This window comes from Miniopterus natalensis, chromosome 19 (genome assembly GCF_054644295.1).
Source record: "Miniopterus natalensis isolate mMinNat1 chromosome 19, mMinNat1.hap1, whole genome shotgun sequence".
Classification (NCBI taxonomy): domain Eukaryota; kingdom Metazoa; phylum Chordata; class Mammalia; order Chiroptera; family Miniopteridae; genus Miniopterus; species Miniopterus natalensis.
This window is the reverse complement of record NC_142099.1, coordinates 9883830-10013366: the sequence shown is the minus strand read 5'-3', so window position 1 is coordinate 10013366 and position 129537 is coordinate 9883830. Positions and strand designations below refer to the sequence as shown.

At 44.4% G+C, this 129537-nt stretch overlaps 1 protein-coding gene across 1 annotated transcript; it reads right to left on the bottom strand.

Annotated features, from left to right (window-relative positions):
- Positions 1-20788: 20788 nt before the first annotated feature.
- WARS2 (tryptophanyl tRNA synthetase 2, mitochondrial) lies at positions 20789-70168 on the bottom strand. The gene is made up of 6 exons (XM_016223447.2): positions 70079-70168; positions 47255-47512; positions 35805-35885; positions 32387-32472; positions 23255-23373; positions 20789-21537 (listed from the first exon to the last, which is right to left on the bottom strand). The coding sequence occupies exons 1-6, from the start codon at positions 70166-70168 to the stop codon at positions 21092-21094; spliced, it is 1080 nt and encodes a 359-aa protein (XP_016078933.1). The 3' UTR covers positions 20789-21091.
- Between the last annotated feature and the right edge of the window lie 59369 nt (positions 70169-129537).

Here is a 129537-nt window from a genome sequence, read left to right as displayed (position 1 = left end):
AGGAAAAATATTCACTTAACTTCACATACTTTCCAAGGACTTCATAGGACGGTCAACAACTCCAGGCAAATGAAGACATTCCCGGGGCAGAACGATGCGTGAATCCACATTCTCTTAATTCTCAAAGGTGTCTGCAGCACCAGGGGCCCGGGAGGTTTGAGAACTGCACGGCGAGAGCACTGCGGTGGGCTGGAACTGTACCACGGACATGTGCCCCCAATATTGCTTTCCTTGGCTGCCTTCAGTGGAAATGAGAACTTTTGACCCAGCTCAAAAGACAGAAGAAGGCAGTTCTATCCAGAGGCCCCTGCTTCCAGGAAGATCAGAGAGAAAAAAGATAAGTGTGTATTTCCACAACCTTCCTCTCCTGCCAACGAGTCCCATTCTGCACCTCCTCTCTTCTTGGTTGGCACCACTTATGACCAGCTAATAGGATTAAGCCTTTTACTCTGTGCCAGGCCCGGTGCTAAGTGCTTTATATGTACTAACTCATTTCTCCCACTTCAAGTTCTAGGAACCAAGAACCAGTGTTACCAGCCCCATTTCACACAGGAAAAAAACGTAGGTATAGGGGGATTATGTAACTTGGTATGGGTCTCACAGCTTTTAGTGCGGGTAATTGAGCTCTAGGGCCAGAATTCTTCATCCCTACACCTCCAGCCGCTCTAGGCGCAAACACACTCTCTGCCTGCAAGTGGCTCTGGCAAAGCCGGTAGACTTGGGAAGAGGGCACTGATGGAATCGTGTAATACAGACGGAAAACGTTTACCCCCATCTAAAGTGCACACACTCAGGAGCCTTCCCAGCCTGACTGCAGCGTCTTTGCGAGCAAGTAGATAGAAGGGCAGCAAGCAGTCCATGGTCTTTCCTCAGGCGAGGTGTGGCCCAGCGTTGAGCAGGAAAGACAGAAAGCTACCTGCCACACTGCAGGAAGGGAAGTGTCCCCCTGCAAGGGCTTCATCAACTAGAATCCAAGTGCCCAGCTCCATTGGGCTCCCGTGGTTCCTCGGCACCCGCCTCCAGCTGACTTCTCCCCACGGACTCTCCAGGCCCGGGCCCTCCCTCACAGCTTGAGCCACTTTGTTGTAAAGCGTGGGTTTTCCATGGCTCCCTCTCATTGTTGGTTCAACCCCAAAATCACCTATTCCCCAAGATTTCCTGCCTTCCTCCCACCCCACCTTCCCCCCCAAGCTGCCAATCCTCCACGGGACACTTGTGGGCTAGCAACTGAGCTCCATCCAGCTCAGTTCGAAGCATCTGTCCTACTCCAGTGGAATTTGTCCCCGTGGTCGTGGAAGGTAGTTGGTGCCATGCAGACCATTTCAGCCCTCAGAGTGCGAGCTTCCTGAGGACAGGGTGTGTCAATCGGGCCTGGGAGCTATCTCCCTAAATCCACTGATGTTGCTCCCTAGGGCTCTCAAACGTTTTGACGCTGAGCTCCCCTCCGGCCCCCTTGCCTTCCTCATCTATACACACATTCACAGAGCTCCTCTCCCACGTCCCTCATATACTGTAAACCTTATTTCTACAGCTCTGATCTGTTTGAAATGCCACTAAAAAACAGGTCCTGTGACCTGAGCACTGATCCGTTGTTTATTCCTGAAAATAGCTGAGGATTCAGAACTCAGAATTGTTGCAAAAGGGGACAGCGAGGGAAAACACCTAGGTCCGTGGGGCCCAGGGTGAGGGAGAACTTGAGCTCCGAGGAGGAAAAGCCTCGGCTTGGGAGGGAAAGCTTTTTGGCTTAATTTGGTGGGGAAAGGAAGTAAAGCAGGGATCCCCGGCTCTGAAGAAGGGCTCCCGTGAAGCCACAGACCAGCCCGGGCAGTGCGGCTGCACTTGTCATCGGTGTCCCTGTTTCTCAAAAGGCACACCTAGGCAGTGATGCCCCAAAGACCTGCGCCACCTTCGGGCTCTGAGAGGCTCAAGTTGAGTTTGGTCGTGTTTCCTGTAGGGGTGGCTGCAGCTTCCTCCCTTCGCCCAGGTCGAAGGCCCAGCTCATTCCTCCCACCCCCAGGGAAGGCTAGCCTGGGAGTTAGGGCTGCAGGGAGACGGGAGCTGTGAGGTCCAGAAAGACATGAAATGCAAGAAGATCTTCCCTCCTCCCATTCCCTTCTCCTGATTCTGGTTTCTCAGTGGCATGTTGACGGCCGCTCTTCTCGGGCTATTTTTTTCTCTCCCCCTGATGGCCACTCCAGTCTCACTGGCAGACTTGCTCTGGGCAACCCCCGCATTAAACTCCCGCAGGGTTGCATGGGTTTCCTTGGTGTGGGTGTTGCCCCAGGCGTGAGATCCCTGCTGCTCCTCAGTCTTTCTCACATTCTCACTAGTAACCACCATCCGTGTCCCTCCCGCCAGGATCTGCCCTCAGTGCCACAGATGCATGTTTCCAGCCGACCGGCCGACCAAGTCCTCTCTCCTACCTGCCTGCCCGGGACATCCGCTGGCTGTTTTTCCATCTCTTTCTCCTGACTTACACCTTGTAACTGGAAGTGGAGCTCGAGAGCGTCTCTTAGGAAGACCATGGGGAGAGGCGAGTGAGTGGTGGTGTTAGGCAAAGAATAGGAAAGGTCGTGCTGAGGGGGGGACCACCAAGGGAAAGGAAGGGTAGAAGGAAAAGACAAATGTTAAGGAAGAAGGAAAGAAAAGAGGGAGATTTTTTCTTAATAAATAAAGAAAAGGAAACAGAAAACAAAGTGAAAGAAAAAAAATAGAAGAAAAGAGGCTAACACTACTTCAACTCCTGAAACCCCAGCCCCACTCCTGGTCTGGGCGTAAAACCAGGGGCCCCTGCTCTGACCCATCCTCCCAAAGTAGGATTTGGGGTGAGTCAGAGCAGAGGTGTAGGGAGGGGGCTGGAACGGGTCTTCTGAGCACAGCAGAGCCCCTGTGGCCAACCGCCTCTGGTCTGCAGCCCTCAGCGGAGCGTTCTTAGCGCAGAGCAGACTCCAGCCGAGAGACCCCAGGGCAGGGGCCGGGCAGTGTCCTGCGCCACTTGCTCAAGTACTGACGTGTTGGGTAGGGTCCCCAGGTCTGGGGAGAGGAGAGAGAAGAGATTCCAGTTAGAGAACAGAGAAAAGAGCATAGTTAGGAGTAGAAAGGGCTGCGGACCTCAGGGAACCAGACTGCACTCAGGCCCTAGCGCGGTGGAAGCGTGGCCAGGTCGGCGTCGGCGGGGAGGCAGGGAGGGCCTTTGGGGGGGGCGCGAGGGTGGCAGGGGGTGGTGGAAAGCCTGCTGTGCTTGACTGGTGCTCTAGTAGTTTAGTATTCTCCCAAATTTTAATCCAATTTGAGGTTATTAGTCCAAATGCCGGGAAAGGGTTACCCTTCAGTTTTATTTCAGTAAATCCCCTGGCTGCGAAGACGGACGGGAACCGGTTGGCGTTGCCCTCCCCCCACCGAGTGTGCAGCCGCCCTCGCTCCTTTCCTGGCGGGGAGGGGGGGGGCGCGAGTTCTCCACTCGGAAGGCAGGAGTTGGTTTTTCTCTCTGAGCCCCTCCTCCCCTGTCTTCCCATTCAATTTACCCGACGTGGAGCCTCAGTCTTAGCTTTTCCAACTGCCCCCCACCCCCCGCACACACACACGTCTTCCAGCATCTCTCGGTCGCGCACGACAATGCCCAGCGTCCTGCGCGGCGTGAATCTCACCGACGGGTCCCCTGGGGAGGGGGTGCGCCGCAGACCCGGGCCAGCAGATGTGCCTGGAGCCCCCGGCCCACCCTGGGTCCGGCCCTGAAAGCTTCTGCTCGGCCCTGCGTCCGCGGAACTACATTATTTTCTCCCCGGTCCAATCATCGTTTTACATACAAAAAAAAAAAATTAAAGAAATATAAATTGCTGCTTTGCAAGATCAAAGTGCCGCTTTCTGGTGCATCTGGCTGAGCGGGAGATGGGGGAGGGAGAGGGGGAGAGTGGCGCAGTCACAGTTACCCAACTTCAAAGTGTTCTCAAGAGTGAATTTTAGCCAGTGTATTTTAAATTCTCTCCCCCTTCAACTTCGCGGGGTGCGAGGCGGGGGAGCGGGTAACAGCGCGCGCTCGGGGCGCGCGGAGAAACCTGGCCTTGACCCACTAGGTGCCCGCACTAGATCGCGAGCCCTGAGGCTCCTGCTGAGACACGGACACCCGGGCGGTGCAGGGGGTGGGGGTGGGGCGTGGTGAGCAGGAGGGGAGAGAGTGGCTTTTCGAGAACTGTCAGGTCACCAAATACCCAGATAAACCGCGGGGACGCCACCAAATCGCTGCGTTCTTACTCAAGGAACTGCCTGAGGCTCCATGCCAGCCTCCCCCGCGCTCAGGCTGGCAGGTCACTTCCGCTCCGCCGGAAGGACTGGGGACTAGGGTAGGATTCTGATTATTCGGGGGACCCGGGTCTGTCCCAGGCTTTCCAGGCAGACGGTAGCGAGGCTCTAGATGAGGGATTTGTTTTTATGTGACAGCCCGCTGGGCGGCTGTGCAGGCCCTGGTGGATTAGGCCGGAGCTCCCTTGGCCCCCACGCGCTTTGCTGAGCGAAGTTCTGGGCTGGCAGCCGCCACACCGAGAGCTCGGAAGTGGGCCGGGGCGCCCGGCCCGCAGCCGCCAGAGGGGTGCGCCGCTAATCCGCAGGGCTTTGAGTTCTTGCGGCCAAAGAAGTGAATCCAGGTTAGGCTGAGTCCTGGGGAGGGGCCGGCCGCCCACCCCTTTCGCGGGGAGGTTATCACGTAGCCCGGCGGCAGCCGCTTCCCGGAGCCAGGAGCGTAAAGGGACCGCCACGTCTCTACTGGGCCCCGCGCGCCCTTTGGGGCGGGCCAGGAGGGGGGGGGTCAAGCCAGAAGACTGGGCTTGTCCCAGACCGTGGCGGTCTTCCTTTCCTGGAAAGACCAAGTGCGCATTCAAAGTCACCTCGATTGCACTTGATCTGAGTTGTCCCTGCGTGGCCATGGCTGATGGTTTTAATTTCAGATTTTCCTGCCTGAACAGGATGGGTTAACGCTGCCGAGAGCGCGCCTGCTCTTTCCTGCCTGGGATTCCGCGTCTCCCCAGCCGCCCGCGGGACCGTATCTCCCAGAGGAGAACTGTCATCCCCCTGAGCCAGGCCACAGGCTGTGATGATTCTCATATCTAGATAAGAAAACCAAGGTCCCTAAAACTTCGTCGACTGCTCCTAGGTTCCTGAGCGACAAAGTTAGGACCCTTTACCCAGGTCACCTAAAAAATCTGAGTTCTTCCCATTCCCTTGGGGGCGGTTCCACCCTCCTCGCACTCCCTTCTCCCGCCCGCCACTCGGGGTCACGGCCCCGGCAGCTGGAGCTGCGCGCAGCGCTCCGGAGGCGCGCGCCGGGCATCTCACCTCAGCCAGGCAGGTGCAGAGGTGGCGGGCGCCGCAGCCGTGCGTCGTCCGGCCGAAGGGCAGGAGAAGGCTGGCCGCCTCTTTCCGCTGCCCGGCGGCTGAGGGGGCAGAGAAGGGGGGGGAACAGGGTTGGGGAAGCCGCCGTCAGCGGGTCCCGGCCCCGCCTCCCCAACACAACGTCCAGGAAACCTCGGAACTTTCCATTGTTTGAGGAGCTTCACTAAACAAACCGTCCCTATAACTATGGGGCTACGCGGAAGAGCGGGTAACCGGGGACTAGGGGCGCAGAGCGGGCCGGGCGGGCACTGGAGGAGCCCGGGACCCAGAGCCCGCTGGCTGGGAAGTGTGACCGGAAGCCCCGCGGGGCCGGGGCGCCGCGGGGAAGTCGGAGCGCAGCCCGCGGGTGCTTCCCGCAACTGCGCTCTGCGCGCGGAGCCCTGGGGTCCAGGCCCTGGGGGGGAGGGCGCTCCGGCCTGGCCTCTGGGGCGGGAGGCAGGCAGCGGCGGGCTCCTGGGAGAGCGTGAGCTCCTAGGAAGCCCAGGTGCCAAACTACCCGCCCCAAGCGCCAGGCTTCGGAATATTTGTCGCGATTCCCACCCTGCAGGGTGGTGGGCGGTGACGCTTCCCCCTCCTTTTCTGCACAGAAGTGACACTCCCGCACCCCCAGATTCTTGCTTCCCTCGCTCTGCACATCCCGCGCGCCCCACTTGGCCCGGCGCGCGCCTTCCCGCGGGTGCACTGCCCTGCATCCCACCCTGCCCTCGGAAGTGGGCTCTCCGGAGGCCCGGGGACTCTCTAATTGCCAATCTTCTCTTCTTCTCACCACACTGGGTAAATACCCGGCGGCCTTCTCTGGGAAAACAGCCGCGTGTGGGCGTGTGGGGCAGCCTCTAAGAGCTTTATGTTCCTGAGACCCGTCAACTGTGGCGCCCCCTCGGAGCACATTCAACTCCCGTGAGCACCTACATTTGGATCCCGCCACCCGAGCCCCCCGAACACCCGCGCACAGACCCTCAGGCTCTCTGTCCCTCTAGCCCCTTTTCCTTCTCGCCGGACTGGTTTCTGCTGGGTGATTAACGACCCCAGATAGTGTGAGGAATTCGGCTTCTCAAGCTCAGCATTTTCAATTCCTTAATTTGTCCCTAGGTGACCGTTAGCGATCGCGGCTGTAGATCACACCGGGGCGGGTTAGGTGGGGTGAGCAGCTGATTCAACACTCTTGAGTTAAGGTTTGGTTTCGGTTTTTTTAAGGCGACTCAGAAAGCAGTCCCTGGAGAACTTGAAGAAGGCGTCAGTCGGCATGCTGTGGAGGTCCCCGGGCTACACGGGCCTTTGGGTTGTCACCACTATGGTTCTTTATAAACTGTAAAGCGCTAGCAAATCACGAAGCCCCTCTGGGCCTTAGCCTCTGATGTAGGTGGGGCAGCCAGGTGAGAAAATGGAGGATCCTGGGGTGCCCTACCCCAAACTCAAGGCCTCACTGGGAGAACTGTGCTCTGGATCAGGCCTGTTCCTGGAACCCACTTCCCAGGAGCTGCCCCAGAGGAAACTGGTTTGACATTAGCTGCCCAGGTTAGAAACAAGTTATACTCCTCTCCACCCCTGAAGCGAGTTTGTTTCCCTCGCACCCGACTCTGAGTCCTGATCACAATTCACCTCATTTAAAGAGAAGATATTGTCCCTTCCAAGGTTGGGGGGCCTGGGGGTTGGGGTCTGAAACTTCCCAGGTTGCCCCAAAGTTTCTTTGGCAGCTTTGGCTTTAGTGGAGCTTTTAAAGTACTTTTCCTGCCCATGTCCCTCCTTCCTGATGATGCGAACAGCTGCCCTGGGGGCAGAGGCTGTAGAGATGCCTCTCTTCCCCGACCTGCAGACACCCAAAGGCTAGGGGGGGTGTGAGGGGAGAGATGGGAGGTGAAGGGGGGGGGAGGGAAAGCGAGAAGGGGGGAGTCTTTGTTCTTGTTTTCCTGGGTCTTTCTTGCTGGGGGCAGACTTCTGTTCAGAGGGGGCAGAAATTAGTTGGTTTCCTGCCCTGCAGCGACAGGTTGTCAGCTCCTTCCAGCCTTCTTGCTATCCCTCAGAAAGGACCTGGGGAGGCCGGAGGAACAGGGGATCAGCATCCTCTAGGTGGCAGCAGGCTGGCTGTGACACAAGAGAATCGTCCAAGTCCCTTAAAGGGATGAAGACTTGGGGGCCACTGGATGGCAAGAGTGAGACCCACAGAGCCCCAAGATCCTGGCACTGGACTCTCTTCTTGGAGACACCAGGTTTGTCCTTTCTGAAGTCACACACTATTGTGATTAAATACGTTTTTGTAAAACAAAACTAGAGCTGGGAGAGTAGTCTCAGCCAGATTGGGAACCGTGGCTTCTATCCGTCCTGGAACTGGCAGTCCCCTCCAAAAGTGAGGCCCCCAAGCTTTCCTGAGAACTGTGGTCACTCTGTGAAAACGCTGACTGAGCCCGGGTTGGTTAACAGGGGCGACCTGCCTGTTTGCAGGCCTGTGAAACCCAAGCAGCATACCACCTAGAGAGCATATAAAGGGATGTGGGGTGTGCAGGGTGAAGTCGGCCCAAGAACCTTTACAGAAACATGAGTGTGAACTGGGAGGGAAGTGAGGACGTGACCAAAGTAATGCCTTTGCTTTTACTGGCTGGCTGACAGCCTTTGGTAGGGGTTGGATACCTTTCCCAGCCAGTTGCAGAGACCTGCGCCTCAGGCAGGGACATGGGGGAGGAGGCTGCTTGGGAGAACTGGAAGGCAAAAGGAGACAGATGCTAAAAAAGTCCCCTATATTCTGGGCACACAATTTTTTGCCACATAGATGCTACATATGCATGTACCAGTTTATTTAGTGAGAGAAAAAAAAAAAAAAACTTGCCTTGGCCAGAATAAATGTACACACGAGTTTATTCATTCTTGCAACAAGTAATCCTTGGATGTCCACCACATGCAGGGCATTTTACTAAGCTCTCCTTTGTAAAAAACAAGAAAACAGAACACGTGCGTGTCTGAGTACAAATTCACCCAGCAAACTCTGATTTAGCTTCACGGCAGATTTGTGGGACTTTCTGCTCAGAGCAATCAGAGTGATGGGGCTTAGACTTCGGGATACAAACACACTTTGGGTCTTTGCCAGAGGTGGTAAGGAGACTGCAGGTGCCCTAGGAGTTCACACTTTTCCCCCTGCCCTGCAGATGTGGAAGTGGGGGAGGGGCAGCCGTGATCTCAAACGTGGGGTCCCACTCCCTGAAGGGAAATGCTGAGGAGCAGAGTATGAGAAATCCTTTTAAAATAATACTTCCATCCCTAAAGCCCAGTCCCCTTCCAGCAGCGTTCTAAGGAGCTTGGGGAGTCACAAAACCCTGCAACCAAAGGATTTATTTTCAATGCCTATGCCAGAGAAGAGAAACTGATTGAGGGCAACTTCCATAGGTGCACACTTCAATAGCATGCTCACACAGACACACATGCACACAAATAACACACATTACTATGCAAATTCATTTACACAGCGTAAGTATACCTGCAAAAACAAAAACAAAAACACAGGAAGAGTGTATATTTAGAAACTCTATGGGTAGGGTTCAAAATATCACTCAGTGTTTTAAGTCATTTTCATGTTTCCTTACCAACTTAACTGCTTTATCAGTGCATAACCAGCCCAGCAGACACTAGCCTGGAGCATATCTTCCAGCAGCCCGCGTCTTCATGGCATCGTCGGTTAGCATCAGATCTACACCCCCTGCTATCAATACTCAGACCCTCTGAGACCCCCTGGAGGCTCAGCAGCCTTGGCGTAGGCGTTTGCATGTACAGGAATGTTCCTGGGCAACGACTTTGAATTCTAAGGTCCAGGCCATGCAGAGAGGTAGCAATATAGGGATTCGTGCCTTTTGGGGGGGTCTCATCGGGGGAGGGTGCGACAAAGCGGCGGAGAGAAAGGTAAAGTGACCCCAAAGAGAGAAAAGCTGCAGTGGAAAAGCTGCGGGCGGCTGGGGCAGTTGAGCGCCACCGGCCGCGGCCAGATGCGGCTGCGCTCCGCGCGCCCCGCCGACGGCCCAGGCGGTCCGCTTGCCCCGCCGGAGGCCGGAGCCGGAGCCTCTCCGCGGATTCGGAGCCGGTGGGGACTGCTCACGACCTCCCTAAGCCCCCTTCGCCTCAGCCGTGTCTAGTGGAGCGGACACGGAGGAAATTATCCAGCTCTGGGGAGCTGAAAACATTTTCACTTTCACCTTGAACAAGGGAAGCAAACGGCTTTTCCTTTTCCGAACGTCGGTCTGATTTTTCCTTCTGGACCCTGGGGATGTAGCCTCGGACTGGAACGCGTCCGACCGTTTCCCCTGCACCTGTTCAGGTGGGGCGCGCTCCCAGCCCTGCAGCGTGGGGCCGCGCAACGACCCGGCCGGGCGGCCACCCCCCAGCCTCGCTCGCCGGCCCGGGTGCAGCAGCGGGGCCCGCAGGGGTGCGAGCGGGTGGGAGAGGCCCCGCGGCTCACCCGCGCCCGGGCCGGGAGGGGAAGGCGCCCAGCCGCCCGCCGCGCTGACGCAGGAAACGGGCGGTGCCAGGCGCGCCCGTCGCACTCCCGCTTCCCCCCGTCAGGGAGCCGAGCGGTGGCTTCTTCGTTAGGCTCGGTCCCCAACCAGCGACGCGCAGCAACTCCACGCGCGACTCCGGCGTGTCCGCGCTGTTCAGACGCAGGCCAGGCTGCCGCGCCTGCCTTTGTCCCAGGCGGGAAGCCGCCGCGTGGAGCTCGGGGGGCTGCAGGGAGGGTGGGGGGCGGTTAAAAAAGGGCCTGGGGCCTGAGCTCTGGGCCAGGGCCCGTAGGAAGCCAGCTCTGCGTCCAAATGCGCCTCTCGGTCCCGCGGGCTTCGGACTAGACGCTTCCCACGAATTCACACGCTCGCGGACACCGCAGAGGCTTCGACGTGGGGCTCCCGGCGCCCTGTGGCCCCTCGCGAGGGTCTCGAGCAGGGTCCACTCCCAGGCCCCCGCGAGCCCCCACGTGAGCGGGCCGCAAGAGCGTGTAGGGCAGCCCTCCAGGGGGCCAAAAGGCGCCCTCGCCTTTATTTCTAGGGGCTCCGAGTTGAAGAAGGGCTGAGGCACCCATCCACTCTAAAGAAAATAATGCTGTTTTGAGATTCAGTTTTCCCTCTCAGATTTTAAAAAGCGACGGTCTCTCACTCTTTTCCAACAAGGGCCTGCCCCGCAGGACACAACTTCCTGAGAAATGGGCCCGCACGAAGAATCCCGTGGAGACTGCGGGCGGCCCCGGCGCTCCAACAGGACAGTTCGCACCGTGCGTCGGGGCGCGGGGTCCTGGGTCCGAAGAGGCCTCCCGAGCGGCTCTTGGCGAAGGCCAAGGGCAATCCCTCCAAGAGCCCATTTGCTCCCAGTTCCCCTCCTGACACACGCCTCTCGGGAAACAGCATCCCCCTGACTTGTGAGGGTGCCCCCTTGGTGGCCTGGCGGGCCTGCGGGGGGGGGGCGGGTAGGAGGTAAAGCCTAGGGGAAGTCATCCCTCCCAGAGCCAGAGAGAATCCCCGCTGCTGCAGGTGGAGCGAGGGCCCGGCTTTGTCATAGGCGGGCTTGGTGCTTGGGGTTTGCTTTACACTCTCCCAGCTCGCACGGCCGGCGGCGCACGCTCAGCCTGTTCTGGAGCTGCCCGGCACACGCGCACACGAAGGGACGCATGCACACGAAGGGACGCATGCACACGAAGGACACGTGCACACGAAGGACGCGTGCACAAGAAGGGACACATTGCACACGAAGGGGCACATGCACACGGAGGGGCACATGCACACGGAGGGACGCGTGCACACGAAGGGGCACGTGCACACGGAGGGACGCGTGCACACGAAGGGACGCGTGCACACGAAGGGGCACATGCACACGGAGGGACGCATTGCACACGAAAGACAAACCCCGCCAGACTGAGCGAAGGCTTCCGCCCACGGGCCGGGGAGGCCGCGGAAACCTTCCATTTCACGGACTGCATCCGAGAGCACACGCGGGTCTTAGGGGTTCCTGATGCTAAGCCGTTACCCCGTCAGTGGAAAAGCGCACGAAGGTACGGCCAGTCGCGGGGCCTGGCTGCGAAGGGTGCAGTCAGTGAGCCCGGACCCCCTCTCGCCGCCCGCGGCCCCGGAGCGAACCAAGGAGCGCGCCCGTGAACCCAGAGCTCCCGTGGCCGCGGCGCCCTGAGGGGCAGGCCTGGGAGCCGGAGCCCGCCTCTCCCCTCTGCTGACACGTCCACGCGCGGTGGTGGGCGGAAGCGGGGCGTCTCGGAGCCCGTGGGCTGGCACCGCGCCGGGGCGCAGGGAGGCGGGGGCGTGTGTGCGCGGGGCCCGGGTGGGGGCTCGGGGGGTGCCGGGAATGCGGAGAACCCCGGACTCGCGCTCGCCCTCCGCGCTGAGGGCCACAGGGTCCCGGGACCCGACGCCCCCCCCCCCCGCCTCCCCCCGCCTCCCCGCGTCGGCGACTCTGCATCTCAAAGACCCGAAGGGTTTTAGCGACTGGTCGGGGCTCCCGCGCGCAGTCGTGGTAACGCTGCCCCGCGGACTGCGGGGTGTCAGGCTCGGGTCCTGAGCCGCCTGCCCCCTTTGCCCTTTCTTCCTCACACCTCAACCTCGGATAAAGAAACTGAGCACTTCCAGGAAAAAAAAAAGAAGAAAAAAAAAAAGTGGTGAAATCGGTGCTGGAATGAGGCTTGGGACACTTAACAGTCACAAGGCTGCCCCCAGGCGATGGTTTTCGGCAACAGCACGTGTGGGCACCGTCCAGGCGCTTTCTCTCCCTGTTGAGCCAATGTCATCTGGGGTAGAAGTTATTGAATCCAAACGTTTACATTAATCTCTCAAAAAAAAAAAAGAGTAATGGCCCCGAGAAACCTCCTTCCCGCAGACGCTGAGAAATTGTTCAATTTGTCTTTCTAGCCTCACTACCATTGACATTTGATAACTGCCCTTTCAAAATCAAGCTCTGGGCTCCCCGAGGTGCGGGCCCGCTCCCACCCATCCCCTCTTCCCCTCCCCTGCCCCCCAGCCCCCCTCTTCCCTGCCCCCGCCTCTGAAACAATAGCGCGGCGGCTGGAGTCAGTCTGATGATATAATCCTCGAGGCATTCACGGGCAGACCAGGGGCCAAGCTATCAAAGGGCTCAGCTTCTTTTTTTTCTTTTTTTTTCAAGCTGTTTACTATTCAGGAAATTTGGTAATTATTTTTTTTTCTTCATGTAGTGGTATTACCCTCTTCCTTTTGATATTAGATCCTCTGTGGGCCCCTAGCTCCATGCTGTAGAGACAGGAGGGAGATGAAGGAGCTGAATTCTGCATCAGAATGTAATTTTCCCTTATGTCATCCTTGCTGCTAGAGACCAGCTGAGGGCTTCCTAGAGAACAGGAACCCCGACGAGCGGAGCCCTCGTTTCCAGGGGCCGAAGAGAGCGCCCATTTCATGTCTCTGACACCACAGACTTACTTTCCCACCGCGCTCCACCCAAATACTTCCAGGGCTTTATACTAGGATGGAGAAGGCACATCGGGAGGGGGAAAGGAAGATAGTAACCAAATTGTAATAAATCACTTGTTTAGAGTGCTTCACAATGAACCTCCCCCCGCCACAGGGTTTTATTGATCAGAATTGATATCTTTGATATGTTATATTTACCAATATAGTGCCTTGCTCATAACACGCAGCACTTGATAAATATTTGTAGAGTGAATGGACAAGTGGTTTGAGAAATATAAAGCAAAGGAGTACACATGGGATGGGATATTCAGCTCCGTTTAGTTAAAAAACCCTCCACGATCCATTTCTTGAGTGCCCGTGTCCCACAAAGCAAGACTATTTTTGCTAGATTGTGAGGGACTGACCATGCTTAAACGGGTTTAAGTTTTCCCTCCCAGACTGAACAGTAAAACACTGAGATCACAGACTCGTTAATACTTTTGTGATACACAAGGTCTTGTATGTTACTGGGTACACGGATGCACCATCTTAGACTTTGGTGAAGGCAGAGACTCGACGTGGAAAATGGGAAAAAAAATTTAATGTGCAGGCCCCCCTTTGGGCAGGTCTCCCAGTAGAGGGGCAGGGGTGGTCCGTGAGCAGGGAAATTTCGGTTCAGCTTCCCCCTTCACTGGGGTCCCACCTCCTCCTGCCTCAATTCCAGAACCAACATCCTTGCCTCCTCTGCCTTCCCACGTAAGGCTAGGAAAGCAGGGAGACGGGGTGCGTTCAGCTGAGGGCGGCTTCCGTGGTACCCCCCACCCACTCCCCCACCCATAGCTTTTTTTAGCTGCTCTGCTGTGAGCGATGATGACCAGTTAGCTCAGTAGGTTTGTGTGGATACCAATGAAATCGTTACAGAAGCTGCGCCCACTCGGATGTAGCTGTTTGGCCTATTTCAAGCACATCCATGACAGCCTTTCCTCTAAGTAAAGGTTACTATTTGGCCAAAGGAAACTGGGAAAGAGCTACCCTTAATCTCCTCATAGGAGATTACATTTTTTGGAAAAAGATACGCTAATTGGATTTTTCCCATAGAAGCCAAGGCATCGCGTAGGTTTAGGTGCCTGTGTTAGACTATGTCATAAAAAAGACATAAAACCCACTTTCAAGGAGCTTTCTGTTTTCTACCTCTTTCTGTATTTTTTGTTTCACATTTCCCTAAGGCAAAGATAGGCCCTCAAGATCAAGTTGTTCCTCATTTCCTAGCAGCTCTCCAAATGGACTCTCTGCTTTCTTGAGCCGTCTCATTACTCAGATGTAAAGCACAGTTGAGAAACGTTTAAAACGCGGGCTTCCCGACAATGAATAGTTCACCCTTTGATTCCTCATTATGTTCCTGCTTTAGTAGGTACAAAAGCCTCAAAGATTCAAATTGAATGTTGGCTAAGTTTAGAAGGCCAGCAATGTTGGGTTTGATCCTAAATCCCCCCAAAAAGAAGTATTTTCTACCCCAGCCACACAGCCTGTTTGTTATCTCATGACGGTGAATAGCAACTGTCACTAAGGCAGGGCTCTTTCCTTTGATCAGTTAAAAAAAAATTTTTTTTTAAAGGATTCAAGGATTGAAAGCTGATGAGAAAGTAAAGGGGCTGACATATATTTTTAAATACCAGAATTTATTCGAATTGAGTTGTCCTTCAAAGAAGTTACCCTGGGGTTCTGTATCTTACTCAAATGGTTGCTGAAAACATTTTTGGAATGCCGCTTTTGGAAATGACTTCAGGGATAGTTTACCAGCCACATAAAAGACCGCATCATCACTTACTCCAACACTCCTTCCCTCCGTGGCCGCTAACAGGGAAACCAGCTGCCCATGCTAAAGACCTAATTCTAAGTGAGGCCTGTCAGGTGCAGAGCCTCACCTTTGCCTAGAGAAGGTGTGTCACTCCCGTGGTATCCCTGTGAGAGAAAAACATAGCAAGCAAAGTGGTAACCAAAGCAGCTGTCCCAACTACGGACCTCTGAACAGAGCAGCAGCAGGAAATCAGAGCGGGCTCCTTGAGGAGGCGCACCTGCCTGGGAGTCCCAGGGATTCTGGTCCCTTATTTGAGACGACAACCTTTTCCAGGACAGCATCCCGACTGGAAGTTCTTAAGAAGCCTCAGAGGAAGTGGGCTACAGTAGCTGTCAGGCCCCTCGCCTTCCCAAACCCTCTAAACAAAACAGCAAAAACAAATGCTTTAGGCTAGGAATCGTAACGAACAAGTGGACTTACACAAGTTTGCTGATGGCTTAAATGATGATGGAGTGCCCTGCCCGGTGTGGCTTGGTTGGGCGTCATCCCGTGCACGGACAGGCTGCTGGTTTGATTCTGGTCGGGGCACATGCCCAGGTTGTGGGCTCAGTCCCCAGTACCGGGTGTGCAGGAGGCAGCCAATCAGATGTTACCCTCTCACATCTATGTTTCTCTCCCTCTCCCTCTCTCCTTTCCTCTCTCTCTCTAAAATCAATAATAAAAAACATATTTAAAAAAAATTATGACAGAGAATCTATGGGTTAAGAAATAACAGTCCAATGACAATCACAGGTTTCTGAATGCTCACTCTATCTCCGGGGCTACTCTGGGCATAGTCTTTGTGGTTGCACATCGAAGTAAATGACCTTTACAACACCCCCCTCTTTGTGACCTTCTCCCCTCCAGAGGTCATATGTTCCACCTATTTCAACAACCGTTCCTCAGGCCATGCCTCCAACTTTGTCAACACCGAGAGCTGCATGCCCGTATCTTGTACTCAAGCTCAGACCAACATTTCTTCATCGTCTCACTCCCTCATTTCTTTGCCACCCCTGGGACTTTCTATCAATCGATTTTACCATCGTTTCCCTGCCTCCGCACCCCTCACATCCTCTGCCCCCTTGCCCAGTAGGGAGGAGGCGGCTGCTCATTGTTAGACGCACTTAGTTCCTTTGCCCCTTTGCCCTTTTGTTCCAATCACTTAGCAAAACCCAGCTCTAGGCTAAGCAACTTTGCTTACGCTCTGCCTGCACCCACACAGTGGAAAGTGGCTGGAGCAAAACAATCAACTGGTCGACTGCTCTCGTAAATTCATGTTTTCTAGCCTCAAGGGGGCCCTTAACTGCTGCCTGGCTGTTCTAATCCAAGTCCCTGGTCCTTCCCTTTCTTCTCCCCAGATGACTATTTCACACCTCCTCCTCTCTCCTCAGACCTCCAACACATCTTCCCTCATCCTAATTATCTGCCGAGGATATTGAATCTTATTTCACCAAGAAAACTGAAGCAACAGAGACCTTCTGTTGAACAACAGAAATTTATTTTCTCACGGTGTGGAAGATGGAGGTCTGAGATCAAGGCCTTGGTGGGTTTGCTTTCTTCTGAGGCCTCTCTCTTTGGCTTGCAGACGGCCGCCTTCTCATCGGGTCCTCACAAGCTCTTTACTAGAAGGAGGTGCACTCCTGGTGTCCCTCTGTGTGCTCTAATCTCTTCTTGTAAAGGGGCCAGTCAGATTGGATTAGCTTCATTTTAATGACCTCTTTAAATGCCCTCTATCTCAGATACTGGGGGTTGGGGCTTCAACATATGAATTTTGGGGCGGAAGCACAATTCACTCCCTAACACACTCCGCCCCCATGTTCTTTGTATTTCTACACAGCGTCCGTCACCTGGTGACCAACCCATTTACTTCCCTTGTTGCTTTAATTGTCTGTCTCCACTACAACGTGAATTCTAAGAGGGCAGGGACGTTTGTCTATTTTGTTCACTTCTGTATCCCCACTGTCTAGAGCAGCACCCAGCACATAGCAAGCACTGAACACATATTTGTTATTCAATTAAATTACAAATTATCTGTCTCGTGAAGCCACATGAATTTGCAGTCCCTAACCTCTTTCTCTTCTAAGGGTGGTTTTCAATCAATAGGCATTTATTTAGCATCTACTCTGTGCCTAGTCTTGTGCTCCAGAACTATGAGGAATCTACAAAACAAAAACCATAATAAAATCCCCAGTCTTTTGGCAACAGTATGCTCTCAAAGTCGCTTACAAACAAGTACACCTATGGTGCAAACTTCAAGTGCTATAAACAGATTAGCCGGCGCCAAAGTACTCAGGGAAAACTTATCTGTAAAATGGGGGTAACAAATTCTTAGGCTTTGCACAGGTTTGTGAAGATGAAATATGGTCAGAGTTTACCAAACACTTGATATGTTAAATTAGGAAGAGATTAGAAAGCTATGAAGGACAGGACTGTTGGGGGCCACATAAGCTCTCTTGTGGAAGGTGCAGGAGGATCAGGAAGGAGTTAACCTGCCCGGCAGCACCCAGGGGTCTGCGGGCCTGGTCAGCCAATATAAGCAGATCCAAGTGATGTAATTCTTGTAACACGAGTCCTTGCTGGGGTGCAGCGCTGGGGCAGCTGGGCCTCACAGAGGAGCCCCTCTCTAGCCTGCCCGCACAGTTCAATTTACTCTCAATAAAAACGCAATAAAAAGCTCACTTGCCTCCAGACTGTTGAATGCTTTTGACTCCACATTATTTGGAATAGAAATCCTGACTGACAGTATTTTGGGGTAGAAGATGGATGAAGCCTCCTTAAAGGGATAAAAGAGGGACAGGAGGAAATAAAGAGGTTGTATTTTACCAAGCTGGAAGGCAGTTTAAAGATATTGCAAGGTTTAAAAAACATAGAAGCCAGAGATGAAATCATTTCTAGCAGCAAACGGCAGGCATGCAGAATGACTTGCGCTGCTCAGCGGGCAGGGAGACCACCCCCCTTCTCGAGACTCACGTAGCTTTGGGGAAGGCGGGCCACGGGAGCTCTACCTCTGCACTAGCACAAAGCCCAGAGTTTCAAACTCTCAAGCCGGGCCAGTTTGGGGTGCGCTAAGGCTCGGATATGTTAGCACTACCCGAAGTGTTTAAGCTCCTATGCTTTTATATATGATATTATATGAAGATATAAGATCAGTTCACTGTGTATAGTAATAATTATATTTTAGTTAGGTTTTGGAATATTTCAATGATCTGGGTTGTCTCTTGTTAGTAAGACTAATGGCATACTGGCTTTAATCAGAAATCCCAGCAAATTCTTTAAAGAATTGAATCCATTGCCTCCCTTATGTTCTCTGCCTTTACTGCCCATTAAATCTGAAGTGTGTACAGGCTTTTACAAAACACAGTAAGTACAACAGTCCTTATTCTCAGGCAGGCCCCTTTCCAGCCACCACCGGCTCCCTGCTGGTCTTCTCTGGTCTAGCCTGGGGTTCTGAACACGGAAGATTACGAGGATGGGGGTGGTGACAGCAAGGTGGCAGTTTCTGTGATATCAACCTCTGACACTTTGGGGAATAATCTGAGCATTCCTAACTTGTGCTCAATGCAATTTTGTGACTTTCTCACTCATAAATTTAATCCATGCTCAACTGTTTTTATTTCTAGGTCATATAACCCTTTATAGGGTAATAAGTACTATAATTTTACTACCCACTGTGTAAAATAACTCCCTCCTCTTACTCGTCTCTCTTGGCTTCAGGAGATCCTCGTTAATTCTCGTATTGATGGTCAAATCTCTATTTGCTCTATTTACAAATGTAACTTCAGACACTTCTCCTTTTAGGATTTTCATAGGCCCAAATGACCTAAAGTTCTAGACTGTCTATAAATAATCATCACATATATAAACAAAAACAATCTAAGCTACATTGAGTGAATCTGATTTTTTAAAAAAGGAGGGGGGAACAGACAGGCAATAGAAAGTCAAGACAATAATTATGTTTTTATGGCTGATTATACGTTTCCATCTCCTTTTTACTGTAAACTCCTTGACAGAAGCTCGGTTTCACTCCCTTTTTACCCCCAGCACAGTGGTTCTCAAACACTAGTTTGCATCTGAATTAGCTGAAGGGCTAATGGGTTGCTGAGCCCCAACCCCAGAAGTTCCCCTTCGGTAAGTCTGGGGTGAGTCCGTGGATTTGTGTATCTACTGAGTTCCCAGGTGAGGGGGCCACCGGTGGAGAAGCACTGCCTCACCACATGGCTGGCTCTCTCAAGACGCTGGACTGAATGCACCGACCCCACGGGAGGGAAGACATTAGACAAAGACGGTTAGGATTAGTACATTAGATGAGACAGTAGCCAAGGTGCCATAACCAACAGGCCCCAAGATAGATAGTGCTCAATACAAAGTCAGCGCCAGGGCGAGGCGAGTAAATGCTGAGTGAAAGGGAGGTGAAAACAGACCTAGGTCACAGCCCTGGCTCTCTTATCAGCTTCCTGAGATCACTGGGCCCGTCTCAGGCCTTACAGGCCGATTTTGGACTCGAGCCCTCAGGTAGCTTTCCAAGAGTAACGACAGCGGGATGCTCGCAAGCCCGACCTCACCTGTGCAGGGTTTTGCTCCTCGGAAGTTATCACAAGTCTAGTTTTCCCCTGAGAGTCTTTCCGTGCTGCCTGTAGTTCTGTGGACAAAAGGTGTTGCAAGGGGGTAAAGAAGCACACAGACGGACAAACAGTCCATTGGTTTGATAGAGCCATCTTTAATTTTGTCATTTTCCAGTATTCATAATAGTTTTTTTGAAAGGGAAAAAAAAAAAAGACTTGGAAGAAATATGCCCAAAGAGGCTCGTTCTGGGACTATTGATACCCCATTCCAAGAAAAGACCCCAAAAAGGATCTTTTAATTTGGATTCTGGGATGCAGTGTTTTGTGGATTTGTATCTGTTAATACAAGGACCACTCTATTGCCTTCTCTTAAGACACATGAGTAAAAATTCTTTGCCCAACATACTAGTCTCTTGTGTATAAATGACGATCATTATACTCTTGGCAAAAAATTAGAAGCAATTTCTGTTACAAAATCAATCTTGCTAACAGATCCATTTCCATTTTCAGGTGTGAGAAACAGAAGTACGGGGAAGCTAGGTTTCGGAGTGACTTGTTATTACTTAGAGAGACGAGGTAGAGGCGAGATGTGCAGCTTCCACACGATGTTCAGGCCTCACTGCTGTGCAGCCTGGCAGGATACACTTTAAAGTACCTCTGCAGTAAGTTCAGGAGACAGAACTTGGGACTTGCCTCGGGGGCTCTGAGGAGCGAATGTGACCAAGGCTGGCAGAAACCAGATTTAAAGCTGGCAGCTATTGGTTGAGTAGCTGATAGAAACAGTCTCAGTAGTTCAGATCTTACACTTCCAGGACCCACCTTCAACAGAAGCGTGGTTGGAGGCTCATGTAAGGAGTAAAGGTTTTGACCTTGGATTTATTTGCCTCTCACTTCCTGATACTGTCCAAGCTAACTGTACTCTCCGAACCTCCCTTCCTCAGCGTCAAATATATTTCACAGGGGGTTGGTGAGATTAAACTGAGAGGTAGATGCAAGGAAGTACTTACTAGAAACATTATCTAGGGACTGGGCTCTTGTACAATAAATAAATCAAGTTGAAACAGTACAGCTTTTTCATAAGATTATATCCTGCATTTCTAAATTATATATATATATATAAAAATGTGCTGGAACAATCAGTATAATCTCTTGGGAAACAAGTTAAGCAGTTTAAATACATCTAAGCAAGCACCACCTCAGTGACAAATGAACTATAATAATCAACTTATTTTTATGAGATCTGAACACAAGTTGGTCCAAATGGCATCCCAAGGGTTATAAGTCTAAGATCTCTACATATTACTGTAAAAGGGTTCAGATAGATAAAGTGACCACCTGTGATAGTACGTGCTTGAGAGAGACACAAAGGATACCCCCTTTTGCTAAATTACCTCTCACCTCAGTCACACCTGTGTAGATAAATTCAGGTCAAGGAATGTGCCTCAAAAATTGAGGATTCAGACGGGTTGGTGTGGTTCAGGGGATTGAGCACTGCTCGGTGCACCAAAAGCTCTCCGGCTGGATTCCGGGTCAGGGCAAATGCCCGGGTTGCTGGCTCGATCCCTGGTAGGGGGTGTGCAGGAGGCAGCCGATCGATGTTTCTCTCTCTCCCTCTCCCTTCCTCTCTCTCTAAAACCAATAAAAACAATTTTTTTTTTTTAATTGAGGATTCAGAAAGCTATGCCTTCTCTGTTTTTTGTTCTGGTTTCCTGGCCACAGCCTTTTGCTGATGGGATTTAGAAACTGCTCTATCTGAAAGCCACAAAGCATTATTCATCAATTGAAGCCAATATCGGGTACACCAAATGAAATGTCCCCAAACTGCAATTTTTGGCTTGTGTGGAAAGCTGCCTTTTTTTATCGGGGCGCACAGACCGCAGAACAGAAAAGGCCATTTTGTGACTAGTTGAAGCTCCCTACAGGAACCCCACCAGCTTCTTCACCTCCTGGCACACGGGATACGCTAATTCCTTGGCTTTTGCTGACCCGGCTTGTAAAACCTTCTCTAAGTGGCCCTTGTCCGTCTTCAGTTTTTCAATTTCACTCTTGATTGGAGCAAATTTCTCTATCACAGCATCTGCCACCAGCAGCTTGTAGCGAGCGGTGTCCACCCCTGCGCTGCGGCGGACCAGCTCCTCGGCCGGGAGCCCGGTCACTGCGGCATGAATGGCAACCAGGTTGGAGACGCCCGGTCGGGCCGGGTCCAAGGTGACCTCCGAGGTGAAGTCCGTCACCGCCTTGCGGAACTTCAGCACGATCTCCTCGGGGCTGTCCGTTATTCTCACCGTGGCCAGTCTGTCCGGGTCTGATTTCGACATTTTGGCAGAAGGATCACGGAGGGATTTTACCTTCTTCATTGAAGCTTAGGCAAAAACACCAACACAACACAACACAACAAAATCAATGACAGCATAAAAAAAAAATCACCAGGAATGGCAGTCTCTGGATCTTTAAAGAAGCCAAGAATACCAAACGACTTCATTCTTTTTATCTGATTATATAAATATTAAATTCTCACTGTGCAAAACTCAAGCAATTCATACGGGCCTGAAAGCAAACATCATCTGAAATGTGTAATGACACTGTTAACATTTTGTTGATCCCACTTTTATGCATTTCGAATGCACATGTCCACATAAAAATGTATAATCTTATACAAATAAAATTGTATCAATCACACTGACTTGCTGTGCACACCTTTAAAAAAAGCATTGTCTATTTCTTCCCTCCCCTTCTCTCTTCCTCTCTGTGCTTCCCTGCTAGCGAATCACCCCTACCCACAAACACTGCCTTTCCTGTCCCCAAACCAACATTAACAATCTGTGTCAACCCTTCCAATTCTTTACCCATGATTATATAACTATATACGAACACACACACACACACGAGAAGCTTGTTTATTACTCTGATAGAATCAAGATGTTAAGCTGAGCTTCATAAACCCGTGTTAGTAATAAGTGCCTGTTTTATGGCTATTACAGAAGCATATAAAGTTGAAATCGGTACAATAACAATAGGCCAAAACATTAAAATGGTACTTATTGCTAAAAGAAGGTTGATTTGGGTGCATGGGGTGCCCTGAATTTATCTGTGGGAACTGCTGGAATAACTTAGGAAATTATACCCACATTAGGTTTCTAATTTGATACTGGGCACATTACACTCCTTTAAAATGCTGTCAGCTTAATAAAGATGGACAGAGCTTAGGTTCGGTGATTCCTGCCCCTGCCACAAGTCTACACAACTACAAACGTGTTGATAGAGATTTACAGTTCCTTTCCGGAAGAAGATTCCAGACTAGCACAGCCGGGCAAGCTGAGGCTGGTCTCTGTCTCAGTAGGTGGACTGGACATTCTGCCTCAGTTGTGTCTTTAAGAAGGCAGAGTGTGAAGATCATCAAGGCCCTCTTGTTTCATCCAGATTATGATCCAGCAGTTCTCAACTCATGACTTTTGTTTTGTTGTAGATAGGGAAGACACGGTAAACCGGTTTTGGAACCAGGAGAACTCAGTGTAGGGCCCAGCTTCACCACTAACTAGGTACAGGACTTGAACACAAAGTCAGTCCTGGCACGCCTTAGTTTTTTCATCCATAAAATAGGGACAGCTACCTGTCCTACCAAATGAGATGTACATATATAACTTGATAACTTACATAATACTTTATACATGAAAATGATTATTTTTAGTTTTTAGTCTCTCCCATACTTCTCAAGCTTTTTTGGTTATTTTATTCAGTTATCCAATGGGGTCTGCTAGTCTTACATGACAGAGAAAGATGGGGATTCTAGCTATAAATCCTGAAGCCCGTCCACGAGGAAGCCGGGTGCAATTCCAAGAAAGTTCCAAGCTTCAGTCCATTATCCAGTCCTCTCTTCGAAACACGCCCTGATAGCTAGACTTACCAGGTGACCACTATGTAAGTTATATGAATGTCTAATCACTGTGCTGTACACCTGGAACTCATGTAATATTGTATGTCAATTGTAACTGAAAAATAAAAAAAGCTTGTTTTAAATACCAAGGATAAAAAAAAAAAAAAAAAGGCCCCGATGTATCAATCACGTGTTGGTTACTTACTTAGAATGGACTTGGGCACCGGGAAGAACTCCCCATACTTCTTGTTAAACCCACGCGCCAGATCCTGAACCAGCTCCATGTGCTGGACTTGATCCACTCCGACGGGAACGTGCGTGGACCTTTAATAAAAGACAGACAGAGGAGCTCGCGAGGCTCCTGCTTATCCGGAGAAGGCACCGCGAGCAGCTGCCTTTCCTGGGCCTGTCTCCCTGCTGGTGCTCAACCAACGTTCACCAGCCGCAGAGGGGACGCTGGGACCCGCGCCTCTGTCTGTGTGCCAGGCAAGTGCCAAAGAGACGCTGGCTCCTGCAGCTCTCCCCGTCCCACGGCACAGTGTGGCAGGGACCCCACCGGGCCGGGCCTGGCCGGAGCGGGAGCGGGGTCTGAACAGCGCGGGGCCCGAGGCGTGGCTGGGCTTGAAACCACCCGGTCCCCGCACACCCAGCCTTGGCCAGGTGCCTTTCCCTTCGGAGTTTGCGCTCACCCTTGAGAGACACTCTGCCCTCCTCCGATGGACATGGCACACAGCGCACGCGGGCGAGGTTTCCTCCCTGCCGCACAGGGCGGAACTCAAGATCTTTGTGAAATACACGCTCTTTTGTTTCCAAGTACATTGCAGCAATCACGGGACAATTAATACGCTGCAGGGAACTTGAAATACATGAGCAAAATCCATCAGCACACTGCAGACGGATCCCAAAAACAACGTCGGATGGACAAAGAAAGTTGCAGGAGACGCAGAGTGCACTGACATTTCTGTAAATCTTAAAGCACATATGAAAATTCTATATATCGCTTACCAACACATATGTAAGTTTAAAAACATATTGGAAGCTCCCCCACAAATTCATGATCGTAGCTGCCTCCAGAAAGGGAGGGGAAAGGATGGGCCTGAGGAAAGGAACAAAGGAGACCTGAATTGTATCTGTAATATTTTATTAAAAAATGGAGATGTGAAATAAAAATGATCAGAATATAGGAACTGTATTTATAATTCTTTTAATCCTGTATATAGTTTGCAGCGTTGAATGATGGCGAGTTATGGCAAACGGGAAGAATTAACCATTATAGAGAAGTCCTGAGGGGGAAACTTTATACCGAAGTATTGCTGGGGAAGGAGATGGGTGACTTTAAGTCTTTAATTTTGGCTGGGGGGGGTTTACATTTGGTAGCACAGTTAATAAAGAGCTGTAATTTCTTGATCAAGGAAGTTTAATATTCCCCTTAAAGTGAACCTGAATATTTAAATAATTGTAAATTGTGAGAGGAAAGATAACAGCTTTCAAAACAGCCACAGCAAAGGAAAACTGCTAGAAACCTATGGTGCTTTGTTATCGGGAGGAGAGCCTCCTAGCCCAGGGTTAATGAATGATTCTTGAAAAACTGGCAGAGGTCTTTGGTTTTCCTTGCGAATCACCGTCCATAGGCTACCGGTCCATTTACCGTAGTTGTCTAGAGCATGAGAGAGTGAAAGGTAGTTTTGACCAGCATAAAGACCAGCTACTTTAAGACAGTAAAATACTTGAGAACATTTTGAGAAATTTTGAAATATCCCTCATAATTATAATCGTTTTTATTTTTGCAAATTACTTTCCAGTCCCTGTTGTTGTATATATGAGTATTAGAATAAGCGATAGGTTTCAAAGCAACTCTGACATTTCTTTTGCATGAAAGTCAAATAAAATCCATTTTATTTATTTTTTTAAAAATCCCTGAACATTAACTGTATTTTCATGTAGTTCCTCATATACTCACGCTGTGTGTGTGTGTGGGGGGGGCGTGTGGGGGTGTATGCCTGTGTGTGAGTGTGTGTGTGCATGTGTGAGATGCAATAGAGCACTCACTCAAGATAACAGGCTTGGCGGTCAGGCTAGCACCAAATCCTGACCCTGCCACTCTTGTCTTATGTAACTTTGGTTAAATCATAGAATTTGTATCACAGGCAACTTTCTTACTATAAGTTGGAGTAATAACAGTTACCCCACACTATTGGTGTGGAGATTAAATGAGACATAGCATGTAAAGTGCTTAGCACAGTGCCTGAAACTTGGCCAGCTTTCAAATAACGGCGGCTACATAGAGAATAGAATTCTCAAATGGTGTATACGTATTGTACTTCAGAAAGGTGCTCAGGACACACTCCCTAAAGAACTAGAGGTTCAATCGTTACCCGACTCTGATTCCAACTTCTCTCCATCTTGGCCAGAAATAGGGACAGTGTGTGAAGGGGGAAAAGCCCAGGTCATCAAGCATACTTAGCAAAGTGGATAAACAAGACCAATGGAATATTTATCTATATGTAAATTTTCACAGGAGAGTAAAAATAAAATACAATCAGCACAGGTCAATGAGTTGGCTTATTTTTCTCTTGTCCCCTAAATCTTGACATTTCTAAAAACAGTCCTGACCCTCTAGTTTTCTCTCATCATGGGAGAGCACATCAACTTTCATGGGAGGATCTGCATGTCCCTTCTCTTCTGATTTCTAGGGCTCTGTTGCTAGCTCGCTAGCTCTCTGAAGGCTGAGGGCTGCATCTCTGCCTTCCTACTAGATACTGGCATTAAATATCCCACACTCACTCCCAAACTCATAACAATCTTTGTTGAAAATCCCAAGATAGTTAACAAAATCAAAAGGAAGCGTGAGTATAGACAGAGGATCTCAAAGTGTGATTAACAACCCATCTGACTACATGATGTCATTTTGTAGTTGGAAAGATGAAAAAAGACTCAAAAAAACAATTTCTGAAAAGAGAGAAACTGATATACAAATGGACAATGGCCAGACAATAAATGACCAATGAACCTATGCCCCAAAACCTTCAGAGCCACCAGACCAGGAGGCCAAATCACAACCTCTGCAGCCACCGGCCCAGAATGGTCGAGACTTTGACAATGACCGCCAACGTCCCAATTCTTTGTACTCACTTTGTCCAACTCAGGACCAACCACAGAAAGTCAAAATGCTCCCCAGACAAATCCCGTAAGATGCCCACTTCTGCTTCGAGCCTCTGAGAAACACAGCGATGGTGGCTGGCTCCCTTGCTGGGCCAGCTCTGTCTGAATAAATCGTCTGTGTGCTCTCATTTGGGTGGACTTTGTTTAGTTCAAAGATGATCACTAGTAGAACGGGAAACAGAAGGTACACCTTCCGAATCGCTGGAGTAGATAAAAGCAAAGCAAACACGATCTCTATAGCAAAAGACAGAAAATAAAGAATCCTAAAAAACAACAACAACAGAAAACATTTAAATGATGTGGAAAAATCTAAGACAAAAAAGCCAGGATGCCAGTTTTCTTGGAAAATACACATAACATGTCTTCACAGAAAGGAGGAGCCACAGTAGTTGGAGTGGGGGCGCTGGTGTCAGGCAGCTCTGCGGTCAGACTCCTGCTCTCCAGCCGGGTGTTCCTGGGCAACTTATTTAACCTCCTTCGGCCTGTTTTTTTTCATTTTTAAAACTGACTAGTAATAGTTCCCACACAAGGGGTCCTTTGAGGAGTAAAATAATGCGTGCAAAGCTCGCAGTCTAGTGCCTGGCACACAGAATGCAAACAAGAACTGTTAGCTTAAGAAACTGATTTGAAGGGAATGCACCAATATGGTAATAAAAACAGACATAAGGAGCAGTGATTTTTAATTTTTCCTATTTAATACAGAAAGAATGTTTTAACTGTATTAGAACATTGAAATCAACCTGTGAGAGGCTTGACTCTCCCACTACTGGACCCTAAAAAAAAAAATAAGCTTTCTGAAATAAGCTATAAAATAAGCTTGTTGAGAGCTTGTCTGTCTTGCTTCTCTCAATGTATTTCCAGCACCTCGTAGAGTGGAAGCCACTGTAATTTATACGAAGTCACTACAAATAAAATTTATAAGAAAGCCAGTTCATGATCAGTATAGAAGATGAAAGCATGACCTCGGAGTCAGACTTTCTGAATTTAAATCACAGCTCCACCAGCTACTGGGCGCGTCACAGCCAACTTTCTTACCTTTTTTAAGCCTCTGTTTCCTCTGTAAAATGGAGATCATAAAGGTCCTACCTCATATAGCTGTTTCAAGGGTTAAATGGGATAACCGAGCATAGTACCCGATGGCAAGAGCTCAGTAAACACTAGCTATTGATATAACATATATTCATTAACATCTGACATGATGAAGTAAAAATGGTGAAAGGAATTTCGATACCATTAGAGACCTTGGTGTGAGGCGCACTGTGACTTTTTCAAGCCACGATCATTCTCCTTTTCCGTGGCTGACTCTCGCCACAAATGTAAACGTCGACAAAGAACCGCAGAGACGGGCACAGGCCTGGGCAGCCTCCCTGATGCGTGTGGGTGCAGAACATGCTGGAAACTGAGAGCCCACGGGTCTGGTTAGGTCATTCCGAAGCCGAGAATTCCTTTAATTTCGGGAAGACAGGGAGAGAACCATGAATGGGCAAGGCGAGACGCGGAGACCGTGGCGACGGGGCGGGAAGCAGTTTCTCCGCCGCGAAGGCCGGCGGGTGACTTTAGGAAACTCCAGAATGACGGTCAGGCCTTTGTCCGCTGCTCGTTTCCACACAGCCTGGAGCAGAAAGTCACTGGCCCGACGAGTGGGAAAATGAAAATGCTCCTTTTGACGATTCGGTGCCCGCCACCCTGCCCACGCCCCTCCCCGAGGTGCACGCGCCCCCGTGTGCATTTCCCTCCGGTCCCCGGACTTCGCTGCTCCTGTCTCCTAATCACGGCGAGGTGACCTGCGGGGGTCACCTTGACACTCCCAAACCAAATTAGCCAACAGGGCAGGTTAAAAAGCAATTACGGTAGCCCGTAGGAAATCACAATGGACTGCAACTAACACAGAAAAAACAATTACCATAATCAATACACTTTAAGCACATCAAAATGAATATTTCCACATGTCAAAATGGTTCCAGATTTACAAAGCAACCAAACTAAACAGAAAACACATTTCGTTTTCATAATCACTCTGCGTGCGTCTTTGCCTCATGTCGGACCCTCGCCTCTTTTCTTACCATTCGGTGAGGTTTTTGCTTTAAAAAAAAAAAAGATTTAAAAAATTTTAATTTTTTTCACCTGGCCCTATTGCTCCACTTGCCTTCTTTCTTCATCTGATTTTAGTTTGTTTGTTTCTAGTCTTTCCTCCCCCTGCTCCTGCTGCTCCTTTCACCTCCTATAATTTATCTTGGCCCCACTTCTCATCCGCTGAGTTTACACTTTACATTAATTCAGCCTGTCTTTGATTCTGCTCGCTTATGGGGCTTAGTCTCTTCACATTTGCAGCTTCTCTCCTCATAGGCTTCTTTTCACTTCAAATAATTTAGTGCTGCTCTTTTAAAATTTATACCCTCCATAACGATATCCATATTAATGTCTTCTCTTTTTCTCCGCAATCTTTTTTTTTTTGCTCACCCCGAGTGTGCGTTCTTAGACACAACATAAAACAAAAGCCTTTCATAATTTTGATTGTTATAACTTCTGTCACATAATTATGCGTCTGATCTTCTCTGGTGACTAAACCATTTTTCTTTTGCTGAGTTCCTCGCGGCATTTACGTTTATGCAGGATCCACCCCAACCCTTTGGCAGAATTAGTGTCCAGATGAATAATCGTTGCCTACATATATCTGCTCGCAGAGACTTGGTCTCTTGGGGTGGGGGTTTTTCCCCCTACTTCTTTGGCTGTTTGTGAGTTTTCCGTGCCATTGCCTTTAACCAGCCCAGCTGGGACAGGAGTTCGATGCTGTTTTTTCTTTCGTAAAAGACTAAGTCATCATCCCTGGTTGCTTCTTAGATATGCTGTGATGACTCTCTAATGTAGCAATTCCTGTTGAAGACCTACAATGTGCAAGGTCTGGTGCCGAGTACCGGCAGATAGACCAGGTTTTACCATCTAGGGAGTTGAGGCTCCAAGGAGGAGAGAGAGCCCAGGATGAAGCTGTCGCTTCCTCTGGCTAGGCCCCCTGCAGTATCCCTGCCTCAGTGAATGGCAACGACACCAATCCAGGAGCACAGTCAGAAACCTGGGGTCATCCCTGACACCTCCTCATACACATCCAATCTGTTATGAGGTCATATCCATTTTACCCCCTAACATCTCATAAGTTTATCTACTCTCTTCATCTTCACTGTCACCATCATGATCCAAACAGCCTAGTAAAGGAGCCTCTTCATAGACCACCCCAGCTGCTTTTGTCACCCAATTTATTCTCTGCATTTTAATCAGTTCTCTTTTTAAAGTATACATCCAATTATTTCATTCTGTCCTTAAAATGCACAAATAGCCTCCCATTGCTTTTAGGAGAGGGTCCTGGGTTGTCTGTTGACATCTCAGGGCCCTTTTCTCCCTTCTCTCCTATTTCTTGATTTTCAGGGGCTAGCAGCCTGAAAGCTCCATTTCTCAGAGCTCCTTCCAGGAGGCTCTGGCTCAGTGGTGGCACCTGCTTGATGGCTGGAAGGGGAAAGAGAAAGAGAAGGAAGTATTGCTTCGGCAGTTGTGGGTATGTGGACATGAGCAGGCTGCTGAAATGAGATTTGGCCAGCAGCTTCCAGGATCTCAAAAAGACTTGGGACAGGCTGGCCTCCCAGACAAAGGATGTAATTCAAGAACTGGATGTCTCCAAAGCAGTTGGAGGAACTGATTATCTCAATTGTCCTCGATGGCAGTAGCCTGATCCCCAGTTACGGTGACTCAGCTCTTCTCTGGAATTACCAAGCAGGACGTTTCCGACCAGACATCTTACTCCCTGCCCTCTCTGTTTCGGGCTCTGCTTACTCAGTTTCTGGAGGCCTCTGTTTCCTCACTGGCCCCTCACCTCAGCTTTTGCTTTCACTATCTCCTTACCCTTTTCCCCTGTTTCCCTGTTCGAGTTCTTGAGAAAGAGAAAGTGATTAACCTCAGTCCATGCATAGTACCTTTTTTGGGTTTGTGGCATTACAGGTGCTAAATAAGTGTCGTCTATTAATAAAAACTGTGTGTGTGTGTGTGTGTGTGTGTATGTGTGTATATAGAGAGAAAGTGAGAGAAAGATTCACTTAATATATAGCCAGTTATTTGAAATCAGATACTTAGAAAAATAATGCAGATGCAAAATAAAAATGATGAATGCTTGCTATTTTTTGAGTATTCTGTCTCTCTTCAAATATCTGCTATTTTCTTATACTCTCCACTTCACATGGTCTGAGCTCTCCATTTCTGGCTTCCTTACCAAGCATGCCACACAATCACATCAGTCTGTCATCCATCTACCTGAAAGGCTCCTCTTCCATTCCCTTCCCTGACCACGTGCCACTCATCTGAATGCTGATTTTGACAAAAGCAAACCGTAACTCTATACTTGCCCTGGGTGAACACTGGAAGAAGAGGCCACGTATAGATTTGCTGGTAGGAGACAATGTAAATGGTTTTTTTTCTATTTATCTATCCATCTACCTACCTACCTTTGTTTTTTTAATCTATCTACATGTATAATGTAGACATTCACATACACTCGGGTTATGACCTTTTGCAAAATCCAGCAACTTCTGAACCAAAACTAAACAAAATCAAACCAAAAATACCCCAAGTGCTTGAGCTCTGTTAAGAGAAAGCAATGGTACAGGCTAAAACTCAGACCTGGGTTTGAGTCCTGCCTCTGCTACCCATTATTAAGCAAATTAGGAATTTCTAAACTTAGGGGAAGCACAGTAAACAGCCAAGAAATGTGTGCTGGCAGGATAAATGCTGTCGTGAACCACAGCTGATTTTATTGTACTTGTCTGCACGCTTTGTAGTGGTGCACACGACACACATGCCCAGGAAGTGTGGGGTATGTGCAGTGTGGCAACGGCTCCCCCGGGAGCAGTCTGTCGGAAGATGGCAGGAAAAAAGAGCCCAAAGGATCAGTCTATGAGCCGAGCATGTGCAGCCGGCAGCAGGAGGTCCAGCCTGAGACCAGACAGGAGGGAAATGTTTCTCTTAAGAAAAGGAGCATGTAAGCGTCTGCTCCATGTCTATGATCTAGTTAGGGTATTACAGGTAGGTAGTTCCCTAGGCTAAGGGAGGAGACAGGCATCTTGAATATATATAAGTACCCAGTTTTATAGAAAAATACTTTCATGTATGTAAAATATCAGAATCCTGATGGGAATAAAGAAGAATCTGCCACCATAATTCTGCTTTTAGAAAACAGGAGAAAGTGAGGAACTGTATACCATTCTCAGTACATATTCTAACCAGCAAACCGATCAGTAAGAGTTAAAGGTCTGTTTACAGCATGGGAATCTTTGTGCTCCTGGGAGTGGGCTGGGATAACTGAGGAGGGAAAGAATACTTTTCCTTGGAAGCATTAACCAGTGGTGTGAGAACCTGCCAATACTGGGCAGAGTGAGACAGACAGGAAGCTGCCAGAAAGCTCTTAGTGTTCACTTGCCTCATCTGAAATAATTATTGTTTTGTGTAAGAAAAGAGGACACTCACAACTCGAGGCATGGCTTGGCAAAAGGCAGAGTATAGGAAATATATTTACATATTTAGAACACATGAAAAATATTTCTATATTTATATATAGAAATTATATATTATATATTTGATATGTAAACATATAATATATAACAGAAATATGTAATATATGATATCTATTTAGAATATATATAAAATATTTCTATATTTATATAAAAATATTTATATATTTACACATAGAAATATAATATGGCATATTTAGAATATATATAAATGTTTATATAAAATATTTAGATATTTAGATATAAAAATATATAGAGATTTGGGGATCTTAAGGAACTATTTTTGCCAATTTCAGCCTTTTCAAATGCTGCTCTTGTACTCTTAAAATGTTTGCATTGGCTGTACACTAGGTGATTTCAACTCATACAAAATTTGTTTAATAACCCCCTGAGCTATGTCCCATTAACTCACTTTGTAGATGAGAGAAACTGCAGTATTTCATCATTCTGCCAATTGTATTTTGGGCAGTTGATAAAAATAGATCCATAATTTAGTATCTGTTACTGGGGAACAGATGCAAACCGATTCACATGTCTGATCCTTTCTATGTCCCCTTTCCCTGTGAAGCAGATCTATTCCTGTCAGCTTGAGTATGTATAAGACCCGAGTGGACTCCACTCCTTACTTGTACAGCAGAACATCAGCCGCCTGGAGCACCGGGTATGTGAGCAGCCCCACGGTTCCGCCGTGCTTCTGGTCGGCAGTCTTTGCCTGCAAAGGGGGGGGGGGGGGGGTTGTTAAAAGAGAGGAGGAAAAGAAATCCTACATGAACCTAATTATACTGCTAAATTAAAAATCTTTAAGGCAAGCAAAGGGTAATCTGAAGCCCCCTGCAATAACATTACATCTCAGTTCCTTTCAGCAACTCGAGCCACCTTCAGGCCAGCTTGTCTTCATGTTCCAGCTCAGGCAGGAATGAGGCGAGTCCATTCCATCTCTGCCACTGTTTCCCATCCATTTTACTAAAGTAAGCGCATAAGAGTTTTCAAGGTTCCAAATCAGATAATTCCCCATTTCACAGGTAAGGTCAGAAAATGTCATGAAATTAAACGTCTATAAATTAACACGAGTTGACATCAAACGCCTACTGTTTATCTGGGGAAACCTCCCAAAAAGTCTCATACTGTGCTGTTGACAAAACTGGAATGTTCTCTTAAAATCACATTTAAGAAAACAACAAGAAAGAAAATCACGGCATTTAAAAAAATAAAATGAAGGGAAATTTTAACTACCCATCCTAATTACCTGTGTTGATCTTTTAGGCACTAAATGAGAGTAAAGAGATTCCAATGAACAGGACAGGTTGTATAGACCAGAATACTTCCTCAATGGGGAAGCTGGTAGAAACACCAGAGGTGACATCAGAAATATTTAGTAACTGGTAGTGTGTGCCCACTGAATGTGAGCCCCGGTGAGACCAGCTCCCTGCTGTGGTTCAGCAGCACCTGCAGGGAATTTGGTTCTCTGAATGGAGCTACTTACTATTAGTAGCAGGAAGTGCTGTGTGCAGTTCACTGGTAATTGCTTCCAAGGCCTAGGCGCCTCATTGCACGTAAAATGAGAAATAGGTATTTTGGTGTGTAGATAAATCTCCTTTGTTTAGTTAATAGGAATCACTTCTCAGAGGTCCTGTTATTTCTGAATGAATTAAACAACTGAATGTATGGACTTGCGTGATCCCAAGGACCAAGCTCAACAAAGCTTGCAACTTGGACCTTTCCCACCAACATGCAGACACACTCCTTGAGTCGGGTCTGAAAGGCAAAAGCTTCTCTCTCATAATTCAGTTACTTCCAAGAGTTTCTGGCTTACAGCAACTAATGCTATAGGCCATTCAAAGGAAATTTGAAAGTTTGAACACACTACAGCTCTTTCTTACAGTGTCCGTGATAAAGGCCAGTTCACAATGAGCACCGGGTAAAGATAATGAAGGTTTAATTTGGAAATGAGCAAATTGGAAAAGAGCTCAATGTTTAAAAGTTGTCACTGCATTAGATTTATAGTCTTTTTATATTAGAATAGTGAATCTTGAAATTACAAAGAAAAGGGAAAGATGTGGAGAGCACTAATATTTATTGAGTGCCTATTATCAACCCCAGATGCCTTACATCTGTGTTATCTCATTAATCCTCCAAATAGCCCTGACCTCAGCAGCCCTCAGCCCACCTTTCTACCCCACTGTCCCGCCCCTCGCTGTGCCATTCAAAGCCAAGCGAAGTGTTCATAGATCCCAGAACCTTCCCTCTTTCTCTTTTATACTTTCTGATTACTTGTAGTTTTGTGTGTGTGTTTTAAATTTATTTTTTTAGAGAGAGAGGAAGGGAGAGGGAGAGAGAGAAACATCAATGTGAGAGTGAAACATGAATCAGCTGCCTCCTAATGCCCCCAACTGGGGATCGAGCCTGAAGCCTGGGCATGTGTCCTGACCGGGAATCGAACGGACAACCTTTCGGTGCACAGGACGATGCCCAACCAACTGAGCCACACAGGCCGGGGCCTGATTACTTGTTTAATTGCCTTTTCTTGAACAAACTATGAGCCTTATGAGAGGGGCCGCGTCCATCTGCTGTGGTGACCGCTGTACCTCTAGCACCTAGCATGACAGACTTGCAGGAGCATCACGAGCATTTGTTAATGAAGAGATGACCATGGAAAGCAGTGACATGCTCTAGGTTAAGGCTGGCACTTGAAATCCATGTTTTCCCACAAATAAGAAGTTATGGGCTCGTGGGAATATCATCACGGCATTCACGAGTGACGTGTTATCAGGAGGCCCTTAGACTCTATCTTAAAGTAGGAACATTTCCCATGAAATTAACATTCAGTTCTTTTGAAGAGGACTTCAGTATTCCATTGAGCACTAGAGTACTATGATAAACTGGGAAAAATCTTGCCTAAAACCAAAACATGGTAGAGAGCATAACAAAATTTTGTTCGTAATTCTTGTCAGGTAATGATTCCGCAGCACCATCAATGCCTCTTAAGCGCTGTCCCTTTAAAGCTCTGTCTGCTCATCTCTGCAGCGGACGCAGAGGCTTCTGAACCAGCAGAGGCTTCTGAACCAGCCCAGGCTTCTGAACCAGCCCAGGCTTCTGAACCAGCCCAGGCTTCTGAACCAGCCCAGGCTTCTGAACCAGCAGAGGCTTCTGAACCAGCCCAGGCTTCTGAACCAGCGTGCTGGAAAGCAGCTCGAAACTGGAATCAGCCTTGACACAGTCAAGGGCTACCCACCCTTGGGTTATCCAATTGCAAAAATAAGTGGAAGTAAAGTACTATGAATTATCCAATTTATCTTTCCTAGTTGAACTTCTAAGAAAAAGTGCAGCCTTAATTTTTCTGTGGGTTTGAACTGTTGCCTGGACTCGACTTGTTTAAATGTTAAATAAAATATGCCGTCTCTTCCCCACACAATGAAAACATTCTCGCCTCACTGTCAGTCAAGTCCAGTGCCGGTGGGATGTGAGTCCAATGATCCAGAAATTGTGATTGTTAAGTATAATGTGGTGGCTTCAAGGTCGTTACCAAGTCTATCCAGAGGTCATTCTGATTCAACCATACACAGATCAAATCAAATAAGTTGGACATTTTTATCCAGTTTTTAAGTTGGAAGGACTCTTAGAGAACCCTTTTAATTCCCATTTACTACCCTGAGGCAGAGGGTTTAAAGATAGCTCTTCTAGTCACTAGTGAGTAGCAGACCAGGAAGGCTGTAAACTTGGGATTCCCAGAAACTACCCCAGAAATAAACAGAGGGGCATGGCCAGTGTGGCTCAGTGGTTGAGTATTTACCTATGAACCAGGAGGTCACGGTTCGATTCCTGGTCAGAGCACATGCCCGGGTTGCGGGCTCGATCCCCAGTGTGGGGCGTGCAGGAGGCAGTGGATCAATGACTCTCTCATCATTGATGTTTCTATCTCTCTCTCTCCCTCTCCCTTCCTCTCTCTGAAATCAACAGAAATATATTTTTTTAAAAAAAGAAAGAAAGAAACAGAGAGGGGAAAAATAGCTGTAATCTGTTTTTAATCAGATTCCTGGCATTTACCTTCCACTGGTGTAAATGTTGTAATCGGGGCAGTCTGACCATGCAGGTGAGGATCCAACTTAATTGTGTGTGTTCAGCCACCTGAAGAGATAAAAAGAACATTAACAAAGGTGGTCAATGTTTTCTTACAGGCTCGACAAAACAGACAACAGGTATGACCTTAAATGGCTGAAAATACCCCAAATCAAGGTAATTTTAAAAGAGGACAGGTGAAGGGGACTGATCCATAATGCACAGAATTTTAGGCGAAGAAGAAACCTTCAAAACTAACCACTGCGATTGCTAGTCTAGTGTTTAAACCCTCTTTAGCATCCCTAGCAAGCGGCTGATGAGGTGTTTCACAATCTCCAGGGGAAGGACTTCACCAAGTCCTGAGACATCCATTCGGTCTTTAAAAAGCCAAGGTTGTTAAGAAACACATACACACATGGGTTCAAATCCTGTCGAAACGACTTCTAAACACACGAGAGCCTCCGTGATACCTGACGTGTAAATAAATGGTAAAGAAAGGCACTGCACGTAAAGATCGATCCTTTACACCTAGAATAATTTGAAATTTAGGAATCACTTTATCATCCCAAAGGGTGTTTTTATAGTTTTTAGTTCTTTCTGTTCCTCTTCTTCCTCTTTTGTCTGTTTTTTTTCTTTTCTTCTTTTAAAAGAAAAGGTGTAGCCCAGGCCAGGCAGACAGCTCAGCTGGTTGGAACGTCGTCCCGGGCACCCGAAGTCTGCGGTTTGATTCCCAGTCCAGGCACACACCCAGGCTGCGGGTACAGTACCCGGTCGGGGTGCCTACGGGAGGCAACCGACCGACCGATGTTTCTCACACCGGTATTTTTATTTTCTCTCTCTCCTTCCCTTCCCCGCTCTCTAAAATTACTAAAAGGGTGTCCTCGGGTGAGGGTTAAAAAAAAAAAATCTAGTCAACAAGAAAATAGAACCTTTTCCCAATTTGTTTTTGTTTCAACCAAATTCAATCAAGCAACCAAACCTGGTTACAATTGGGATGATTCTTGGGCCCCGGCCAGGCTCTAACTGATGACCTGGAATTTAAGGCCCATGCATCTTGTTTCTGGACCCTGGGGATTCCGAGCCCTTCATCCATTGTGGCTTTACTTGTGTCCATATGATTCCCTTCAAAAGCAGAGACTGCTGCCAACTCTGAAAAGTGGCCCCAAATGTGTTCTTTGTGGGTTTTGCAAAAGGAACATGAAGGAATGGGGCTGAATCAGCCCAGGCCTATTTTACTAGCAGGGAATCGCCATCTGGCGTAGGCTAGTTTCTCATTTTTTCCCTCAAGTCATGGAGAGGGAAGAGTTGTTTTTCACGTGTTTGACAAGGAATCGCTTTTCAAGTTTTGCAGGCTGCTGGGCTGAATCTGTCATCTTTCTTCCAAGAGCCATTTGGGCTTCGCTGAGGGCTGGGACTTTGACGGCAGTGTCCATGCAAATTGCTAACTGCTGCTGTAAACAAACAGCCATCAGACAAAAACAGGGATGCTGGATGGAAGCAAGAGGGTTCTGGTTGCTCCTAATCATCAAGCAAAACACATTCCCATTAGAACTAATAAAACGAGCTGGGTTTTGGCATGCAGAAGCAGGAGAGGATGTTTTGTTTCTTCTTTACTGAATTGGGGAAAGAAATGACAACACAGGAAATAACAACGGGCATGTAGAAAGAGACAAGAAGACTCCTTTCCTTCAGTTCTGGCTCACGTGCTCGGCTTTGGCGATATGCAGAAGGCTAGCATCAGGTCTCCATGAAGTCAAGTATTTTCCTTGGAGTAGCTTTTTATTTGGACATATGGAATGAGACTTTAATATTCTGCAGAAATCTTCCTGGTGTTTCCAAATATGGAGGCATAAAAGTAATCCAAAGTATTCTTAGAAAAAAGTATGTAGAAAGTCAAAGACAATTTTCACAATTTATTATTATTAATTATGTAAGAAAGTTAGTGCGCTTCAGGATTTGGTTCTTTTAATTTACTCATATTCAAGATAATTGCTTGGAAAGGTTGATTTCTATCCAGAGAAAAGTGAAAATGGTATTTAAATATAGTATGTTTTGAGTTACGTTGTGAAACTCAAATGATGTTTTGGCCACAGAAAAACAAAAGCATGGGACAATAGGTGGCCATCCACAAACAGGTTGTAGTGACTGAAGATTTTTGACCCCCTAATTGTAACAGCACAGACACATGCATTTGTCATTCACAGCAGTTCTGCCTGTCTTGTTTGCTGCTGTAAAACAAGAGTCCGACACGTTGTAGATGCTCAATAAATACTTGTTGAATGCATGAACAGTTTCAAAGGCTGCAGAAAGAATGGTTAGGACCAAAAAGAATCCATTAGATTTAGCAACAGACTTGGTAATCCAGGCAAAAGCAGTTTCCAGGGGAGTGATGAAAGCCGAAGTACAGAGAGGTGAGATGAAGTGTAAGTAGGAGGCAGGATATGGAGATGGGTGTACAAGAAGTATGGTAGAGTGGTTAAGAGCTCTCTCTTTTTGGAGTGAGAAGGCCTGGATCCTAATGCGAGTTCTGCCACTTATTAATAGGGTGACCTCCTATAAGTGACTTAACCTCTCTGTGCCTCAGTTTTGTCATTTATAAAATGGTAGTTATTATTCTGAATAATTTTTAGGAAGACTTTTGTTTTAACTTTTTATTTTGAGATGATTCACATATAGTTGTAAGAAATAATACAGAGAGACCCAGTATGCCCTTCGCCCAGTTTCCCCAATGGCAACATTTTGCATATCTATAGTACAGTATCACAACCAGGAAAATGAACTTGACACAACCCATCTACCCTATTTTTTTTTTTTTAATAGATCTTTATTGATTTCAGAGAGAGGAAAGGAGAGGGAGAGAGAGTGATAGAAACATCAATGATGAGTCATTGATCAAGCCCGCAAACAGGCATGTGCCCTGACCGGAATCGAACCCCGATCGCCTGGATCCTAGGTCGACACTCAACAGCTGAGCCACGCCCGGCCTGGCCCATCTACCCTATTTAGATTTCACCAGTTTTACATGCACTCATTGTATGGGATATTTAGTTCTATGCAATTTTACCGCATGTCTATGACATTTCTTTTTTTATGTTTTTATTGATTTTAAAGAGAGGAAGGGAGAGGGAGAGACAGAGAAACATCAATGAGAGAGAAACATGGATTGGCTGCCTCCTGCACACCCCCTACTGGGGATCGAGCCTGAAACCTGCGCATGTGCCCTGATTGGGAATCAAACCGGGGACCTCTCGGTGCACACTGGCCAGGGCTGAGACTTTTTTTTTAAGGAAGCATAGAGATGGTAATACCTAGCAGGGGTTAGAGAAGGGAATTTGGTTTTGCTTTTTAAGGTGGGATAGACCTACTTTACAAAACATCTTCCATTGAGACAGGAGGGGAAATACACATAGGTGAGGTTATATCTTGTGGGATAGAAACGGAGAGCAGCAAGTTAGAGGACTTCACATCTAACGGGCTCTATTATCTCTGAAACTGGAAGACAGGGTGATTAGAAACAAATGGGATAAGACACACTCAGCAGAATGGCTGGGTTTGATAGGAGAGAACGAGGATCTGGAATAGTTGGATAAGGCTTGATGTTTCGTGGATGTTTTTGTGAACTAGAGGGGGCAATCATATGTACAATACACTCTTGGGGAAACACTGGTATTCAAGATAGACTAAAGTGTTCTGCCTAAATTAAAGTAGTATCACTGGGATACCACTACACACCTATCAGAATGATTAAAGTGAAAAAGCTGAATGATACCAAGTATGGCAAGGATATTAAATAAATACAACTCTTAAACACTACTGTGGGACATAAACTGGTAGTATGTCAGCTTAAAAACTGTATCCACTAACACTTGACATTTAAATAACATATGAGCAAGGTAGTCCATTTCTAGTTATATATCTAACAGGAATGTTCTCAAAAATATATGTGCAAGAATAAAATGTAACAGCCCCAAACTGTAAGCAATCCAAATGTCTACCTCTGTAGAAAGGATAAATCATGATATAGTCACACAATGGAATATTATAGCAATGAGAATGGATGAACAATTGCATTCAACAACACAAGTCAATCTCAAAAACACGATGCTGAGTGAAAGAAGCCACATGCCATAGAGTATCTACTAAAGAATTCAAATGATGTAAATTTAAATAATACGTTATCTTGGGAGAGGGACAGTTAGCGCCTAGAAAGGGGCAGGAAGAGCATTCTAGGTGTGAGTTACATGGGTGTGTTCAGTTTGTGACAATAGGTAAGAGGCTAGTAAATCCAACAACATTGGGCCTTGAATAAAATAAAATGAAAAACTTTCTGGTGTTTTAAAACAAGGTGGTGGGACTTCTGGAATAGCCGAGTAACCCCTGAAAATCTGCTCCTTCACAAAAGCAATGAGAACACTAGCAAAAATGGTCAGTCAACTTTTTCTGAACTCTGGGAATTAACCCAAGGCGGCAATAGTCTGAAGAGTATCTATTTAACAGAAACACCCAAATCTCAGTATCTAACCCACCTGCCAATCTTGTTGCTTTCACCTTCAAAATACTGTCAGAATCTTACCACTTTTCACCACTTCTGCTGCTACCCCTCCAGTCTAAGGCAGCAGCAAGTCTCACCTGGATTCCTATAACTTCCTAACTGGTCTCTCTGCTTCCACCCTAGCTCCTGAACCATCTATTCTTACCAGAGCAGCCAAAGTGACCCCTTTAAAACATAGGTCATGTCACTTCTCTGCTCAAAATCCCACACTTCTGACTTCCTCAGAGTAGAAGCCAAAGTCCTTACAACGGCCTATGATCTCCCAGTGAACCCTAGTGTATCTGTGATTTGAATCTCCCTCCTCTCCCTCTGACCCAGCCATGCTGGCCTTCTTGGGTTCCCTGAGCAACCCAGGCACACCCCCACCTCGGGGGCTTTGTTCTGGCTCTTCGGTCTGATAGGAATTCTCTTCCCCCAGATATTCACCTGGCTAACTCCCTTACCTTAAATCTTTGCTCAAATATTATCAAGGGGTCTCACCCAGACCAAACTCTTAAAATAGCAATCTGTTTTCCTCAATGCCACTCCCCATGCCCCTTAATATCTTTTTTCTGTATAACCTATCACCTTCTAATATACTTTATGTTTGGCTCATTTATTATAGTTATTAATAAAAAACTGTAATATTAATAAGTAATATTCTGTGTTACCTCAACAGAGTCAGTATCATGGCAGCAAGGATTTTTGTCTGTTTTCTTCACTGACATACCATGACCACCTAGCACCCAGGACACAGGAAGTGCTCAATAAATATTTGTTAAATAAATGCATGAGTGAAATTAAAGGTTTATTAATAGGGGAATGTCTAAATAACATATAGCATATTTATATAATGGCATATTATACAACAAATAGAGGAAATGAGCTAGATTTATATGTATAAACATAAGATCACAAAAACACTGCTGTGTGAAAAAAGAAAATTCCAAAAAGGTACTATAATGTGGCACCACTTATGTAATAAAATAAAAAAACCCCACACAAATAAATATATATTGTTCATTGAATTATACACAAAAACAGGTATGAAAAATTGGCTCGATTGACACACTATCAGATCCAAGATTTTGGTTGCCTGGGGATAGAGAAAAAGGAATCCAAGGAGAGGGGCAAAGGGAGTAGGCAAGGAAAACGATTAAAGAGGCTCTCAACTTTATAATTATTTTTTAATATAAGGAAGTCAAGCAAATATAACAAAATGTTAACAATATTCATCCTTGGTGTTGGGGACATGAGTGTTTGTTATACTATTTTATGTATTTTACAATTTTTTTCCAAAATATTCAATTAACAACAAGAATACAGAATAGCATGATTCCAAAAGATATAGCTGCTAGGTATCAATCAAACCCATTTACACAATTAACTGGTTCAGTTAATACTGGATCGAATGTCTAAGATACTCTCAGTGTCCCTTAGTATTTTACTACTTCCCATAAATGTTATCTTCCCAGGAAACAGGTCTTGTAAGTTTTGGTTGGGACACCTGGAAAACTGTTCAGACTCACAAATTCCCAATTACCATTTCCTCTTGGAAACTAGCAATTTCATGCTGATTTATTTTTATTAGACTCTTATCATGCCCATGACAAATCCCCTTAACAGGAACTTTGCTTGGGGATCTGATTTTAATTAAAAGAGCTCTGTTATTGATGATAAACTCTCATTCACTCCCTTCAACTGGCCTGCCTGCCATCAGTATTTTTGTTGACCAATGAACATCCCTCTCTACACATTTGGATTTTTCTATACTTTTTCTTAGTCCTATACTTCTAAAGCTGAATAAATAACTTCTATCAATCTGCTCCTGACCTCCATTTAAATTCTATTGCTTATTGTGTATATGTGTGTGCACGTGTAGTTTTTTATCTATAGCATTATATTAGTCAGCTTTCTCTAGACTATGCTGGGTAACAAAAAGGCCCAAATATAAGTGGCTTACCCCAATGGTTTCTTTCTCATTCACATTACATACTGGTAGTTATAGGCTGGCTATAACTCTGCTTTCTACGCCTTCTCATTCCAGGACCCAAACTGAAGGAGTACCCCCATCTGGATCATGGTGTTCTCAAGTTAGAAGGAAAAAGAGCAACAGAGCTAGAACAAACATGGGACAGCTATTAAAGATCCTGCTTGGGCATCATAGCCAGTGTACATCACAGCCGGCGTATATCACAGCGGGTGTGCATGAACATCACGGCAAGTGTGCGTCACAGCCAGTATACATCACAGCCAGTGTACATCACGGCCAGTGGACATCATGGCCAGTGTACATCAGGGCCGGTGTATATCAGGACCGGTGTATATCACGGCCAGTGTATATCACAGGCAGTGTACATCACAGCCACTCACTTTCCACTGACTAAGGCAAGTCACAAGGACAAGCCCAACGGCAGGTAGGAATAGATGTTCCTCCCACAGGATGCACTCTCAGTCCCATAGCCACAGATGACACAGAATCCTCATACACATACTGCTCACAGGCCAAATGTGGGCTAAGTGGTTTTTACATATTTTAGGGGTAGTAAAATTTTGAAAAAAAAGAGAGAGAAGATAAGGTGAAAGAGGAGCAGGAGGGAGGGGGGGAGGGGTGGTGACGGCAGAGGTGACAGAGACCACCTGTGCCCTGCGGACACAAAATACTTATTAGCTATGCCTTTACCGAAAAAGTTTGCTGATCCCTGTTCTTACAGGGAATGAACATGTCCATCCATCTATCAGATCTTTGTTTGCTTCCTTTCTATTATGAGTTGAATGTGCACCTGTTGTTGGTAGTCTAACAACTTTGAGAGGTCAACAAACATAAATTTGTACTGAAATATGCTTCCAATATTACTAGGATCAGCAAAAATACAGGAGATTCTTGGTCCAAGTTGAAGCCACGGTGTTACACATCTAAGACAAGGAAAATGGGTCAGGTATAATTCTGTTTGCATTCAGTGAGCTAAGATTCACGTTGTCAGTTCGGCGGGTCTTCATTCAGAAACTGATTCCCCCATAGCTCCCTTTCCTTTATTATTATTGATTTTCATTTCCTGGGAAACAAAATATGACTCTAATTAGGGAATGAGGCCACATTCCAAAGCTGCAGATTCCACTCTCCTCCCTTGACTCTTCCCTGGACTGCTTGGACCCTCTGTATCGTGACGTCTGATGGTCGCGACTGTCCTTTGCTCCTAGCCTTGGCAGAAAGGCATGCCAAAGCTACAGACTCCAGCTTTTATCTTCCATCTGCAGGGTGATTCATCGCAAGGAGAGTAACAACTAAAGAGGTGGAGATACACACCTCAGAGACAGCTGTGGGACTCAGATCTGATCTGCACTAGAGCCTGCTGGAAATAAAAGACCATTGACTTTGGCATTGGGATGAAAACCTCTGCCAAACACAAACACAGACAGCCTCTCTCTCTCTCTCTCTCTTACACACACACACACACCTTTCAGAGCAGAGGCTCTGTACAATTCCCCACATATGGCAAACATATTTTAGGGGAAGCACCATGACTAGAGGCCAGTGGGAGAGAAAGAAAAGGAAAATAGTGAGAAAAATCTTCAATAAGCCTAAATTGTTCCAGTCGGACTGCTGAGAAGGAATGCAAAGGATTGGAGATGAAATTATTGGTAAAAATCAGCATTAAAACATAGCTAAATTCTTTCCCTGCTTCAGATGTTACTAGAACTTACTCTGAAGTACAACAGTAGCACCTGGGGAACCAGCCATTATGTTTAGCTGGGAGTGCTTTGCTTAACACAATGGATGGTCAGGAAAAGAGGGCATTATATAAAACAGAGATTCTGCTCTCATTTACGATTTCAAATATTCTTAATTTTACTTGTAAATAATTATGTGTGTGTGGGGGGGAATGCAGGTATAACTAGTTTTAACTGGCAGTAGCTCCCAACACTTCAAGTACAATTGTTTTCTAAATTCCTATTTTCTCCGTGACATATTTAATGATCAATTAAATGCACTACAAAATTCCTAACAAAGGAACTGCCATCAGCTCCCGAGGCAAAGGCATGGTGGGGGCATGACAAGGTTCTCTCCCGTGAGTGGACCTTCCAGAAGTACTCCCTTAGGAAGAAAAAACAGTCCTGGATTTGCCACCTACAAGCTGGATGACCTCAGGGAGCTAATTAAGAAGATGTGTTTGTTAAGCATTTTACTAAAAGTACCAGGAACCTCTCAGAGACGGATTTAAGTGTATTTTCTAATTTATTTAATCTTTTCATGCTTTAATTTACTCATCTGGGAAAGAACAGTAATACCTGATTTATAGGCTATTTTGAGGATTTAAAAGAGAGGTCATATACACGAGAAGGCTTCATAATCTTACACATTTAAAAAGGTTAGCTGTCTAATAAACATGACTTTTAACCTTTTTTTCTAGATCTAAAAATGCTATGAGAATTTCTTTTCAATCTCCATCTACTGGAGACTCCACAGGTTGATGAAAATAGTTGCTAATTATTAGTTGGGCGTGATGGCAGTATCGTGGTTATGTGAGAAACTTCCTCAGTTTACAGAGAGGCACACTGAACGACTTAGGGAATGAAATGCCATGAGGCGTGGTATCTGTTTTTAAATACTTCGCAAAACGTTAGTAAGTGATGGGAACACAGTATACCATTCTCCTTACTCTTCTATATATATTTACAATTTTCTTTATTAACTATTTTAACAAGGAATGAAAACCTGATAAAATATCCAGTCCGTCCACTGAGTTGTGATAAGGCTGGTCACCCCAGTTAAATAAGTGAATGGCCCACACCGAGCATGTCTTGAGGTCAGAAAGACACCTGAGGAAGTCTCTCACACTGTCTCTGTGGGATAAATTGTGGAATGTGGGCTGATGAGTATTTCCCTCAAATTTTAATGGCAAATGATCAAGATTCTCCCGAGGGACTGAAGGCAGGGACGGGAGGAGTGGAACTGTGAGATGGTTTAGGGTTGCACGCAGGCCCCTGAGGGAACAGGCAACACTGGTGACCTCCACTCTCTGGCCCAGACCCACAGCCACTTTGGGAACCAATGAACTCATTAGGTACCATAAAAAAATCAAAGAGGTGAATTTTATTGTCCCTCATTTACAAGGGAATTCTTTCAAAGTCTCCATATTGGGGAGACTCTCAATTGCTATTTTGAACAACAAAGTACTGCGTGGAAGAAAATACCTCAATTATTGCAAATATTAGATACTTATGGAGGTCGCCACCAAAAATCCTTAACAGAGGAGAAAATGTATTATGGTCATCATTCCTGGGGGTATGAGCTCAATGTGCAAGTACTGGATGTGGTTGTAAATAAGCCTTTCATTTTAAAGGTCACTTAAAAAGCAATCTGGCCAGTGGTTGCTTTGTGGAGATGAGACATTTTCATCTACAAGAAGTATGGAAATAGGTCCTGGGAATACAGTAGTATCATATAAGAAGCAAAAGAGTGCTGGTATCAAAATGGCTCGAATGGGCTGAAGTTGATGTGCTTTGGAAAATGCATTATGTGACTCAAAAAGTGGTTCTAATGATGACCAGCCTTATAATGTCGGAGATGGATGCGAACAGTTTGAATAAACATTGTCTCATGAAATAGGAGAGGCACCCTGCTTTCAGAGAGAAGGAGAGAGTTCTTCGAGGTAGGCCAACCGAGAGGAGGAGAGATCTGGGGACAACTCGTTTGAAGAAAGTAAAATATGTGGGCTAAGGGCGCATACGGTAAGGATGGTGCAAAATAAATGTCTCCAAGTATCTGAAGAGCAGTCATGTGGAAGACAGAGTTGATTTAGTTTGTATTTTTCAGAGCAGAAGTTAAGTCAGTGGATGGGAATTATAGAGAGGCAGGTTGGCTCAATATAAGCAAGTACTTTATAACAGTTAGATCTGTCCAAGATTGAATTTGGAAAGTCAAGTGTGTGGTGAGGCTTCCTGACCAACTGTAAGGAAGGAAATTGAAGTAAATTGCCTTTATGGTCATTTTTATACTTAGATTCAATTCTTTTATCAAATTATCTCCAAGCTGGCAACAAGTTTAACTTGATAACCACGTTTATTTTGTGAAGAATATTCTAAGTCCTGTGGGTGATAAAGCATACATAAAAACAATAATTGTCAGAGGTTTATGATCAAGGAAGGAGATATACACACGTATAACACAGGCCACATGTGTATACATGTTAACATGCGTAACATACCATTCCTTGGCTGGGGTTTTGTCACAAGGTTAAAGCAGATATGTAATGACGGCATGATCTGATTTACATTTTCATCTTTTTTGCTGGGGAGCCTCTTAAGGACCCTGTCTCCAGCCCAGCTATCTGCCTGTCCAAGGGTAAACTGATTCATCCATAGTGAAAACATGAGTCAGAGTCAAATATTTTGGCTTAGTTCTGAAGCCTTTCTTGGATGGGACTCAAGTCACTGGACACTGCCTTCCAGCTTCCCAGCTAGTTCTCTCAAATCTTTTCAAAAGCTATTATACAACGAATGAACAATGGGACTTACCCAATAGGCCTTCCAAATGCAATACCCAATAAAGCAACATCGGAGTTACGCAAAACTGCTGTTAGCTGGATTCTATCCTTGATCCCCAGGAGATCAGGCAACAGTATGAAGCTATCAGTTTGAATGCAACCCAATATGGAAAACAATTCCAACGTCGGGGGTACTGAAGAGACCTACTATGTACAGTGGGGGGAAAGCTGAAAAGCTCGACTGCATATAATGATACTTAATGATATGAACGCAAGGAAAACATTAAAATGAAACGATCACCTTTGATGAAATTGCCCTTGAACAATTTTTTAAAAACTGGAGCCAGGTACCCCATTCCAAATTTGCCTCAAACAATGTGAAAATGAAAGTTTTCTCGGTTCTCATGGGAGAAGCTGACCTGAGACTGCTGGAAAAGGATGCTCTTCTCCGGGTTTATGCCACAGGCAAGGAGAGCAGCGGTCATGTCCAAGATGCTCTGTCGCAGCACGGCGGGGTCCTGGGGGACGGTGATGGAGTGCAGGTCGGCAATGCTGTAGAGCACCGGCCCCGGCTCCTTCTGCAGGCCCACCCAGCTCTCAATGGCGCCCAGGTAGTTGCCGAGGTGGGGGGTCCCCGTGGGCTGGATGCCGGAGAAGACTCGTCGCAGGGCATCTTTCTGGAAGAGGGGGAAACAAACACATTTGCTCCTGAGCAGAATCCATGAGCCCGTGTCCGTGTTGCCACAGCGCCCAGGCTAGGCCTGTTTACTCCAACCGCAACCTGACAGTCACCCGCCTCCCGCAGCTGCTCAGTGCTTATTCCGCGCAAAGCACGGCGCTGGGTGATGGTAGGGACAGGAGATGATATTTAAAACTCGGGGGGTTTTGGCACTCAAAAACTTACGAATACCAAGACACATAAGAAAAGGTCTGCATCCCCCAGAGAATGCAATCTAATTGGAGACAGAGGATATGTTTATGAAAAGAGAAGAAACAGTACAATGTGGCCGCGTGGCCTTGATCAGTTTGGAAAGACACTAGTGGGGTACAGGGGGGAGTTCCTAGGAGGAAAAGATGACTGTGGATCTGGGGGTCAGTGAGAAAGACTTCAGACATAGAATCAAATTTCACTGGAGACTGAAGGGACCGCAAGGGTATTTCATGTGATTTCATTCATTTTGAAGTAAAGGCAACGAAGGCCATAGATTAGGGGTAAAGGCTGTTATTTACTAAATTCAGTTTTCTTTAAAAATAATTGCTGATATAGTATCAGCAGTATTATATAATTAAGTGTATATGTTAAGTGTAATTATATAATTAATATAATTAAGCGCGTAGGATCTTGGGCTAGAAATTTAGAAACCTACACTGTATTTCTAACATTACCTCTTGATAAAGTTACTTAAGTTTTTCATGCTTTTGTTACCTTTTACTTTTGATAAATCATACTTGGCTTTTTATTTCTTCAAAAGGAGTTTTTAATTATAATTTTAAATTATGTATAAATATATATATATATTTTAAATTATAAAACCACTTTTGTCATAGACAGACAACAGTGTGACAATTACCAGAGGGAAAGGGGGGTAAGGGGAGGTGGAAGAGGGTAAAGGAGGGATAAATATATGAAACAGAGGAGACCAGCATAGAAAAACAGCACTTCAGCCAGGCAGCGGGAGGATCCAGGTGCTGCGTCTTTGAAGCTTTCTTTGGCCCGGGCTCAGCATTAGCTCTTTCTTCCAGAAAATACAGGAGCTGAGGTCTGGAGAGAAAGTGCTGACTCAGCACGGAGAAAAATGGGTTTATTTCTGCTTAGAAATGAAACCAGATGCTCAGATCTGGGAATCAATATAGTAACTATTAATTCAGTATAAGAGAAGGAGGGTTTTATATGGTCCCCAAACAAGAAACAATACGTAGGCCAACAAAATGGAAGGAGACATTATTTTTTAAAAAGGGAGGGTAGTAATTTTTTTTAAAAAGGCTGTGATTTTCTTAAGGGCATAGATGATAAGCACTTAGTACACATTGTTGGGCCAGTGGAAGAGTTGAAAAGGAATTAACTTGATTTCTAAAAGTTTTCTGGAGACTTATTTGAGCCATTTCATATATTAAGAGCTGTGCATCTTTTTCCCGTGTGCCCTGTGCTACCCTTCCGTCAGGGGATGGGATGCCTTCCCGAATGTCTCTTCCCTCTTGTGGGAAACGTTCCCTATCAGAAACCTTCCCTGGCACTTGCTTGGACCTCATCTCGTTCGATGGAACTAGGAATGACTGGCCTCACGTTCCAGGAAAGATGCAGCGAATAACCTGCGCAAGATGCAGGCAGATGGGTTAGGTCTGGATCTGAGCTCCCACCTAGTTCTGTCTCTTTCCTTCAGACTGGGCTGCATCCAGTTTAGAGTTCCTGGCTTCAAGGTTGGCTTGGCCTGGCCTTGAGGAACCCTCACTCCCCGCAACACCTCCCCTCCACGCACACACTTCTCAGAAGGGGAAAGTGTGCCACAGAGGTGTTAACCAAAAGGCCAAGGGCACATAGCTGGTGGTACAGCTGGGACCAGAAACCAGACCTCCCTTCCTCTCTCTCTTCTTCCCTCCCTCCTTCCCTGTCTCTCCCTCTCCCAGGGATCCCTCCCTCCCTTTCTCCCTTTTCCAGGGATCCCCCTCCCTCTCTCTCTCCCTCTCTCCCTTTCTCCCTTCTTCCATCCCTCTCTCTCTCCCCAAGCAGAACAAGCTCCTCCTTCACCAGCTCTTCATTATTGCACATATCACATTGGTAACCTGGTAAATATTTTCTTATTTGCTTAGTAAATATTTTCCCACCTAGAACCCGAGCTCCTCTAGGGCAGGGCTGCCTCTTTCATCTTTACATCCCCAGTACACAGCAGTGCCAGGTACATTGTGAGCACCTAATAAATGTTAGCGGAATGAATGACAAATCTTTTCCCCCTACTTTGCCTCCAAATGTAAAGGGCTAAATAACTGTAAACAAAATGGACCAAATGTTCCAGTTATAGGCAGTTCTTAAACAAGCTATGTTCTAAAAGCTGATTTGAAAATTGGTTTTCTGAAACTCACAGACTCGATTTTTTAAATGGTGGTTAAGCTCCTGGAAGGCAGCCCATGGAAGCCTTGTGGAGCCCAGAGCATTCCTGAAGAATGGTTTTCATATCCCATTTCAGCTGCGCCTATACACCATTCATAAAACTGTTGCTGTGGGAAGTGAACTCCAAGTTCGATTTGGGACACCAGGGACCCACCCAGGGGTAGCTCTGATTGTGAAGAGAAAGGGCTTAAGGGGGGCAATCTGGTGTGAGAACAAGGTGGCATTTGCATATGGAATAGACTTCAAAAATTAGACTGTATGATCACTAAAATATGCCAAAGCTTCCTCAAGCACCCATGAGCGTTCCTAACACTCATACTGTGAGGATGGGCCCGGAGGCAGCTGAACTGGCCGCTGTGGAAGAGCAGAAGGAAGGTGGAGGGCAGGCACCCATACCAGCAACGTCACCAGAACAGGGGACTCGTTAGAAATGCAAATCCTGGATCCTCAGCCAGATCTACTGACTCAGACATTCTAAGGGTGAGCTGAATCCAGAAGAAGAAAGGAGAAGAGTGAGGCATCCTGTGCTTTAACAAGCCCTCGGGTCACTCTGATGCATGATCCCCCGTTAGAGAGGGATCTGGGGGCACCAATATCTATTCTTCAAGTTCACTTCGACTACGTCAAATGAGGTCCAGATGAAAACACTATAAATGAAAAAGGGAAGACATCTTCTAAGCCAAGAGTTCTCAATCTTGGCTGCACAGTGATCAGCTGGGAGCTTTAAAAAATGCCGATGCCTGGGCCCCATCCGTACAGATTCTGATTTCATCAGTCTGGGATCTGGCGTGAGCATCGGGATTTTTAAAAGCTCCCCAGGTGATTCTAATGTGCAGCCAAGATGGAAAAACCACTGTTCTAAGCCAACTACTACACTACTATTCTCCAAAGCTGCCAATCTGCTAGGAAACACACACAAATGAAATAAAAAGACTGCAAAAATGTGAAAAGTAAGTTCACTTGCTTATAATTTACATTTCAAGGCAATTCCTGGGACAGTTATTTATTAACACATGGTCCGAGGCCTGTTTGGCTTCAGGCAGTTCTGATATCACCTGCAGCAGCCATGAGATTATGAAGATGTGCTTATAACCTCTATGTTGGTGAGCAAAGGCACCTGTGACAGGTAAGCATACCGCCTTCCATGGTCAGGTAGACCTACGTGGCAATGTCCAGTTCCACAGTCTTTATGGCTCAGGGATTCAGGGAGCTTATGTAGCCCGAACTTCACCAAGAAAAAAATCCTCCTAAGAAGGTTTTGACATAAGAATTGTAATGGATAGAAAACAAACTTATCTCTGCAAAAAATGTTCTTTTATGCCCACTTCCCTGCCTGGCAAACTCTCTAACTCCCTCTGATCCCTATCAGAGAGCCTGAATTTAACACTCAAGCAGCTGTAGGTGGGTCTCATATTAGCCCAGTCTATACTGCAGAGGGAGACTAGGAGAATATAAGCAAAGCATTCAAGAAATTATTTGCTTTTACCACTCTGATCCAATAAATGATGCTACCTTCCGGAAGGTATGCCTTAAAAATCTGCTTTAATTTTACATTATAATGAACTTCTAAGGGGATGGCTGGTTCTCTCCCTTGTACCACTCACAGCAAAAACAATTGGTCTGTGTGGGCCTTGTTTTCATTTAGAAGTGGTGGTCCGACCAGGGCAGGTGACAAGGACAGTGGTTCTGATCCATCTGGGCAGCAGCTTCCGTGCTAATTCCAAACACAGGTGGTGAGAGAGACAGCCAACGGAAGGGAGAAGGAATCACTGCTGACATGTGCAGCCGGGAAGATTGATGGTTTCCCTCTCCCTTTCCCCAGTGCGTCGGCCTGAGGGCAAAGACGCGGCGCTGCTGCGCTGGGGACAGTGAAACACACAGCGCAGTGTCTACCTGGCTGCAGCGCTGATTAATGAGACTGAAATGACACAGAAAACAGGCAGTGCCTCAGCCAGAGAATTCACAGGCCTTTCTTTCTTTAATGATTTCCACAAAAGCAGTTCCCATAAACAGCGGGTTTGAACTGGAGTGCCCCATGGTTTGAGCAAGGCAGGGGTATATTTGCAGGAATTCGTGGAGCAAAGGGTGAGGGTGGGAGGGGAGCTTGTAATGAAGTAAATTCACTTATGATCGGGTGGGCACAAATCGTAATGAATTAATTCCTCTCCTCTATCTGCCTGGCTGGAAAATGTCACAAAGTTCCAGGTAAGATAGTTATTTACATACCCAACTTAATGTAAAGAGGACCTGAGAATACACTTTCGTAAACATTTGCCCCTGTTAAAAGCACTCTTGTTGTTTTGAGCTGGGAGATAGTATCACCAATTTTTCATGTTTTCCTGTAACTGCATAATGTATACATTAAAACAATATTTTTTCTTTGAGAAAAAATGAAGTTTAACACCAAATATTATTTCTAGTACTTACTATCAAGTATCTATTGGACATACCCATTTGGATGTCCCACCAGCAGCTCTTCAAACTTAACAAATACTATATCAAAGCTTCAAAACTAAATCTACTGATTCACAATCTGCCAGTCAGCTCCCCCCAAACCTGCTGCTCTGTATTTTCAATGCTGGCTAATGACACAACCAACGACTCAGTGTCCTAATCGTGGGTCATTTCTAATTCCTTCCTTTCCCTCGCCAGAGTCTGTGGGTGAAAATTCTGGCTCCTCCAATTACTAGATATGCGATCTCTGTCACGCATTTTCATCTGAAATCAAAATTTTAATAGTACTACTTCATAAGAATCTTGTAAGAATTAAATAAATTAGTACAAAAAAAGTGCCTAGCATACAGAAAGTGCTCAATAAATACTAGTTATGATTGATCTTAAATGTTCTCACGGCACACACAAAAATTATAATTATGTGTTAACTAACCTTACTGTGGTAACTATGCATGTGTCAAATCATCACGCTGTACACCTTAAACTTACACAATGCTATATGTCAATTATATCTCAGTAAAGCTGGAAAAAATATTAGCTATTTTTATTAGCATCATCTAATCAATTGCTAAATCCCCAGGGATGTTATCCAATACAATTTCACTATTCCATCTCCATCAATGTAGTCTAAACCCAATCAGAATTTTTGTATTGTTTCAGTGACTTCTATCTGACTTTTGTATCTGCCATACAAAACCACCACCTAAACTTTCTTTTTAAAAAAATGAATCTTCACTGGTTTTTCCTTTCTTATAGGGTCAAGTCCAAATCCCTCAATTAGTGTATAAAATCCTTCATAATCTAACTTCACATATATACAGATTACTTAGACATGGTAGGGTCAAGTATCTCCACAAATGACCTTTAATGAAGGAAGTGAGAAGTCCTATGAGGAATTTGGGGGAAATGTTTTACATTTAACACTTTATAACATGCCATTTTTCGTTAATCATCCTAGCACTAGAGCCAATATCATAGCCAACTAAAACCACAAGAGTAAGCTTGAGGATCTAGAATTTTTGATGAGAATTTTTTTAAATCACTGTTGCAGAAAAAAATAGCCCGATGCCCTTTCAGATGATTTATGTAACAAATGCAGTATTTTACAAGTTCTCTCATGTTCCTGACAATTTTACCTTTTCTGCTGCTTCCTCCCCTCTGCACCACTGCTGAGTTAATAAGGACCAAGTCTACCTTTCCAGTCTTTTTCTTCCACCACTCCACAAATTAATTGTACACCTCTCTCAGGTCCCTGAAGGAGCCATACTCTTTCTCAGCTCCAACCCTTTGTACACTCAGTTCTCTCTGCCTAGTTGCCTTTTTTCACTTGACAAATTTCAATGATCTCTTAAGACCCAGTTCAGAAGTTACCACATCTGTGAGGTCTTCTCCACCTTCCCAAGGCGAGGGGAGTTACTTCCTCCTACAAGACCTACAGTGCTTTGTTCCCTCCTTATGGCACATGGTTGTTCTGGAATTTACTTCCCCTACAAGACTACTACCCTCAGCAGTCAGTGAAATCCTCACGGGTAAGAAAGAACCATGTTTTTATTCCTAATAGCACCAGGGTGAAGCACTATCCATACACAAACGAGGTAGAAATGAATACTAACTATAGGTGTCTTAGAGAATTCGGGAGCTGGAAACCTGGCCTTAAGTTCCTTGGCCCTCAGTAGCCCCAGGGGAGAGGAAAATCAGGGAGGACATTTACCAAGACTAGTAGGGCATTTTCAAATGATCTCTTCCCAGGTCACCTGTGCAAACGCTGGCCATTTTTCAGTCATCAACATCTACAACTCTCAGAACATTTTCCCCAATGTGTGTGACTTTAGTTGAACCTATAATAAAATACTCTTGGAATAAAATGTCCTGAACAAAACTATTTTTACAAACCCCTTAAAAAGTTGCTCAACTCTCTGCAGAATGCAAGCAATCTTACCTTAAGGTTCAGATTTTCTGACATTTTATTTTATGTGTTGATTTCCTGACATTTTATTTGAACAATATGCTGTTAAAGAGGCATTCACAAGTATACTGGGAGCTCATAGTATCAATTCAGCTCTGCCCTCGGGGACAGTGTGTCTAATCTACAATTCGGTGTCATTTCCTCTTTTCTAGAGGACAAGCGTGCACCCTGCTGGGCCCCAGGCACACCCCTGATCCAGCAGGGGCAGACACACAGCAGAGCGCTGCAGGACCAGGATGCTCTGAACTGAGTTAAGAAATGGGATTTATGGGAAAACCTAGGGGAAATGTTAACTTTTTTTCATCTGAATTTTTAAGAAGGGTAAATTAAGAATCTTACAATCAACATCAGATGTCGGGTGATGACTTCAACAGGACAAATGACCTTCTAAAGCAAAATATTTTGAAATCTAGTTCCTCCTTCACTTACTGCTGCTGCTATGGTTCAAGGGGCCGAGGCTTCCACTGTGACGGTTCCTAAAAACCAAAGGCGGCGAGGAGAAAAGGGCTTTGGTCCTACTGGTGTCCCGGGTCGTAAGGAAGAAACAGCAGACTCCTAACTTTAACCAGCACGTTGAGGAGAAACGTATGTTTTAGTGTCAGAATCATTTTAATTTCCCTTTGTCAGGAAGTAATCAATTTGGGATATTAGCTCACTGATTTAAAATCAAAACAAGACCCTGCTATGTTTTGTGAAAGATAATAAATAGATTTTCCCAGTGAACAGTCACATTTTACTAGCCTCATCTTTAGGAAACGTCCTCTGCAGACCACGGGTGCTCCATACATAATTATCAAATGAATGAGAGTTTCATCACCAGTTTCCTTTTCATTCTCATAGGAAAATAAGTCCTTTCCCTTTGTGTTTCAAGCATGTCTGTCCCTGTACTGCCTTCTCTTCAAAGTCTTTTACTGAACTAAAGGCACATGCTACTCAATCTGGAGTTTTGATGTTCAGCTTTCACATCTGATACAGGATTCCTCGCACACGTTCCCAAGCCTCTCTCACACACCATGCTAGTCATTCCCTTTAAAACAGAAAGACCTGAACTTTCTCAATGCTACTGGAACATTCAGGTGAGGAGGCAGAAGCAGCAAGGTCCAGGTTCTTGGGGACCGCTGTCTTGCAAATTACGGGACCTAAATATGGCTTTTCTAAACTCGGGCCAAATTCCAGAGCTACAAGGCGACCCACGCTTTCATCCAGCTCTCACGCCAAATGTTTCTTTCCTCCTCCCTTCCTCTCTCTCTAAAACTCAATTTTTAAAAATCTTAAAAAAAAAAAAAAAAAAGCTATGCATACAGTAAGTCCTCACTTAACGTCCTCTCTAGGTCCTGTGGCTTGAAGTGAACGACATAAAAAGAAACCCATGTCACCACAGGCTAAACTGACCTAAACAAAGAGTTCAGTTCCTGGGGCACCTCATGGTTGTAACGGAAAGATGTTGAGCAAAATGAGGGCCTGCTAAGAAGCATCAACACTGCTTTGCTGGATTTATGTTTGGAGGAGGTTTTGTTTGTTTTCTTACTCTAGGAGAGCTACTCGTTTTTCCAAATACCAAGCTATCTGAAGAGAGAACAACAGGGAGATTTGGAGAGTAGAGTCTCTAATGACGAGATGGGAGCGTGGACAGCACTAGTTTGGAGCAGAGTAAGAGGTAACTTTGGCTCTACTGGGTAAACGGAAAAAATACAAAACCAGAGTGCCACTGGCCACAATGCTCCCTTTAGTGAGCTGGCCAGACCCCAGCAGGGGCTCTTCCAGCTTCCTAGGTCAGTAGGAGAGGTTTGGGAGTTTCCCTAGTATTTAGGGTACAGTTTGGGGCCCATTCCTGTCCACAAGGAAAAGTAATGTTCAAGTTTAGGGTTTAGCAACTCTTCCTGCCATCCCATCTCTGTGCAAGAGACCAAATGGCAATGGTCCTGCGATTTTCTGTACTGCAGAAGCTATAAATTCATCCCTAAGTACACCCTGCAAACACCCCAGCCAAAGCCCGCTTTATCAGAGCTTAGAGTTAGATGGCCTCCAGCTACCTCAAAACACAGCCATATGCTCCCTGGTATTACAGGTCTTATTATGCAAGGCTCCTCCCCGATCCCAGAGGAGGCCCAACGACATGCCATGGCTTGCCTTTGCTTCCTACCCACATTTTAAAATACCAGAAGAAAAAGAGGGGAAAAAATCCAGCCACAATTGGCTCCAGTTGGTGTGAATACTAAGATGTGGTTGTCAGATTCCTGGAAAGCTGCCAGCCTGGTCCGTAGCTGGCCAGATACCGGGCCCACTTATACAGAGGACGAGAGTACAACTTTAAATGAGGTCAATTTTAAGGAGACTTTCAATTTGGCATTTGGGTGTTGGGTGAAACCATCTAGGAATTAAAATCCTCCTTACATTAAGTGCTCTCCATAGGAAATTAGGGGGTAGACTGGAATGGGATGGAGCGTTCTCCGTCTTGGAAAGCAAGCCTCTCCCAATTAAAACCTGGTCCTTTTTTGAAGTCTGTGATGGAAGAATCCTAGCTTTGACAAGTTGGCAGTAATCCTTGTGATCTATTTTACTGGGATATATATACATATATACTGCAAAACTGGAGAGCAGACCCTGCCTGTGATCATTAGACAGACTGGACCAAGTGCCTCAAGCCTTTGATGCCCCTGACATATTATTTTCTGGATGGTGTCCAGCAACCCAATGCAGAATCGCTTTTTCTCTACTGTATCCAGATGGCAAATGGAAGAGATCAACAGTTTCGGGGCTGACCTTAATGGATGGGAAAGGCCGGCTTCTCTACCGCTTTTCAGGGATCGACAATACAAAAAAGGCCTTTGAACAAAGAGACAAATAATTGGCTCCTCCCCACCCCCCTCTCTCTTCAAAATTAAACCAAGGATGTGGTAATCTGGTTCAAATCCATCTTCTGGTTGAAAAGGACAGCCAAATATCTGATCAGTTCTAATCACTGACACTCTCATGACACTTTTTCTTTTTTTTACAGTTTTACATTTTTTTAATGCATTTTAAATTAAGGAGGGAACAAAAGGTTCTCGGGATATTTTCTGTGAAGTTCAGATGAGTGTTGTTCTTAATATTCTGGACAGCATCCCCCGCCCCCCTCCCAGGCAAATATTTTCAAATCTTCCTCTATTTCCTCCAAAACTTTAATAATAATAACACACACATACACACACACACATTCCTAAGTGTTTTAGCAGCAGCATCTTATAGTAAGATTCTCACACCCCCACTAAAAGCTGAATTTCAGAAGTGGCTAGCATGAGCCTTACACATTTGTGTTATTGTGAAAGCATACAATATATATATTGTATAAGCTTATTGGTGAGCATACAATAAGCATAGGACTTCACTATGAAGTTATTTATTTGTGCAGGAAGGAATAAGGCAGGAAGGTCCCCTTCACTCTCCAGGCTTATTGTAGTACCAGAAATACCTCATTATAAAACAATTTCACATGGAAGTCCTGTGGTGCAGATCCTAAGACAGGCTGTGGAGTGAGTAAATGGTAGAGGGGGCAGCAGGGAGGAGGAGGGCTCACTATTGGAAAGAAGGGAAAAAGTTTGACTTCTGTGAGTCAGCAAAACAGAGATGAGCGATTCAAAGGAGGAGTTCTTAACCTGGGTTGATGAAATTGCACACGAAGTTCTGAGAGTTTATGTGCATATTTTTCTAGGTAGAAGGTCCACATTTTAATCAAAGGAAATAGTGACCCCCCCCCCCAAAAAAAAAAGTATAAGAACTCTTAGGATAAGACTTAATAGAAACAAGATGAGGGACATTAACATATCTAAGGAAAAAATATGCCCCCTGGATGGGTGGCAGCTTAGGGGAAAAAAAGGAGCTCTGTTGGAAAAATCTTGGCCATGTGTTTAAAGAGCTGACCACGGGGAAATAGTGACAGGAGGCAGCGAAATGTTGCCCAAGGAGTGGGTCCTATAATGGAGATGGAGCTTTGGGTGATCATAACTTGATTACACTAACCAATGAGGTGACCCAATGAACGGCCCTTGCTCTCATTCCACACCTATCAAGTTACCTTATTTAATAATTTGGCTTCCCAATAAATTTGTCTGCAAACAGAGACTATGACAATCAATGCGTCAAAGTCTTGATCATTCTATCTTCATATAGGACATGTGGTGTGTATGTGTCTGTGCGCGCATGTGTGTGTCCGTGTATGTGCACAGGTACATGTGAATTCATCTAAGAAACACCTTCCTCACAGGGTGTTGCCTTGTCCTGCCTTTTCCTCCATCTCTCTGGCTACTACTATCTTAGATGGTTCTTCTCGCCATCCCAGTCTCTTCATGTTGGAATGCTCACAGACTCGTGCTTGGACCTCTTCTCTTTCTAAAAATACTGCCTAGATGATCACATCCAATCTCCTAGCTCTAGGCAGTCTATACCGAGAACTCACAAATTTGTATCTCTATGGAGACCTCTCTCTTGAGCCTGGACTCATAGATCTAACTGCCTACCTGACACTTCCATGTAGATGTTCATGAGCATCTAAACTCCACGTGTCTAAAACTCAACTCCTCACTCCCCCTCCCCCAAAGTCTGATTTATTCCCTTTTCACTCTTGACCATCTCATTAAGTGTCAAATTAATTCTTTCTGTTGCTCTGGACAAAAACCTGGGAACCATTCTTAACTCCTTCCTTTCTTTCATCCTACATCTAATCAATGGGAAAAAATCATGTTGGTTCTACATCCTTTAAAAAATAAACATGCAGAATCTGACCTCTTCTCATGAAGCCATCTTCACCACCCATCCTAGTCCAAGTCATCATCATCTTTTGCTCGAACCTTGTACTAGCCTCCTAACTGGTCTTCTTGCCTCTATCTTTCCTACTCTATTCTATTTTTTTACATAACAGTCAGAGTGAGGCTTTAAAACCTACAACACATCATGTCATTCTTCCAAACAAAGCCTTCCAGTGGCTTTCCAACTCAATCCAAGTAAAAGATAAAATCTTTACAGTTGTTTCTAAAGTTCTATACAATTGGCTTCCTCACTTCCACCTTCCTCCCCCAGAGCTGCCTCGGTCAGGCCGTTCTTCATAGCTCTCTTCACCCTCCTGGACACTCCTCATTCAGGCTTCTAGAAAGGATAATCCTCACTTCCTCTCCTCTCCTCTCACTGTAATGAACCTCCTGTTGTTGCTAATGATACTGCAAACACCAATGGATAAATTTTAGTCTTTATCATACTATACCACTATCTGCTCTTCATTTCTTTTCTTTGAAATTCTCTACCCCCTGGAACAATTAGATCCACACTTTAACGAGTCTTCTCCCACCTCTCTTTCTTTTTTGGATTCTTCAACTCTGGTCTTTCTCCAAGTTTGAGCCTACAGTGGGTTAAAAACCCCTGATTTAACAAATATATATTTTTCCCACTTTACATGCTTTTCTTGATGAGCTTTCCGTATTAAAAACAAAAATTTAAGTGTTATTCAGCTGACAGTAATCCCGTCAGTGGTCATGGCTTTGTTACTCCTTTTTGAAGAGACATTCCTCTCTTTCCCCATCCCCTTTCACACGTGGTCCACATGGAAGCTGCATGACCCTTTCTCCACATGGTTAGTCTAAAGGTGGGCATTTGACTTTCAAGAAGACAGGTGTCATGGAAGCCTGACCAAAAAGTCTGCTCTTAGACAGAAAAATAAGATGAGAGGACAAGCTGTGTCTATTTGAGTCACAGATATGTTAATATATTCCCAATAAAAATGAAGGACACATGGTCTGCTGAAAAATTTCAGGTCCATTTTAGAATGTGAAAAACAATGTGGGAAATGTCATGTGGATGCTGAAACGCTGGAATTTCCAAGACATTGAAAAGATTTATAAGTACAATTGGTTCTTGAAGGAACAAGATGTCTGGCTGCTGTAGTCACAGACTTATCAGGAAGATGCTATAATCAAACCTCTTCTAACAGAGATGACATTCTGTGACAGTTCTAGGATTATGCTTGGTTGGTTTCAGGTTTCGTTAAACATGTAAATGAGAAACTGGTAAACAAGTATAACAAAAAACTTCCCTTACCAACTACTAAAATTTCCTTACCAACTACTTTAAAAGAAGAAAATGTAAGTTCTTTGTAATGTAGATATAAATTCTGCTTAAGTCACACTACTCCACTCTTATCATGGTGCAAAGAAAAATGCAACAGAATTAGGTTGCTTACAAATGGCCTTATTGTCTCCATAGTGTATCAGTGCAGTGAGACTTAGGGCTTTTTCTCTATCTACAAAGAACATACCAAGATCTATAAAGCAAAGGTGCTAGGCATGGTTTGGCAGGTTGCCTTAAAGGGACCCAGGATAAACAATTAAGAAAAATGGCAAAGTTGATACAATGAGCAAATTTATTTCCTTCATGAGTTGAAGAAAGCATATTCTTGATTATAATAGCAAAACTACAACGTAAGTTGTTGTATACATAATAGGGCACATTTATTGAACCAGTCTCTTGAGACAAAACTATCCTCAAAATATCTTCTCATCTTAATCCTTAATCCTGTACTTTTCTATACATAGAGGTAACAAGCTTTAGTATAATATACAGATGTAGAAAACTCTAGTATAGTTAGCGTCACCTGTGAAAAATAAAACTGGGGCTAGAGTAGCAAAAAAGTCATTTAGAGCAACAAGTTGGAAATTCACAGCCTACTTAGAAAATCATTAAAATAAAATTATACTATCTCCCAATCATCGGACATTTAGGGCAATAACGAGATCACTTGCTAACTCCAGCAAACACTGAGCATCTTCCACAATTAAATACTCTAAAATATACACAAAATGTATGGTTTAAATTCAACAATATGCTAAATGCCAATGGTATGTACTTTATCTTATCTCATTGGTTTTATTTTTCACTGAATTCATTAACTCAATAAATACTTGCCGAGCTCTTGCTGATACAGGAATTAATATACCAAAGATTTAATTAAAACCTCATTTTCTCACATGGTTATCACAGCTAAGATGCAACAGAAAGAATCCCTCCTGCCCACCCTCTGCTACAGAGGGGGCCAGGTACATACTCCAGGTGAGGCTGGCCTGCTGAATGGCAGCCCCAAGGCTGCATCTGCAGGACAAGGTATTTATCATAAACTGTTTCCTGCTAGAGTGTTCACAAAGGTCTAAATTTAAAAAGAGCATGTTCTCTATCTGTCCTAAGTAAATGCCTATAAACAGAGACAGAATATAAGGAAGGATGTGTTCATTTCTATAAGAAAAGTACAAAGTCCTATAAAATTTCAAAATGGGAGCAATCATTTCCAGCTTCAGAACAAAGTTTTCTGGAACCTACACGAGTGTTTTTTGTCTTGTTTTTAAACAATGGTGGAATACCAGCAAGGATGGGAAGAAAGGCCTTTCCAAGAAGACACAGTGGTTTTAACAAAGAAGTAAAAGGGAACACCTCTGAGCAGACTTGGCAATTCTAAGAACTCTAGGGCAAAGGATCCATGTAAGACAGCAACGGCCTAGAAAGTGTTTTGGACCTGGATGGTGAAAGGTCTTGAATGTGGGGCTATAAGGAGTCTAAACTTTGAGAAGCCCCCAAATGTTTCTGAGAGTAAGGGAACAACATAATCAGAGCTCTGCTTTGGGAGATTAATCTGGTCAGACTGATTTTGGGGGGGAGGGGCAGGAAAATGTAGCGATGGGGACATCAAAGGATTATCAAAATCGATAAGGGTGGAAGAGAGAAAGGTTGTTGAGTAGAATTATATATAATTAAAGAAATAATCATCATCAGGCATGGACAACCCAGTAGGTGCTATGCACTCACCAAGGGACTTTATATGTAAGTCAGGGTCTCGAATCCATATAAAATTCCTACAATGTGTTATTATCAATACCTTCAGGGCAGAAAACTGAGGTCTGGTGAGGTCAAATAACTTGCCTGCAACACGCAGCTAGTACGCGGAGGAGCCAGGCCCAACTGATCCCCATTTCACACGCCTTCTGCTTTGTACCACTGTAAATGGGAAGTCAGCTGTAAATGACAAGGATAATGTTCGTGTGACCATTTTCCTCCAGATACTTGCCTCTCTAGGTTACTGGGTTTCACAGTTTGGTGGCATGGGGGTGGCTGGAGAGGTGCCAGCCATCAGAGAAGCCAGAGTTGCCTGCAGAGAAGGATTTTCCTTCACAACCAGGATGGCCAGGCAACTAGTATCCATACACGGCCAGCCTGGCTCTCTCCCAAGAACTGGCAAGGGCTCCACATAGTCTGGCTCTTGATATCTCCCCTGGGACTCCACCTTTATCCTGCACACTTACCCCCAGCCCAAGAGATGTCCCCTCTTCCAGCAAATTTATGAACTGGCTGCTTAGACCATTCTCCCCACGGGAGGCCAGGAATCCAGCTCAGGGATTTGAGTCAACAGCTCCATTTCCCTTCACCATTGCATTCCCCTGCTTTCCAAAAGGGGCCTAAAGTAACCGAGGGAGTAAAGTGCAGGGCTGGATGAATATAAAGTAGCAGGGCCTGTGCAAAGTCTCTGTTCGTGGGAAGATAAGGAATAGTTCCTGAGGAGCCCTTTGTTTAGTATATAAAACAAACTGTTCAATGTTGCTACTTTTAAAGCCTCAACAGCATCCTAATTAATGTACTATTTGGTAGTAATTCACTTTAATTTAATTGGTGAATTACAGACCCCTTTAAGAACTCTTTGGAAGGACGATGCTTTAGAATAAAATTCTTACTTATCCCTTGCTGAAATGGCCCACACCACTAATTACTTTAGTCTCTCCCATCTTCCCGCTTTGCACCTCTGCTACTTTTGAAGGAAGTACTCTAGCCATAAATCCCAATTAGACCCTAGATAGTGGTCCCCTGGTCATCCATCAGCTTCAACACTCACCACCTCCCCTTCGCCTGCAGGGCTGTGCACAGGTTGACCTTTTAGCTATAGAATGTGTATAAACAGAACTTCCTACATGCACCTTGGGACTCATGTGTTAAAAGCCCTTATTTTACACAGGGTAATCCTAGTGGCAGTAGCCAAATAGAGACATGGAGATAAATTTACAAGACAGCTTTGCTCCTTTCTCATAATTCATTGAGCCAAACAAGACCGTAGGAACAGCAACAACAAAGGATGATTTATAATTTCCACTCCGTGTGTCACCGTGGCGAGATACACCAGTGGCTTTCATGGGACAGATTTAAAAGGTGCAAAGCAGTTATCAGCATATTATCACAGATCATTTGTTTCAGAATTTAATGTCATTGTATTATTTATTGCAGTTAGTGTAGAGTTTGGAATCAGGCTTCCTGGGTTTATGTCTTATAGCTAACACTTGCTAGCTATAAGACCCTGGGTGAGTTATTTAACCTCTCAGTATCCTCACCTATAAGATAGGTCTAATATTAGCTCCTATCTCATTGGGTGATAAAGATTAAATGAGCTAATGTATGTCAAGTGCTTGGAACCATGCTTGGTCCATGGTGAGCACCCAATAGATGTGTGCTGGCGTCAACTCCCACATCACCCAGTTGAGTAATAACTGCAACAGGGCCCCCAAATGAATCACACATTTAACTAATTTTAGTACAAATAAGAAAATACTATCCACTGAGCTAAAACTTGAATACTGATATTTACTTATTTAGATTCACCATCTTCACAAAACTGGTTAAAAAATAGGAAGACAATGAAAATATAATCAGTGAGTAAAAATTTTAGATGACTAAATAGTGAAAATTTGTATGTTGTAATGAAGATTAATGAGCAAACATGAAGCATTTTGAAAACTACAAAGTGCTATATTAGAATAGGGCATTATTATTATTAGCGAAAATAATAGATTCCACCTGAAAATGTTGTACAAGCCCAGATTTGTTCTTTTATTTTATACTTTCAAATACCTTCATGAAAAATCTGCAACTATCATCCCTAAAACCTGGAATAAAAAACATCATTCATTCACCAAGGTCATTCATTCAGGGCTCTACCCACGCGGAGTTGCCTGGCACTGTAAGGAGTCCCAGCCAGAACATAGAACAGGAATGGAAAGGAGAGACTGACATCCCTGCACACTGTTTAGTGTCCTGGCCTAGAGGGCAATGGGTGGTGACGCGGAAGTTGTGAGAACCTCCAAGTGTTAGAAATCGGGGTGGCTTGACTCTGCTTCTAGGAGAGGAAGGGCGATCAAAAAGGCGGACCCTTAGCCAGCCAGAGTAGGTTCGACACATGCAAGGAAGACTGTGCACCAAGAAAAAGAGAGCTCTAGCTGAATTTTGACAAATGACCAGAGGACCAATAGAATTCAGATGAAGGGGCAGTGAGAAGACCTAGGTATGACCTTGGTTCACTCAGTACTCAGGGAAGTTAAGAAAAAGTGTTAAGCCTCCAACTGGGAATAAAAGATAGAGTATTGCTCAGAAATGATATATAGAGCAAACTGCAAATGCCTGAGCAGAGTTAAATTAAGTCAAGCTGGAACCAATGGATCATCCCCGTGCCTATAAATTATCCCTCTGCATCTAGTGTCTCACACTGGCAGAGCAGCTTCCACCCAAAACGAGTACATTTTTCCTGGGGAAATTCAGGAAGAAGCCTCAGGCCTCATGTTGCAGTCTCTAGAAGAGAAATTTCTGAGCCCTGAGTGGTGGTGGCAGGATGGAATCAAGAGCATACCTGGAGTAAGTGTTCCTTACGAGGCGGTCGGAGGCCAGGTTAGCCGTGATAGTGACTAAATGAATCCATAAAGTCATCTCTGAGCACAAAGCATGACGCAGAAGCAAGCTGTGTTTGCAGAGAAGGAAGGAAGGAGGGAAAATTGACTGCTATTATCTGAAGTACTTGTGTAGCTTTAGATAAACAGAATATATGTTGTATTTCACTGATAAAATACCTATATATCAAAGTAAATACTCCCAAACTACTCACTTACAGGGCAGCTCCTTAAAACAAATCCATCCATCATACATGGTCCTGAGCCACCAAATCACTTGGATGTTTAAAGAAGCTGAAGTTGTTTTCAAACTGCATCATAAAAAATCCGAGATTGTGTGGCACCATCTCAGAGGCCCCCAGTTGCGTGTGGTGGGAGGGGGGTGGGGTGGAGAGGTCAACATAACAGAAGACTACTGGGCAGGTGGGAAAAGCAGAGGCAAGGCTGAGTTTGAATCCTGGCACGGCCATGTGACTTGAGAAAGTGACCTCATCTCTTAGCACCTTAGTTTCTTTTTTTATAAAATGGGTACAATAATATGTACAGGATTGTTGGGAGAAGTAAATAATATAAAGTTTATTTAGCACATAGTACCAGGCTGTGGCACAAAGCTAAATGTTCATTCCTCTTCTGAAAAACATAGGGATGGGGGGTGTGTGTATCTTAAATACATGTACAAATATGCAATTGTGCAAGCCCCTATAGACAGCTCTTCTGTAACCAGCAGTCATGCAACAGATATGCTGAGAAAGGATCTGGGGTCAGTGGCGTCAATTTCTTCTGCATTTCCTGGCTGTAGTTGCCATAAGAGTTGCTGGCACAAATCCTCAGCATTTATCTACTCTTCCTCCTCGATATTTCCAGCAGGTACCAAAAGTTTTCATTAATTCAAATACATTTTTTTTAAATTGAAATATTATTTCTAATAAGCTAAGTCAGTTCACAAGGAAAACCAACCTATAGAGCATTTTAAACAAATGGATTTCTAGACTGAGCTTAAAAGGAGCTTTAGAGTAGATTCATATAACATCTTTATTTAACATTGATGAAAAGCACAAAGAGATGAGACTGATTAAACTGGCACAGTTATCATCTAGCAAAACTCCCAGATGGCTACAGCAGCTCCTGACAGCTCTCCACGCTGATCAGCTCATGTTGCATGTTGGATGGACAATATACGGCAGAGAAGAGCTAAGGCGACACTGGAAACACTACCCCATTTTAATTTCATTAGATCACAGACCTACAATGATAAATACTAATTGCAAAATATGGAATGAAACCCCAGTGGTAAATTTTACCACCCTAAATCCCTAATTAATTAGCTTTGTTACATTAGGCAAGTTACTTAACTAAAGTCTATTTCCTCATGATTTAAAAGAAGGTGCTAATAATATCTGCCTTAAAACCTTGTTATGAACAATATGTCTTCTGGCTTTGTGGTATTCTTGTCAAAATCCATAACCCAGTCTAATCATGAGAAAACATCAGACAAACCCAAATTGGGAGACATTCTACAAAATAATTGACCAATTTTCTTGAAAAGTGCCAAGGTCGAGAAAGACTACAAAAGCGCCATAGATTGAAGGAGACATGACAACTAAACGCAGTATGGGATCATGGATTTGATCTTGGACCAGGAAGAGGCTAATGGAAAACCTGGTGAAATTTGAAATAGGCCAGTAACTAGTACTGTACCAAGTTAATTTCTTAGCTTTGACCACTGGATTGTGATTATGTAATAGGAACCTTGGTGGAGAGGAAACAGGAATACTCTGCACAAATTTTGCAACTTTGTAAATCTAAAATTATTTTAAAATAAAAACATTTTAAAGAGCAATTTTGAAAAAAGCCTTGTTGTAAGAAATAAATACAAGATCAAAAATGTAATACATTGCCTGTTTTCTTGCAGGCATAATTCCTTCATCTAATGGCTATACTTAGAGGCCATCGACAGTAGGAAGAGTATATTAATATTGGCCAAACCCAGGTTGGGATAGTTAATAATGAAGTGTGTTGTTCAAGTGCGATAAAATGGGGCCATTCTATTTCAACTGAATAATTATAAGTATTCTCGCAAAACTCTACTAAACATCAATATTTCAGTCTTCGCACAATAAAATCCTAAGTTTTTTAAAAAGTATGGAGTTTGCGTTTGACTCATGATGACAGGCTTTTATTTACCTAATGCCATCAGTATTTAAACTTAACATGTCAGACCTTCATTCAGACTCTGGGACTGCTCCCATCTTGTCAGACTTCAACAGTTTTCTGTCAGGCAACACCTGGCAAAATAAACCGCTTTCATATAAATCGTAGGCATCTCAAAATGACTATTGCTTGATACGCTGTTATTTCTGTTTTCCCCCAATTTTTTATTTTAAACTTGAGTCTACATGTAGCCTTGAGGGGAAAAAGCCTGCCTCTGAGATAATTAAAGGTCCCCAATGCCAAGTTTATTACCTAAGATTTTGCTTTTGTTAAGAAAACATTAAAAGAACCTAGGAATCACAATGCTCTCGCAATCACAGTTTCCAACAAAGGAGCTATGGCTCCTCCACCTTTTGCTCCTCACCTCAGAAAGTAACTGGGCAGCCAAAACTAGTAACGAGCAACTTGGCTATTTCTTAGTTTTAGATGGAATCATCCGTATGATAAATATACATTTCTTTCTATTATACTAGTCTCTTGCAAAATAATTTTTGTTTTCTACAAAGGTTATGAGATATCATAAAAATGTCTAATGCATCTGGTTTAAGAATCCAATTCTTCCTTCACATATTTCTGCATCTGTTCACAAAATCTCTTTGACTTCAAAGGAAGCTTTTCAAGGGGAAAAGAAGATACACACAGGAAAAGTGGCCATAAATTTTTAGTAGTCCCTCTCTAAGGCCATTTTAATAACAGCACTGTGGGACAAGTCTCTCTCTGAGACCGAAAATATCACAGATGATATTAATGACTATGCACTTATATGGAGATTTACGCTTTAAAATTGTATTCTGGGTCTCAACGTGATACAGCTTCGATTTAGAACATGTGAAAAATATGGAACGCTTAAAGAAAGCTTAAATCACTTTTAACGCCGCTATTCAGGAAAACCTAGCAAACGAAAAAAGAATGGTTGTTTCCTTCTATTTTTTTCTGTGCCTATATTTATATAAACATTTATTTACAAACAATTATTTACAAACATAAAACTGTAGCTATACTATTAATGCAACTTTGTATCTTTTTCAGTTGGTCTTTCAAAAGACTGTCTGGGTCCTTCAAGCCATCATTTTTAATGACTTGAAAATCATATGTAGATTTATACTTTAAAACGATACTCTCACATTTAATTCTTATTCTAATCAAAGGTAAATCAAAGGTTTGGAAACACTAATCTGTTCTGGAAGTGCTACATCTTGAAACAATCTAGATTAACAGTTGATTAAGATAATCGTATTGGTAAATGCCACCGAAACAATAGTAGATGTTTAAGAAACTTTTTCTTTAGCATTTATAATGACTTGATCCCCTTAACCTCCCTGGGCAATCATTAAGGGGCTCTAGTTTCTTTTTATTTTCTATCTGATTCTCTGTTTCTCATGACATCCTTAGCTCTTGTTTGGAATGAGAGGAAGCTGGGGTCTAAGGCTGGGTGACTTTGATAGGGTAGCTTTAACATGCTACTATTATAAACACAGTAACCGACCACTTCTTGTCCTGCAGAATCAGGCCCTTGAGTTTCAAAGAGGGGAGTATTTGATTGGATTTATCTAATTTTGAACCAATTCTTCCCTCACATTGCTGCCTGAAATTTAAAAGAACATTTACGTAGCTGTTCTGTTGAAGAGCTTTCCGGTTTAACATTCTTCATCCTTATAAGAATCTTCTTAGGCTCATATCAATGAAGAAAACTTAAGTACAGAAAGTGAAGAGATTTATGGGGAGATGAGAAAAATCTTGGTTTCCATAATTAATTTCACTGCTGTACTTTGGCTTCATCATCACGACGCCAGAGGCCTTCCAGCGCTTGAGAGAACACGAGTGTGTCCAGCCCTTCCTCCGTCCGCGCTGAGGGGACAGAGGGGCTGTCACCTGACACAGCTAGCGGCCCGCTGACAAACCCCGCGACCTCTGCTCCCCGAACTTCCAGCCTAGCGCTCTTTCCGACACACTGCTTACCATGCAAAATCCTCACACGCACGCAACACCGCAGGAATGTGCACGGACGCCAGGCAGTCACCCAACAGTCAGACTCCGAGCTTCCTTCCTGCTTCCCATAAGAGCGCTCCCAAGACACGTCGGGCACGTGCCGACGCCGAGATTAGACGCGGAAGGCGTTTAGCGAGTGTCGGAATGAATGAAACACACACGCACTCACACACACGTACACACACACTCACACACACACACACACACACTCACACACATTTTCTTTTGCTTTTGCCATGAGGGCGAAATTCCAAATACTGACGGACAGGCTGAAGGCCTCGTCATGCCCTCGCGCCACAGAGCAATGACTGGTCACAGCAGAGCCGCCAGGCGCAGGGCAGCGACGCACCTGGGCAGGGCTACTCCGGGGCAGAGAGGAGGAACCACACTGGACAATGCACTGACACTTGCTCAGGGAGGAAGAGAGCGGCGGCGCCAATTTAAACCTCCCAGTTCCGAACGAGACGTCGTCTCTCATTTCTCCGCCGGCCCGCGCGCTCGCGGTCAGGGAAAGGGCGGGGATCAGATCGCAATGGGACCGAGAGAGGGCGGGCCGTGCCAGGGGGCAGGCTGCGGTGCGCTCCTCCCACTGCGGGGCGCGTGCGTCATCACGCAGGCTTGCAACGTCATCGCGCTCCAGGTGGAAGGGCAGTCTTAGGCGAGTCGACTTGAGGAGCGAGAGGAGCGGGTGCTCTTAAGAGGAAACGGGAAGAGAGAAGCGAGTGGGGGGAGGGAGGAGAGACGAGAAGGAACTAGCGGGATGGGAAAGAAAAGCAGCGGCAGAAGGGCCAGCTTGGGTTACCTGGGGAGCGGGAGCCGCTTCGGGTCCTTTGTGAAGTGCCCGGATGAAGCCCCAGCACCCACGCGTCTTCCGCATTGAGTGCAGCGCCATCTTGAGGAGGGCGGAGCCTTCTTGTCTTGAGTGACGTCGGCTCGGAGAGCCAGGGCCCGATTCGCTGCGCTTTTGCTTGCTGCGCCTGCGCGCCGGCCGCTGTGCCCGGGGCTGAGCGAGTCCGGCCATTGCCGAGCAGGTGGGGCAGGGATGGGGTGGCGCTTCGCTTCAGTGCCTCCCCACAGGCTGCTTCGCGGGTAGTAGTAGCTGGGTTTTAGGCCGGAAGAGAATCCAGAAGGTTGCTTTTCGCATCCTAGCCGTCCGGAGGCAGCTTTAAAGACGTTTCTGTAGGAATGGGGCCTTCGCAGTCCTATTAGAGACAGTAAGTGCGCCCCTGAGACCCGTATGGCCTCAGGCCATGCCATCTGCGGACCCTGGGCTCGGAAGGTGCAGGAGACTCGGGTCTTTCCTTCAAGGAGTGTACGGCCCGCTGGGGGGGTGGACAGGTAAATGGTGCAGCGTCTTAGCTGTGGCAGAAGCACATCCCAGGGTGGGGGAGGAGGGTGGCTAGGGCTGTACTTCTTCCCGTCCAGGCACGACCTTCAGAGGAAGGCAACACCCGATAGGAGAACCTTTCTGTTTTGAGTTGTTATAACAAGAGTTAACACAGTGCTCCTGCTTCAGCGAATGCACCCAAAAAAGCTCCCAGACATGAAGATAAATAGATACCAGTAAAAATGCAACGAAGGGATTTCGTCAGAATTCCTCGATGTGGTGGTGTGTTTATCCATTGAACAAATACTGAAAAGTACCACATTTCCATAGGGAGGAGTAGGAGATAAGTGGAATAAGGATGCCCCATAGTTTTAAAGGAACTGGAATCTTCACAGGTTTAAATCAGAGTTTATAAATTAAAACCAGGCATTAAAACCTCATAGGAGTGGTACAAAGTACTGGTGAAGTTCAAGCGTAATTGGTGTAATCTAAGCAGGGAGGGAATTGTAGGGATGACGGCCCCCCCCCCCCCCCCAAAAAAAAAGGCATCTGAGGAAATCGAGTCTCATTCTTCAACAAAACTGGTCAGTTTGGTTTTGTCTCTGTCAAATTCGAGGTGTCTATAGTACTCCCAAATGCGACACCCCTTAGATAGGCAGGTCTGGATCTCAGGAGAGGTCTGCACTGGGAGACAGAGGGTAACTGACACCAAGGAAGGCTCGGAGACTGCCAGGTAGCGTTTGTGGAGTAAAAGGCGATGGTTGGATGATGGAAATTCAAAAGAGTAACCAAAAGATACTTTAAAAAAAAACCAACATGTAGTAAACCTGAAACCCAGGAAAGAGGTTTTGCCAGTGGAAGTGACAATTGATCTTTTTTATAACAATATACAGTATCCCTTGTAAATAACAGTTTTATAAAATGCCTAAATGTTTTGTACTCATATACACAGCAAAGCATTAAAATAGAGTATTTTTTTTTTACAGATGTTATTAATTAGATTCAATGACCTTAGGAATTAGTAAGATTAGATTTATGACATCCTACGCCATCTGGATTGTAAAATAAAGCCTAAAAGTAAGATGAGGGTTACAGTGGATAGCTGTCAAAGAGCCTGTCTACTTTATTTCCTCAAGCAGTACTTTTAGTCTTTTATCTGCTAAGACTCACGTGACTGACAATATTTTCGTGGGAGACATACTCCCATTGAAGAAATAATCAGAACACAAGTGTAATCATTTCAATATCTGTATTTTTAAAGTCAATTATTTTCAAACTCAGAAGTAATAAATTGTGTTTCCCACCACAGTGGTGACCTGATGACTCTTGAGTGTCACTCAGCCAGCAAGCTTGCCCCTTGGACAAGGACCATATTTTTATTTCTTACATTTCCCCAAGCATGTAGTATAGTGCCTTACATAGAGTAGGCATACCTTTTAAATCTAACTTTTATTTTGACAAAGTACACAATTAATTTTCAGAGGTTGATAATACACTTTTGAACTTTTTCCATAGTGAATGATTCACATTTCTAAAGTTTGTATAATGCAGAGTTAGTCTGGTCACACGGGAATTTCACTTATGGAATATTTCATTGTCCAAGAGTGTTGTTAAAATGAAGCACCACTGTATTTATTGCAATATTTTACCATTGCTATCATTTGGTAAGCCAAAGAATTTTAGTCAAATGAGATACAAATGTTGTATTGAAAGCAGACTTTACAATTAAAAACTTATAGCCATCCACTTATGTACTGTTTGGCTACATAATGTGTTCATGCTTACAATTTTGAACACTTGTTTAAAATTTGATTTCTCATCAACACTTTTATTTTATAGTAAGTCCTGGTAATTTTGCTCTTTTCTGCACATTCCCTGCAAATCCTGTCTTGCTTGAAACAATAGATTAAAACCAGACTGGCAGTTGGGGAACGCTTTCTATTGCAACCATGTGTGTCAGAAGAAAGGATTAGGTTTCCTTGTCCAAGAACATCAAGGGGAACCTCCACCTCTGCAGACACACCTCTGTTCCTCAGTAATGGGGAGTTTATATCTAGTTAGATTTAAATGGGATAAGGAAAGAGTTTAAATCCACTCTTAGCTCCAATAGTATAACCAGCCTCAAGTCTCAAAGTATCCAATTTTGTTTCTCTAATTTAATTCTAAGTGTCAGGTTGGTATTAGATGCTGATCAAGGTAATGGAGAGTAACCCTACACATTTATTCAGTTAAAGAAGAATTTTGCAGAATGCAAGGACTAGATGGCATCTGTGTTCAAAACTTACTTAGAGCACAGTCCGTTCACCTCTGACCTTTAATTTATATTGAATATGTTTTTAAAAGAGCGGAATAAATTCCACAATGAAAGCAAACCCTTCTTTTCATAATTCTGGGTACAGCTGTCATTCCCTGGCCATGTGCTATCTTATGCTTGATTCATTATAAGGACTGAAAGTGAGGCAGAGTCTGCCCGTGAGTGAGATGGCTTCCAAGAGTCATTAAACCATGTGGAAGCCATGAGCATGATTTGGAGATTGTTCTTTTTTACATCTGTCTTAATTCTAATTCTACCCCTCATTTCATATCTGATAAAACTGGTCCAGAGATATCAAGTACCTTGACAAAAATCACATCAGGAATAAGAGCAGGACTAGGAAGAACTGTAATTTCCAGACCAGCTCCCTGCTTTCAGTGGCAGCTCTGTAAAGCTGAAGTAGCTACGCTAGGGCTGGTCCAAGAGAAAGGCATCACCTGCACGCACATCCTGTGTCACTCTTCGTCAGCAGAGCAACCAAATGGCTAACTTTTAAAGGGTTGATGCTCACATCTCTCCACCCTGCAACACTGAAAGATGCTGTTTCCCTGGTTGGTGTTGAGGAAATGAAAATAATAGCCTCCTCTTTGTGTGAGGATGGTCATAGGAGGCTTATTTGGTCTTGGGAAAGCTACTTGGGGTTTTAAGGGAGGCGTTAACAGTACTATCACTTTTTTTCCTGGAAGATGTCAGGTAGCAAAATTAAGGGAGAGACTTGGTGGTGTGGATAGCAAACTAGGAATTTTCTCAGAATACCCTTTCCTTAAAGTTACGGGCCAAGGCCATAGCTTTTTCCAGATTTCGTGTCTAACCTTCGGGACTCTCCTGCTCTGCAACAATGACATTTTGACTGGGTTTGGGAGAAGGTGGGTGGGTGGGGAGAGTCAGAGCAGACCTGGGCAAATAATTTGCCTGTGTTGATCTTCAGAGAACTGACTCCGTTACTTCTAGAGTTCGTAGGGTACAGAACCACGAGGGGGATGGATCGTATGGGATGTTGCAGGTCCTGGAATTCCTGCTCACAGCTAATGTTTTCTCTCAATTATCTTTGTCAGACTGCCATTTCAGCGTAACAGATCTTCACCAGTGACAGAGAAATGCTCCCTTAAGTGTGGGTCTAGAATGGAGAGAATAATTTTGGAGAAATGTAAAAGACTATTTCAGTCTTAGGACATATTTTTTATGGAGGAAATGGACCTTAGTAATTAGCAAGTTAAAGTTCAGAAAGCATTTTACTTTGCTATCTCTGCATGCCATTGGTTTTCCAGGTGATGTGACCCTAAAGACAAGACCTATTTGTTATCTTTACACTCACTCTACATTTAAATCACCAGCCTCTGTTCTAGCTACTTCACAACTGGGATGGACAGGCTTCCCACTTCTGAGTTTATGTTTTACAAAAAGAAACAGCAAGGTGTCCAAAAAGCTTCCTGGAGTGTCTTTTAGACAGGCTCTTTTCTCCTTTGTGTAATGAAGCTACATTAGGTCCCTTCCCACACCCTGTCTGCCTGGTGTAATGCTAGGATCCTAGCCATGACCTACTGCTTAGATCCTGATCTTTCTAAAAAAAAACAGAAGACAGACATGGTGATCTCTCTAAAAACAGGGAGGTGTTAACCTCACTGTCTCAGTCAAATCGCGTCTCACCAGTTAAATTTCCTTGTACTAAACCCACTGACAGTTGTCATCAGCTATGTTTTTCTTTTCTTTTTGTCTTTAATAAGTAGAAATGAGCATGAACTCAGAGAAAATTTGTTTGCTAGACCAGTGATTTTCAACCAGTATGTTGCAAGAGGCACACTGGTGTACCACAAGGATTTTTAAAGCATGTGCAATACCTGACTATTTCTTTAGATTGTCAAATTAAAAATTAAAAAAAGACAACAGTAGCCATCCATTGTGAATGAATCAAAATTATACCTTTTTTTTGTCAAATTGGCAAAAAATATATTTTTTGGTGTGCTGCAGAGTTTTAGTAATTAGTTTATGTGTGCCATGAACGGAAAAGGTTGAAAGTTGCTGTGCTAGACCCAGTACTGATCTCAGCGAACCAGTTAGCCTTCATTACTTTTCCCCCGTTTCTGTGAAATGAGTGAAAAATAAGAGGGCTAGATGTCATACATTGCAGCTCTTGTTCTAGGAACTAGTTTCTGTTGGGTTCCAAATTAGATTCATGTAGAGAGACGAAGACAGATACTACAGTCAGGGCCCAGGTGTCAGAGCCTGTCTCCTGACCCCTCGTGCCCGGCGGGGAGGGGGTGTGACCTGCAGGGGAGTCAGCTCCGACTCTTGGGGCCCCTGTGGATGAGTGGTGCCCACAGTGTCCTGTCCTCGTCAGCCTGGCCCAGCTCAGCAGCCTCCTGCCGATGGCTTCTTTTGTGGAGTCAGCCCACCTTGTACGTGGTCTTCCTCTTCTCGTACCGCTTTCTATCGTCCCCGGTGTTATTGCCTGTTCCAAAGAACCGTGCCTTCTCACGATGCGCCCAAGGTAAGAGCTTCGGTTTTGTCATGGCAGACAGATACTGAGATGCAAATATTGAGAATGGGCCTCCAAAGTTTCTCAAGACTGCTCCACGCAGTTACCCTCGGCCAAGTCACGTCGCTCCTCCGTGTCATCCTGTGACGGCAGGGTTAGGTTTATGAGGGACAGAGAATAGGAAACTTTTCTCACCCAGCCTCGGCCACAAAGGGGCTTTCCACGGACCCCTTCAATGGGTAAGCAGGAAGAGTATCTCGATCCGTGCTCACCCTCTCTGGCTACTTTAGGTAGCAGTGCCTTAGTTCCAACTGCATTGCTTGCTGCTGTTTCTCAGACATGTACTCCTGATTGTGTAATTGGCAGTCACCATGATTTGTATGACAGCTGCCAATCCAAGAGAATTCCAGGAGAGGGTTATCCAATAGGTTCTGTGCACTTTAGGAGAGGAATGTAGCCACTGTCCCCCACAACTTCTCAGGTGTGAAGAATGGGGTTGGGGGAGGGAGGCAATAGCCCTGCTTCTTTCTCTCTCCTCCCACCCTCTGATCTTCTGATCTTTTGGTTTCTGCATTCACTGAACCTTCAGGGCAAAGGAACATGTTTATCTGAACCATAAAGGTCAGTCCTACTCCCACCCCATCCCCCTGAAGCACAAAACACAATGCAAAAGTAATAGACAGTGGCTCTGGAAGGCCAGATGGAAATATTTAGTACAGAACTACTTTACAGAACCAGAAATATAACTGTGAAAAATGATAAAAATTAAATATTCTTAGTAGAACTTTCTCACCAGGTATTAATCTTCAAGGCAAGACCACATTTTCATCTCAGACCTAACGGTACTTGACATCAGGGGAAAGCTCGATAAATATTGGCGGGTTGATTAAATGAACAGATGAACACATGTGAGGGGAAAAGAGGGAGGTGTGCGGGGTGAGATATTTTAAAGATAGTGCAGGGAATTGGGGAAAATTTTTTAAAGCCTAAAATAAGCCCTGGAAACATTTTTAAAATCTCTGATATATGCTTGCTTTCTTGTGGTTTGCTCTTTCCACTAAAAAGCAGAATGCATAAAATATTCTGATTAGTCGAGGGTTATTACTTAGGTTCCAACTAATGTTTTATATATAAATCTAAATTACTGCTTTTCCTTCATTCTGCTTCTCTTTTCTGTTTGGTCAAATCCCTGTGGGAGGGAGCAGCATTCCTGTGGTGGGTAAAATAATTTCTATGGAAATTATTCAAAACACAATTTCTGTAAACACTATGTGAAGATATGATTTATTTCTGGATTCAGCCCTTTCTCTTGCGTCATCTCCCTATTTATCATCAAGTTTTCTGTTTACCAGCATCTCTTTGTAAGGATTTGTCCAGCCCTGGCAGGGCGGCTCAGTTGGTTGGAGCATTGTCCCGTGCACCAGAGGGTTGCAGGTTCTATGCCCGGTCAGGGCACATACCTAGGTTTCGGGTTCAATCCCCGGTTGGGGCGTGTGTGGGAGGCAGCTGATTAATGTTTCTTTCATCGATGTTTCTCTCTCTCATCCTTCCTCTATCTAAAAATCAATAAAAACATTATCCTCAGGTGAGGATTTAAAAATAAAAAATAAAGATCTGTCCATATCAGTTTTGCATCTAAGAGGATCAGCTTCCGTTAGGAGGGTTGAGACAGTGGGAGGCAAGACAGAAGAGACTGTGATCCAGGAGGCAGCAGGTTACTGAAAAGAACACCGGACTTTATTCCCAGTCCCGACTCTTCCACAACTAGCAGAGGGACACTGGGAAGTTTTTAATCTCTCAGCCTGATTTTTATCTAAAAAAATGGGAGTGGTTCAACCACCTGATTCTCAAGGTTCCAGCCCTTACCTCTGTAAGCTTATGCTCATGCAAGTGTCACATTTTTAACCCGAGGATCTTCCAGTACTTTGGAAGTAACACCTACAATAGGTGGAGTATCCTCCCATTTTGACAGATGGTCCCAGCTGGGACCTTGGCGATTCTTTATTTATGACATTGTGAATTTGTGGAAGACTCAGAGACTGTGTCTTGCATAACCTGGTATTGTCGCCGGGCCTCTGTCCGGGTTGACAGGCATAGCTCCCATAGCAGCCCTGGCGACACTGATCAATTATAATGTCACTGCTAGTTAGCACCTCAGTAAGAACAAGACCCCCAGCAAGAGCAAGATCCTATAGGGCACAGGAGTGCACAAGAAATAGGACTGTGGTTTCTTCTCAATAACATCCCTTTAGGACCTATTTTATCTCTCTTATCCTAGAACTGCTTAGGGATCAGGGAGGGAAGGAAAAGAAGAGGCTGTCTGGCTGTGACGGTGACTGTTAGGAAGACCCCACTCCAGTCTTGGTGCCACAATGTGTTGTTGAAAAGGAAAGTTTCATTTCCTAGAACACTCAGCTCTCAGATTCTTAGACCTTTCCATTTGTCTGACATTTAACATCAAGAGGCGATGGGGTGGGGTGGGGTGGGGTGGAGGGGAGGAGGGAGACGTGCTGCTAATAACATAGAAACACAGACTCTTGAGGGCTTGGCATCTGTTATCTACTCATCTAGCAAAGACTGAGCATCCTGTGCCAGACACCATGCTGGGTGCTAGGTACATGAAGCCGAATGAGATCTCCGTGCTCTTTGAGATCACAATTTAATGGGGGAGGCTGCAATTAGCAAATAATTTCAGGGAAAACATCTCTGTATCAAGAAGACCTTTCATTTCCTTCAAGTCACACGTTAGGGGCAGTCCTGGCTCCTCTACTTCCTATTTGAACGACTGGAATTTTGAGCTGGAAAGAGGAGCAGGGTGCCCACCAGAGGGATAACTGCATGAAGGAGGTGTGGACCTGCAGCTGAAGGTGTGCAGGAAGGCGAAGGGGAAGAGAGCAGGGTGTTAACACACCTCCCTGCTTCCAGCCTCGACCCCTTCAGTCTAATCTCTCAATCCGCAGCCAGAGAAACTCATTAAAATGCATGTCAAATCATAGTCACTCCTCTGGCTTTCCACGCCATTGGGGAAAAAACCCGAGCCCTTCCCCAAAGCTACAAGGCCCAAATGGCCCGCATTCGTCATCCCAGCCTCCCTCTCTGACCTCTTTCCCCACCGCCTTCCCCTGACCTTATTCTGCTCTGGACACATTGGTCTCCTCACCACTCAACTCTTAGCACCATCTAACATATTTTACTTAATTAATTTTTTTCTCCTGCAGAATGTAAGCACCATAAAAACAATGACTCGTGTCTGACTATTAAGTGCTTAGATCCTCTGTCTCTGTGCCCCTGGCTCTGTGGTAGACAGAATAGCGGGCTCCTGAGATGTCTGCATCCTAATGCCCAGAAACATGGCAAAGGGAGTTTGCAGATGTGATGAAGTTAAGCATCTTGAGATGGGAGATGATCCTTTTGATTGTTGGCTTAACTTCTGGCATTTTTTCCCTCAGTCACTTCAACTCTTTAGATTTATTGATTCACTCATTTATTAATTCATTCAACCAACATTTACTATATGTATCAATATGTATTTTAGCAAAAGAAAAAGGAAGGTTATAGAAGGGAAACGTTTGCATGTTTCTATACTTTTTTAAAAAGCAGTGGAATTAACTGTGTGTGTTTTACTTTAATTTGAGAATTTCCAGGTTTTTTTTTAATTAAAAAAATAGAAACAAATATTTTCTGAGGGATACTCTGAGTCAAGCACTGTGGTAGACACCGGAGAGAGAGAAAATTCTTGAACTATACACACAGCTTAATAGGGGTGACAAGTGAACAGAAATTGTCGTCTAAGGCAAGTTTCACCAGGGAGGGCAGCAGGGTTTCAGTGGAGGCCTAGAGAGCAGCCTTGGGGTGGAGAGGGTGGCAAGTAGAGAAACCCAAAAGTGACATCTCAGTTCAGTGGTCTGATGGTTATCAGGGTCTGGGCCCTTTGGGTTTGCCCATCCCTGGCCTCCGCCGTTTGGCTCAGCAGAGCGGGCTGTTTTTTGGGTGCCTTTTCCTTCACCCTGGTGGCCCGCCTGGTCTCTTCACTCACTGCCTCCCACGCCCTGGCATGACACAGGCATTTTCAGGCCCTTTCCCAGGAATCTATTTAGAGCCAGCATCCTGTGCAGCTCATGAGGAGTCAGGGCCCATGATGAGATAAGGGAGGGACTTGGAAGAAAATATGACGAACAAGGGCAAAGCCAAGGGGAAATATGCATGTTCTCATTTGCTTTCCTCAAACAGGATGCTTTCACACCACTCTCTGTAATCCAAACAGCATGTTCCTCCTTAACAACTGGGAGGATGTGATGGCCACAGGGGACACGTTCTTCTCCCAAGATGGGGTTAGCTCCCCTCTTGCTCCATCGGCACCCTGTGCTCCCATATGTCATAGGGCCCCTCACCCCCATCCCATCTCCTAAGATCCTTCTAGAACAGCAAACCAGTCTCGCTTGAGGGTGTATGAGACATGCCCCGCCCATGAGAACTGCTCGATAAATCACTGCTTCATTGAACTGAATAGTATAAAGCAATGTAGGTACTAGTTTGGGCACATTTTGAAACATCTGAAGTCACACTGTCCTCTTGGAAGGCTGGAAAATGGTTTTCAGTTTTAATGGATTGTTTCTAAGAAAACAAAAATGTTCCCACAATTCTCTAATAAGCATTTACCAATGACATCTCAGCTTTATTTAACAGGCTTGGGGGTGCGGGGTGAGTGCAGATTGAGTACATAACACACAGTGTATTTTAATTGCCCTCTAACTTGCGGTTGTGTATCAGAGGGAGCACAGGATGTATGAGGGGGAAATGCTTTGAAAACTCTGAAGCGGGTTGCAGATGTTAGTTTAGGGTTTCCCACAACTACAGCAGAAACTGACCGTTCCCTCGGTCACTTGCAGACCGAGGCAGACATCAGTGTTTGGACGAGATGCAGGAATGGTGGGAGGGTGACCACTCATTGCACTGAGCACTGAATTGTTCTGGGCTCAGGCAGATGGTTGTCCATCGCTGGAGTCGGTCAGGGATGACCGGGGAAGTACTCAGGCTTTGCCTTCGCTTAATCAGCGATGCTGGATTTCAAGAAGTCTTTGAACAATAACACTGTTCAGGTACCTAGCTAGGGAGGTCAACTCTTGATTAATTTTAAAAATTCAAATCACACAAGTGACAGTGACACACCCGGTGCCATTTCATACCATTCCTGACTTCTCAGAAGCAGTTGACGCCAGTTGTCTTCTCTGGCGGGGATTGCTGGCCCCAGCTTTGCAACAGTCCAAGGAGCCTGCACTTCTCCAGAGGGATTGCAAAATATTTCTATATATTCTAAAAATGAAATGAAATATTCATTTTATTTTAATTTAAGTATGCCATCCAGTGCTCTGAGAAGATGTTAGCACTGTGGAATGACATGGGCAGCCGTCAGATGCTGCAGCTCTGAGATGCACTGAGTTCTCAGAGGAACATGCTGCTGGTCCTGCAGCCCAATGCTACTTGGCTTTCACCTTGGCCAGCTCTGAGGGTTAGCCAGTACTTCTCTCTCTGTGTAGATGTAAAATATTTTATAGGTCCAAGGTGGTCGGATATTATTTCATAAAGCCTTAGTCTAGTAAGTTCTAGTAATTCTTTTTTTTTGGTTTTATTTATTTTTATTCTTTGTGTTTTTAATTTTTATTTTTCAATTACACTTTACTTTCAGTATAATTTGGTATTAGTGTCAGGTGTACAGCATAGTGGTTAGACAATCATGTATTTTATAAAGTACCCACCAGGCACCCTGCATAGTTATCATGATATTATTTACTATTTTCCCTATTATTACAAGTTCTAGGAATTCTTAATCTCTCCCTGGTAAATACTGGTCAAATCTTCCCTGATAACAAAGTGAATAAGCATCCACATCTCACAACTGTAATTTTGGTATAAGAAAACTATGTTCTGGTCTCCAGGGTTGAGAAAGTAAACAAACAGAACAGTTAGTAATGTTTGAGTGAGGGTCAGGGAGGCAGATGTTGGGCACATCTCCACCCCAGGCTCCCCGCTTCAAACCTGCTCTTGTCCTTTCTGCATAAGTGTATCTCGGTTTGTTGCCTGGAGTTCAGATGTGTTGTGATAGCACAGCAAAGAATTGTGCAAGACAAAGCGTGGCTTGCTCATCTCGTCCCTTCCAGCCCTGCTGTAACTTAGACAGCTCAACCATGTTTCTCCTGTTGTGTGAATGGCTACTGGAATGGAGAGATGTAGAAGAAAGGAAACTCTCAGGGCACAGTGGGGAATGAAGACATCATGATCGGCTTAACAGGGAACTGGAGGGGGGGGGCATGTCTGAGAACGTGGAAATTGCTTATTTAAAATACTTTTTGTTTTCCATTCTAAAAAGAATACATGTGCATGGTAAAATAAAAAAATCAAACTATAAAACAAAACAAAACAAAACAAGAAGTGAAAGTTCTCCAATATCCTACCCCAACTGCAGAATCCCGCTGCCGAAGAATCACTGTTAGCCACTGCACATCCTTCCAGAAGTATCCTGTGCATATCACAAAGATGTCACAACACCCGCATGCTTTCTTTCCCTGGAAGCTCTACAACTCTGTATTTTCTCTTACTGTCTTAAGCATCTTTACACATGTGTAAATGTCAATACCTCCATTTAGAAGAAAATTATAAGTTTCATAGTATTTTGTTGAACGAGAGTATCATTATTTGTTTATACAATCTCTTTTTGGTCAACATTTGGATTGTTTGTAGATCATTACTTTCGCAAGCAAAGCTTCAGTGAACACTTGAAGCTTTGTATAAAATTCAATTTGTATAAAATTGAATATACAAATATATATTTGTGCATATAAGAAAATAAATCTTAATATCTGTGGGGGGAATTTTAAAAAGTGGAATGACTAATTTTTGAGATTATATATAGGGTGTCCCCAAAAAATGTATGCACACACTTTGAATAATTATAAAGGCAGTGTTTATTAAAATACATTTTATTTTCAAAATTGAGCTATCAGCTGTTAAAGTGTGTATACATTTTTTTGGGACACCCTATATTGATGATAGCAAATAAATGGAAACAATCTAGTTTCCTTCATTAGGAGATTGGTGAACTATGGTACATCCATACAATGAAGTATGATGCAGCCATAAAAAATGATGAGGGTGACCTCTGTGACCTGACATGAAGTTATTTCTAGGATATATTCTTAAGTGAACCAAAAAGCAAGGTGTAGCAGAGTATATATAGTATGTTACATTTTGTGTTAGGAGAGTAAAAATATGTGCATGTATTTGCTTATTTTTGCAGAAATAAGGATAAATAAAATATGACAATGGTACTTGAGGTGCGGTAGGAGTAGGTAATGAGCTAGATAAGATAGGGATTGAAATGTGATATCCCTTATATATCTTCTCATACAGCTTGAATTTTTAAATTATATAAGTGTTTTATAAATTCAAAATAAATTTAAGTAAAAAGACTGAAAGAAGCAAAATTAAATATAATAAAAAAATATACTTAGCCATTTATTAAATCTACAACATAACCACACAGGTAAAATGAATTTAGGTAACTTTTTAACACAATAATCTAAATGGGATCTAGTCTAAGGCTCAAAAGCTCTGTAACAAAATCTGGAAATTAGTAGGTTTGTCGTTAGGATTGGTATTAGAGTACTGAGTTTATTTTATTGTATTGCAGGATAGAGAAAAAAAAAAAAAATATGTTGAGATAGTTGAGAACTTGGGTTCTCCCTGTTTAAGAAAAAAGGTATAAATATGGAATGGGGAAAGGGGAATAAGAACCCTGAGATTGGAGGGTACCATTATGAACCCTGTGCCAGCAGCTGAGCACATCTGGAAATTAGGTCTTGGTTTCTAAATACCACTCGTCACTAAAAACGAGACTTCTCAGCCAATTCTATGTTTGGAGCAGGGAAAATACAAGATGACCCCAGAACATCTAGTGCCAGAAACCAAGGGAGGGCTCAAAGGCTACAAAAGAAATGCTAAAGGACACAGGAGCAACCTTGCAAGGGCCTCCAGGGCCACACTTGAAACAATTTGAGCATCCAAAGAATAGCATACAACACACTAGTAATATGTTACATAATATGTATTATTATAATATATAACACATTGAATTTTTTAAAACTCATGTGTCCTAGTGATACTACAAGAAAGCAAGGCAGGGGAAGGGAGGAAAGCACTTCTTTATAGAAGAATGCCAGCTAGTATACGTAGAAGGGATGATAAAATTACAAATTGGCCATTTTGCAACCACCCACGCAATGATTGATTCAGATAATCAATTATGGATGTTAACTAGAGTTATTGTGGGGATCATTTCACAATATATACATATATTGAATCATCACATTGTACACCTGAAACTGATATTATGTCAATTATATCTCAATAAAAAAATGAAGACTAAAAAAAAAAAAAATCATCATTGTTGAACTGTATGGATGTATAATCCATATTGAGCTAATTTTTTGTATATGGTGTAAGTTATAGATTGAAATTCCCTTTGTTGCATATAAATATAAAATTGTGTCAGCACCGTTTATTGAAAGACTATCTTTTTTCTCTGCTTAATTGCCTTTGTACCTTTGTAAAAAATCAGTTGATCATATGTGGGTGAGTCCATTTCTGGCCTCTCTGTTCTGTTCCATAGATCTATTTATCTTCTTTGACACCAATACACATTGTCTTGATTACTATAGCTTTATAGTATGTCTTGAAGTTAGATAGTGTAAGTTCTCTAACTTTGTTCTGCCTTTTCAAAGAGTTTTAAATATTCTAGGGCCTTGGCATTTTCATATAAATTTTCAAATCAGCTTGTCAGTTTCTACAAAAAAAATGCCTGTGGATATTTTGATTCGGAAAGCATTGAATTTACAGGTCTACTTGGAAAGAACTGACATCTTGACAATATTGAATCTTCTGATCCATAAATGCAATGTATCACTCCATATTTTAGGCCTTTCAAAATTTCTCTTAGCAACATTTTGTAGTTTGCAAATATACAGATATTAATCATCTTTTTTTCAGGTTTATCCCCAACTATTTCATATTTTTAAATTCTATTGTGAATGGTATTTCTAAATTTCTAATTGTTGCTTGTATATAGAAATACAATTGGTTTTTGTATATTCATCTTGTATCCTGCAACTTTGGTGAACTCACTAATTAGTTCTGACAACTTTTTTTGCTTCCCCACGATTTTCTACATAGGTTATCATGTCGTCTGTGGTGAAAGACAGTTTTACTTCCTTCTTCCCAGTTGGATGCCATTTATTTATTTTGCTTGCCTACTGTATTGGCTAGAACCTTCACTATAATGGTGAATAGAAGACTTATTCCTGATGTTAGAGGAAAAACATTTAGTCTTTCACAACTAAGTATGATATTAGCTGTAAGTTTTTATTAATGTGTTTTTTGTTTGTTTTTGTTTTGTTTATTTTATTTTTTTTATTATTATTTTTTTAAATTTACCTTTATTGTTGAGAGTATTACAGGTGTCCCATTTTTCCCCCCCAACTGACCCCTTCCACTTTGCTCCCACCCCCTCCCCAGGCCTTCACCTTGTTATTGAGTGTCCATGGGCTATGCATATATGCATATAACTTCTTTGGTTAATCTCTTCCCACTCTCCCTCTTTCCTGAGATATGACCGTCTGTTGCATGCGTCAATGTCCCTGGATCTATTTAGTTCGCCAGATTCTTTTGTTCATTAGCTTCTTCTTAAAGAAGACCCTTCAACTTTTCCTGTATTGCTGGTCTGGTGGTGATGAACTCCTTTAGCTTTTTCTTATCTGTGAAGCTCTTTATCTGACCTTCAATTCTAAATGATAGCTTTGCTGGGTAGAGCTATCTTGGTTGCAGTTCCATGTTTTTCATCACTTTGAATATTTCTTGCCACTCCCTTCTGGTCTGCCAGGTTTCTGTTGAGAAATCATCTGACAGTCGTATGGGTGCTCCCTTGTAGGTAACTAATTGCTTTTCTCTTGCTGCTTTTAAGATTCTTTGTCTTTAACCTTTGGCATTTTAATTATGATGTGTCGTGCTGTCTCTTTGGGTTCCTCTTGTTTGGGACCCTCTGTGCTTCCTGGACTTGTAAGTCTGTTTCTTTCCCCAGGTAGGGGAAGTTTTCTGTAATTATTTTTTCAAATAGGTTTTCAATTTCTTGGTCTCTTTCTTCCCCTTCTGGCACCCCAATAATACGAATGTTGGGCCTCTTGAAGTTGTGCCAGAGGCTCCTTATACTATCTTCATATTTCTGGATTCTGTTTTCTTTTTGCTCTTCTGGTTGGGTGTTTTTTGTTTCCTCATGTTCCAAATTGCTGATTTGATTCTCAGTGTCCTCTACTCTACTGTTGATTCCCTGTAAATTATTCTTCATTTCAGTTCATGTAGCCTTCATTTTAAATTGGTACTTTATTAGGCTATCGATTTTCTCAGTTATTTCCCTAACAGTCTTCTTAAACATCCTTATAAACAAAATTCTGAACTCTGTATCTGTTAGCTTGCTTGGATCTATTTCATTTAGTTCCTCTTCTAGAGGTTTCTTCTGTTCTTTCCTCCAGGAAACCTCCACCCCGAGATTCCCTCCCGGGTTTACCCCGCGGCACCAGGTGTGGGCCCGCTGCGGCATCTCCACGATCCAGCCCCGATCCACCCGCGTCTCCGCCCCTCCTCCCGGTCTCAGTGCTTCTTCAGCTCCCTGGTTGTGGGGCTTCTGTGCAGCCAGATCTCAGGAGGTTCTGAGTGATGGTGGTTCTGTAGTTTAGTTGTAATTTTGATGTGATTGCAGGAGGCAGCGGGTATAGCTGTTACCTGCGCCTCCATCTTGTTTCTCTCTCTGTTTTTTAATCCTCACCTGAGGATATTTTTTCCATTAGCTTTTCAGAGAGTGTGGAAGGGAAAGAGAGAGAGAGAGAAACATCTTTGTGAGAGAGACACATTGATTGGTTGCCTCCTGCATGAGCCCTGACCTGGGCCAGGGATGGAGCCTGCAACCGAGGTACGTGCCCTCGACTAGAATCGAACCCAGGACCCTTCAGTCTGCAGGCTGGTGCTCTAACCACTGAACCAAACTGGCCAGGGTGTAGGGGGTTTTTTAGATGATATTTATCAGATTGAGAAAGTTTTTTTCTATTCTGAGTTTGTGGAAAAATTTCTAAAATCACAAGTGGATATTGGATTTTGCCTACTGTTTTTTCCTCTGTCTATTGAGATGATCAAGATAGATTATCTTTTAGTCTTTCTTTTTTGTCTCTTACTATGCCTGAAAAAGTATTTCACTTTAATTTTGAAAGATGTTTTTGTGGACTACAGAATTCTAGTTAGACAGTGTTTTTCTTTGAGTACTTTAAAGATGCTCTATGCTGTCTTCCCTCTTGCATAGTGCCTGACAAGGAATCTTTGTCATCCTTACTGCTGTTTCTCTGTATGTAAAGTGGTGTTTTTCTTAGGCTTCTGTTAAGATTTTTCCTTTATCACTAGTTTTATGCATTTTGATTATGACGTTCATTGGTGTAATTTTCTTCATGTTTCTTGTGCTTGAAGTCCATTCATTGTCATGGGTCTTTGGGTTTATCGTTTTCATCAAATTTGAAAATGTTTTGGACATTCATTTTCAAATATTTTATATGCCCACGCCCCCCTCCTTTTTTTCCTTAATGACTCCAATTTCAACCATAGGACTGCTTGAAGTTGTGCCATGGTTCAGTGATGCTCTATTATTTTTTTCTGGTTCTCTTTTTAAATCTCCATGCTTAATTTTGGATATTTTCTATTGCTATGTCTCCAAGTTCACTTATCTTTCTTTCTGTGATGTCTAATCTGCTGTTAATCCCATTCAGTGTAGCTTTTCATTTCAGGTATTTTAGTTTTCATTTGTAAAAGGTCAGTTAGAAATATCTTCCATGACTTTATTTAATTTGTTCTATGTTTCTTCTGGTATTCTGCTCCTATCCTGTAAGGAGGGTCATCCCTTAGTCTCAGGTAGTTTCCTCAGTCACGTTCTTGATCAGATACCAGCAGAAACCACAAAGGGGACCATCGATACATCTCTGTTCTCTCTGTGCAGCTCTCTCCTCTGTAGTTCTCTGCCCTGAGAACTCTGGGCACCTGTACCTCAAATTCGATCTCCTCAACTCAAGGAGACCACTGGGTTCTACCCAAGTACTTCTCTCTGTGTGACAACCTGGAATCTCTCTTCAGTAAGCTAGGCAATCCTAGGGCTCACCTCATTTGCTTTTTATAGCTCAGAAATCAATGACCTTCACTGTTTATTTCCAATATCTTGAGAGATGTTGTTTCATATATTTGTCCAGGCTTTTTTCTTTCTTTTTTTTTTTTTAAGTTATTTTACACAACAAGGTAAATCTAGTCCTTGCTACTCCGTCTTGGCCAGAAGCAGAAGTTCCTCACTATTTTTTTATGCATTCTAAAATTACCCCTGAGGCAACCTCTCGCGGATCTGCTTTCCTGGGCTGTTCAAGTTATGTCCCACGCAATAATTACTGTTTTTGTTAGTGCTCTGGTTACAAAGTTGAATATGTTTTTATCCATTTCCCTCTTATTTTAACATGAAATTTTATGGTATGCAGTGTTTCTGAGGAATGATTATATTGTGGTATAGCGTTACAACCTGTCCAACTTAAGAACCTATGCTGTGGTTGGCATGCACTTTAAGCAAAAGCAAAGAATACACAGAGATAATTTTACGAACATTTTGAAAAATGAAACTATATGGTCTGATCTTTCAGGGTAGTTTTTATTTTGTGCAAGTCATTGTATTTTCCTTTCCTGTAGTTCCCATAGATCCTCAAAAACTTTTGTTGATTTGAATAGATTTGTTGACAATTCAGGAATATATTGTTACTTTCATTATTATGATTCTTACTAGCTATTATGTATTGATTGTCTATTGTAAGTTAGGCACTCTGCCAAGCACTTTATACAATATCTAATTCACTCTTTACTGTGATACATATATATATATATATATACACATGTATACATATTTTTAGGTCCATCTTTATAGACAGGGAAATGGGTTCAGGGAAGTCAAAAATCTTGCTCAAGACTAGTAACTGGTCCTATTAAGATTCCAGACCCAGGTCTGTCTGATTCCAAAGCCCCAGCTCCTCATGCTGTTTCGCCCTCTGTCCCATGAACCGTAACGAAGCTCGGTGGTTCTTTCCTCTGACAGGAGCTCCTTGTTTTTCTTTCATGCTCTTAAGAAAGTCATTTAGGACAAGACAGCCTAACATGCGGCAGAGCAGGTCAGGTGAGTACGCATCTTGAGTTTTCCGAGTTTACTCACAGATCAGATTGCGTCCAGGGTGACTTCACGTGGCTGTCTTATGTCTGAAGACCAGGAATATATTATGTTCAGTAAATAATGAAAATATACCAGAATCCCTTGTTGCCTTTTAAATAGCCTTTGCAGTTTCTACCAAGAGAGATGTATATACTTTTTAAGCACACCCCATTTTTTTCAGTCTTGACAGGAGATGTACAGGGTGTCCCCCCAAAAATGTATACACACTTTAACAGCTGATAGCTCAATTGATGTTTCTTTCTTTTCAGATTTAACCCATTGGAATGAATAATTATTCAAAGTGTGTATACATTTTTGAGGGGACACCCTGTATTTTACCTGGAGACCCTTTCCAGAGCTATGCGAGGGCTTCTCTTAGGAGGGACCTAAACTAGATGAAGAACTGAGTTTGGATCTCAGATAGTTTTCTTAATACTGTTGTGGTAGGGGCTGAGCAGGCGTGTGCCCTGAAAGAGAAGGGATAAACTTACAGTGACCTCACAAGGGGGCACTTCACAGTTTCCCGCATGCTGCTCCTCCGCAACCAGGAGGCCGCATTTCATGTTACTTGGTGCTTGGGTTTGAGCCTGGGGGAGGGTGGGGTTGTGAACAGGAGCCTGTCAGTGGAGGGAGTCGGGGAACAGGAGGCCAGATTGTCCTCACCAGGGGAAAGGAGCCTGGATTCATGGGCAGGGCCCGAAGTGTATCTGAAGTGCCTTCCACCTCAGTCAAGGTTTTGCATCAGGTCATTGGTGCCTATCACCGTGGTCATGAGGGATTATTTTTATTAAGCATTTTGTGTTTGTCCAGGAACTTTCAGCCATTAATCATCTAACTCTCTTGTTCCCCACGAGACTTCTATGAAGTGAATGGGAAAGAAATAGCACAATTCTTATTTTACAGAGAGAGAAACTGAAGCATTTTTGTCTGCCACTGTTACACACTGAGAGAGCTAAAGCCGCACATTAGAGCCTGGGAGAGCCAGGCCAGGCGTTTGATGAGCTTTTTGTTCGACCCCAGAAGTGAGGTTTTTTGTTTTTACACAAAATGGACTTGCATATTTTTCATTTTGAAAGCAACATGATTGATGCTGAGGTGCAGTGAAGAAAAAAACAGCCTTCACTTCCTTATATTCTACAGTCGGAAAATTTTCCTGAGTTCCCACAAAAATTCTGGAATCCAAATATGCATTTAAGTTTACGTAGTAAAGATTGTTAGGCAGCGCTAATCTTGATCTTTCTAATAAGAAAGAGAATATAAACGAACACATCCGATGTGGTTGTGAATAGCCAATGGCAAGTTATAAAGGGACTTCAAGGGGTGGCATGGGGATTTTGCTGCCTGGAATTAATCTGGTGGGCTTCCTGGAGAGGGTGTGCTTTGAATTTCAATTAAAAAAAAACCATTTCAAAGATGGTATGTTCTTCAGCCCAGATGCTTTGAAATATCTTTCCTGTTCCTATGCAGTGTAAACACCACACAAAGAAAATTGTCAGGTATCACGAGAAGAAGGAACTGACTGAGGGGTCCACAAGGGCACATTTCAGAGTAATGGAGAGGAAATGAAGAAGTTTTCTGACAGTGAGATCTTTCAGATCTTTTAACAATGAGGCAGTTCAAAGGGCAGATGGGCTAGAGTGGTAGGGGGAAGGGTGTCAGTGGAAGCCATTAAAGCAAACTAGATAAAGCACGAGAAGATCACTTCGGGGATCAGCGTGCCCTCTGGTGGGGTTGGGAAATGACAGGTAGGGCGAGAGCTAATTGACTTCCTTTGGCATAAGACAGACCTTGGATTCAAATCCACTTAGAAGCTATGCGATTAAAGTCTCCGATTCCTCCTTTTAAAAATGGAATGACCTACCAGCAATTGAATTTTAAAAAACAAAATATACAAACAAGCAGAACAGAAACAGAATCATAGATACAGAGAACATTTTGACTGTTGCCAGCTGGGAGGAGGGCTATAGGATGGGTGAAAAAGGCGAAGGGATTAAGAAGTACAAATTAGTTGTTGCAAAACAGTCATGGGGCGTGAAGTACAGCGTAAGGAACATAGTCAAGAATATTCTAACTATGTTTGGTGTTAGATGGGTACAAGATTTGTCGGGATAATCACTAAGTTACATAATGTCTGATCACTGGGGTGTACACCTGAAACTAAGATAATATTTTATATCAACTGTAATTGAAAAAATTAAACATGATTAAAAAACAAAATGTTTTCAAGGGGAAAAAATGGTGTGAACGAGGCTAACCTTATAAGCTGGTGAGTAAAATAAAGTGAACATTGCTTACACCAGAGGCAAATTTGGGTTATAATGGGTCTGAAGCTTATACAATATTGGAGGCCTCTGTGTCATATCAACGCACTGAGCAACTCTATCCCCCTGCTGGCTGGTGTTGCTGGAAGCGAGCGAGATGGCAGTGGGGATTTATGGCTACAAATTCAGGAGAGGCCCTGAAGGCAGTGGCTTTCTAACCACAGAGGTGTTACAGGTCTCCGTCAGCCGCGGTGAATCTAAATTAAATCGAATCTTGAGGATCTGATGGTGGCACATCAGAAGGAAACTTTTTGTTTCTCTTGTATTTTAATGTCTTTTTCCCCCAACATCAGCTGGTTACATTTGAGTTCAAAACTCCTATTTTTTTAAGTTGTTGTGATCTACCTGACTCTGAACTCTCTCTTCTTTCAGAAAATCCCTCTTGGAGCACCACGGTCCTGGGAGGTGTTGGCGGTGAGCTGGTAAGTTTGTCAAAGCCGCCTGGGGGCCACTGTGCCCTGCTCTGGGCTGAGAGGCTTCAGAGGCTGGTGCAGGCAGCAGTTGGTGTTTGAAACGGGGGCCGAGTGCTGGGGTGGTCATTCCAGAGCGTAACCCCTCAGAAGCGTGCTGCCCGGCGCTCGTAAGAAGGGTAAGACAAATAAAGCTGCCGCCTATTTGGAGCATACGCTGGCTCCTTCCACATCTGCAGGACATTTAGCTCCTTGCATCTGGTAATGTTTGCGCAAATATAATTCCATATTCACTAATAATTCCTGGGGCTAAAGGCCCCCCCTTGGGTAACCTTGTTAATATTCTCTCAAGGCCTGGTGTGAACGCCTCATAGCATTTTGATTAGAATTCAATCTTGTGTTTTTTTCCCTCTCTGTCTCTTTCTCCCTCTCTCCTCTCGTGCTTTTCTGGCCCCTGGTTTCCTGGCCACCCACATCAGGAGACGTTCTCCTCCCTTCCACTCTCCATTCTCAGTTTCAAGGAATTTCCTTGTGTCAAAGGCAAAGTGTGATTGACATATTTTCCCCCTCTTAAGAGCAGTCATCTCGGTGTTTGATTTAACCATCTCCTTATGGGGCTCCTACAGTCATTACCTGGGTGAAAAAGAGACCCCCTGCTCACGCTCCCACTCGAGCACCAGGCGCAGACCCACGTAGCTTAGTGTTTTTATAGACTTTTCAATTGCTGCCCTCCTTCCTTTTTTTTGTACCTTTTTTTGGTTGGCACCAGAAATGATTCCCGGGTGTGTTGTACTCTGAGCCATAAAGAATTTGAGTTATCTGCAAACAGGTAGACCAGCTGCCTCCCGCCAGTGTCCTCTGCCTGCCAAGAAAAGCATGTGCCGTCCCTTAGCCCTGGGAGAAAGAATGGGTACAGAACGCGTTCTCTAGATCTGAATCCACCACCCCTGGGCAGGTCGCGTTCAGTGGGCTCCTTAGGCTTACTTGACCAGCTTATTTGTCTCTCAAGAGGAGAAAACAGTAAACAAATACAAAGGCAAATTAGCCATAGCATGAGACATTATATTTCAACCCAGGAAGAATTTCTTGGCCTGAAGTTCCTAATGTCGGAGCGATTCTGGAATGCGAGTGCTCTCTCGGGCTGGCGCGTCAGCCAATCACTGTGGGCTCCAAGGGTTTCTGCCCGAAGGGGATGAACTAGATGACCTTGGAAGGTCACTTGCAGCTTTTTAATTCAGCAGCAAACCCCTTCTCTGTGAAGGGCCACACTTCTCGCAGTGCTGGAGCAGCCTGTCTTCAGGGGATTACTCACGTCTCTCCGGAGCAGCCTGACCCACAGCCCAGCTATTTCTCTTTAATGAATCGCATCTCCTCCTGCTGCTATGTGCTGTCTACTCGGAGCTCCCCACTGACGGCAGCTCTGTTGTCTTGCAGTAATTATATTCTCTGCTCACCTCCCGTGCCCCAAGTCCCATAGTTTCAGAACAAAGCTAGAAGATTAAGGCTTGAATTAGTAGTAACAAAGTTGATTTTTTTCCTGCTGGGATTTCAGTAATAAGGTTTTGAAATATGAATGATGATGAATATACTCTGCACAGACAGCACCTCCCCAGGGCTGCCTGACCCTCGCTGGGTAAGCATGGGGAGGGGGGGAAGCCAGCAGAGGGGCCACTTGGGTCCAGGAGAGCACCAATTCAAGGAGACGGGCAGTGGGAAGAGGGAGCTTAATAGAGACGAAAAGGCCTCGGCAGTGACACCTCACCCCCGGCTGCGGAGCTCATAGCTCTGCAGAGGTAAAGGTTTTCTAGGGTGTGATCCAAGGAACAAGACATCCATCGCTTTCCTGGCGAGGCTGCTCTAGAAATACAGACAGACAGAAAGACCGAGACGCTTTCTCTCTCTTTTCATATTTTCATCTCGTCCCTGTTTCCATCCTCGACTGTTCCTCTCCTGTCTGGGTGTTTGAACTTGTTGAGTACTTGTAGGTGCCGACCACGGCCTGGCCCTGCTGTCACTTAGCCAAATTACACACATTTAGGTCTTTTCATTTCTTTATGAACCAGTCTCTCCAGCCTATTTAATCATTTTGGCAGTTCTTTTCTGAATTCCACCCAATTTAAAAATAAGCGAAGTTCTCCACCCCCGTGGATTGAAAAGCAGGCTGTTGGGAACCCATGCAGAGCTCTAGCCTTGCTTGGATGGTGTGGAGGAAAGATAACCCCACGCTTTTAAACTCTCTGTTCCCAGTTTTCCTCTGCAGTGATGGCCTATGAAAGGCAGGAGAGGTAGGAAAATGGCAAGAGACTTGCCTGGCCAGAGCTGGAGGCCATATGACTGTGCTGGGATTTGTTTTTATTTTTATTTAATTTTAATTTAATTTTATTTGTGTGTGTGTGTGTTTATTTTTGTTTAAAATATTACAGATGTCCCTTATTCTCCCCAATCACCCATTTCACCCCTTCCTACCCCCCTCCCCAGTCCCTCTCTACACCATTGTCCGTGTCCTTGGGTTGTGCATCTATGTGTATGAATTCTTTGGTTACTCTCTCCCCCTCCACCCACCCATCCCCCTCCGTCCCTCTGACATTCGTCAGTCTGATCCATGCTTCCGTGTCATTGAATCTGTTCTGTTCATCAGTTTATTAAGTTCTTTAGATTCCACGTATAAACGAGATCATGGGATGTTTGTCTTTCTCTGCCTGGCTTATTTCACTTAGTATAATATTCTCCAGGTCCATCCATACTGTCCCAAAGGGTATGAGGTCCTTCTTCTTTACAGCTGCGTAGTATTCCACAGTGTGAATGTCCCATAGCTTTTTTACCCACTCACCTACTGATGGGCACTTGGGCTGGGGTCTGTTTTTAAATGCTCTTGTTGATTGATTAGTAGTTGGTAAAGATGATAGTGGCATTTGGTTCAGTATCCAAAAAGTACAAAAGTTTTATACCACGAACAGAACGCATTGCTCCTATTCCTGACACCAGCTGCCCAGCTCTGAAGACGCGATCCAAGTAGCACGCTTCTAGGGGGTGCTCCTCCCCAGAGACACTTTATGCTTAAACAGTCAAATATGCACTTGCACCTGTGTGTGCAGGCATCTCTCCTCACCTCCTTTTTCCTAACAGCGATACACTATACTCATTTGCTCTCCTCTTTGCTTTTTCTCTTAGCTCTATGTCTGGGAGGTTTGAGGGTTGGTCAGTCCACAGTCACACGTAAATAGCTCCGTTAGTCCTTTGATGGCTCCACAGTATGTGTACCGTAAATGTGCTGTGATTCTGTAGTCCAGAATTGGTGAACATTTACATTCTTTCTGATTCCCTGTAGTCACTAGCGACGAATATTTAGGGGCCTTACCAAATTTCTTTATTCCTGACACCATCTCACTGAGTAACTTGCATGTTTTGCGCATGGTATAGAGGATGCAATTCCTGGGTCAAAAGGCATGTGCAACAGGGTGTCTAGTTCAAGTCTGACTTGTCACCTTATGCACCTGCCACCAGTGTCTTAAATGCCTGTTTCCCCACACCCGCACACATACAAAACTTCCAAAACTCTGACAGTCTGGTAGGGCAAAAGTAACTCATTTCTGTGTATTTCTCTTATCAGGAGTGAGGTTGGTTTTCTTTTCACGAATTTAAGAGCCATTTGAATTCCCTTTTCAGTGGACAGTCCATTCCTTTCTTTACATTTGTATTAGTTGCTGGTTTCCCACTGATTTAGTGGGGCTCTTTATATATTAGGGAGATTAGCTCCTGGTGACATAAGTTGCAAATATACGTTTCCTGTTTTTCATTCTTTTCTATTTACATAGATGAATATATTCGCTTTTTATGTCGTGATTCCTGGGTTTTGGTTTTCTGAAATACTTCAACAAGTTTTTCCCCCACTTTGAGATTGTTTCTTAAAATTCCCATGGTTTCTTCCAGTACTCATATAACTGACAGGTACGTCAAGCTTTATGTTTTTCCAGATGGCTGCCCAGTTGTCCCAATGTGAGTTATTGAATAATCTTTTATCTATAGAGTTGAAGTGTTACTTTTATAGTATATTAAATTCCCATTGCATTTGTGCCTCTTTTTTGGATTCTTGGTTTGTTCCATTTATCTGTCATGCCAATATCACATTATTTTAATCATCTGTAGCTTCAGAAATTGTTTTATTATCTAATAGAAATAGTTCACCTTCATTACTCTTCTTTTTCAGAATTTTTCCTTTTTTAAAAAATATGAATTTTAGAATCAGGTTGTCTGGTTCGAAAAATATCATTTTGGAATTTTAAAAAATCAGGGGCATGTGAAATTTATAGATTAATTTTGGGAAAGTAGGATCTTTATGATATTGCTTGCTCCCCACCCCCACCCCCAACAGCATGATATGCTTTTCCATTTGTCTCTATGTGTCTCTGTGTGTTTCTCAGTAGCATGTTGAAGTTTTACTCTTGTGAATTGTGCCAATTTCTTGGTAATTTTATTTCTTTTTGGTTGCTATTATAAATTGCAATCTTACATCATCTCTTCCAACCATGTATGTGTGTGTGCTTTTGCTTTCTGCTGATTAATTTTGTAATCACCAGGCACATTCCCAAATTTTCTTCTGTTCTCTCTGAGTCTCTCTTAAAGGTTATTCTAGGCCAGGGTTTCTCAACCCTGCATGATTGGTGTTTTGAGCCAAATAGGCTTTGTTTTCGGGGGTGGGCAGGGAGGGAGGTGTTGTCCTGTGCATTATAGAATGTTTGGCAGCATTCCTCAGCTCTCCTGGGGGGACTGTGTGGTTGTCTCTGACTAAGAACCATTGTTCTAGCCCATAATCCAGGGAAGGTCTTCATTATTTCCACCCACTCCCACCCCACTGCTCTCTTAGACACTACTGGGCCTAATCCTGAGAGTGGAAATAGCTAAGGCCTAGTCTTGTGTTATGAAAACAAACTGTGCCTGGAAGTGGGATGGAAATGATGGCTGTACCTAGTTTATGGCCAAGCCACACGTGGAAACCAGTCACAGGTACAAATCTCACGAATATAAAAGCTAAAAGTGCAAAAAAGAGGGAAGCAGAATCTATTGCTTCTATATCGCATGGCTTCGATCTGAATTGCATGGTGTTTGGCACGTTCTCTAGCTGTTTGACGTGTGATCACTGTCTTCCCAGTTGGCTTGAATTATCGCACCTTAGGCCTGGAGGGTTATCATCGTGTTCCCTAAGCACCCCTTTAACACTCAACTGTGTCATTCCATGTTTGCTTTTTCTGCGGTATTTACCATTGTGCTGGGCACATGGCAGGAGTTCAGTGAACCTGATATTTTGATAATCTAATCCCTTTAGCCTGACACACCTTGGGTTCTTCAGGGGAAACTATGTGGTATAGCAGGAAACATTTAGTGTTTGGAATAAAAAAGATCAGCATTCAAATGCTAGCCAAGAGTCATTAGATATTCATTGCATTTACAATTTACCTAATCTCTGTGAAGGTCATTTGAAAAACAGTTATAAATAGTCTTACAGTGAAGGGTTGCAGTGGAGAGTAGATGAGATGACACATACAGCGCACAGGAACATAAGAAGAGCACAATACATTTTTAGCTCTCAGCTAAAACTCAAGCACTCGATATGAGATACCTATTATCTTCATTATTATTATGTGAAGACAAGTTCTTTATCTGAAGAATTAAGACTAAAACAGTTAATCTAAATTTTATCAAAAATTTAAAGTGTAAATTAAAATTTTGGACACTGGTTCCAAAGACTGATTAAATACTATTGAAGATCACATGTTTCTGTAAGAACTATCCACTCCTATCATTTATTTATTAGAGCTAAGTAGTCTGGGGCTTATGATTAAATCAGTCAGCTTCATGGGTGAGTCCTGTCTATGAAATTCAATGAAGAGTCATCAATCAGTATTCGTACTCCCACATTTCCTTTCACTGAAAATATAAAACATGCCACTAGAGTTCCAGAATCAGTATTTGTTACTAGCAAATCATGACCTTCCCAAAGAGATCTCTAGTAACCCAATTTCTTTGAAAATGCTCATCTCTCTAGTTCACTGTCTTATCATCGGTGCCACGCATATTGCCTGTCCATAGTTGGCAATGAATAAATACTAGTGGAATGAATTAGTTAATTTCTGAATGGCCTCCTCTGACTTCTGCTTTAAGACACTATATTCAGATTCAAAGTAGTCTTACCTAGCCAAAAATTCAAATGGCCAGTTCTCCAGTTGTCTGGAAATGGTGGATTTCTTCTTCATAATAACTGGCCTAGTGTCCTAAACTGTTGCTTGAGAAAAGGCTGATTTAATCTTAGACTTCTTAAACCTTCATTCCAAATCAGCCAAGTTATTTATCTAAGTGGGCTCATGGGACAGTGAGATAAAGGAGAGTTTAAGGCAAAAATGACCTGATTTCTTTCAACTATTCAGAAGCATTCATCTCCAAAATAGTGATAAAGAAGGGAAGGAGCCTACATAGTATTAATGTGTGACCCTCTTAATTTGACCCTTAGTGAACTGCACACTCCACTACTTGAGACACTCAGTGGTTCTGAGAAAGTGGACTCTCTTAGTTAAGTCTAGCTTCCCGATGCCTGTCCCTTGGATTCGGTGTAAACAAGCATATGGTTTCCATTGATTGGTATAATCCCTTCACCCTGAAACATCTCAAGGTAATTTCTGACGGAGAAAAACAGGGTGCTCTTGTTACAGGGACAAAGTTTGTTCTTCTTCTGATAGAAAAATAGGTTTCAGCACTCAAAGCAGTCTCCACGCGGGGTCAAGTCTTAACAAGAAAAGGAAAATTTAGAAAATCCAGAGCCCACTTCGACAGTTTAGATCTTGGACTGATGAGAAGTTTTGTAGACCAAGCGGATTCACTTGGAGCCTACTTCCTTCTTTTAAACATTTATTTTATTTTATTTTAAGGGAAGCAAGGCTTGAAATACTTTAATACCCCCTTAGAGACTGTTTGGCTATTACATAGCCCATAAAAAGCAATATTTGGATGATTTAAAGGGAAATGAATCAGAAATTTAAAGGTTCAGTTTTCCTTGTATGACACAAGATTTTTCCCCCCAGAGTCAACAGAAATGGCCCTTAGGGTAAAACAAATCTTGGATCTTATTGAAACAAAAATTACTATCTATGTGTGTGCAGATTGTAATGTCTATTTTAAGTATTTTGCTTTACAAATATTTAGACACTCAACTCTACATTTTTTTACAACTTAACAAGGGATCTAACAACTTTCCCAATTTCTGCAGAAAGGACAATTTTCTCGCATCAAACCTGGTCGATTAAATTCTGTATTTCAGAGCCAGGTGGAAATGTGATCTCAGTTCCCCAGGCAGTGCTTTCGTGAAGTTTCTCTCAAAAGCTGTTTTAGGCTTCTCAGTTACACTTCCCAAGGGGGTGATGGTGGTGTGGTCCAGGGTGTCCACATAACTGGTTGGCAATATTTTAAATGTGGTTATTCCTCGTACATTTAATATTTCTTTTTTCTTACATTTAAACAAGACTTTCATTTAGACATCAGACTTGTGTGATATAAGCATTTCTATGTGGGTTAAGAAAGGGCTTCACCCTCCCCTGATGTAAAGGAAATGGGCATCAACCAAGCTGGGTTTCTCTCTCACATAGCCATTGCTTCCCTTAGTGACAGTGGCCAAATTCCATCATGTCCCCAGTCCTGTTCTCTTCAGAGTGCCTCCATGACCTCTAGGATTCTTCTCACAGCTTATGTGCAGTTTTGGCACATAGTAATCATTCATTAAATGGTAACTTTCTTTTTACTATGAGCTTTCTTCATGGTGAATATTAGAATATCTTAATTTTAGATTCCTAAAGAGCCTAGAAGTTGATTCAAAAGTCTTGGACTTGCCCGCCCCGGCATGGCTCAGTGATTGAGCATCGACCTAGGATCCAGGAGATTGAGGTTCAAATCCCATCAGGGCACATGCCCAGGTTGCGGGATCGATCGCCAGCAGAGGGCGTGCAGGAGGCAGCCAATCAGTGACTCTCTCTCATCATTGATATTTCTCTCTCTCTCTCTCCCTCTCCCTTCCTCTCTCAGAAATCAGTAAAGATATATTAAAAAGAAGAAAAAAAAGAAGTCTTGGACTTGTGTCTTGCCTCTCACTATTTACTAGCCGTGTAATCTTGGGAAACATTCTCCATTTTTAGAAAATTCAATTTCTTCATCTGTAAAATGGGGATAAAGGTAATACTATTAGGCACAGTGCTTTGTTGCAAATAATGGAATCCACTCTGGTTAGTTGAGGCAGAAAAAAATAATTTGTTAAAAATATTAAGCAACTCAGAATTCTCTGTAGGGCAAGGGAACCAGACTTGGAGACGATGAGGCCAGAAACAACACCAAGCGAGACTGTGGCATTTGCTCCAGTGAAAACACCATCGCTGCCAACACTTGGCAACAGCCCTGCTTCTTGGAGAGACACTGTAGCTTGCATTATAATGCTTGGTCCTAGATGCCAGGAGTTGAGCCGTTGAACCCCTGCGGTCCTATTTGCCTGGGATGGATGCCATTCATATCTACCTCCTTGTAGCATTAGCTTCCAAGCTGAGGGCTCACATAGGTGTATCTGATTGGCAACTCCTAGTTCACATGTCTGATATCAGCAACAAGGGAGTCTGGGACAGTGATTTCTGGCCCTGTCTTGGGGGTTACAATGTGGGAAACTCTCCAAAACTCAGAAAAGATGTTGAGAAGGTATTGAGCAGCCTCAAACTACTCTACTCAGTGAAAATCAACACCCCCAATAAGACCCCAGCACTGTATGAATGGTGATTACTACCTTTTAACATTCTTTTACTATTCAAAGAAAAATAAGGCAGATGAAGTTAAAAGTGTAAATTGTCCAAATATCTATCCAGATGTGCTTTCTTTTTTTCTAAATTTTTGACATATATGTAATTCTTAGTATAAAAAGTTCATGAAGTATAGAAAAATTATAGGGAAGAAATAAATATCATTCAATAATCCTACCAGCAGGTACCTACTCTTATCATTTCGGTTCATATTCATCTAATAGAGTTATAACTATATGTATGTAATGTACATATATGTACATATATGTATACACACAAACAAATTTATATACACATATAATTATATATGATTTTTTTACCTAACTAAAAATTTTAAACAATATATTGTGGGTATCTTTTCATGCTAATAAATATTTATAAACTTCATTTTTTAAAATATATCTTTATTGTTGAAAGTATTACAGATGTCCCCTTTTTTCCCCCATTGATCCCCTCCACCCTGCTTCCACACACCCCCCCAGGCCTTCTCCACACTATTGTCTGTGTCCATGGGTTATGCATATAAGTTCTTTAAACTTCATTATTTTTAATGGCTGCATATTGTTCTGTTGTATGAATATGCAATATATATACATATATCCATATTTTTATTTATCACCTATTTATGGGTAGTTTCCAAAGTTTTACTCTTACCCAGAGAGTTATGGTGAACATTCATATAGCCAAATATATCCTTAGAGTAACTTCTTATGACGAATTTAAAGAAAGAGAATTGCTGTTTCAAGTATATACAGTTGAAAAGACACAGGTAAAGTAGTTCATTCTTCTGAACCACAATTTACCCATCAGTCAAGTGTATAATGATGCATAATAAATAAATAATAATGGATAATAATTGTACTTATTTGGTGGTTGTAGAGATAAATGAGTTAATGTAAGTAACTGAGTTATGTGCAAATATTAAGTTAGTAGTGAGTCAATGCAAACACTAGTTTGGCCTATATAAATAAATATTAATACCTAATACCTGTTAACTGCTAGTATCACACTCCTGGATTAGGTCTGCCAGTGAGCTCAGTCATGACTTAGCATTCGTGCATATACATGAGCTAACCTTGTATTGTTTGGATATTGCGTTATGCTAGTAAATGTACCTTCGTCTATCTGGGTGTTCTTTCCAGAAGTTGTGGAATGAACCCTGTTCCACCCAAGATTCCTACCAAATCTGCCTTCCAGATACACCTCAGATCCGCTGCCTTTCTTAATCACCGCCTTCTCCGCTCTCACCCACCCCTCTGTCATCACTGAAATAGTCCCCTGTGGGCCTACCCCTTTCTAAACACGTTCTCCCTGTTGCACCTAGGTGAAAAATCTAGGATCCGTATCAAGGCCTACCAGGCCTTCATACTATGGCTCTGCCTACCTTTCCGTCCCTGCCTTGTACCAATGTCCCTCTCACCCCCGTGCTCTGGACACACTCTCTGCCCAGCAACACGCTCTTTCCTGGCCAGTCCTTCCTGATTCTTCCTCGCTGAAGCCTTCCCAGGTGTGGCAATATCAAACAGACCTCCCTAGGTAATCGCTCCTCTTACCTTTTTCTTTTCTTTCTTAGCACTCCCAAAATGTGCAGTTGTGCATTTACTTGTATGTTCGTTTAAAACCTGTCCCTTAGCTCTAGGAGGTAGGCACTGTTCTGTTTACCCCTTCATCTAGCATAATGCTTTGCACACAGGAGTTGCTCAATAAATGGCTCCCAGTCTAGGGGTAGATAGAGACACATAGACAATAGCAATGAGAGAGCAATGAAGGGAAAAACCGAAACAGATGTAAGGAAATAAATGTCAGGGGCGCAGAGCAGGAAGAAAGAACCTGTGCTGGGGGAACCCTCCCATTGGCAGGTTACAGAGAGAGTTGCTCATTGATGAACTGACCTCCCCTTGAACGATAGTCTCTCGCGGTTGGCACGTTGATGGCACTATATTACCGTTTAACACACAGGGAAGGAGTTGGGTCCTTGCCAGATAATAGACGCACACGTTCCAAGGGGCTCAAGGAGGCAGAAACGTATCTGAGCTCCTGGCTCCCACACAGAGCACAACGGCAGCTCTGAAGGGGCAGAAGCCCTCTGCACCCACAGGCCCTGTTTATTTTCCCCTCCAGCAGAGGGGATGGCGTAGGTCAGCTGAAATGGTGCATCCTGGTGAATATTTATTGACCCAAAATGTTATACTGACAGACATGTGGACAGGCACACACAGAGGCCTCACACTTCTGCTCCCAAGGTTGTGACACGGCTGACATCTCCCCGCACGGGTCCTGACTTCTCCAGCTGCTCCTGGGGATGCCGGTGTCTCCCTGATGGGGGTCAGTGCAGACAATGTGCCCGGTCCTTTCCATGCTGCCACCCAGGCCTCTACCGATCGGTGGTCTCAAGATGTTCCCCCCAACACACACGTACTGTCCCCTAGCCAGTCTCTGTCCCCATCTCTTCTCTTTTAACTCTTTCATCTCCACCTTAATCCCATTGCCAGAGTCACAGGTGGCCAAATTAATTGTGCATTTTAAAGAGGGGAGCCCCTCGGTGACACCAAGGATCATCCTTGTGGTAAAGAGATGGGCTCTGCTTTCGCTGTAAAAGTACTTTGTGGTCATAAATGGGAACTTTTCCTCTCTTGTTCTTACTGTTTTCCTCTCCATTTCTTGGGTTTTCTTTCCCATCATAGCTGTTCTTATTTAATTAATTTAATTTTTACTTTAGAAACTCTTTTATAGTTATAACTTTTTATTGTTAAAATGTAAGTAGCAGAGAGCCATAAAAAGCAAATGTGCATGTTAAAATACTTGTTTAAGGCCAGCTCTCTTGTGAACACCACCCATGAGAAGAGACGTCTTCCAATCACCCTGGAAGCCCCAGCATGCCCCTTCCCAGCCACCACCCCTTTCTCCCAGCCAGAGTAACTAACCACGATCTTAACTTTCATTGCAACCACTTCCCCCTTTCCTTTCCAGCCTTACCACCTGAGTGTGCATCCCTGAGCACTAGTTTAGTTTTGCCTGGGTTTTTAAAAAAGATCTCTTAAGCATTGTTTGATCCACAGCATCGTTTCCGCTCTGTCTCCTTGTTTTTCTTACAATTTATGTATTGAAGATGTGGGATCGCTTACCTGTAGTTTCCTGCAGTCTGGATTTTGCTGGTTGCTTCCCCAGAGCAAAGTTTAGTCTGTTCCTCTAGTCTCTATGTTTCCACTGATCCCAATTCAGGGGGGTTGGTCTTTTTGGCATGACAACCTCATGAGCGAAGCGTTTTTACCTCAGGAGGCGTGCTAGTCTCAACGTCTCTCTTTGTTGTGATATTAGTAGTTATTGATGTTCAGTACTCTTTCGAAGTTCACTAGGATTATACTGATATTCCGATCCTATTTTTCTTTCTTCGTGAATTTGTTGAAACATTCTAATTTAGTACCCATAATAGTTTTGGGGTTTTTTCAGTGGTACAGTTTGCTTAGGAAAGGCAGGATAAAAGCTATTTAAAAAAAAAAAAAAAAAAGTTGGTTCCCCAGCATCTTCTAAAGATACAAATTTGTTTTTTTAGCGTTGACTTTCTAAGTGGTTAAATAAACAACTAACCGTGTAATATGCTGGCATCCCTACAGGAGATGTCACACGTTCTAGGAGAGAGAAGGGGATCGAGGGCAGGGAACTGGAAGCTCGAGCCAGGGGACAGGTTAGGCCAGCAAAATGGGAACCCAGGGAGGAGCCCAGCAGGCAGACGAGCCTCACATCTGCTCAGAGCTGACCTCCCGTCTCCCAATCTTGAGCCGTGGGGACCCCATCGTGTCCCTAGGGCAATCTATGCTGTGAACAAGGCTCAGATATTATCTCTGTGCTTAGCACAGTGCTGGGCACTGGGTTACAGGAACAATACATTAGTTTGTTTTCTCTCATTTATTCAACAAACATCTTTGAGCACCTACTGTGTGCCAGGCTCAGTGTTTCCCTGCAAGGGGACCAACTTGGGAGAAAGTAACTCAGAACTCAAGTCAGCATTTGACGCATTTCCTGTGGATGGTCCCCACATGAAGCAGGGCCCAAGAAGAGGAGGGGCAGGTGGAGTGCTGAGTGGTGTCCCGTTGGGGTGTAGCGTCACGGGGCGTGGCAGTGGCCGAGCTCCCCCAGTTTGCTAAAGGAGCTTGACCAGGCAGCCCCAGGCTCTCGGAGGGAGGAATATCATTACCGTGACATGCATGTGGAAACAATGTTTGTGAGCTTTTGCACAGTTTCCTGAACTTCTCATCTGATACCTTCTAGGAGGCTTACTCCATGTGCTAATATTATTTATGGAGGCAAGAAGTAAACTTAATCCATCATCAGCTGCTAGGACAGTATTACCACTTTAAATAGAATCTTATCGAGCTCCCTGCACCTTTCGATTGCCATTTCCTTTTTAGTCAGTGTCGATTAGTTCTCCGTCGCTGGTTTTAGTTTTCTACTTGATAAGCAAAGGTTTTGAATCCATCTTGATTAAAGCAGCGAGGCCCCAGCTCCATCCTGCCAGCTTCCTTTGAAGTTCATGTAAACTCTATATTCAGATCAGCTGCCCAGGGCGTAGAGAAAGATGAGCTATGAGCTGTGGCAACACGAGGGCACCAGGCCAGATGCTTCACGGCGGCCAGCTCCTTCCGTGAACTGGACCGCTGGGGTTTCCTCTCCCTGGAGTGGGTTAGGTGTGGCGGGGGGGGGGGGCACCACAAGAAACACAAAGTGAAAAAAGGATTCCTCAGGTCTCTTCCAAGCACTGATTTTCCAAACTAGGATCTATTTCTTGAAGCTGGTGGCAGGCTTTCCAACACTCCAGCTTGCCCAGAAATCTGGATTCTTCCAAGATGTCCCGTTGGGTAAATTGGAGCATTGGTTCATTACACAGAGCAAATAAAGCAAGGGAAATCATGGAATATTGTTACATATACACCAGGCTGTTTTCCTCATAATGGTGCAACGGCCACTTTGTCTTCCGCCCTCTTATAAGACTGCCTCTTCTTTTTCTCGTCTCGTTTTTCTATATTCTTCCCCTCTCTGTCTCTCTCTGTCTCTGTCTCTCTGTCTCTCTCCATCTCTCTCTGTCTCTCTCTCTGAAACCAATAACTTCCCTTCTTTGCCTCTTCCGATTGTCCTTCCTCTTCATACGTATTTTCATGTGGAAGTCACAGCTCTGACACTAACGCATTGTAAACCAGCCACTTTACCTTTTTGGGAAAGAATTCTTCATCTGTAAAATAGAATGATCCTTCAGTTCCCCTCGACTACTAAAATTCTATGATTTTTTTTGAAATACTATTTTGTCCCAGTACCCCAGCTTTCTTCTTGACCCCCTAAACTCTGTGGAAATCGACTATATCATGGCTGAGAAGCCGAGCGATAACTGAATCCCCTCCTCTTTCTCTTCGGGGGCCCCTTTCCCCTGCATCAATATTGGAAAGATGGTCAGACACCATCTCTGACATGCCCACTTGCACCCACGTCACCCCAGGAGCCTGAGAGCGATGGTAGCATGTCTCTGCAGCAGCCCCGGACGTCCCAGGAGCAGCAGCGCAGGGCCTGGGGAAGACGGATAAAGACTGTGAAACACTCGGAACACACAACTTTATAAAGGAGAATTTCTTGTGGTGTTGAACTCCCAAAGATTATTGTATGTAGCTCAGATCGTGTGCCCTACTTTCTATGCCGTTTACTTTTAAATTCTTTCCCAGATAGAATATCTAAGAAAGCGCCCTCCCCCAAAAGAATGATTTTTCTTTTTCATATGGTACACGCTAGCAATCCTGGCATTTGACCACTTTTATATAAACATGCGAAGATACCTATAAATTATTGGACTTATCCCAGTTTGAGTTTCCAACTATGTACTACAATGATTACAGCTGTTCTTACTTTAACCCCAGAAGATATTTTGGTCCATTTATATGGTTGATTAGTCATTTAGACCGTAGTCTACATTTATTACATTGTTTGGGGGTGGGGAACATAGTAGATATTCACTGGAGGCACCAAGAATCTATATAGAAGCCAACAGTTTTTCAAACTGGTGGAGGTCCCCTAACCTGAATAACAATCCTGAATGACAATGGACCATCAGTCACCCAGGGCCACCCCACACTTTGAGATGACTTTGGGAAGAACCTGAGTCCTCCCCCAGAGTATTTAGATTGAAGAGAGCAAGAGGCCAAGAGAACTAATGGCTTCACTTTCTAAAATCTGGGCTCTGTCCAACAGATCAGGGGCTTGTCGGTGGGGAGGGGACACCGGGTCTTAATAACAGCATTGTAGGAATCTTGGCAGTAAAGACTAAACTGAGCTTTCTCACTCAACTCCCTCCTCCCCACCCCTTACTCATCCCCGCTGAGTCTCACTGCTTAGCCCAGCTGAGCTCAGATCCCCTCAGGTCTCACAGGACTGGAAATCTTGGGCTCTAGCCTGGTGCCAACAGCTGGACCAACCTGCAGGGGGCGCCCTAAAGCAGCTGCTGCCTGTCACAGCTTTTTGCTGAAGTATTTGGAAAAGGTATCCCACTATTATTTGTAATCAACCATACAATTTATTCACATAACATCTTAATTTTAGGCACTTCCCCCTCACACAGACACACACAAAATTTGTAAATGTCTTATTTAATATTTTATTTTGCCTCACAGTCACCAAGCGAGGTACCCTGTATAGAGAGGTGACATCATTTCACTAAGTTTTGTGGGAATCAGTGGTAGAGACTAGAATAGACGTCAGGCGTCTTAATTTCTAGACCTGTGCACTTCCCGAAAAAGTTCTTTACAATGAGGATGGCAATAAACAGAAAATACTTCTGCTATTTCTTTTATTTTCGTTTTCCTGTTAAAACGTTGACATATTTTATTTATGTCAGTTCCCCCGAGATCAGTTTTCATGAAACTCTAGTACTTTACTGGCTGTCCTCCATGCTCACACAATGTTGGGTAGGCTCTCCAGTCTTGTTCTGATTTATGCAGCAGATGGAAAGTTATTATCAATATTTCCTCAGAGTTTGAGGGGGTATTTTTGGATGATAAAGCTAGTTTCCATTTATCATCATTTTATCCCCAGCCCTGGCTTTTGGGGCTCTGATTGTTGCTGTATAAATGTGAACCACAGCATTGCACTCAACTTGGAGTGTTTGCAAAACCAGAAGAATCGGGACTAGAATGCAGAAGTACATGGCAGCCTTTGGCAAGTTGGCGGAAATGTTTGCCTAAGGGAAAACCAGCACTGCCTGGCTCAGATCTTTATTTGCACCTCTTTAGAGCATAGAAAACATTGAGCAATTCCGGATCAAGGCTCTTGTTTTCACTAATGCAGAAAATGAGACTCAGAGAAGTCAGTAGACCTGCCTGGGGTCACACAGCTAGTTGGTGGCAGTGCTGGAATGAGGCATCAGGCCATTCGTTCTGGGTTTGAGGCGCGGTCTGTGACACCGCAGGGCCTGTCGCGGACAAGGGCAGGGCACACCTGGAGAGGGCTGAGGGAGCCCCGTGTGATTAATTCAGCTCAGCTTAAACACTCGCTGAGGCCAGCCCTGGAAGCCAGCGCGGCATCCAGGTATCCTGTGGGGCCCACATGGCCCACGGGCTGACCGAGCGAGTCCCCCCACCTAGGTTCTGTTCGGTGGCCTCCTGGGACATTGCTACGTCTGCTTTGAAAAATCCCCTCTGAGGACCGAAATCGTTTATTTGGATGGATGAGACCCAGGCTCGCTCTTTATTTCCTGCGGTAACAGAAAGAAAGGCCATGGAGCCGCTTTCCTAGCAAACCACAGGATGATGAAGAGCTAAGGAGGAGGGTCGCAGCCTGGAAGTCGGAGGGTTCCTGGGCCCAGAGAGGGGCCTTCTCATTACTAATGGTGGCTCTGCCACAGCCGTGGCTTGGAAGTAAGAAGACGTGAGGCGGGCGAGACCCACGCGTGGGTTTGCGTTGCGCTGACCGCGTGCCTGTGCTTCGGACACCGTGCCCCGCGGCCAGTCCTCGCTGCCAGCCTCTGACGGGCGGCCCCGCTGGCCACCTTCCCCCCCGCCCAGAGGCCCGAGCTCGGCGGGGGAGGAGCTGAAATTGCTAAGAATAGCCGTGGTCTCTGGGACTTGCTCTTTCCAAGGAATCAATGGAATTAGAAATGAGATATTAGCTCTAATCAGTCGCACATGTTGGGTGCTCAGCTCCTCCGAGAGGAATTTCTGACTGCGGCTCCTCACCCCGTGGGGGAGAAGCATCCACACCTGTGGGTCTGGCAGGGCCCCTCTTCTGTCCTCCACAGGGTCCAGGACAAAAGGACCCCTTAGTATGTGCTGTCAGTCTGTCATCTGGTCTGATCCGAAGTGGCCAGACTTCTGACTAAGCATCCCCTATGTGGCTTTTCAACAAGTGTCGAAGAATTTCAAGGCACACATAGGCCCAGCCTGAGCCAAGAAGTGAGGGCTGCAGGAGTCCACGCCCCTCCCTTTGTCCTGTTTTGCTTGTGTTTTTGAGAGAATTAGGCATACAGTGAGAGGATGGGTTCTTTGTTTTGTTTTACTTAACTTTGTATTTTATACAAATGTAAACCTCTGAATAATTTGCAAGAATAGCCTAATAAACCCCTGTGTGCCCTTCACATAGATGCACAATCGATTAGCAGTTTTCACTGAGCATGTGAGTTTCTCCTAACGGTCCCTTGACCACCTCTGTCAAAATCAACCCCAGAGCCCTGGCCCGTGGCTCCTTTAGTTGGAGCACTGTTCCGGGCACCAAAGGGTTTGGGGTTCGATTCTCCGTCAGGTTGACGGGTTGGATCCCTTGGTTGTGGGTTGGATCCCCAGTTGAGGTGAGTACTGGAGGCAACCAATCAATGTTTCTTTCCCTTCCTCTCTCTCTAAAATCAATAAAAACATATTTTCAGGTGAGGATTTTTTTAAAAAATCACCCCATACCTCTTCACTCAGGACCTTGGTGCAGTCTGGGGTGTTGCCTCTGCACAGTCCCCAGGCGGTGTCATTGTGCTGATACCTCTGAACTGCCCTCCCTCGAGCCACACACCAGGTCACGTGTCTATGAATTTGCCCCTTAGTTCTTTGTGTTGCCAACTCCAACCAGGCCCAGCTCGGGGTAAAACTGCTGTGCTAATGAGTAGTTTCTTTCAGCCTCGGATGAAACCTTCACAAAGTGGGCAGGGAGAATCGGCCCCTTTTCCTTTTCTAACACAGCACCGTTTAGTTACAATGCCTGACCCTTGTTCACAGGCCTGCAGTAAAAATAAAATCTCATGCTAAGCTCCTTGCCAGCTTTTTTAATATTTAAGTTTTATTTATGATTCACAATGAAAGTTTGTTTTATAGCCCAGGGCCTGTGCTTAACTGAATTGTCCTCTGTGGATCATTTGTGTGTGGGTGATGGGTGTGAATGGTGTGAATGCTTACACACTCACACGAAACACTAGTAGAACTTTTCAATGTCAACATCTAAGTATTCCAAAGGGAGCGGAGAGCAAAGTGAATTTTCTGGGGAGACTTGAAGTCCAACTGTCTGATCTACAGTTGTTTATATTTTGGGGTCTGCATCATGTCATTTAAAACAAGTGGCCTTAAGGAAATTGGGGTGGGTGAAATGGACAAGAATGTGACTGGTGGTCAGGGAGCGAGTAGCAGATCAGGTGTTGGCACATTAAAACCATGGTCGGGCATGAGATTGCAGCCCATCCCCACAGGCTTCTTCAGATCCATAGATGTTTCTCAGACATGTCTGCATTCCTCACAGTATCACACACACGACTGCACAGGACACGTGCTCCATGTCTGCTGAATGCTCACATGAGTGCCAGGCCTCAGCTTTGTATGAAAGTGCCACTGGCACAGTTTCGGGGCTGAGAAAGGGCCAGAAGACCTGAGGTCTTTCCCCTGGGGCCCACATTTTCGTCTTTCCTGAGGCTTCCATTGCTCACAGCCACCACGTTGCACAACTTCAGGAGCCTCATTCACTTACGTAGCACAGAATGTGAATGGTGACCCCATAGCTGGGCACCTGGCAGCTCTGTGCCCTGGATGCCTTGTGGGAGGACCGTGTGGCTGCTTCAGGGCACAGCCTCCCCGGCTTAGCAGATGGGATTCCAGGGGTTTACACTGACACACCTCGTGGTCACTTGCTCAACAAATGCTACTCTCCTCCGGTTTTGTGCTGCTTTCTCAGGGAAACCTAAGACCCATTTGCCCTTAGGGAATTCACCCTCCCCTTCCTCCCCAATATCTTTTCTTCTCAGCATCATTCTTAACCCCGATCTCTAAGTATCATGAACGCCCAGGGGATCTGGGACCCTCAGAGTTGAAGACATTCACTTTACCGGGGTTCTAATGAAAGGCCTTAGAGTTATGACTGTTGGAGAAATGCGGGATAAATATGATATTTCGGGCACACACTTTTTCAATTACGGGCAGCTCAAACCTGGTATCGTTCCTCATCCATCTCAGCCTGAAGGCTGGTGGGGAGGCTGATCCTAACATCTTTGCACACTTAATCTCAAACCCCACTCATGCAGCTTCTCAATTTTTTAAGATTAATCAAACCTAAGTCTTGCAAAGTGCACATTCTGATGTATATAGGTTTTGGCAAACAGGCCCACCGAATAAAAACCCTCTTAGTTGGAAATGACAGCGTTAGGGGAATGAGGGCGGGAGAGTGGTACCAGGTCACCCTGTCTTGATGAGCCAGTGGCAGCTCCCGGACCTTAGTTAAAGGACTCGAAACTTGGCATTGTGTTAAGGCGGGAGGGAGCCTCTAGGTGACACAGCAAGGACTGGCGCTGGTCTTTCATCCTCAGATTTATTTTCGAACTCTGGTTCCCATGAAGGAACACTCTAGAAAGTCCAGTCTCAGAGGAAATGGCACCAGGCTGGGCAGGGATCCTGTTACAGGGGCTGGAGGCCAAAGGGTGGGAAGCTGGAATGAGCTCTGACGCCGGAAGCTCTTTTCTAGAAAGATGACCAATGTCTAGGCTCGAGGGGGCCAGTGAATTTGGACTTGATTGAAGCCATTGCCATCCAAGAAGGTCCAACATAATGAATCAATACGGCAGCAATCAGCAGAGGACGGTGACATATAGTTAGCCCTGGCACGCGTTTCTGGCTTTGGGTTACGATTCCACTATAAGCCTTTCCCGCCGAGGGTTAAGCCTGATCTCAGCCTTAACGGTCAACAAACTTGAGCTTGTCTCCTGAGAGCACCGAAAGTGGAGGCCTTTGGCTGGCAGTGCCCTGCTCCCCTGCCAAGGGCGGGAGCGGACACTCGGGCTGCTGGCTCAGTGGGCTGGGGCTCAGGGCCGCGTGCCAGCCCTGCCCACGAGGGCAGTATGCGACAGGGAATGAAGGCGGGGGCAAGGAAGGGTCTGCGACCCTGGGAAACGGCTCGACTTTGTCAGACTAGCTGCAAACCGGGTGGGGCTGCACCCCGCAGGTACCTGGGAAGGAAGAGCTGGTCCTTTACAAGACGTGCAGGCTGGGGCAAAAGTAGCTTGACAGTTGTTCCTATGGAAAGTAATATAACAATTAATCAATATTAACACAAGACTAGGCTGTGTTTCACGTACTCACAACTGTAGACCTGCTTTTGCCCCACCCTGTATGTCAAAGGAGAAGCACCTCCTATGAAAACAGAGGAGGGTTTACAGTTAGCACGTAGGCCCTGGCCAGGTAGCTCAGTTGGTAAAAGCGTCTTCTCAACATGCCAAGGTTGCAGGTTTGACCCCTGGTCAGGGCACATACAAGAAGCAACCAGTGATGCATAAATAAGTGGAATGACCAATTGATGTCTCTCTCTCTCTCCTTCCCTCTCTCTCTCAAGTCAATTTTTAAAAATATAAAAAATTAGCACCCAGGAAAAATTATTTAAAATAAACGTCTGGTTTCTGTTATTCTGCATATGTTAGTCTACATTTTTTTAAGGTCTTTTGTAATATATGACTAGATTCTCGCAACCCGTCACACGCACTGAAAATTTTTCCTGAAAAGACAGAGAAATGTCAGGGTAAAATTGTGCCCCTTCGTATGTAGTGGGCGGCAGGAGTTCAGAGCACAGTCTAACCTGGTGTGCCAGGTGTCTGGCCTGCTTTTGCAGAGTTCATTGCTCTCTGAGAAATAAGATTAACATACAGGAAATTGCAAGGACCCATGTAAGCCAGATGGCTAGCTCCATAGGGATTCAGAGAAACGAGTGATAAATGAGGTTCATGGTCACAGGGAAAGGCATAAAGGACCCAAGGACAAATAAGAGACAACTGGCAGAGAAAGAATGAGAGTGACAGCAATCGGAGAGGCGCAGAGTGTTCATGGGGCCCTGGTGAGGTGCTCTCCAGCAGAGGGAAGACAGTAGGGAGAGGTAGAAAAGAAAAGGGGATGTTTTAATTTTCCGTCTCTCACTTTATCCAGTCCAGAAGACCTACTGGAGATTTAGAAAGATCTCAAACCACTTCTGAGGCCTCAGGTCCACACAAGGGCAAAGTTGAGGAAACCAAATGATTTCATTGAGTGTTCAGGTGTGGTCATTAAATCTAGGTTAGTAAAACAAAGAAACAGAGGCAGATTACATATTTTCTTGAAGGAAAATCCTACAGCAGACTCTCAGTGCCCTGGAGAGGAGTGCTTTATGACCTAGTACTGAAAAGAACAGATAATCATTCCTTTTCAAAGCAGCACATAGAAACGAGGGAAAGGCTTCATTTGAAGATGTTAACTCATCTCAATTTTTAACTATTTTAAAAAAAACTCTTGCTCTAAATTTTATTTATTAGCTTTTTAAATGTAAACCTATGCTAATGTAAATACATCTTTAGTTTTATTGCTTAATAAAAGTTCTCTTTTTGTGAAAGGCAAGGCCTATTATTAGGAAAGTGTGCTGTGTTCTCTCTGACTCAGTTGCCCAGGCCTAAAGGAGTCCAGAGGGTTCAGATATTGTGGCTGCAACCCAGGCGGCAGCTTTCTTAGTCAGTCCTAGGCAGGAAAGGGGCATCATCATTTGGAATGTTGACACGTACTAATAAAACGACACACATCACAGTACCATTCTCCAACACACTGACTTCATTTCCATTATGAATTTTGAGTATATGGAACACTTGCCAGCTGTGAAGAATGGGAAGTGCATTGAACTTGGAGAAAGAGGTCTGGGTTGCTTATGCCATTGCCACTTATTTGCTGTGTGATCTTAGGCAAACCATTTAAACTCTCTGAGCTCAGTTTTTTCATTGGTAGACTAGTGATAATAGGAAAGAGGTCCTTAGAAAGTCTTCATTTTTTAGGCATGTGGGGTTGGATCTTGTAGAGAGGTTGTGGATATGATTAGTAAAATCCTATATTTGATTAGCATAGCACCTGGAGCAAGGTAGGCATTCCAAAATTACACTCTCGTTTCTTCATTCCATCACTCAGTGCAGAGCACTGACAACCAAGAATAGCATGATCCGCAACACCCATTGTTCTGCCTGCGGATGTCGACATTCTAGCCCAGCCACTGTTTTTCTGGGGCTTGATGGGTAGAAGGGCGTATGAGCCTTTGATGAACAGGTGGAATCCATGTCTCTTGGGACTTTGAGCACCTGGGGAGCAACTGACTCTTTTCCCTATTTGGGTTTCAAAATAAAATCTCTAAACTCGATAGAGATCGAATTAAATCTAGAGTGATCAAGTGTTTCAAGTGATCAGTGTCTAAGAAACAGAAAAGTCAGCTTCATCAGAAATACTTAGAAAAGGAGGCACTAGGGAGGGTGGGCCTGGTTTGGAGGGTGTCAACATGTGGGTGGGCATGGAGGTGGGGAGCAGGAAGTAGAGAAGGGTGCCTCCACATTCCTCCATCCACTGCAAATTGCTTTGTAAGGGAGGATTCCCCACTCGGGATCAATAAGCAGTTCTCAGCTGGTATTCTTTAAAGCATATAAAAGTGTGGAAGCAATCATACTGCGGGGGAGTTTCCATGGGGCTCGAGGCATGCCGAGGAGGAAGAATGAAGGCTGCCCCAGAGAGCTCGGGAGGGGAAGGGAAACAGCTGTGAGCATCTCTGGGAGGAAGGAACCGTGACACACACGCGGGGTGAGAGGGAAGGAGCGGGAGACCGGCAGCAGGAAACAGCACATTTCCACTCATTTCACTTTGAAAGCGTAATAGTCTTGTTTAAAAAAAATCCGGAACTGGTTCACACTGTATGAAAATTTGTTTTCAACAGATGGGTAAACAAGTCGGGCTTTAACTTAAAAATATATAATTCTCCACCTTTCCTGTTTACCGTCTCATCCATGTGGGCTTGACAGTACGCAGCAGATTGACAATAGAATTTATTGAATACTACTGTCACTGAATTTAACTTGTCCAGGAGCCAAGGAAACCGAGCAGACTGATCCGAAAATGGAAATATGGTCCACGTACTGCCTCTTCTTTTGCATGGGCTGGAGGTTTGTTGGTCTGTAAAGCAGCCAAGATAATAGGAACATATGTTGGGAAACTAAATTAAAAGAAAGGTGGGAAAGGGGGGGAGTAGCTACTGCTTCTTGTGCTGTGCGTCACCTTAATCTTTCTGAGCCTTTCTTTCCTCATCTGATAAATGAGGGTAACACCCATCTCATGGGCTTAAACAAGGGCATGGAACGGGGCTTGCCCTGTGGGACCAGACACCAAGCAAATAAATGTTGGCCCACTTTGTCTGGTAGACCGACAGGTCCCACCACGTTCTCTGGAGAAGTACTGTTGACTGTCACGCAGAAATGAACTTCGTGTCATCTAAGGCAAATGGGGTGTTGATGATTGGGTCTAAGTTTTCTCTTCCTCCAGCCTCAAGGGACAAAAGCTAAGTTAGGAGGATGGGTATTTTGTGTTGCTTGCTGTGTCAGAGAGCTGTTGGTTGTGGAAAGTTGGGGGGCAGGAGTGATGGCTATTTTGCTGTCTCTGTTAATCATACACTAGATGGTTTCCAGGCAGCCGAAACAACTCCATCGTCTGGCATGGTTTACTTCCTGCCGGCCTCTAAAGAGGTGGCCTTAGAGAAGTTCCCAAAAGAAGCTCAACAGTAGGTATCCTCTCCTCTTGGATATCCTGGGAGGCACTTTCAAGGGCAGTACCCCATTGGCTCCTCAGACTTACCCTAGGAAGTAATCTGCATTCTAAGGAAAGAAGGACTACAACTGAGAGAGACTGACTTGCCTGCAGACTTATTATAATCAGTGTCTGTATTCTGAGACTATAAATATTGTGGAAGGGGCAGGAACGAAGGAGAGTAAGAACCAAGTCTGTCAGTATTGATTTAGGACCCTCATTGCGTCTGCTGTGTACCTCTCTGCAGCTTACCCGGGCAACCTCTGGAGGCACCCAGCATACATGGGAGCTCTCCAGCCACCTCACAGCAGGTCCTGGAGCTTCTGCTCAGGAGATAAACCGCTGTGCAGACAGCAGCTCACAAAAGGGACTGTTTAAGAAATTGACTTTTCATTGATGAGTTTTACTTCATTGCCGAACAGACATGCCTAGGTTGGCCGTGAGTGCTTCTCTAGGGAGGGGCCACATTGTGGGATGATTTATAGGCGTGGTGTTACTCTACATTGCTGTTCTCACAATAGTCAAAGAAACCACCACTCCTTAAATACCCGCTGACTATGGACCAGCATGTTATGTATATCATGACATACTCATTTAATTCTATGAAGTATATATTATCACTCTCATTTTATGGACCAAAGGGTCAAGGAGGTTAAGAGACTTGCTGAAGTTCACAGTAAGTGGCAAAGCAGTGATGCCCAATGCTGTCTATTTAATACTCAGGCATGTGGTCTTTCTGCCTCACCACAGAGTCTCTCAATAATTAATCCCTACATTGAAATGGGCACCAAGCCTCGTCTCTGAGATTTAAAGTCTGCTGCTCTCCTAAATGAAGCTCTTCCTCTAGAAAGTTAACATCCATCCCTAAACCTTTACACCAAGATAAATTAATGGATCAAAGATAAGAAAGATAATCTGTCTCTTCCTAGGCATCTCCCACGTTTATGATCCTGAAACCCAGGGCACTCCCACTGGATTTAGCTTTGAATCGCTTCTCACCCTGCATCACGGATTGCAGCAAGATTGTTGAGTCTTCCTCCCAGTGTTTCCTGCATTCACTCCTTGTCATCTAATCCCTTTGTCACCGCTCTCCTGTGTTACTTCAGTAGTCTCCTAACTTCTCCTTGCCTCCAGGCTTTCCCCATTCTAAATCCTGCTGCTAGATCAGTCTTCCCCAAACATTTTGTAAATGTCAATTCTCATTCAGAAACATTCCATTGATACAATGCAGCCATTGAAGCTAATGTTGGAAAAGAACAGTTAATGAGTGACATGATATGGAAAAAAATGTTCACAGTATGTTATTAAAGGGAAAAAAGAGAAAAGTTTACAAAATACACCAAATGTTCATGTGGTGATCTATGTGTGGTGGAACTGTGGGTCACTCTGTCTTCTTTTTGCTTATCTAGAGTGCTTTAATTTTTTTTTGCAGTAAATATTAGTTCTTGTAATAAGATTTTTTAAAAGTAGACGTTAATGTAAAAATAGAATTAGAAGACACTTAGGATAGTAAAAAAAATAGAATAATGAGATTCCATTTTTTTACCATTTGACTGGCAAAAAAAAGCACAGGAGTTAGAACAGCCAGTGTGGGCAAGGTCGAGGGAAAGTTTCCGCTCGCACACTGTAGGTGGGGACGTAAGCAGATACCACCTTTGTGCAAGACAGTGTGCAGGATTCATCAGAGTGAAAAATTTGCCTAGACTTTTACCCAACGTTCTGTTTTTAGGAATCCATCATATAGAAAGATGGTTCTCAAAGTTTGTTCTACCTACATCAACAGCATCATCATCACCTGAGAACTTGTTAAAAATGCAAATCCTCAGGCCCCACTCCTGACCTGCTAAATCAGAAACCATCCAGGAACCTGTGTTTTAACAAGACTTCCAGGTCATTCTGAGGCCCACTAGATTCGAGGGCCATGACGACAGAAATACTCTTTTGTTAAAATATATTTATTGGGGTGACATTGGTTAATAAAATTATATCGGTGTACAGTTCTATGATATCGCATCTGTATATTGCCTTGTGTGCCCACCACCCAAAGTCAAATGTTTTCCGTCACATATATTTGGTCCCCTTTACCCTTTACCACCTCCCACCCCTCTTGCCTCTGGTAACCACCATGCTGTTATCTGTGTCTGTGAGGTTTTGTTTGGTTGGTTTTCTTGTTTGTTAAGGAAGTACATTTGTGGGAGCAAAGGTACAAGGGTAATTGTACAGTGCTATACATTACTACCTTCTTTGTAATGTTGTAAAATTAAAGACAATCTATGTATTCAGTAGGGAAATTGCTAAGTAGATTATACTAATTTATCCTGTGAAATACTACGCATTGGTTAAAAAGTATTAGCATGGAAAGATCATTAGTACCTATGACTTTGTTCCAAGTTTCTTTCCTTGGCCAATAGATGACCATCTTCTGTCTATGTTTTTATATCATCTTCCCTCTGTATGTGCCTCTATGTCCAAATTTCCCCTTTTTATAAGGACACCAGTCATATTGAATTAGAGTCCACCTTAATGATTTCATGTTTCCTTGATTACCTCTGAAAAGACCCTATCTCCAAATAAGATAACATTGTGGGATATAGGGGTTAATGAATTACTACACACACATACACACATACACACATACTTTATATCATATTTTACTTGTAAATTTCCCTCTGACCATGTCAACTGAAAAGACCTAAGACCAATAACATCACTGCAGCAATGAGCACACCTAGGACCCAGATCTTGATTTCTAAATATCATTTCTGACTAAAGAAATCAGGGCTCTTTGAAGAAATGACTGCTCTGGCTCTGGTGCAGGGCCAGTGCAAGTGAGCCTGGGGAATCTTGGTGTGCCAGAGAGAAAGGAAATACTTAAAGATTAATGAGGTCATGTCCAAAAGACACAGTATCCTGCTTGAAGGGGTTCCCACTGGCCAAGTTTGGGATAATTTGAACATCAAAAAGAAAATGACAGTAATGGATTATAATTCACTGAAGCTTTTTTGAAAAAAAAATCCATGAGTTCGTAATTATGCTCAAAAAAGAGACTTTTAAAGAAAAGATTTGCATCTAATAAATGTAGAAGGAGAGTCAGAATTAGAAAATCACTACATTTCAGCCCCTAATGTAACAGTTGATTAAGACAAGGATCGTCAACAGATGCTGAGCACCAAGCAAAAGGTTTCTGAGTGACAAGACTTTCACGCAGCATCAGTACATCTCCTCACAAATTATTAATTACAAAGGGGGAAGGTACATTTTTTTTTAAATGGGGAGATTTGGTGATCACTGCTTTAACTAAATGTTCACAAGACCAATAGTGGAACAATCCAACATTATTTAAGCCTTTTGATGTGAGGCCCACCTGATATGAGATACACCTTTAGATTATTCTTGCCAAAAAATACTTAATTTGAATTTAACCATGAGAAACAACCATATAAATCCAGAATGTTGTTTATTCTACAGACAATTGGCCTGGATTCTTTGTAAAAGTAGATTTCCTAAAACAAAACAAACCAAAAAAAACTATGACTAAAAGAGAAGTCAGGGGGCCATTCTGGGTTAGAAGAAATTGAAGAAAACACCATATGCGATATGCAAACTTCATTGGAGTCTTCCAATGAAGACAATAAAAAAAAAAATGTTTTAAGTGACATTTGGGGAACAATTGGGACATTTTTAGTGGGAAATGTATATTGGATAATAATTATGAAATGTGTTGCTAATATTTTCTTAAGTGTGATAATAATGTGATTATGTTTGAGAATGTCTTTATTCTTAGGAGACCCATGTTGAAGTTATTTGGTTTAGTGCCATGGTATCTGCAAGTTATTGAAAATAGTTCAGGAAGAATATGGTGTACTGGGACTGGCTTTTACCAGCTCCTGAGAGCAGATCAGTATTCAGGAATTTCACAAGCCATTTGTTAAACTACTGGTTTAATTTCAATAGCTTGAAATCAGCCATGGTGCGAGTTTTTACACCACAGAAATTGGCAAAGACTGCAGACGAGGGCTACTCCTCTCCCCAAGATGCCCGGTTTATCAGCACATCACTGTATGTGGAATCACATGTCAATAACTGCTGAAACTATTCAAGTGTGCCTTGTGTTCAGTATGGCATTCTTTCAAGCTTTATGAAGATTTAAAAATTTTTTTCCAAATAAAAAGTTGGGGAAAACAAAAAATAAAAAGTCCTTCCTTCCTGGGAATCCCGAGAGCCACAGAGAGAAGGACATGGCAGAGAGAGGGTGGGCACTTGGGAATCTACCAGGTGAGACTCTGAGATGCGTCAGTGGCTCCAGGCGTCCTGAGTGGCGAACCACAGCATGAGGCCGGCCTGACACCCCCAGGAGAATTGGAGCTTGTCCTGCTTTTCCTCAGTGTGCACAAGCCACTGTCCTTCCTTCCCTCTGGGCCTGGCGCTGGCATGCCCACTTGGCTGTTGGCCTAGGTTTACTGGATCCTACAGGGAGCTTCCAGTTGTAATCCCTTTGGGTGAGAAGGTCCAAGGTAGCCTGCGTCTTGTGCGGTGACCAAGGCAACTGTGAGTGGCTGCTGGGGCCTCCCTTCCCTTTCCTTTCCTCCTCATTTGTCTCCATCACTCATTCCCTGCTCCTCTCTTCCCCCTCTGCTCTCCGTATCACTTTTATTCAGGAGCGTCCTCCCCACACCTCTGCCCAGCCCTACCCCCTCTTCTAGAAGACTCTCAAGACCCACCTCCTGTGCAAAACCTCCCTGCGGATCATCGTATCCACCATACGCTCTGCCCCCTCACCCTGCCCTGTGGCACTGGTGCCTGAATTACACTCGGTCATAATTACACATCTGCTCCAGGATTCGGTCCTGCGGCTGGTTTTTTGAACCGCTCTGTAAGCTCCTGGAGGGCAGGAGCTAGATTCTACGTGTCCTTGTCATGTAAGAACGCTCGTCTCTCACAAGTGGAGGCTGGCCTACAATGCCTGTTGGGCTCAATTGCCTTTCTTTCCTCTGTCTCTCCTCAGTTCTCTTTTCCATTTCATTGTCCTCTCCTCTGACCATCCCAGGCCCTGCCCGGGCTCCTTAGCCGATTCCTTTCCCCCTCTCCCTGACCCTCGAAGGCTGGAGGGGTGGCTGGCCCTGGCTCGGAGCCGCGCCTCAGCCCCAGGACCTCCCCTTGCCTGTGGAGCTTTGGGACACCTAAGTCCATGGCAAGGAGAAAAGCTGCCCCAAGAAACCCAGATCAGTATCCACTGTCCTCAGTCAGGCTGCGGGTCCCCAGAGCTCCCGGCCCCACAAAGGAAGCCGTGTGGGGCGGCAGGGAACTCAACTCGCAGACATCTGCCTCACACATTTGTTTCTCTCCCACCCCTCTCCCCCCCCGCCCCCCCTGGAATTCTCTGGACTGATTCTTGTGGTAAAATCTCACACATTTTCTCAATCTATATGCAAACCAGGTAGGATTGACAGCTGCAGAAAGCTGCACATCGCCGGGGCCCAGCGTTATCTGTTCTCCCTCTGAGGGGAAACCTTTGAGCTCCGTGACAGTGCCTCCAAGCCATGGCCCTTGTCCTAGGCTCTGCCCCGGTCCCGGCGAGCGCCTGACCCCTGCTAATGTGTGGGGCCTTGAGCGGCACAGAGTGGGGGGAGGTAACCAGAGCCCCGCATGCCAGTGACTCATGTCCTCCGAAGGGATCAGAGTGTTATTAGAAACCTCGCCTGCCAAATGCAGGGCAAATGTAACCAATTTATTAATGCTGGAAAACCAGCGTGTGAAATCAGACCAGAGGAGAGGGGCGCCAGGCCCTCTCCCCGCTTCCTGCTCGCCGGCAGGGGCAGGGGCAGGGGCAGGGGCAGGGGCGGGGGAGCCTGGCTTTGTCTTCTGCAGGAGGATGTTGGTGTCCTAATCGCATGTGATAGTGGCAGCAGATATTCCTGGCCGAAGTTTCAAAGGGCTGGGAGATCATCGTATCCGCCATCCCCGGCCGGGCTGTGATGCCTCCCCCTGCAGCTGGAAGGCCGGGAGGGAAGGTGTGGAGCCGGGGCTCCGGGGGTCCCAGCTCTGCTCCTCCCCGTGGGGAGCAGGTGACAATGGAGGAGTGAGTGCAGTGCGTCTTCGTCACAGGCCTCTCGATTTCTGAAACGATAGTGCGTGCTGGTCACTCAGCCCTCTCTTATAAACAGCCTTCGCCTGGTCCCTGTGTTTCATGGGTGGCTGCAGTCTCCTTCAGAGCAGTATGCATCTTTATGTCACTGTCACTGATTGCCCTCTAAACAGGCGGTTGGGTTAAAGAAGACATTGGCAGTCACCATTTATTGAAGCGTTGCTGTGTGGTGTGGCATTATCACTCGATATCTCACTTAGTACCTGCCCAGACACCCTCAGGGCATAGGCATAGTTATTCTCCATTTTTAGTTGGGGAAACTGAGCTCAGAGAGTTAATGAACTGGCCCGAGATGATAGGTTTTGGTGGATAGAATTCAAGCCCGTGTCTGGTAAAATATGCCCTTCACAGCCCTGGTTGTTGTGGCTGTTAGTTGGAGCATCGTCTGTGCTCCGAAAGGTTGTGAGTTCGATTTCCTGCCCGGCCTTGCTGGTCTGTGTTAAGCTTTTTTGAGTTAATGTTTGAGTGGGTAAGCTCACCTTCAGCGACTTGAGCTGAAATTAGCTTCTTAAGACCCTAAACTCTCCTGGTTCTGTCTGCTTCCACACCCAGCATGCAACCTTCTGAGAACTTGGCTTCCATGTAATTTGCCTGTAACGAAAGAACGCATTGATCTTCTGCCCTGAGCATCTTGCTCTGTGCGAGGAGGTGCACAGAGTAAATGTAAAAAGGCTTCAGCTTTGGCGTCAGATGAGTCTGGTTCCGATTCCAGCGCTATCACTTACTAGATAAGGTCACCAGGAGGTCTTCTGGAACCCTGCCAGTTATCTTCTCCTGGGGATGTTGCCCTGGGTCACCTTGGGCCACGTACCAGAATATTCAAATTGCAAAAAAAGATTTTCATGAGCAAAATTGATACTCCTAAGTCACAAATTACAGCAACTCCAATCCATCCAACCAACAAACATAAGTTTCTTGAGCAGAAACGTTCCAAAAGGGTAGAAAGGTGTTGATCAAAGACACTGCTCTGTGGTGGCTCTCTGTTCTAGAAAATGGGGGCTGGAACATGGGGTGTGAACTTAGGAGACTTGTATTCAAGTCCTAGTTCTTTCCTTTACCAACCATGTGAACCTAAGAAAGTCATCAATTATTCCGAGTCCCTCAAATATAAATTCTGTCCCTACATACCCAGTAGAAACTTTGTGAGGATTAAATTCCCACGCACCTGGGCACTGACATTTCAGGGCCACACCTGTCCTCCGGGACTTGTGCTCTGGTGGGGGAACCAGTCAGTGTCAGCATAGTTGCTGCTCCTGCCTCAGTACTGCTAGCTGTTGTTCTATTCCTGAAACTGAAGTTTGCAATCCTGCCTTCAAAATTAAGAGTTGTGCCCGTGGGGCAAGGCATTGGGGCTTCTAAGAGAAGCTGTCCTTCTGTCCATGAGAATTTAACTGGAATGATTGTCCTTACATCTTGACTTCTGCTCTTTGCTTGTGTATTAACTCTTCGTGGCTTTGACCTTAGACTTGACCACAGATTCTGCCTCTGCCTCTGCTCCAATCTTGTATCTTCTCTTGTGGTGACTTACTGTCCAATTCTGGCCAAACGTCAATTGGGTATTTTCTTCATACTAGCTTCCAGCACCTAATCCTCTCCCTCCTACTTGTAACTCTGTCGTCCTGTCTCAGCAATGACATGGCCAGGAAAGAGGCCAGCATGGGCCCAAACTAACTACCAACATGGTAACTACAAGATACAATCACTTATGATAACCCACTGTAACTACACATGAGTCACCTGGGACACTTGCTATCTGGGAAGGTGTCCTTAACTTCGCATGTTGTTCCTAATGAGATGACTGAGAAGTCAGCAGGAATGGTTATGCCAGAGTCACAGTGCTGTTTCTAACAGCCCCAACACTTTGGGAGCAACCTGCCTAAGGTGGTGTATGTTTTGTAAGTTATGACTTTATGGAGGGAGATGGAAGGCCACCAGCTTGAGCCAACCTCTCCTTAGCTTGCCTGAATACTGACCTCTCCAAATGCTGATCTTTATTTTTTATTTCATGACACAGAAAGAACATATGGGTAGAATCCAGGAGTGAACTTACTTTCTTTTAAACAATAGAATGTGAATCAGAACTGTGGCTCCACATGGTTAGGGACCGTTCTTCTCAGACTTCTTGGAAAGCGCTGTGTGAGACCTGTGCATTGACAAGGCAGATGGTCAGAGAGATACAGCTTCTCCCAAGGCTGGAATGGAAACCCAACCTCAATTAAGTTAGAAATTCTCAATTAAGACTGTCTGGCCCTCTTCCCCCTGCCAGCCTTTAGCAGTTGAGACAGGATCTCCTTCGGACCCAGAACAGGAGCATTTTGTAATAAAATTCCTTATACATTTTCACATCTCCATGACTCTTAAAATAACCCTTTAGTATGAAGGATGATTTTCTCCTTTAAATCCCAGGTCTGCATTTCCTGCCAAGAAAATAGACATTCAACACACAGTGCACCCAGAATCCGTAAAGGAAACTAGTATACTACATTTGAGAACTTTAAAAAATTTATATGAAAAAAAAAAAAATCATAGCCAAAGTCCAAAGACAACACATTGGTAAAAATATTCAAAACAAACATGGCAGATAAAGGGTTGATTTTCTTACGTGAAAGAATTTTTCCAAATTAAAAAGAGAGAGCACAAATAAACATTTAAGTCTTTTATCCATATTGAATTTATTCTTCTATATTGTGTAAGTTGGTCTAGTTTCATTTTTTTGCATGTATCTGTCCAATTTTCCCCACACCTTTTATTGAAGAGGCTGTTTTTACTCCATTGTATGCTCTTGCCTCCTTTGTCAAATATTAATTGACCATAAAGGTATGGGTTGGTTGATTTCTGGGCTCTCTGTTCTGTTTCATTCAACGCAATTCCTATTAAAATACCAATGACATATTTCACAGATCTAGAACAAATATTGCAAAAATTTATATGGAACCAAAAAAGACTCCAAATAACCTCAGCAATCTTGAGAAAGAAGAGCAAAGTTGGAGGGATCGCAATACCAGATATCAAACTATGCTACAAAGCCATTGTAATAAAAGCAGCTTGGTACTGGCACAAGAACAAGCGTATAGATCAGTGGAACAGAACAGAAAATTGTGTCTTAAGAAAGAATCCTAGAGGCTATCGAGGAGAAGTCTGCAACTGACCCTTTAGGAGCTGATGAAACAGTCTTGGCAAGAGATATTAAGAAACTAAACTCAGTGCAAGACCACAGGATTAGAGAGAATAGGAGAGATCTGAGAATAATTAGGGTAGAAGAGGACAGGATTTATTGAATTTCCACTTTGCCCCCAGGCCCTGAGGTAGGTACTCTACACACCTTATATTTTTTACTCTTACAGCAACCCCACAAGGGTATAAAGGCCAGGATCCAAACCAAGGTCTGCTGGATCTCAAAGCCCACACACTTTCTCTTTGCTCACATGGAATCAAAAGAGCTTGGTGATAAGGTTTCCATCATCCTGGGAAGGGATGGACACCAACCTTCAGTAGCCCTGGGAAAGAATGTATTCTTTTAGGTTACACTGTGCTTAGGAAAGGAGTAATTCTTATATCAAGCAGAGTTTGGAGACCAAGCCAGTGTTCACCCTATCTAGCTCTGTATTCGTTTTCTGTTATTGCTGCTGTAACAAATTGTCATAAACTCAGTGGCCTAAAACAATACAAATGTATTATCTTACAGTTCTGTAGGTTAGAAGTTCAACAAGAATCTCATGGGCCTAAGATCAAGTTGTCCCGGGGCTGAGTTCCCTTCTGGAGACTTTAGGGGTGAATTCCTTCCTTGCCTTTTCCAGCTTCGAGAAGCCACCACTTAGGATGGTGGTCCTTTCCTCCAGCAATGACAGGTCAAGTCCTTCTTACATCGCATCTCTCTGATCTTCTCTTCTGCTTCTCCCTGCCACTTTTATGGACACTTCTGATTATATTGGGCTCGCCTACATAGTCCAGGACAGTCTCCCCATTTTAAGGTCAAGTGATTAGCAATCTTAATTCCATCTGGAAACTTAATTCTCTTTTCCCATGAAACAGAACATAATCACAGGTTCTGAGGATTAGGATGTGGATGGATATCATTGAGGGGCCATTACTCTGCTATCACTCTTGTGCTAGTTCTGGAAATTTACAAGGAGAGGCTCAGGGAAGCTGTGGTGAGGAAAGAGTTAATTAGTCATCCAAGAAACACAATGACCTCTTGACAATGTTGAGTGTGGTGTAGACCTGTGGGCCAAGAGCTGGGCTATTGGGGTAGGTGGCCCACATCTTCGAAGAAAAGCTCATCAAGCCATGACCAGTGGAAACCAGGACACCAGTCACCTGGGAAACCAAGTAAACATAAACATACAGTCATCCATCACTGCCATCTGGAAAAAATTGGGTAGTGAGGGTCTTCCTGTTAGACCCTGCTCCAGTATTTATTTGTGTAGCTGGAGATTGCAGACCAGGCTTTCTGTCAGCAATGCTTCAGTGAGGTGCACAGGGCTGAATCTCAGCCTGGAATTAAAACATACCACCTTTCTATGTGCATGTGGATGTAAATATTACCAACGGACAGGTCACCCAAGAGATAGGTGTCCATATTTCCAAGTCTAAACAACCTCTGTCGGTCAGATGGGGAGGCCCCAAGAGTTTGTCGGCAACATTGTCTTTAGAAAAAGTCTGAATTCCCAGTGAATGCAGCATGTGTTCTGCTCTGTCCAGGAGCTATGGTGTCCGGGAGCCTTGTCCCACAAGCTGTATCCTGGTCAGTGACTTCAGAGATGTGCAAGGAAAAGATGGTATCAGCTGGGTCCACAGTACCAGGTGATACACTAAGTTACAGGGGCTCACCTTCCAAGAGTCCTTCCTCACTGTTGGTCGAGAATGTTTTCAATTGTTGCTCTCACGGTGGTGAGAGATTTGCCCTGCTCCCTTCACATGCTCTCACCCTGACCCCCAAGTGAATCAAAGATACTGACAAGGCAGCTGGCTAGAGTCTGCGGGGCAAGGCTGAGGCATGGATCAGAGCAAAGCGAAGTGACCCGCACAGGGAACAAACCTATGACCTTGGACTCCTAAGCTCTGCATTCTTATAGACTCAGCTAACAGAGCACCCTGAAAGCCCATCCTTCATTCAGGTCCCTATGCAACATCGAAACACTCAAAGGCTGCCTGGCTGCAGCAAGACCAACATTCAAACCAGCCCAATTTCCTAGCATCGTGTTGTTTCCTTACCTTGAAGACTCATTTGGGGACCCCTAGCGTGGTGATACTGACTCAGAACTCAACCTATTCTTTATGACCATGGAATGCCGTGGGCTGGGTAGAGACTCTCCCATTCTCATTCATGGTGGGCTCCTGGGTGATGCTGTACCCAGCCCTCAGCACAGAGTAGATAGATGCTCAAAGTATGTCAGTGAAATGAATTTTAAAAATGAGTGAACTAATGAGATAAATACATTTGTCACATATATCCTGACTTTGAAAGATGTCACATTCTTCATCACTTGTTTCATGAGTGGGAAATACCCGAGACCAGCACTGTCTATTAGAAATATAATACAAGCCCAAATGCAAGCCATACGATACTTTTATATTTTCTAGCAGCTTCATAAAATAAGTAAAAAGAAACAAGGAGTTAATTTTAATACTATTACATTTTAGTAATCCTATATATCTAAAGTTTTATAATTTTACTATAAGTTTATTATAAAATAATAGAAATATTAATTACAAATTAATTATAAATATACTTTTTATAATAATAAAATTAAAATTTATTGTGATTTATGTAAAATTATTAACAAGATGTTTTCCATTCTTTTTTGGTGCTAATTCTAGCAGCACATCTCAATTCAGACTAGCCATGTTTCAAATGGCCACACTTTGAAATGTGGCAACTTCACTCAGCAGTTTAGTTCTAGATACCATGCACTCTCACTGGTCAATATTATTATTAATTAACATCTGAATAGCTCCTAATAAAGAATCCTTACTTTTATGATAAGTGACATGATTTCCACTTTATACTTGAAGAAACAGGCTTAACTTCAAGGGAGTAAGTGGTAGAGCTGGCACTCGAACCCAGGTGTTCTAAGTCCCATGCTTCCCAGCGCACCACATGCTGTCATTCCTTTAGGGAACCTCCCCAGAGTGTAGAACAGATGGGGTTGCTTCCAAAAAGACCCAGTGAAGTGACTCTTGGTTTTAATGAACTATCATGTGATAGTTTAGGTCAAAAGTCTTAGGCGGCCACTGCCACACTGCAAATGTCATGTCCTGATGGCAGTTAAGACTGGCCCAGGGTTCAGTGACCCACGGGCTTCAGTTTGAGAATAAGCTTCAGTTTGAACCTACTGCCTGGCTCTTTCCCAAGTTCATTTTTTAGCAGCAGTCCCAACACTGGCTGGGCACCTTCGGATTCTGGGAAGAAAAGCAGGGCTCATGGAGAGACACATTCCTCCTGGGCCATTACACTCGGTTCCCTACTTTCCATTATTTTGTTCATTTCAGAGCTCCAAAGAACTTCCCTGAGACTGTGAGTCCTGCTTTCAGAAAGAAAATTAAATTCATCTTCATTCTTTTCTTTCTGATTTCCAAACAGCAAAAGTATTTGCTAGCACCTCCCGATTTCATTCCCAGCAACCTGTGCCCTCCGATCCCTTCCCAGTTATGCACTCACATAGACTTAATTATGGTTGTTTTGCAGCATTGATTTTTGCACAGCCTGGTGGCCTATAACACCCCTTCACTTGGAACTCTGATGCTGTGACTTCCTTCTTGAAATTGAAATCATCTTTGGAAAAGACAACCAGTGTTTCACCCAAACCGTGTCCGAGCAGGTCTGGTCCCCAGACCGTAGCTGCCATGAAAAGAGGCTCAGTGTAGCACACAATAGATGACTGTAGTTCAACTTTAGACCAGATGGTACTGAAGACCATGTTTCTTCTCTGTTGACCCCACTTCTTACCCCCATCAGACCAACTCCTAGGGGAGGGACCCTGACAGGCATCAAGAACACGCAGGAATGAACACACGGATTTTCCCAAACACATATGGGAACCTGCTATCCTCATGATTAAGACACTTCAGTGGCTTAGCGCACTCTACAAGGTGAAGTCCAAACTCTCTAATCGTGCAACAAATTCCTCCATGTTAGGTCTCTCTCCTACCTCCCAGCCTCCTCTCTCACACCTCACACCCCATGCCCAATGACACCAACTTCCTGCAGTTTTCCTAGAAATACCAGGTGGGTTCAGGGTTGTGATCTCTAGACCTGAACAGCCAGTTCTCCAAGTGCATCTCTGTGCACCTTGTTGACACTCACTCAAGAATCCCTCTCCCCATAGAATTGACTACTTTTTCCTTCGTGACTCCCAACACTGTCCATCCCTCCAACATAACACATAGCACGCTGCTGTACTTTTTGTTTACATGGCTAAATGAAAGGCAGCTGGGGGCAAGGACTTTGTCTTGGTTATGGTTGACCCTCCTTTGCTTGTTAGGATGTCTGGTGCGTGAATAAGCATCTTATATATTTATGAAGGAAGGAGGCATAGACAGTTGTTACAGAGGTAGAGTGATGCCCTGCTCTAGGGAAAGAGTTTTACCTACTTGCCCCTCACTAGCTCCTCCTTCTCTTATTTAAGAGATATTTAGAAGTACCCCTGAGGAAGGTTCTGGGACTTTTTGGTGGCCTGGAAGGTAAAGAAACCAGGTGGACATGCAGGAAAAAAGCAAGTCATTGATCATGTAGCATTTGCTCTGGGCTTAAGGAAAAGTGGACAAAGGGAGCTTCGGGTATCCTTTCAGGTTTCCCAGCTTAGCTCAGAGAAGGACAGGAAAGGAGGCAGGACCCAGGGCCTTTTTCTGAAATAAATTTCCATTTCACTGGAGCTTTTCCTGCCTGTATCTTATGAAAGCCTGATATACAGAGTGCAGTAAAGTGAGAGCTCAAACTCTTTCCCCTTTCATGTTAGGAAGGGATGTTCCTAGATCATTTCTTGCCACTTTTAAAATGACTTGAGAAAATGCTGCAAGACCTGCAATGTTGGGATGATTTCTCTCTGATTTATAGAATCGAGAGA

Bases quoted from the DNA above. Each gene is read 5' to 3' on its own strand.
- WARS2 (XM_016223447.2), bottom strand. From the start codon at position 70,168: ATGGCGCTGCACTCAATGCGGAAGACGCGTGGGTGCTGGGGCTTCATC. The intron at 23,374-32,386 runs GTAAGGAGTGGA...CTTTTATTAAAG, and splicing joins GCTGATGTTCTGCTGTACAA to GTCCACGCACGTTCCCGTCG. The intron at 21,538-23,254 runs GTAAGTAACCAA...TTTTTGCCTAAG, and splicing joins GGTGCCCAAGTCCATTCTAA to CTTCAATGAAGAAGGTAAAA.